This window comes from Lepidothrix coronata, unplaced genomic scaffold (assembly GCF_001604755.1).
Source record: "Lepidothrix coronata isolate B3197 unplaced genomic scaffold, Lepidothrix_coronata-1.0 Scaffold103, whole genome shotgun sequence".
NCBI lineage: Eukaryota > Metazoa > Chordata > Aves > Passeriformes > Pipridae > Lepidothrix > Lepidothrix coronata.
Genome location: NW_016690283.1, coordinates 2,395,054 through 2,500,500, shown reverse-complemented (window position 1 = coordinate 2,500,500; position 105,447 = coordinate 2,395,054). Strand labels below are relative to the sequence as shown.

At 43.9% G+C, this 105,447-nt stretch overlaps 1 protein-coding gene across 7 annotated transcripts; it reads right to left on the bottom strand.

Annotated features, from left to right (window-relative positions):
• Positions 1–1,814: 1,814 nt before the first annotated feature.
• Positions 1,815–67,242, bottom strand: SLC15A2 (solute carrier family 15 member 2). Of its 7 annotated transcripts, XM_017823546.1 has the most exons (24): positions 67,165–67,242; positions 61,020–61,545; positions 47,736–47,782; positions 44,339–44,426; positions 43,586–43,727; positions 41,622–41,714; positions 40,438–40,537; positions 35,536–35,626; positions 33,309–33,386; positions 30,618–30,700; positions 29,551–29,637; positions 29,154–29,243; positions 28,772–28,816; positions 26,588–26,620; positions 25,425–25,513; positions 23,600–23,681; positions 21,556–21,681; positions 21,025–21,189; positions 18,336–18,382; positions 16,184–16,294; positions 15,031–15,127; positions 12,447–12,593; positions 11,321–11,425; positions 1,815–10,473 (listed from the first exon to the last, which is right to left on the bottom strand). In XM_017823546.1, the coding sequence occupies exons 2-24, from the start codon at positions 61,084–61,086 to the stop codon at positions 10,297–10,299; spliced, it is 2,190 nt and encodes a 729-aa protein (XP_017679035.1). In that variant the 5' UTR covers positions 61,087–61,545; positions 67,165–67,242; the 3' UTR covers positions 1,815–10,296. The 7 variants fall into 7 exon arrangements, with proteins under 7 accessions (XP_017679035.1, XP_017679041.1, XP_017679036.1 ...); XM_017823552.1 differs by lacking the exon at positions 47,736–47,782; XM_017823547.1 differs by lacking the exons at positions 61,020–61,545; positions 67,165–67,242 and adding an exon at positions 52,409–52,512.
• Between the last annotated feature and the right edge of the window lie 38,205 nt (positions 67,243–105,447).

Sequence of the window (105,447 nt, the reverse complement as noted above, 5' to 3'; positions counted from 1 at the left end):
CTGAAGTGCATGGATGTATTTTACCTGTCTCAGGACCTGGACTGAATGGAGAGGAAGCTGCTGAAGTGCATGGATGTATTTTACCTGTCTCAGGACCTGGACTGAATGGAGAGGAAGCTGCTGAAGTGCATGGATGTATTTTACCTGTCTCAGGACCTGGACTGAATGTTTCCCTGTGATGTCTCCAGTACTTTACAGAGAACAAAATCCAGCATGTCCTTCTGGATTTCTCTTTTCCAAGGAGGCTCAAGGTGGTCTCTTTGCTCCCATGTTTGTGCTCAGAAGGGACCTAATAGCATTTAAAGTCTGAACAGACACAGCAAGCTCAGGGCTGGGAGAGAAAAACCACTCTTTTTGCCAGCCCTTCATGTTAAGCATCTATATTTAAAATGACTACATATGTCTGTATTTAAAATGACTACATAAACTAAGAAATTAATAACAGGCCTAAGCGCTTTACCGGGCAAATCTGATTTCTTCTTAGGAGAACTGAGGGAATAAAGCTAAAAAATTTGCTTTGAGGATGAGATTTAATTCAAAGTGCCAGTGTTAGTTCTTCTACTGCACTTGTAGGTTTAGAGAGTAAATCTGTTTGCTAGCAAACAATTGTCTTAAACAAGATCATCATTAATCCTGAATTCAGCTGTCAAAAGGACTGAGACTGCAAACTAAGAGGGAACAAGAAAAACCTGGTAATTTGTCTGTTAAATATTTGTAAACTGTCATATCAATAATGGATAATAAGAAAATTTTGAGCCTCCAGAGCTGATGCATAACACAAAGCTTTGCTGTATTGCACCTAAACTATTATCAATTGCACATTTATTATAATAATAGATGAAAAGCTTCTCAGCTGAAAAACAAGATCAATTTGAGCTCAAGCTGTTTGGACATATTCTAAATGTTGTAATTAAAATGCAGCATGAATGTTCCTTAAAAAAAAAAGAAAAGAAGAATAGCCCTGCTACAATTATGCCATCCAGCCTTGACTCAGTAACCTGACCCTGAGAGAAAAAAAACAGGCAAAACTGTATTTGTGTCCAGTCAGACATTTCTCATCTTCAGGGCTTGCTGCAGAGCCTAAGCTAATACAACTTTTCCTGTAGAGTCAGGATCCAGCCCAGGCTTGAAGATTTGATGCAGGGGATCAGCCTAGGTTGCACTGACCCCCCCATGCAGGTCAGGATTTGATTAGAGTCCAGCCAAGAAACCCAGCTGAGCTCTATCTTGCTGCAAAGGCAACTGTAGTTTATGGTGGAAAAAAACCCAAGCAACTGTAAAAAGAGATAAGCCACCTGTGCGAAAGGTTTCACTCCTGGAGCAAGTGCCTTGGGGACAGAAATGGTCAGAGTAACATTTTCCCCACCACCATCCCCACAGTGTTATCACACACATCAAAACATGACTCTGGCCTCCCGCAGCAATTAGAGACTCAGGGACACTTCCCAGGAGCTGCCTGTCACCCTGGAAAATTGGGCTCTTCTTTTGTTCTGATAAAGAAGTGACTAGTGAGCTACAGCAATCTCCCAGTAGCTCTCTAAATAATTGTGTTCTCTTATGTCTTTTAATCATATGCCTCATGAGGCTCATAATACCACATGTGCAATCCAAATTAGCCCATCAGCTCAGTTTATCAAAGGGATCTAATTTAATCCCACTCTTTGATGGAGACAGGAGTGGTCAAAGTCCACCCTAATGATTTTCTAAGTTTACTTAGCTTGCAGATCTGGGGCGTGAAAGGCACTTGGACTCCAAGCACAGCATTGATAACAGGAAGCCACAGGCAGGAAGACAAAACTGGCAAGAGCTTGACAGTCTGAATCAAAAGAAACCACAGTAAAAACGTGGAAAAACAGAGGAGACTGGAGACTAAATGGCAGAATAAACCCCATGATTGGTGTCACCACAAGTAATATCATGAGGGTGGTAAAATAAATTGTTGGAGGCAACAGCTCCCGTGGAGTGACTATGGCTACTGTGAGAGACCCACTAAGGAGGGGGCCAGAGCAGATGAACCCAAGGAAAGGAAGAGCCAAAGGAAAGCAGGCACAAAGTGCTGTGTGTGGCAGATCTGCTCTGACCTGGCAGCATCCCATCCCAGCCAGAGAAGGATGCATTAAGCATGAGAGCATACCTTTATGTGGAAAAGTCCCTGCTCTTCCCTAACAAGCTGAAAAGAGGCTCAAAACTTTCAGAGATGAACAGGTTCAGTCTAGGGTCACTGAGATGACTCCTCTGCTCATTTTCATCCCAGTAGGTCAGTGGGCCCCAGAAGGTGTAATACAGTGTCACCAGCTAAGAAATGTTGAGCAGACTGAAGCAAAAACCCAAAGGAAGGAGCCCAAATCCCTGGCTTCAAGGGATGCTGAACAATGGACAGCTTTAGGACCATAGGCTTCAAAGGTAAGGGTTTTAAGGAAAAGCTAAAAGCCCAACCATCTCCAGAAAAGTGAGAGTTGACAGAAGACTGAGCAGTGTTTCACTGCATAGCTGTGAGTGATGGATGTGAATATAGAAAAAAAAAAAAAGAACTTTACTAGACAAAACCCAGCTGGTTATGAAGCTCTCAATGGCTTTTAATAGTTTTCAGCTCAAACAGAAGAGGGAACTCAGAGCCTGCATTACAGAAGCTTGAGGAGTGCTGCGGGCTTTGGGAAATGGAGCATGAGCCCTTTAGTTACAACCAGCATGCAAAAAAGGACGGTGTAAAGAAGGAACAAAGAAATCCTCCAGTAGGGATGTAAAGGACTATGCTGGTACCATTAGTGCAGAAGGATTCTTCACGTCACTGTCAAAGTTTTGGCAGAAGATGGATGGACCACCTGCCTGCAAACAGGCAAGGCCATTTATTTATTTTATAGAGAGAGTGCAGGTGCTCAGGACAACCTTTGAGGGGGAAAAGGAAAGAAAAACAGTGATATTAGCTCCAAAAGTAAATCCACAACCAGCAGACACCAAAGGGTAAAATGCAAACATTACCCAGGCTGTCTAATCCCCACAAAGGTTAAAAATCTGTCAAATCCTTGGTTTCGTGAGGGATGTGCACTTTGGAGAGGTGGGGGACCTGAATTTTAGGAGATCTTCCAGGAAGGTGCTCATGGGTGGGCAGAGTAAGAGAGCCCTTGCTCCAAGGCAGTGATGAGATGATGGGACTGCACAGCTCCCTCGGCCAGCCCTGGAGTAACAGGGCAGCTAATGACACTGGCTAATGACACTGAATGAGAAAGGAGGGGGGGAAAGCAAATTAAATACACTCTAGGAAAAGAGTGAACTTTCTTCTCTTTCCTGGGTAGATTTTGTGCTGTAAAAAGTGTCAGGAAGCAAAGCTGGCACAGAGAGCCTGCAATTGGCACACAGATGGGCTGGCCAGTGCTCAGAGCTGGGAGCTGCAGCCCCCAGAGAGGCATCTGAGCATCTGCTGGCCTCTGCTGAGGGCACAGCAGGAGCTGGACTGCATGGCCTCACATGTGGGGTGCCACTACGATTGACAGCAGTTTGCCTTTTTCAAAGGCAGCAGCTCCTGGTGCCTGATGAATTCCTTCTGGCCTGCTTCACCTCTAACTTGAGCAGGAAAAATCCATATTGGCACAACACCTTTGAGAGGTTTCTTTCTTTGGTGAGGACAGCATGAAGGCATGAAGGCCTACTTGGAGAGTGTTTTGATGCACAGGTTAAACAGAGCAAGAGCCCGAACAAAGGCTCCCAGTAGCTCCAAGCAGATTGGGGTAGTCAGAGCTCTAATCAAGCAAATTCACTTCCATTTGAAGAAACTTCATTTGTGAGCAGGTATATAACACTGCAAGATCTGGGAGATGCCAGTTACCTGAGACTTGGGTCAATTGGGATGGGCAAGCAGACAAAGAAGGAGCAGAAGGTGCCCCGCCATGGGTGAGCAGCACCAGCACAGGTCCCTGTGTCAGGAGGAGCAGCCCTGTCCAGGCACACAGACTGCTGCTCCTTGACCAGAAGATTCAGAAGCTGAAGCCTGGCAGCACATGGTAATACACAGTAGCAACACAGATCTCTCAACAAAACACTGACATTGGCTTTTAAAGCACCCTGATCAAGACTGGGATGGCCACAGAGCACAAATGGACACCCCATGGCTGGTAACAGACATGTCTCAGTCCAGAAGTCTCTGTGGCTTGACTTGGCACAACACAAGGGCTGACTGTGGTCAGCTAACTGGGTACAGGATAGATGAGAGGGAGATTCTGGATAACCCCTGTGCTCTGAACTGACTTGCCTATATAAGATGTGTCAGGCCATACGAGGCTGTGACAAGAAGCCAGAGCCAAAGCAAGCCAGGGCAGATGCCCTGTTACCAACCACCCAGACATTTGGCTCTGCGTGGTTTCTGCCCAGACACAGCATTCCTGTGGGTGAGCAGCTTTTCTAGATGTGGAAAATTGGGCAGCATTACCCAGGACAACTCCCAAGAAAACACACTGTTGCTGGCAACAAGGAGGCTGCATGAGAGGAGGAATAAGCAAGGTGCTGAGGTGTGGCAAAGTCATCTGTGAGAAGTCTGAGTGACTCGTGGGGAGGAAAGACCAGCATATGGGACAGAGGGGGATGACTGCTAGTGAAAGGAGTCATTTGGAGCTAACTTGGGAGTCTGCAACAAGAGGAAAACCCAGCTGCAGCCTGGGAAGGGTACACAGCTTCAACAAGTCAGTTCAGTGTCTTTGCCTTACACACATGGGTTGATTGAACAGGACAGGCCAAGCAGACTGAACAACATATGCAATGAAATAAAATAATCTTAAAAGGGATGTTTGCTTGATTTTTGTGTCTTCATTTTGGTTGCCAGTTGCCATGCTGCTGGATTCCAACTGTAGCCCCTCATTGCTCTGACTGCATTGCTAAATTCTGGTTTAGGTTTTTCCTTTCTGTAAGCATATTAAAATTTTAATTAAGCACTAAGCCAGTGTTTTAGTCGGTTTTTGAGAATTCAGCTATTTATCTTGTTGATTACAGTTCTCTCAGGTCCTTAGTTGTGGCCTAAATTTAGAACAATTCTGACTGAGCCCTGCAGGATAACTGCTACAACTATTCATTAAAAATGAAGAGATCAGAGTTGATCAGCCAACTGTGGGAGGCTGCATCCTGACAGTCTTCTGATCTATAGGTGCTAGAGCCAGGTTAATGTTGATCTGCTAGTAAAACACAGCATGGAGAGACCTTGGAAAGATGCAGCAGCTTACTAAGACACAACTTGTTTCATACCTTGTTGTCCACCTGAGATGGTGAGGAAAGAGGGATTTCAAGCAAAGCAATTCTTCTCCTTCATGCAATTTCCATAATGCAACATAAGCCCTTCTCAAGGCAAAATGTTTAAATGTCCCCATTTTCGTCTCTCTGGAGAGCACTTTTCAAGAGATGAATGAAGGTCCCTGCTTTACAAAGCACATGGGCAGCTCCCACAAAGAAGCAGTTCATGCTTAGCCAGCTTCGTGTGAAATTTTGTGGGGTTTTTCCTAAACTGACAGAGAAATCCAAGGGCCCTGCAACATCTACTCGTATGCGACAGGTTCATCACACATGTTAATATGAAAGACTAGCTATCAACAGCTAGTGAATCCAGCTGTCAACATGCAAAACCCTGGCCAGATCTGTCAACATCTGGGACTAGGCATCTCTTAAATGCCGTTTTAAAATTGTATCACAATAAGAAATGTAGTGATAATGAAATGCAGAGTCTGGTACCATCCAAAATTCAGCAGCTATGGTATTTGCCATGGAGCTGAACTCCCAAGTTTAAGCAGCTGGTGCTAGAAAGTGTTTCTTGTAGCTCGGCAAATAAATTCAATAGAGAGAGAAAAGGAGATTATCCTTCTGTGTATAACCCTGACTAAAACTTGTTAACCATCCCTAATTGTAGTTCTCCCCCCTGTGCCAATCTCATCTGTAATACCCAATCAGCTAGTTTTTCTGTCCTAAGGGGAAGCCAAGGTGGTGGCTGCCATGGATGGCAGGGACATTGCCGGGAGTACAGCCACCTCCTCCTCCAGTCACTGCAGACCCACCGCTACCAGTCTTCATGCTGTTTTTTGCAATACTCTGGAATGATGAACCTGTTTTTTAAACCATGGGTGACCACCTCTCTCAATGGCCCTTCACCACCAGCTAGGAGAGCGCTTTTCTGAAAGGTCTGAAGTCATCCACTGTTTAATCATCTGAGCTTCCCACTTCTCCCATCTCATCTTCTCTTCAATTAATTCAGTGTAAGTAAATTCAGCTGTTCACTGATGAATTTGAAAGATCTTGACCAAACAGCCCTTTACTTCCTGCCCATCAGTCTGCAGCCTCCTTGCAGAGTGTTTCAGGCCAAAGCCAAGTACAGTGAAAACTTTTCCTTTCACTCGCTCACATTTCACTTTCACAATTACACTCAGACCACTGCTTAGGGAACCATATCCTACACTAGGAAAAGCTCTAGTTCAGTCTACTTTGCCAGGCCCATTTGGGTATCCAGAGAGGAACCAGCTCTTGATTCAGGCTCCTGCTTCCCAGTCAGTACTGACAGCACACACCAGTTGCATCCAAGCCAGTCCCATGCTGCCCTCCCAGGACTCCTCTTCTGGAATCCTCTAAAACTCATCTTCTGGAATTCTGGGGCTATGGTGAAAGGGAGATGGAAGAAATGAGAGATGCCAGCCCTTTTAGCTGTACAGAGAATCTTGCTACCTAAAGGCATTTGCCTGCCTCAGAAAGAAGAGGTAAATTTAAGGAACCCACAGCTGAGACGTTGTTCTGCTGAGTTTGAAATCTCACTTTTATGCTTATCTCATGCAAAACTGGAAATAACACTGGCCACACTTCCAACCTTCTATGGGGAAAAATGGTAACAACCAGTACAAACGAAAGGAAATGTGCTGCACAAAAAATCTTTATCAGAAAGTACCCTCCAGAAAAACAGAGAAACGCACATAGTTCCAGAGTGAAGCCTGGAATCTCCATGAAGGCTTGTGCAGCAACACACCTACAGACCTTCACCACCTCTTTACTGTCCCTTAGCTGGAGATGGTAATTTCTGTAGGTCAACTAGTGTGAGCTTTCCCTAATCTGCTCCAGGGCAAGCTCCACCAGCAGCTGAGACTCTTCAGTGACAGGTGAAGCTGGACTGGCAGAAGGCTGCTATCTGTAGGAGGTCATAGAGCTTTACATATGCATATACTTTGGATTCTCTCTCTGATCCTAAATCAAATAACTGAGAGGAATAAGGAATATTTTTCTAAATTTGAGGGTTAAGAGCTGAGCCTTAACTTATCTCTGACCTAGCTGTATGGAAGAAAAACCCAGAGGCCTCACTACTGCACAGAGTCAGATCCAAAATCTTTGATCCAGTCTTGAGTCCATTGACAAGCGAAGAAAGGGCTCTGAGGATGGAGCTGTGGCTGTAAAACTGGAGAAGTGCTATGCTGAATGGGCTATTTTGCGACCTTCTTCAGCTGCAGCAGAAGCAGCTGGTCATTACAGCCCCCACCCTGCTCCTGGCTGTTTGTGAGCATGACCGGTGGAAATCCCTCCTCACTGCTGGTGCACTCCAAATAAATGGGTCTAATTTAGCAAAGCTACAGCTGCAGCTTAAACAGTGGGGAAGGATCGTACCAGCAACCAAGCAGGCAGATCAGAGGAGGGCAAAGCTTCCAAGAGGTCATGACAAGCAGGTGAGAAGAAGTAATTGTGTCAGCTAGAAGGAAAATGTGAACAGAGCCCCACAATCCCTCAAGCAAGCAGTTTCTGGGAGGGGCTGCAGAAGCAGCCCCCAGCCTCATGTTAACACTTTATTTATAACATTGCCTTCCTGTTCATAACCTTCCCAAATGTGAATTGCAACTTTTCCTCCCCCCAGCATTATGGTGATAGTTTGGAACATGGAGATGTTTGGAAAGGGGCAATTTGGCATCAGGAGTCTAAAAAGCAGATACAGATGACATCCTAAATGTATCTTTTATGAGTTTGGAACATTTCCTTTAAATAAAGCTCAGAGTGTGTGACAGCTTCTGGTAGTGCTGCCAATAAGGAAATAAAACAAAAAAAATCAAGAAGTTCTTAGGCATATGTAGCCTCAGAGATTTGGATACCTTGCTTTCCCTCATGCCACTTTGAACTGCTTACCAAGTGCTTCCTAAGGAAAGTGCTCCAATAATTTTCAATTGTCTCCTCACCACATATGCCCTCGAACCCCAACATACTTCCAAATTCTAGGCTTATAAAAAATTAAATGCTCCAATAATTCTAAATTGTGTTTGTTCAGTGTAACTGGAACCTGGCCATTCCTTCAGTTTGGGGATTTTTGTTTGCAGTGGGTGAAAGAAGAAATGCTTTCTATTAGTGCTTCAAGTTGGAAGCTGGTCAAACAGCATCATAGCAGAATGATTCAGCAGCCTCTGAGCTGATTCACAGTGTATCATAAAATGGGATTAGGAAAACAACAATGCTTGGAGGAGAAAGAACGCACACAAAGAATCACAGCAGGAGAACAATACCAGAAAGGAATAGAGGGGAATAATCCTCACTTGGCTTCTGAGAAGCAGGTTGGATGACCTAATAGATGGCTTTCAATGCCCTTCATTCCCCACAGAGTCACAGGGTTCAGCTCCCTGGATCCAGCTACCACAACTTAATAAATGGCTCTGCATTGACTGAACCACATCAAGTGTTCCTGTGTGCACACTCACAGCCTGCTCCCATTTATCTGAGATCATGATCCCCCTCTGGCAGAGGACCTGGATGCTATTTGACAGTGGGCAGGAGCTTGTGCAGAACTAGTGGTGGAATTCCATTTAGAATAAGAAGGTGGGGAAACAATCGTAGGCTGTGAGTCTTCCAGTTAGAAACCAAAAAGCGGTGTTTTCTCAGTCTTGCACAAGGAGACATACACACACACGGCAGCACATTAAAGGAGCACTGAAACTAAGTGTATTTCCTAGCACTGTCCTGAACAGGAATGAAATTAAACATGTATTTCGTGATCTGCTGAATCAAAGTATTAGCAACCACCTATGCCCAATGCCAAGATGGAAGAGGAAAGCATAATTTAAAATCTATTCTCTGTGAACCTGAAGATCCTATTGACAACCTGGTTTTAAATTAGGCCATACCTGTTACAACTGCAGCCTTGGAGTGATAGAGGAAGGCAGGGTTTCTCTCAGGAGTTTTACTAGATCAGCAGTGGCTGAATTACTTCCATGCAGAACATAAAATCACAGCTTCATGCAATCGAGGAAAATCAAACAATTATATCACTATTCCAGTAAAATAGCTATATCTAAAATTTGGTAGAGACATAAAAACGAGGACGAAAAAGAAAAATCTCATATGCCATGGCCTCCTCTTGTAGACTGAAAAAATGATCAAGTGCATCCTTGTTTAACTCACCGCAGGATGCCTGGAATTTTATAGAAACTATTGCAACTTGTCTCCCAGTAGGGAATAACTGAAGTATGAGATAAGAAATCAACCACATCCTAACTTGCAGTGACAGATGCTGTAAAAGGAAATGCCCAGTAATGGCTTAATGTATAGGAAGATGGCAAATAACTGTCTAGAATTCTGAAATAAGAAAGCATAAACCAATTCTCTAATCACATCTAATCAAAGAACACCATCAATTGCTAAAAACTTCTAGGAAAAAATGGGTATTGGAGAGATGGTAGCAAGACTATCTTTGTCAGTAGTGTTTTGGGAATATTTTAGCCTGCAGAATTTAATTCCCTGTTATTACTTCCGAGCTGGAGGTGTAAATCATAAATCAGAACCATTCATAACAGGCAATAATGGGATGAAATGCTCATAGGGAGAGTTACATGATGAAATCCTGTGGGACTGTGTGTAACCTTTACAGTCCTTGACGACAGCATTAAAAATTCTTCTGTCACTAACATCTATTCTTCCCTAACTCCTATACTAGGTTTTTTTTCTTCTCTCCTGACATCTCTGAATTTTTCTGTCATACAGCACTCCTTTCACCCTTCCTCCCTGCTGCCCTAAATATATGTTTAAGAGAAAATCATAGGAAAGCATTCCATACTTAAAAAGATGGGCAGGTTTCAATTTACACTGTAATTACTAATAAGGGCTTTTAATACCAGAGGAGCTTTCCCAGGGAGTTTTGCTCTGATTTCAGGACCCCCATTGTTTTTATAGAGGGCTATTTGGTCCCATTTATAAGGTGGCTACATATTGTGTAATAAAGACTGCAGTGTTCTAAAATAAAATAACACTGTCCCCACCCTTCTTTTACCCTTTCATAACTGAGTTTAAAAAAAAATCCCAACCCATCATGTGTTAGAGCTTTGTTTTCTGAGTAACGAGACCAATCATGTTTCCTCTGCTTGAGGTCTCTCTCTTCTCTTCCTTTTCTTCTAGGTCCTCTGGATCCACACTGACATAGAAATATCCCATGATGGAGAAAATAATGCACACAGCAAAGAGGAGAACAGTGAACAAGACAAATTCAGCCCACTAGGAAAGAAAAAAGAACAGTAAGTCAGGAGACCCCAGAATCTCAGTCCAGAGGATATCTCTGCACTTTCAAGTGCTTTTTCAAGAGCTGGGTGAACATTACTTTTTAGTTTTCAAAATGGCTCACAAGACAGAAACTTTCTCATCCTGTTTTCTAGTAAATGCTTGTACACATAATGTAATTATGAATATGTGATATACCTTGAAACAAACCAGTTAGATTGAGCTGGTTTAATTAAATCTTTTCTTCCAAGTCTGTCCTGACTAGGACATATCTACCTGGGCTTTTTGCCCAGAAGATGCTTTTGGGAGAGGCAGCTTTCTGTTAGCCAGAAATAATCCCCAGCTCATGCCTTCATGGCATCATCCCAGAAGCCTGATAGCCTGAATTAAACTACCTCTGCAACACAACCTCCCCACATAACCCTGACATCTGAGGGGTGCCACAGGCAGCTGGCCTGGAAGGATTCCCAAGCAAGACCCTGGAGGAGGCTGACTGGTCTAGTTGTTCCTGGTAAGTAACTCAACGTGTGGCTGGCATTGTGTCCAGGCTCCAGGTTCAAATCCAGCCAGCTTGCCTAGAGCTGAGCTTCAGCAACCTTATCACAGTGCAGGTCACTGTTATTTGCTGCCACTAGCAGGCTCAGAGAGGGCCACTGCTCCCCAGGGCAACACTGCTGAGGGGCACACAGAGCACAGGCTGGGAGGCAGCTCGGGGGGGCTGCCATCCCTCAGCTGCAGGAGCTGGGGGCTGTGCAGGGAAGCTAAGCCTCCAGGACACAGATGTCCAGAAGCACCAGAAGCCTGTTTCAAAGCATTAACCTCAGTTTTACGAGCCAAACCATACCTGTGCCATTGGTGCAGCTTCAGCAACAATGAGCACAAAGGTATTCCCCACAGCCACCGTGAGCAGCCAGCCTGCCTGCAGCACCGACTTCATGCTGGCTGGAGACTGAAAAGAGAAGGGCCTGATCAGTGAGTGTCATGCTGTGCCCTTTGGCCCTGTTTCACCCTGGGATGACTGCAGGTGTCACTGGGCTCAGCCTGGGAGGAGGTGGTGGGATTTCCTCTGTGCAGAGCTTAATCTCTGTGGTTAATTTCAACAGCTGCATACAAGGAGTTTTCAAAACATGGACAGGAGGACACATGAAGAAGCAGGAGATGCTGTTGTTGCAGAGCTGAATCCTGGTCATCCCCAACCTGCATCATCTGAAATGGTATGATCAGGAAGTCCAAGGAGCCACACAAGCCCTGCAGCTCGGAGTCTGGTGCCATGTGGCTGTACGCTTTTGCAAAAGAGACTGGATCTTGATGTTAAACTTCCTGCTGATAACAAATTATTCACATCCCATTATAGATCATCCCACTGTATTAATCATCCTTATTAATAAACATCTGCACTTTACTCCGAGGATAAATTTGAGTAGTTTCAACTTTTTGATCTTGTAATGTCTCAGTCCTCTCTTCCCATAAACCTCCCCAGACAGCAATGAAATCATCCCTTGCACACTTTTTACCCTTTGCTCTCTTGTTACTGACTCATGTGGGTTTAGACCCCCTCAATCTCTCAGTTCAAAGCAGACTCCAGGCTCCCATGCCACCCTGTAGTCCTTGAGATACCTTTGACTTTTTATCACTGAAAAATACGTATCACAAAACATTTCACTGGGAGTGAACCCTGACACTACAGTATTCAGAGCTTTCACATTAAAAGAAACTTCTATCCTGTTCTGTTCCATGTTCTCAGGATTACCAGATAAGGAGTTTTCCAAGTATCATTAAGAACAGGTATCTTCAGAGTATGAATTAATTTAGCTTGAGGGCACCCAGCAAGATGTGTTATAATCCCACTTTCAGCTGAAGCACAGATAACATCGTTAGTAAGTGTCCTGTCAAAGGACACATGACAAGTCAGTGATGCAGGAATAAATCCTGAAGTCTAATTGTAAGCCCCTTATCATTAAGTGGAATACCTGAGAATAGGAGAAGGCCAGGCCTGTAATGGAGAACATCACCTCCCCAGCAGATATTAATAAGTATTGTGGTAACTGCCAAGCCATATGGACATTGTTGGCTTTGATGTCTTCTGACTTCCATGTCTTAACAGCACCTCCAGAAATCTAGCAGGAAAAATAAAGGCACATTGATTAGCTGCTGAAAGAGCAGATCTTTCTTAGCCTGGACAACAGTGAATTTACCAAAACAACGTTTTAAGCAAAGGTGGAAGCAAAGCTCTGCATTTGAAGCAAAACTATGGGTCTGACCCCTGCCATTTCCAAACCTGTTGGGAATGGGCTGACTCCTGCTGCACAAGGTAGAGGGAGCAGGATGGAAGCATTCCAGCTCATTCATGTGCCACAAGAATTCCCTGAGTTATTGTAAACCAACAAGTTGCCTTCTGTAGTTGGGCTGGGAAAAGCCTGTGTGGTACTTCTGCACAGCCTGTGACCCACTCTGTCCCCAAGGCCAGAAAAGGATGACAGGACAAGTACTCACTGCAAGCATGTGATCACTGCTCCCATTTTATCAGCTCTGTACAACTTCCCTATGATAACAGTGACACCCAAACAAATTCAGCTCAGGAATGCCAAGAATAGCAAAGCCTGCTCCATATCAGATGCGTTCAGATAGATATGGTAGTTGTACTCCTAATTATTTTTGTTTGCTTTCCCAGGTGTAATTAATACTGCCTCTGAAGCACAGAGGCTCAGAGGCAGAAAGAGATTTGACTAGTAGCCAGAAAAACACTAGGCTGAAATGACTTCAGGCAGAAAGCCCTGTGTTTAAGGAGAGTACGTGGGAAAATACAAGGGATGTTTATGAGATGTACTTAATCACTGATCATTGCCAGGGAGGCAAATCAAGAGACTGTATTTTAGCAGGCTAAAAGGGGTGAGAGGAGGGCTGTGCATTGCTCTTTAGCCCATAAAGAAATGTCACGCTGCCCCACACTATAACTGCACACTGTGGAAGGCTGGGTAGAAGGCAGCATCCTCATGATTTAAGTATCATAGTTCAGCTACATTAGCAGACTAATATATTGTATTCTTAGTTCTTCTATATGGCACTTCTGGCAGAGGAGCAAGGCTCAGTACAAATCACTGCAATAATTAAAAGTGATCTTGGCCTGGAGCAAACCAACTCTCTACAGAAGGCAGAAACCACAGAGAGAGAGGGTTAAAAAGATTAAATGACTAGCACAGGGTTCAGAATGGCTGAGGAGCTGAGGCACAGAGCCACCCTGAGCAGCCATGGCAGCAGCTTTTGCGGATGGGACCGCAAACAGGAATCCTTGGCCACAGTGATGTGGGACACATCTGCCTCAGCTGGCCCTGACTCAGTTGTGTTACCACAGGCTCTGGGGCAATTTTCTTAATATTTTTCATGCAACTTCTCTGCTTAGTTTGTCATCTGGTGAAAGAGGCTTGCAGTCATAGAAAAAGGGTCTGGCCAACATCACTTCAAGTGTGTGTGTGTTTTATGTACATAAATCTCTGTACTCACAGATGGCAGCATCTGGTTGTTCCCTCCAGGGCCCTACATCCCACTCCAGCTACTGGAATTAGAAAAAAGAACTGCCAGGTGCTTCATGGCTATATTTTTCCCCCTACGTATTTGGACTATGCAGACATGAACAGCTCCCATTAATTGCCCAACAGGGAGATGCTACTGCCAGGGAGTAGCTGACAACACTTTGCTCATCACAACACAGTACTCAAAGTCTCAGAGGGCAGCTTAGCAGTGTGTCCTGTCAGACCTGGTTTGTCTGTGTGCCTGTGCAGTGGAAAGGTTAAAATGGGAACTAAGCTGAGCACGTTCATCTCTGTGGCTCCAACCAGCTGGACCAGGTTGAAGCAGCGTGTCAAAGAGGCTGGCAGGCAGGGAAAGGAATCCACCCTCTCAGCAGTGCTCACACCCCATCAGGGCTAGGCTGTTCAGAAAACCATGGCTTGACTTTACACTAGGCTCCAAATGAGCTGTACTGACAGTGAGAGGAGGAAACACAGATGTAGAATCTCACCAACCTCCTCCCCCAATACTTTGTCCCTCTTCCCCCTACGCATAACCTACAAATCTTGGAAAATCAGCCTTTAGTTCAGTAAGTTAAATGGGAGGATAGGGCAGACTGTTTCTGTGGTTTTTCAGGTGTGAGGAACCACCAGGTACAGTACTTTAAAGAGAACAAGCAGTCAGCTCTTGGCAGATGGTAACAGCTCTTTGCAGTGTGCTGGGTCAACGTTAACTGCTCAAGGATGGCGTGAGACCAGCACAAACCAGAGATTATATGATTTGCCATCGAGGATTTCTATCAAGGAAGAGATTTTACTTCTTTTCAACCCTTGAGATCTGACGTGATCACAATGTAAGGTGGAATGAGTACACACCCATCTTGCTTACGTAGGTGCCAAAACCTTTTACTAGCCCTCGCATAATGGACTGCTTTCAGATGGCTACTGCCCAGGTCTCAGAGTGGAGAAAGTGAGAGCCACCAGGATAAGAGCAAAAGCCCTGCCAGAGACTAGAACAGGAGCATGTTACCATCACAGGAACACTTACGTTAGTTATCACAATGGTGTATGAGGCGCCAAAGTCGAGCAGCCCCAGCTCCAAGGGGAACTCTCCTGTTTCAGTTATGCATTTTCCATTATTATATCTAGATAAAAGGATAAAGAACAGTATTTCTCAGTTCCACAGACAAAGAACACAGAGCAGAGCTATCAAATGTGCCCCTAAAATGGGGCAGGAAGGATACAAGATATTGAGATGCAGCAACATTTATGTCAGATGATCATTAGAGTTCTTGCCAACTTTTCCTTACGGAAACACTTAGGCACTGATTGGAGTTCACCTAATGATCTGGGCTATTGCTAACATTTCTAAATGGTTTCTGCTTCTTCTTAGTACTGATTTATTTTATTTTTCTTCCCAACTTTGCTCCATTCCTTCAGGAACTGTGGGCCAGACAAGCGGTTTGCAGGAAATCAGAGATATGCACCCAGAAGCCACTTTGTTTCCTTTCAATGGAGCAAATCAACCTTCATATTTGTTCTTCTGATTTTGGATGTGTGAGATGGCACAGAGGCTCAGCAGCATTGCCACAATGGCTGCTACATCCTACTAAATTGCGGCAATAAATATTTTGGATGGAGTTGATGCAGAGAAAAGCCATGAAGCTTGTTTTGAAACACTGGAAATGCTAGAAATACCCTACAAGAGCCAACTCTGATGCTGCCAAACCAAGGCCATATGGAGCCCCTAACAAGCTCAGCCTGCAAAGCCATGTAATGCTGCTTGATGTTACCTGCCCACATACCAACACTCTGTAGTGTGGAATATGAATTGGCCTTTCTGTGAGAGTACACTAACACTAAGAACCTGTGCCTGAGAGAATATCAAAATAAAGCAGGACCCAAATGGCAGAGGGGACCTCACCATATTCCACCTTACTCTGCTGACAGATGCACGGGAATAACCAGTCTCTTCCCTCCAGGTCCCCACATAATGTGAATAAAAGCCTCTGCATGCACACAAGTGGCCTGGAGCACCTGCTCTGCATAGAGCTGGTAGTTCTACTTTTTACAAACATCTGCCCCCATAACCAAATGCCAAGACAATAGCAATGAAGGTTTTGCTATTAGCCTGAGAAAAGCCTCAAGGTATCCAAGGAAAGGTCTCAGCAAGGACCCTCAGCACAGCAAGGGAAACTTACCTGTCCCTCTCCAGCAGTGAGTACTCAGAAGGGCTGTAGTTTTTCTGAACAGCAATGAACTTTCTGCTATCAATGGTGAGGTTGACATCTTGGCTCAAACCATTAATGAATCTGCAAAGAAACTGTATTTCACTGAGCTGTCAGACAAGGCAGGAGAAACATTATAGCAGACACATCAGAAGTTTGCTCCCTCTCCCAAAGTGTACAAGTAATTCCATAAGGTTATGACATTCTCTTCTGCAAGTTACCAAAATATTATCCAAATTCATTGCCCAGTTTTTCAATATAAGTTTCCCTGTTGTGTAATTTTATTCTATCTCCTGTGGAAAGTGATCCTCACTTTTTGTGGGTTAGAACTTCCAGGCAATCCCTTCTCAGAGACCTTCAAAGATTGCAGCAAATCCAAAGGAAGCTATGAAGATGATCAGAGGCCTGGAGCACCTCTACAATGAAGACAGGCAGAGAGAGTTGGGGCTGTTCAGCCTGAAGAAGAGAGAGCTCCAGCTCTCTTACAGCACCTTCCAGTACCTCAAGGGGTTACAAGAGAGCTAGAGAGGGACTTTTTACAAGGGGATGGAGTGACAGAACAAGGGGCAACGGCTCTAAACTGAAAGAAGGTAGGCTTAATCTATATAAGATCTCTTCATTATGAGGGTGGTGAGGGCCTGGCACAGGCTGCCCAGAGAAGCTGTGGCTGCCCCATCCCTGGAAGTGTCCAAGGCCAGGTTGGATGGGGCTTTGAGCAACTGGTCTAGTGGAAAGTGTCCCTTCCCATGGCAGGGCAGTTTGAATGAGATGATCTTTAAGGTCCCTTCCAACCAAAACCATTCTATGATTGTATGACGATTGCTCTGTGGCTGTTTGAGAGGACAGAGCCTCAGCCCACCACAGGAAACTATGAAGCTGTGTATCCTGATAAGCATGTGCACCATGCTGACAATGAGTTTCTACCAGTGGGAAAGAGTTTTCTAACACAGTAAGATATTTTCATCAAAAGAAAAACCTACATGGGAATGTTTTGGGGTTTTGTTTTTTTTTTTAATACATAAAAGACAGTTTCCTTTTGACAACTCAAAAATTGTTGGCAAAAACCAAATGCTTTTTATTTGATCTATGTCTTAAAATATTTTGGTTTTCAGTTCCTAAAATGGGGGTGTAAACCCTGAAGACAGTCAAGTGCTTAATGAAAAAAAATTTTCAGTGGAAAAATAGTTTCTTCCTCCTTTTTACAAATTGCTAAGAGGAAAGTTTGGGGATTTTGTCAAAAACGTCCACAAGAAAATGTAAAACATTCCTGACTGCAGGTATTAATCAAGTAGTGTTTAGCCAGTAGAAGCCTTCACAAGCACAGGGCTATGAAGAGGTGCTGCTCTCCTGTTTTGTCAACATAGGCTTTCAGATAAGGGTGTTAGACATTGGTTTTGAGGTTTATTTTGTTTGGTTGTTTCATAGTTTTACTTTTGTGGTGGGGGGTTTTTGGGTCTTTTGCTTTGTTGTTTTTTTTGTTTTTGTTTTTTTTTTTTTTAATTTTAGCTTGCCCAAATCCTCCAGACAGTGCACAAGGATTTTTTTTTTTTTTTTCAAATTTGCTTCTTCTGCATGTCAGCAGCTGGCACAAGCTAGCACAGGAGTGTTCATGGACCACATGGACTAGCTCAAATTAGGAAAATAGACTAGCTGCTTGAGCGGAGCCCAATGCCCAGCTGAACTGTTTACAAGGATGTAAAACTGTTGCTGTATCCAATTTAGTAGGCATTTGGGCATAAGGTTGAGTGAGAACATCATGAGTTGGCCAGTTTGCAGAGGACATGGCAACAGCTCCTATCCAAACTGCTTCTTCTCTTTCTTTCCCAAAGAGGTGGCACAAAGTGAGATGAATTTGCCACTTTTCCAAGGGAGGAGATCTTTTATGTTGCCATCTCAGCCCAGAGTATCCTAGGCAGTAAGCAGCAATAATGCTCAGCTCTGCATGGCATGTGTGGGAGGTGACACACTGTCAAGCCTCCGCAGCTGACACACAAGTCTTGCATGAGAAGTGTGGACTAGATTCCAACCCAAGAACATCTGGGTTATGTTACAGACAGTTTGCATTAGACAAAAGCACTTTCCCTCTCCCGACCACCTCCAAATCCTCAAAAAAATCCATTCCTACCTAACAGCTGCCAAACCATTTTCTGGCTTTGCTTCCAAATCTGTAATCTAAAGAGGGGAAGAAAAAAAAAAACAAACATATTTATTAATGCTGCCTTTCAACAATGTGAGGCAGAAAACACTAGTGCTGTGGAGTCACACATGTGCTGCAAAGCCTGTGGAAATCGACTGTACTCTCACATAAGCTTTACGTCAGGCCACAGATGGGAAGTCCTGATAGAATGAAGCCAGTGGCAAAATTTCATCTCCACTAAGATGAGATCATAGCTTTTCCTGTCATCTCCTCTTTAACAAAGCCTACAGAGTTTCAGCTGGTCACCCTTCTATTGAGGCATGTAACACCCTCCAAAAAAGTATTTGTCTTGATCTGAAGATAGCAAGAGAGCATTATCCACATTACCATCTTTCATTGATAAGTTACAAGTAAACTTGAGTGCCTTACTCCTACAAAACCTGAAACTGTCCAACTCTCAGACCCTGATTTTTGTCACATTCATAGACTTCACAGAAGTCTAAAGCCAAGAGGAACTGCTAGGTTACTATTCTGATCATCATGTACCACTCATATTTTCCCTGACCCTGAATACTCAAGAGATTAAACTGCTGTATGGTGCCAGCAGAGAGAAGGAGAGACCATGATGCACCAACCTTGTTTGTGCTCACAGTTTCTGCAGACAAATCCCTGAAATGGCCACCTGGATGGGCACACTGGGGAGTGAGCATGTCTCTCCTAGAGATCACAGCTAGAGCAGCAGCTTAGTAGTTAACATGGTCAACATTTCTTCAAAGAAAGCCTATTTGGTGTACAATGCTGAAAAAACACACTGAAGACACAGCCCTGCCCTGAAGGTTCTATGTCACACAAAAAGAATACAAAGCAAGGCTCTTGGCTGGCAGAAATTCAAAACTGTGCCGTGTCCATTTAAGCTGGCAGGGCAATTTCAATTTGCGCTGCCCACAGATGGAACTCTGGCAAGCCAAAGGAGACTGATTCCACCTTCAGAAACTGGCTTTCTCTAAAAATTTTCTGGCCCTTTCTCCACACTTTTTTCCTGATGCTAAACCCTGAGCTTCTGAGACCGAGGATCCAGAATTTCAGTATACCTATAAAACGTCTAGTGTACCTAGTGTGATATGCTACCCACAAATAACATATGCCCTAAATAATAAATAGCCACAGTGAATAATAAATGCCAGAGTAATAAATAATAAACAGCAACATCATTTTTTTTCCATGGGAGACACATGGGGATGAACACTTTAATTCATTGCAGATAGGCCAGCCAAATTATAACTCGTTTTCATCGATGATCCCCAGAGCTCTCAAATTCATTTCCTGCCTACTCAACAGCCCACAAAGGAGAAGAAACCAATTTCAGATTGGATACTTCCAGGAAAGCAATCCCACCTGAGTGAGTGGGCCAAACCCAGCAGTGTGGGAGGTTACTCCAGGGCAAGCCCAGCAACACAGCAGTGATACCAGCATTGCCTTCCTTGTGTTGCAATGCTGAAAAAATGAGTATCATTTACCATGCTGTCTTCCACATCTCCCTTATCTACAGCTGTGAATGACAGGTCAATAGCATCCCCCAACAGCACGGCTGTTTCCCAGCACATGGGAGCCTGCCCACGCCACGGTGGGCACTATTAAGCACAGGCTGAATAGCTAGGGCAGCATAGATGTACTGAAGCTCAGAGACTGCTTTGCTTCAGCCTGTCACAGGCTTTTGCTTCTTAAGGACTGTATGAAAATCACTGTACAAGTATCCGTTTCTTAAGGCAACAGCACTCAGTCATCGAGGTCGCAAGGAAACTTAACAACATTGTGTGATAATGAGCTGTAGGCTCCAAACCATAAAGGCAGCAAAAAACCTTAATGTTATGACAAAATAAATTCTTAAAACTCATTTTTAAAAACAGTTATGTGATTTCTACTATACGATATTGAATGTTTCATGTGGCAACCCTGAAATGTAGGAGGCTGAGAAACTACAAAGAGAATGGGTATTTTAGCATGAGGAGAGATTCTGATGGCATTTACACACCTGCCACAGTGTGCAATGACACCATTCATTTCAAGGGAGCTTCTTAGGATACAGCTACACATAAAAGACATCAGAATCTGCCCTATACCTCCCAATATGCCCTTCTCTGATTGTTGTAGCAATATACAAAAGTCCAAATGCAGACGGCTCTGCTGCAGAGCCTGAAATGAGCTTAATCATTTATTCTGTTCAGCAAAACAAATGGGCCTTCTGTGCATTTTCACTAAACACTTGCAATAACTAAACCAGGAATCATTCCTCTGATGCTGTTATTCCAGGGCCAGCCCTAGAGCCTCTTTAACATCTTTGCTTTATAAAACCATCTTTGGGGGGAAGTCTCTGGCTCTCTGTTTCCCCAGCTTTCTCAAGCTCTGCTGCCTAGCAGGCATGACTCTGCTCTCCCACTGCAGCATTCAATGGATTAAAGTGTGCCCAGAAACTCTCAGATGCCACAACGCCTCTATTAATCAACCAGTAGAAGTGTGTACAGATCCAGTGCCGCTAGCTAAGAAGTCAGGTTTAGAGCATCTGAGAGCAATCAGACAGACATTGCAACTGAGCAAATGAATTAATGAGCCTATTACCCCATTGTAGCATCACAGCCATTGAATTAATACTGTATTTACACTTCACTCCCACACTCACTAAGCGGCTTGATAGGCTTCCTTCTGCCTCAAAAACAATTAAGCTGTATACTGATTTTTCCTTCACGGTGTAGTTAAAAGCAAGAGTCAATCCTTGATGTTGCAGGGTGAAGCGAAGGCTCTGTTGCTCTCCATTCAATATTAATTTTGAGTACTCAGCTGGGTTCTGTGGAAGAAAACAAACTTGGTTACACTTTCTTCAGATGAGAAAGGATCTGTCTTTTCCCACTAAGTGCAACACTATCCTCTCTTCAAAGGAGTCTGTAACCCTGTTATCCTTTGTTCTTAATTACAGGTAAATGTAAGGTGTTCCCTTTGCCACAGAAATATGTGTCGAAGTGTTCAATTTCTGTCTCATATAACAGAGATAATATGTTCCATTTGTAAAGCTATTCCCATACACTTCTAAGGCAATGGAGGAGAACAAGCTTTTGCATCCGTTGACTTTATTAGAAAATGCCTTAAAAAAAAAAGCCCATCCTTTCTTCAATGGGATGCAAGTCAGGCTTTCCAGCCCCAAATATATGTTTACCTGAAAAGTCTCCACGGGCTGCTGAAATAGGTCCTTTTCCTGGATTGTCACTTGAACAGGGTTCTTTGCCAAATTCAGGACCCGAATTAAACTTTCTTCTGGGACAAGTTGAGGCATATCGGTTTCCTAATTAAAGTAAAAGGCTTTAAGTGCCATCTGTATGCTTTATTAGCACTTTAATATCTCTTCATTTTTAGCCATAAAAGTCTTCCTCTCTGTAATGACACTTTTCCATCCCTTCCTCATCAGAAGTTGCACTCAGCGAAAACTGAACATAAATCTTATTTAGGGAGGTTTCCTCATAGTAGCTCAGTAGCCAACCCATCACTCCTCCCAAAAATTCTCTTCACACCCCTAAGCATACAGACTACACACCTACTGAGCAGGTAGAACAATGTCACAGCTTTCATTATACAGCTCCCTAGTGCCTGGATTTAACCAACTGCCATATCAGAACGGAAAAATTTTTGCTGAGCTTTCAAAAGCAGTGACCAGAATAATTATTTCCCGTTGCAGTCAGTGACTGGGAAAAGAATCAGACCAGAAGCTAAGCAATTTGAAAATCCCAGTCCAGCTCCATGCCTGTAATTGGTGCTTTTGCATTACTTGACACCATGCTATCTAAATGCTGACTGTATAGAACTTATTCCCTGTTTTCTGAGAAAGGGAAGATGATGCCTCCAGCACACAGGTATCTCCTTCTGTCAGGAATCATTTCCTAGAAAGAGTACATCAATCAGTGTCAGCCTTCTACTACCTGCAGAGCTAATTTTTTTTTTTAAAGCCCTGTTTTCTTCTCACTTTATTTTCAAGTAGCTGCCAGCAATACTGCAGAGCTATTCATTTTTTCTCTACCATATCTGATAATTTAGGTATTGCAGGCAGTGCATTTTGAACCTAACTCGGTGGGGACGCACACCACCACAGAAGATAGAGCGAGCTGATTTCCCTGTATCCACATGCTGCCAACAGGTCTGTTAATGTTACAGCAAATTCCATTACTGTGGCTTTTCACTTCTGCAACCCCACATCCAAGTGAAGGTGTGACAGCTTATCCTCTAGAGCTTATAGGGCAAAATTTTAGCCTTCAGGATAAAATTTTCATTCACAGGCAGGGGAGAACCTCTAACTCACCTTGCCTCTGCCCAGAGGAGTCACCCACAGCCAGAGCAAATTTCAGTGCTCTGCCAGAGCTGCTGCTGGTGGCAATGAGAGCATTTCTTTGTTCACATAAAAAGATCAGAAAAAAGACCTGAACCCACAAAGTCTCATTTCGGTGGGAGACTCATTAGTGGATTCACCTGAGGAACCAGCAGATGTTAATCTGGCTGTGTGCCAGCCACTCTAACAGAACATTTTAAGCATACATGAAAGCTTTAAAAATTAATCCTATAGTAACTTCCATGAGACAAAGGTCAGCCAGAGTCTGCACAGTGCTGGTCTTGGGCCAGAAACAAACAGCAAATCTGCAGGAGCTAACACAGAATTTACAAGAGATTTGCTGCCATCCTGTCTGAGGACGCCCAGCAGTCCCTAATGCCTCTGACTGCGTTCACCTGCCTCGCTGCAGAAACAATTTGGCTTGTGAAAAAACACATCCCCACCCTAAAGTAGCAAAGTAATTAAATTAAAAAACCAAAACCACCACATACATACACAAAGACCCCAAACAGAAAAATATAGGCAAGGTACAGCAAGAAATAGGAGAGAGAACGGACTACCTTTTGGGAATTAATCACTAGCATTAACTAGATGTCTGTCAAGCACTTTGACGATGGAAATCTAGAATACAGACCAATACAGATGACCAGCACAGCAAAACTGCAAGACTAGAAAGAAAGACATAGAGACAGAGAAAAAGAGAGGGAAAAGTAGACAAGGTAAGAATTATCATTAGCAACTGGATCGGTATGCTCAATTGTAAAGAAAACATTATAAATTATGACCAGGGAACACAATGGTTAAAAGGATTATCTAACAGATATCAGTAAAAACACCCCAGGGAAAGAAAGTGTTTCTGAGGAATCCTTTGTGCTTTACTTACATTTATTTTGATTTCTATAATAGCTGCAAGTCCAAACGCCAGCCCTGCAAGGATCATACCTGTTGCCATTTTTCTAATAGGTCTATGGAGCAAATGAAAGAGGTACATTAAGGAAAAAAAGTAATTTAAACTATAGAATACCATTCCTCAGAGCCAAATATGTGCCAAAACCATGTAATAAACTGTCCAACAGGTGGCACTGGGGATGACAGGCTGTTTAAATTGCCAATCATTTAACTTAAAACTATCTTATTATTCTGTATGAGGCCAGCACTGAGGCCAATTAAAACTGATACGCCATGAAAAAAAGCTCTTTCCTTGCAAGTTTCATATTATCTTTTTCCCAGCTCTTCTAGTGGGAATAGCTCATGGCATTATGTTAATCTGTAATACTGGAAGGAGCACTAGAAATGATGTATCTTCAAGTCCCTTTTGGGAAAGGCAAAAGAAGAGCAGCATGCTACTTAGCAGTGGGAACGAGGAGCAGAAAAATGTGTAGTTTGTGTCATCAATGTTTCTGACCATCTGGGGCATCATTCTGGGTTATTTCTGATGCCAATACATTTACATTTCTAGAAAATAAAGAGCTTGCTTTTAAACTCAAGGCAAAACTAGTGCAACTCTACCGGAGTTACATGAGACAATCTGATAAAAAGCAGAATAAAACAGGTCCAGAGCAGCATGTCCAAACTAAGTATTGAATTGCAGAGATTTGAAACAAATCTGGTTGTAAATTCAGTGGTCTCCGCTCTTTGTAATGGTCTTTAGTCCTGGTATTCAGTCCTGATCGGTGCTTGAGTTTGTGCTGCTGAGTGAACTGCTCTGTGAATTGGTCTCCAGGCAGAAAGTTCTCTGTCAAGTCAGGGCACAGTCCAGGCCATGGGCTCACAGTGAGGCAGCAAGGAGAAGCACAGCCTCTGGGCTGTGTCCTCCAAAAGGCACCACTGCTGGGCTAGACATTGTCTTGGATATGTCTTTAGGTGCAAGTAATTCAGCATGATGGGAAAGGATCAGCAGGGTGAAGGGGTAGACATCTGAGGCTCCTTCCATCCTCAGTTTATGTGGATTTGCCTGTCCAGCATTTTAGTTTGGATTAGGAACATGCTTTTTAAGCCCATCTCCCTGCTCATCATCCCTTCCCACACTGTGGTCCACATGGAGAAGTGGTGCTGCAGCATGGAAACTTGGTTCCTTTCAGCTGAAACTGCACTGGCAAAGGCACTCCATGAATGCTCATAAACATACTCCCAGTGCTACAGGGTGTCAGTCCACAGAGGCAGAATAGAGAGACACGGAAGTAATATCACCGAAAATGCACAAAGTGGGTCTCAGAAACAACCTGGAGATCTGCTTCTATTACACTGCACTTGTTGCTAACACAGACTAGGGATAAAGTGCTTGGGTCATACGAAATCCCCTTATGCACTCACTGATTCAGATCCTAGTATGGAATCTGCTTTCACAATACCACATGCAGCCCATATGGGATTAGGAATTTGGCCCACATGAACCTTTCAGGGAGGGAATTATTTAGGCATGATATAGGAAATAAGATGAAGAACATGTTGAACAAATTCAAAGTGAGACTATTCATATCTGCTTTTGGGGAAAATCTGTACAGAGCAGAACCCAACATTACAGAGCTTTCCCCTCTGGAATTTCCAGGATCTATGGAAGAGGGTGATGCTGCCTCTTGGGGCTGAAGTATAATCAAGTACTGGGAAGGGTGAATGGAAATTTGTGTTTCTCCTCCTTAAAAGCTATTCTGCACACTTTCTGCAAAAGAAAAAGCACTGAGGCACCTGCATCGTCTCCAAGTACTTACGTGAAATTAAATTTGCACATGTCTATCAGGGGGTAGAGCCCAAGGTCAAAAATTGGGATGAAGACAAGAATAAGAAGTGGATTTAAGAACTGCAAAACAAAAGAATGGGAGTTTAGTGACTAGAAAGCAACTTCCAGTAATTAAACCCATAAAGCAATGTCCTCCAGAAATAATTCCATTACAGAAAGGACATGGACAAACACTTAAAAATCTCCTCTTAAAATATAATCACAGTTTGCACTTAACAGCTTCTGCTATTTAGTTTTCACAGGCATGAATACATTTTGTTCATATCCTCCCCTCTAAGAGGTAAGCAAGCACCATTGGCCCAGTTTCCCTGGAGAGAGAACTGAAGCATGATGTTTTTAAAGAGTACAACCCCACTGACAATAGACACAGGTGACCTTTGATGCTGTGGTGGGACCTAACAACAAATCAGCAACAATGGAAACATCTTGGGACTCCAGCAAAATCCCAAAGGAACAGGCACTATTCTGTGAGATTGGCAATATCTCGCACTTCCACACATCCTGGTAATCCCCTAGGAACAAAATTTCTCCTGGGAGGGGCACAGCTTGTCTGCCTGCCAGCAGTGGCAGTGCAAGAAAATAGAGAGTGATGGAGAACAAGCAGAGGGAAATATTGTTTCAGTTCCGAAGGAAGATTTCAGGGAATAGAACAGCTTTGAATTTCTCCAGAGCTGTTCAGTGTAGGAATTGTAATCAACTGTGACAACACAGTACCATCTTGGAGCTTTCGCATTTTCATCTGCCTTGCAGAAGGGGAAGAAGCAACATATTTCAGGAACAACACTCATCCCAGCACAGAGGCCTGTTAGAAGGAGATGCAGCTTGTATCCTCCACAAGTCAGCACTAGTTCAAGAACTATTATGATGGCAGAGGTTTTCCTACACCTCTGCACTATTCTGCAGGATTCAACCTCTGTGTTAGGACATCCTTGGGGTCTTCTGAACCCCAAGGCTAAGCCTAAAAGCAGCTAAAGAACAATAAGGTAAAGTCCACACCACAGTAACCAGCAGGAGCACTGCTACTGCCTTCAAAAGGAGCAGAGAAAGGCCACTGGTCTCATGAGAAAAATAAAAATGAAGGAGAAAAATAAAATACATTCTAAGGGTTATTGCCTACCCTGTAATATCTTTTACCTGCATTTGGTCAGGCTGAAGGACATATATTCCCTGAAACAAAAAGATATTGCAAATGATTCATAAACACTATAATAAATCAGTGCATATGGCAAATAAGGAGCTGGTCCTGTAGAGGCCTTAGCAGCCAAGGTGCTTCCTCAAATGCTTTATGTTGTCTTTAGCAGCTGATATTGTGCTCTTGATACTTGTCATCTAAGGACACAGTGTTTATTAAGATCATTTTGCAGAAGGAAGCTACACTCAATCCTTGATATTTGGCATCTGTGGACACAACCCATGACAGGTACTGAGGCCCATCTTTCAGACTGACTGAGCCATGAACTAGGTGAGTGGAAAAGAATGGGCGTGTTAGTGTCCAAGCTGGGATGTGGGCTTAGAGCTTCCTTCCTCACGTTTCTATAATGGGAAAAGCCTAAATCCTACAAGTTAGTGCTCCCAAGCTTCAGGACCCTGTGAGCTCTGTGGGCATTTCTCCCAAGCCTTAAAAAGCATAACAAAATACCATTCTTGAGCCAATGGGCTGCACAAACACCTCTTTCCTCCTTCCATCTGTACCTAACAGGCTTTGGTCAACTGGGACTTCTTGGTTTGAGCTCTGGTTTGAGCACAGAAGGACAAAGGGATACCAGACCCCAAAAGGGACAGATGACGTGTCTCCAGGGAGGGACTGGTGTTTGTCTGAACTCCACAAAATGCTCTTCATTTGAAATTAAGATGAAGAGAAGGAGAGGCAGCGGGAGGGAAGGAAAGAAATTAGAAAGGAAATAATATCTTCCCAAGAAAGTGCTCTGGGGGTTTGTCTCCTGTCTACCAGGCTTGTCCTCAGCTTAGCCTAGAATGGCTGCCTGTCTCTGCCCGCAGCTGCCTCCTGGGAGAGTGGAAACTGCTGGTCACAGCAATGGAGTCAATTAAAAATATCAGGCAAATACCCCCTCCTGCTACTTTGTGCCTACTACAGGAATGTGCCATTAGGAAACAAGCCTGGAAGTATTTCATCTGACACTAAATCACTCCCTGTTTGACTCCAGACTTCCTAGCTGAGCCTTTGTCTGCAGAACAGAAAGTCACAGAGTATTACAAACATGAACTCCAACAAGCCTAATGGTGGGATCACCCCAATGTTGAAGTTAATTCTCATCTTCTTGAGCTGGGACAACTCATGAGGGAAGAGTGGATGAGACTGAAACAAAAGCCAAAAAAACTATCCAAGTTGGTATGCCAAAAAAAGCCCTGAATATGTCCTTTTCCACCCAGGAGAGTTTAATAGTGACATCTGGTGATTCTTATCTTTCCTGCTGATGGATCGCTAACTGCATGTGAGCAAAACAGTAGAAATAAAAGGTTTTAGAAATACATCACAAAGACTGCATGGACTTACATTGTTTTGTCTTTCTGAGGTCGATAAATATTATCCAAGGTGTAGTCTTTTTCATGCCTCATTTGAACTAATTAAGCCTAATGAGTATCACATGTTGAGAGCCCAATTTTTAACAAGAGTGACCTAGAAGGTCCCAGATTTGGGGCTTTAAGTCAATTTTAAACTGGAAAATGGTCATTTACAATCCCAGATTCTGATGTGGGCATCCACAGATAAGATCTAGATTGCCTGTTAAAACATATATGCCTGAAAACCAGCCCTGTATGGTGGCATCTTTGGGCACACAGCTGATCTACATTTATCTGCAACTGCAGCCTGTACCTTTTGCCATTCACACCTTTGAAGAACTATATGGCAACTAATTAATCCTCATCGCATCCCTAGCCTATACCCAAGAATCCTCCTGATTTTGAGAGGCTTCATTAATGTATCACCAAGTAAGCCAGAGCAGAAATACACAACTACATCAGCTCTAGTCACACCTTCAAAGGGCTGTGTGACTTCTCTGCCTTCAGTGGGGGCAGCAGGATGAAAATGCCACCTGCTCTACGCCACAGAGTGACTGGTTGCCTGAAGGTCAGCACCCCTGACCTGCTGATGGGTCCCCAGCCCTCGCTCCTTGCACAGATGAGCTGTGATGAACCGAACACGGCTGCACAGAGCCGCTCGCTTCCAATCACCAAAAGTGAAACTCACCCAGATTCACCAAGCAGACGCTCTTAGTACTGCAAGGCTCCGGTTAAAAAGCAAGAGAAGTGATGTTACTACTAGTCTTACCAGCCCTGGTGACATTAAGTACTTACAAAATCAGCATTCATTTTTGTGGCTTGCAAAGTCCACCTGGATCCCTAAGGAGAAAACAGACAGCTGTGAAGCTTTCAAAATGTCCCGGGGGACTAGAAAACATGGGGACAGAGAAGATGACAGCGCTGGGGGTCTTATTTCCCATCTATTCCTTCCCTCCCCTGTAACACCTGTCAGTAGGCAGGGCACATTCTCCCTTCTCACCCTCCTCTGCCAGACACCTGGCAGGACTATGAAGGGATGGCCAGCAGTGATGGTGGAAGCCCCGGACACCTGGTAGGAGCATGGCCCTCTGTGTCCCCAAGATGCTTTGCTGTTACCCCGGAAGGACAGAGGTGCAAACCCAGGCTGGCAGGCAGACCTGTACACACTGTACTGTACCTGCTGATCAAACAGGGCCCAGAACATTGGCAGCGGTATGAAGAGGAAGAGAACACGTGTGACCATTTTAACTTCCCCAATCAGCTGTTTCTAAAAAGGGAACAGGCACAAAGGTAAGGTGGGGGTGTAAAGTCAACAGGTGATTCAAGCCATGAAGCATAAGAACTCCTATTTCTTTCTGCATGGCAGTTCTTCATTGCACTTACTCATGATATGGGACATGTTTGCTCTTCTACAATTCAATGCAGCACCTAAACTGTCCATTGAGGGTCAGGAGAGTACAGATGTGGGAAGGGACAGGAAAATGTGTGCCCAGAGTCAGTCTTACTGTCTCCCCCGTCTGTCTGCCCATCTGCCCCCTTCCCCCTCCGAACTTGCCAATTAGACCATTGCTTACCGAGTATTTTTCTGATGCCCAGTCCAGCCAGTGATCCCTCTTTGGAATCTCACGGGAGCGGTTTTTCAGCCGGTTTTTAATGGCAAACTAGGGAGAAAAACAGGTGAGTAACTCACTTGTGCCATACCTGCCCCTGTCACATTCCCAATTCAAGGCTGCCTTCCCCATCCCCAAATGTAAGCAGTGCCAGAAAACTGCAGGGGGTTTTGCTGAATATTTCCAAAATCTCAGATTGGATGCTTTATGATGAATTCTCTGCAGGGAAGTTTCTGTGACATTGTTTGATTAAAGGTATGATGTGGAAATGAATCATAGAATATCCTCAGTTGGAAGGGACCCACAAGGATCACCAAAGTCCAACTCCTAGCCTGTTTATGCTGTGTGCTCCAGTCAGTGGACACACTGAACACAGCCACCCTGGCAAAAGGAGTGGTAGACCTCACTTAGAAATCCTGTCTTTAAGATCTCGCCTGTTTCCCCAAGGTAAATCTGGCACTAGGGTTGACCTAGATAAAAAGAAAACATCTGCTGTTAGCAACAGCTTCCTGAAATAGAAACATCATTATCCACCTAATAATAAGACAGTATTTTTTCACATACTGTATTCAGCTCACACACTATGAAAAACAATTGATAAGGCTCTAATGCAACTTCAGCAGGTGTCTCTTGCATTTACATTAACATGCTGAATGTGCATAATACGAATGTGTGCTATCACTGTCTGCTGAACTGATAAACCTCAGTAAAATTATTTAGCTGAAAAAAATGGGACTCATATATCTGATACTCTGAGTTTCTGAATTTTCCTTTTAGTTCAGTCTCCACCAGCATCTGCCACAAATGGTTCTACTGAGGTCAACTGAACAGTTCATGGAGCTAAGGAGAGACAATTCAAATGCTGAAAGAATAAACTAGAACCTAAATGTGTTTCTCATTCCTTTCAGCTCATCAGCAAGATATCCAGAAGCAGCATACAGAACTCCAAAAGTCACCTCCCCTTTGCCTTTGCACTTTCCTGTCCTGCAACCTCAGAGTTATGCATGAAAAAGAGAATGGCACACACTTACACCGATGCATTTGCACACTTCCAGTAAGACGTTCCCTTGTGGTGGTGTTTTTCTGTATAGTCCACTTCCAGCAATGAACACAACTGAAAAAATATTATAATCCAAATGGGAATTCACATGGCTGAAGCTCAATCCTGCACTGGCTTCTGGGAAGGATCCCCCACCCCCCTATTTAACAGAAATGCTCTGCCCTTGGGGCTTACAGGATTGCACTTTTAACTAAATGAATATACAGGAATCCTTTCATGCCTTCAGATGGAAGAAAATGCAACATCCTACAAGATGCACTGTGACCCCTAGGAAGTCACCATCATCTTCTCATGCTGCTCTGGAACAACAGGCACCTCCACATCTGATTCATGCTGGGAATAAAACTTCGAAAATTCACTCCATCTGTGCTTTGTGTAGACTAAACTTAAAATACAATCCACACTGAATTGCTGCACCTGATGTTGGAAATCAGACCTTACTCATTGCAAGAGTGTGAGGATTAATCCAGATACAACATGGGCTCTGTGTCCTTTAATCTCACACACATTTCAACAGCAACTGCCACAAAGGTCACTGCGTCACATACAGGTGTTAACAGAAATTACCTCTGCTTATCGTTTCCACAAAGGGTTATACAATTTAAGATACTGTTTTGTCTTGATTTCCTTCCTCAAAGCACAAAGAATATCAGATCGAGACTTCAAAATCCTGTCAGAGATGGAGCTACCTGATTATGTATCATTTATCCTGCTCTGTGAGAGCCTCTGAGCACATTACAATTCCAAAGACACTATCAGGGAGAAGCACAATAAAAGCTAAGCATGTAATCCATATAATAAATCAACTAACTTCTTAAACTAACCCAGTTGTCTGGTCAGTCCACAGCCAGTGGCAAATAGCAGGTACCTCTATTGCAACACAGGAGGCCTGGAACTCGGCAGGGAACTCACCTTTGTTCTTTTCTAACTATGAAGACTTTTAGCATCCAGGTTAGACTTGCAGACCTCTGAGAGACGTCTGAGGTCAGTTTAGATGAGTTGCACTTTGCACTTGTGCAAAGTCACCCAGAGGGGTAGCTGCACTACCTAATTTTTAGCATCTCCCTGTGAAGCTGTTGGTGCCTCTAAAAGGTGATTCATTAGGTTCACCTAATGAATACCTTCTGGCAATGCCACTGACTACTTTGGGAGCTGAGGTTCCTGAATTAGGTTTGGCATTTGGAATTAAATAGTATCAATCTACCCCATCAGTCAGAAACAGAAGCAGTGCAGAAAATCTTGCTCTGTAAGAATTTCATTATGCCTCTTAATCTATCCTTGGTCTCCATCATCAGGGGGAGAGAGCTAGTCAGGGATAAAATGGTTATTTCATCCAGTTCTGCATGCTGCTCACATAGTCAAATATATCATTTCCCAGAGCATTTTAGCATGTTACAAAAGAACACAGAGCTGCTTTGCTGGGCAGGCCATGGAATCTGGCAGCAGGACACTAGCTAAAAACACATTTCGATTGACGCCTTCATGGAAACTGAAATATTTACACGTTCGTTTTCTCCTGGGCAACTACTACTCTGCTAGAAACATTCATCACACAATGGTGCACAAAGGAGCCTGTGCTGCCTTAAAACTGATAGGAACGGGCCACAGGGGGAAAATTGAAGCTTCTCAGGCCTGTGACCATGCACTTTTTTGAAAATAATTGATGTAACGTTAGCTGTGGCCTGATGACATTTCTTCAGTTTACTGACTTCTCCCTGATGGAAATTTGAGTGGAGACAGCAACATTCACATTCTCTGAGGAATGAGCTTTTCAAATCACAGATGCTGTGGTGAAATCACACAATTGCTTGGTCTCTCAGTGAAGCTAACAATATGAATGAGAAGACAAAACCTCACAAATGCAGCGTAATAAGGGGACTGCTCTCCTCAGCATCTTGAAGATGTGAAACTAAAGCTAATAGGATGTCCTCTGTACTGGCTATCAAGGAGTAACAGTAAGAATGTCGAGACTGCTGAGTATTTTATAAGGGTTGAAGAAGAAATCTTGACAAGTACATTAATGGGGCTAAGATGCAAGCTTTAGGAAGCAGGGGGATTGTGGCTGCCTCCTGACAGTTGGACAATAAGGACTTTTTATCGCAACATAATAATAAGTTGTCACTGTAATTGTGGGAATTACTTCAGCCAAGCAAAGTGAGACAGCTCAGAACAAAGTAACATCTCGTTCAGCTCCTTCTGCAATTCTTGTGGCACACTGATTCAGCAGTAAAGTCTGAGACATTAAAGGTGGCCCAGAGCTGCAAAGAGCCCATGGAAAGGTTAGAAGCAGCATGTTAAGCTTCTCTTTTATAAGCTGGGGGAGTCTGAGGACTGCTCAGATTGCAGTTCAAAGGCCAAGCCTGCTCATAGGCAAAGCTGCAAGCCACGAGGAGAATCATTTTGATGCATCCCTTTGCATTAGAGTGAAGCATCCACCAGACCACCCCCTTAACAGTATCATGATAAAGTATTGTAGTAAAACCATGGTCTGTCCACTATCAGTGAACTACTGATTTTTCTTGCTGTTCTGAACTGTGAAATTGTTGGATGACCTTGAACCCTTGCATCTCCCCCTGCAGAATTAGTGAATTTGTGCATTTTCTCATCTATCCATGGACTCAAAATGGTAACTTCTATTACAAGCATTATTGTTTCCACTCACCAAGCGCCAACACCATCAGTGCTGCTGGGACGCCAAAAGCCAGTGCATAACAATCCTCTCCAAAACATTTCACATCCCCTGAAAAAGAAGTCAGAAATAAAAGCACCTTATTACAGTCAGACTTAGGATACTGGGGCTTTTGATTTGCTTCCCTAAATCAGTCACTTCCCTTGACTTTAAATCTTCTTTGCTGGTGCTTGACACTGTGAATTGAATCTCCTTGAAACAGTAGTCCTCCCTTGATGAAGACAATTTTTAAGCAGGGTTAGAGTCTGCCAGCAAAAGCAGTTGATAATTGGATATTGATGCAAATGGTAGAAGAGAGGGGGCAGACAAATAGGTATAAAGAAGTACTAGGAACTGTACTTGGGAGAAAAAAGCAACATTTAAAATAACCTGAAGCCATTCTGTATTTGCCTAAATCTAAATAACCAGTACTGTGTTTCCACATTACTTGTACCAGCTGCATGAGTTGTTGAGTGAAAAACCTGAATCTGATTTCATAGCGAGCTGCAGTGGAAAAAGTGGAAGCCACTGCCCATAACTGTGTAAGTGGGAGCACAGGATTAGTCTTAGAACTCCAGTTCGCTTTCCTGCCACCTTCCCAGTCTCACTAGGGGCAGCCTGCTCCAAATGTCAGGTCTTGCAGCAAGCCATCAGGAAGCCAGGTGTGTTACAGCACAGGTTTGAGCAATCTGAGCTATGGTTCACTGAAACCCTGCACCTTTTGGACCAGTTCTGTTCTCACACCATGTGAATTTAGAGCTCCAGTTTCAGTGAGCCAGCAGTGGGATCTGTGTTTCTATGCCAGTGGCTAAAAATTACTGCATTCCTACAAGAAGTAATAACAAAATGGCTAAAACAAGCCAACACAGTTAACAGGAGACCAATCCATGAAGCCTCTGTTGCTCCTGTTTGTTGTAGCTGGGCAGCCACAGTCAGCTGCATAGCTGTGTGTATGCAGAGCATTTATTTACCTATTTTCAGCCAATTAGCTGAAATCTGATAAAGCATGGAGAGACATTATGGGCACACTAAACTTCTGACATGCTAAATGAGCTCGACTTCTCCACCTAGAAGTATATATTTCACAGTTCTGCCAAACGTCTACAAACAGCATTTCTTGCTTTTCCATGAAAAGCTTTCAGACTCAGCAAAAATTTTACTCTTTCCCCATCCTCTCCTCCTCAATTCTATGTTGCAACTAGTTTATAGCTGGGCTATAATGGCACAGGTTTTGATGTTCAGAGGGGACTGAGTTTTCATCTGCCCATTGACTATACTGAGCAAAAGCCCTTCCCAACTGAATGCTGACGTGGGGACACCAGAGAGAGAATGAGTAAGATACAGCATTTGTCTTCGCTCCTACACATGGCATAAACATGAGACAAGCACAATTGTTCACAGTCAGTGTGATATGAACAGCCTGCTAAAATAACAACTGCAACAAAGAAAGCTTCCTGGAAGCCATGGGGCAGAATGAAAAAAAAATCACTATTAAAATGTGAAGTCTACCTTGTCCCTGGTCTGTCCCCATCACCTAAGGCCTGCAGCTCTGCCTCTGTGCCTGTACTTCGAGTGTGCCAACCCCCTTGGCTTCAAGGCGCTGTGACACAATGAAGAAAGTGCAGCAAGACTTGGGGAATAAAAAGGCTTGTGCAAGCTGGCTAGAATATAAAGTAGGTCTTAAATGGGGCATAGGCCTGTGCTTTGTCTTCAAGGCTAGTTGCTCAGGGCTGCAATCTTGCAAGCAGACCCAAGCAGGTACGCCCGGGTGCCAGGACAGAGCCCTCCAAAGTCAGCAGCACCCTGTGGGAGGGAGAAGGTAGGACTTCCAAACCAGCTCTGCTAAGTTTTTTAGCCCCAACGGGCTGCACGGGACAACAGAGACCATTTCCCATCCATAGTTTACCTGCAGTCAAGACAGGAAATAGTCCTTCACTGGCAATGGGGATTTGATGACCATATAGGTCCTTCCACCTTTCATGTTTTAATTCTGCAGTTCAGGCTGGCTTTGAAATACAACCAGGAATATAATTTCTGTGACTTGTCTGCCTGTATTATAAATCTGTTACACTGCTATGGCAGGATTAACAAGGCATAAATGCAATACACTGACCACTACACAGATAATATAATTTCTGCCATTCAGTTGTCATAAGAGCCTAACTACGCACAGCAGTTGGAGGGCAGCTAATTTATTGTTTTATTCTAAATCAACACTGACCTCTTAACACAGGAGTTACAAACGTAGAGATCAAACTTCCAGCATTAATGGATAAATAGAAGATGGAAAAAAACTTGCTTCTCTCCGAGGTCTAAAATAAGAGAAGACAATATCAATGTCATGGCTAACACACAGCATTGGGCTTGCAAATTGAACACTATCAATTCCCTTGTTAGGAAGGCTGAGTTAATATTGACACAAAGTGCATAAAATGTTAAGCAAACAAGCTTGTGTTCAGGTGATGGTAAATGCTCACACAAATCAGCTCACATTACTTGAGAAGCGCTTTGGGGCTTTTTGGCATTTCACAGGAAGAGCCACTGCTTTGAGAGTGTTGTGAGATTGCAAGGAAGAGAGAGCATTTACTTATTCAGAACAAGTAGCATGATTCAGTTCCTTTGTCACCTAATTCAATACAATTTGGCATGGTTTGACAAGCTCATAATTTCTTCCCATGTCTGAGCTCTTTATTTTTGTTCTCTTCTTCTCTCCTGTGTAGAAATAGAAAAAGAAACCTGTATATTTTAAGGAGCTGGTAATTACAGCATAGATGAAAGAGTGCCAGCAAATGAAAAGTATCCATCAGACATGAGATTACCAAACTGAGGACAGTCAACCTCAAACTAAAAGGGTAAATTAAATCTAGGGGAGCAAATTCAAGAGCCTGATGAAGGGGTGAACTCCAAGCAAAAGAGTTCAGACTTTAACTTATGTTGTAACATATTATAGTTCATACAGTCCAAGGATTCCTGTTAACGTGCTTTCTTCCTGCATTATTCCTAATTTGGAAGGAATCAAGAACTTGATGCAGAGTTGGGCCCTTCTTGCAGGAGTAATATGTGAGGGCATTCAACTGAGGCCAGTCTCTCCTTTCTTGTGGGAGAGACAGACATGCACAGTCTCATGCATATACAGTGCTAGATGCCAGCAGAGTGGAGAAACAAGGGCAGGGTACCTGACCTAACAAATGCTCCTCTCTATCACCAGCTCTGTGACATCTGAGTCGGTAAAGGTAGTGGGGAAAATTGCTTCAGACGTGGCATGGTGCCTGGCAGAGAGCTCCTTAGGGCACATTGAACCACATCTCTATGATCTGAGCATCATTTGAATGCGAAGCTTTAACTTTGCTGAGCATGAGGAACTCCTCAGGGACCTTTTTCTGTCTCCTTTCCCTCTAATATGTCCTGCTTCCTTTTGCTCCCTGAGACAACACTATTCACAAGGCTAGAAAACTGGAGAAAATGTGAAGAACTGTAGGCAGTTGAAAGAGGATAGCTCTTATGTAATGAATCCTAGGATCCGAACACATAACAAAACTTCTGTAACTGATGGTGCAGACAACAGGAAATATTGTCACTTTGTATGGCAAGTCATCCCTTATCACAAGGGTTCACTGCAGGAAAGGTGGGGAGGTGGAAGGACATGGAAAGGCTTTTCTTTATGTTCCCTTGTAAAGCAAGTAGTGGGAAGGTGAGGGTGAGGGCCCCATCACCTCCCACTGCCACGCGCCAAGGAGTCTGGAGGTCTGCTTACTTGGATTACTTGACCCAGCAGAGTTATGAAGACCCCATCAACCTGAGCTTTTGGCTTTTCCACAGTTTTATTTCCTAGAGTGTTCGAGGCTATCTAATCCATACATTACTCGCAAATTATTTATCCTGGACTAAAGGATTTGAAAGCCTTATAAAAATCGTCTCTGTGGTTAACAGAAAACTGCGCTGGGTCTTACTATCTGTTATACTCCATTTCTGTCCTTAACAGTGGTTTTGATTACCTGAAACTTTCTACTGCTAAACTATAAAAGCATATTTTCTTTTTCATTCTACCTTTGTGACTGGATATTTGTCATCATGAGGAAATCTAGAGAAATAAGCAGCCTCAGCAATCTTTCCCACTCCTGCAGTAGTCCTGCCATAGCTCGTCAAGGGTGGTGCAGTAGAGTCCTCACAGTCCTGCTCTCTTCTAATCAAATTCTCATGCCATGTGTCTAACTCTATATCTGAGGAACTCAGAATTTCTGAGAGCTGTAATAAACTCAAGCATGCAGCTCTTGACATGGTAAAGTCTAGAGCAACAATTACAAAAAAGAATGGGGTGGTAACAGAAGAGGATAGTGATGCATAAAGAATTTGGAGCATCTTATTTCACGCAATGTAAAAAAAAAAAATGGTCACAGAAAGGGTACAAAAATAATGACCCAGAAGCTTGCAAATTACACTGATTGAAAAAAAAAAAATTCCTTCCCTATTGTCTTAATCTTTGGGGCAGACGAACATTAACAACATGATTTGGATTAGCTAATTTGAGAAAATGTACCATACATGGTAATCCTGATCTGCTTGGCAACCAGAAAATAAAGAAACGAAGAGAAAGCTATTTAGTACCTTAAACACCATACTGCATTGTTTGAAAGCAGCTTTGGTCCCTAATTAATATGCAGAGCAGCTCCACATTCATATAACATATCATAAATATAATTTTGTTCAGGCATTTTTAACTTGGACTCCTAATCCCATAGACAAAAATGTCTGGAAATCTCCTGTAGATAAATCTACTTTCCCTATCTGACCTTCTGCCAAATCACTCTCCATCACTGTAGCAGTACTGTTCTCAAAGTGGCAGATCCAAGACTATTATGCTTATAAAGTACTTAAAAGAGGATCAGACTGATGTTGCACATTTACCTCAAAACATAAACTTGTCTCAGGGGCAATTTATTGTTTTATACACAAAACTACCTCATCCTTAGCTTTCACATTGAACAACTAAGTCTGTGCACTTCAGGACTCAGCTGAAGTTTATTCCTGAAAACTAAGGGAGAATCAAATGCTTCATTTAATAGCGAATTTTCAAAACTTATTTTATCCTACTTGGAATGTAAGAAGAAAAACATAAGTCCCCTCAAACACCACTCCAGAGGGAAGAAATATTGTGGTGGCCTCGAACCTTTTATTTCTTACAAATTCTCATTCCAATTCTGAAGACTTAAACTTCCTATCACATAGCATAAAACATTTGTTTCTTCTGAAAGGCCAAGTGATTTCAAAATGGTAAAATAGAAAACTTTCTATTCTGAAAAGAATGAATAGACCAGAACACATTGTCCTTATCAGAATGCTTTTTACAGTTTTCTTTCTCTAAATTAGTTTTTCTTGAAGGTGGCATACAGGTGAATGTTTGAGACTTAGTATTTGATAAATTTGTTGGAGAGATGTAGTCTGAATGCTGGAGAACGGGTACAGGCCCACGCAACCATGGGCAATTCAGGTTTTTTCTCTGTAACAGCTGTGGTTGCAAGTTTGGGATAATAATATGTAAATGCCTGACTGGGGTGCTGAGATTCATTAGCTGAAGTCTATAAAACACTCTGAAGATAAGTGGTACATATTATCATACTGTAATTAGGTGGTAATTGAAAGATGCTGGATAAACATTATTAATTATTAATATTCATAGAAGTAGCACTTCTGTAAATGCTGCTCTAACACCAGTTACAATCCTTTTGGATCCAACTGACAGCGCAGGATGGTCATGCCTGCAAAAGGTTACGCTTTGGACAAGTGACCGTGAAACATCCCATGGTCTGTTACTCCTTAGTAACCATAATCTTCACTACTTCAGCATCACATAGTTCATGTGCACAAAGCACAAGTCTTCACGAAGTTTTAAATCTAGGCTATATTATTAGTTCATTAAATGCTGACTGCATACTGCGGTATTGCAAAAGACAAAGAAAAAACTGCTCTATGGGGCTCCTTGTCCAAGGATAAGGGGGCAATGCTTGTCCAACTCTACCAGTGCCTTTCCTGACAGACTATTAATCTAACGTCCTTCAATGAAGGACTGGAATTGCATTGATGAGAATTTCCATCTTCCAAAGGTCCTAATATCTTCCAGTATTTCTCTAGAACTACTTCTGGAACAATTTTTTATACAATATATATTTTTATTATACTAAATAATCCTCCTTGAATATAATCCTACTCATCACAGACCCCAACACTTATTTTCTTTTTTGTAGTAGTGGCCTTCTACATATTTGAGGACTTATGCCACTCACAGAACTTGTTGATTTGAATACTGTCACTGAGAAAACGGAAATTTCTATTTGTGTTTTAGGTCAACATAAATCTGTTTAGTTTCAGGTTAATTTTAAAATTTAGCATTTTGCCTGAGGATTAACACTTCCTGACCTGCTTTGCTTCTTTAAGCGCTACCTTATCCCTAGTTGAGCCCCTGTGCTGCATAATGGGAGTTTGAGATTACTGCAGATGAGGGGCTAAGCACTTATGACAGAGAATGAGGACATGAAGCAACTGGACTACAATTCACAGGATACAAAGCACAAGCAAAGCTAAACAGAAACATTTCCATAATTCTTCAGAACTTTGCATTCTGGAATACCTAGAAAACATTCTGGTACCACTTTCAAAAGACTGGAATTTCCTACAGTTCTTTCTGAACAATGTCTAAGAAACAGCTTATGATTTGAGGAAAAATTCCCATAGAAGCACAGGCTGGTGATAAAATTTTTTTCTCCCCTTTGCTGTATTCCATTGCAGTGCATTATAATCATCCCTATTAAGCTGGTTCAGAAATGGCTACTGTTCCATGATATACAAGACAGGATTTTCTACCTACTCTGATGTCCAATTAACATTTAGATGATTTCATGCAATTATGACCTATCCTTTCCAATATCAGTCCTGTTCTGCTGTCATTTTCCTTTCCTGAAGCATCCAGACACTCTCAAGTCTTATGCAAATCATCCTTCCTCAAATCTTACTACATCTTTTCCAGCAAACTGGCCCTTATTCTTCTAGCACAACAGGATTGGATCACAAAAACATCCTCATAAAGTAAGCAGACACTGCAGATTTTAAGAAATAAAAGAAATCTTACATGTTCCTCTTCAAACTGGTCCCCCCCAAATGCAGAGACACAGGGCTTGATACCTCCTGTTCCAAGGGCGATCAAAAACAGACCAACCATAGACAGGACCCTTCATGCAAGAAAAAAAATATCACCATTGCAAAACCTTTCCAGTGAGAGCATTTTAAGTGTCAGCCCACCATGATTCCTCTGATAACATTGCTTTTTGCACATGGGTAGTGATGATAAGCCAGTTAAGTGTGAAAAACAAATTAACTATCCTAATTTCTGCATTCAGTAGCAGTCAATTAACCAAACTGTTTTTGTCAGTTTCTTGTTGTTCTGAGGCCCTATGGACATACAGGAGATCAAAGATCTGTGGAATTATTTTTCACTCATACGACAACAAAAGATTTCACAGATCAATTGAGAAAAGGAAAAAAAAAAAATGCCGGGGGAGGGAAAGTGCCTTTTCCTGTAGCCTTCCAGCCTGGGTAAGTGCAGACAAACTGTTTGAAACAGGCTCATTCCTGGCTGTTTTCTACTTCCCAGTGGTCTTCAAAATACCATTGTTGGCCTGGCAGATTATGTCTGCAGGGAACAAGAGTGTCAGGACTGGCCACATCTGGGACAAAAGAAAACTGTTCTGTAAACTACATGCACTCTTGCCTACATGTACTTTTTTTTTTAGAGCTGTGACCACACAGGCAAAAACAGCTTGGTGGTTTCAGAGACACTACTCTAACAAGCCTACCAGTTCAGAATCTAGAGGGCAAGACGGGTTGTACCCAGTGGAAGACACAGACCCTTCTGTCATCAGAAAATGCATTTTGGTTTTGTGTTCCCATGCACACCAGCGAACCTTGCTGAGCTGAACAGCTATGCTGATGAAATGAGAGAGGAATGAGCCCAGTGCAGGCAGTTGGATGGAGGAGACCAGACTTCAATAGCATGGTATAGCAGAGGGGGGGACGATCACAGGTGCCTGTGATAAAGGGTTTAGAATCTCTGTGGAGATTTCCAACTCCATCTAGTGTGTTCGCACACTAGATCCACCCTTCTGCTCTTACTCAGAACATCCCTAGCCCTTCCCTGATCAAAGTAATCCATGCACAGCCCCCAGACTGCTGGCCTGATGGAGGTTAAACATAGTCCTGAGTAAACCAACTACCATCGCAACCTGCTACAGCACTGTGGCTTCAACAGCTACTTACACATGAACCGCCTGGTTGCCCAGGGATGGAATGGCACCGACTGACTTTATCAGATGGCCAACAACATACACAATGGAGAGGTAGATGATCGTCCTGTGAGGAAAGCAAACAGCAATGACTGAAGGTGCCAGGTGATGTACAATCCAAAACAGAGTGTTCCCGTGCTTCCTGATACAGCAGCTCTACTTGGCAGACACACAAGGAACTGGTTTGTTCCACCACTGGTAAAGTAGGTAGCTATAATTCCTTTGTGCCAACTCTGAGTGCACTAGAAGAAACAGATAGGCAAATGGGTTCAGATTAAGGAGGGATAGCCCCTGCTTTGTTTGCAGACATTACTGAGCAGAATAAACTTAAAGTGTTTCAGTCTTGTCACGCATGGAAGGCTGCAAAGAGGAACATACTGTTCCGGTCCAACTCAGTTTCCAGATTACTAATAATTGGCATTTTGTAGCACGTGCCTAAATGAATCCCTTGACTGGAAGGCATCCCTAGGGACAGTCAACCCACCTAACCAACACATCTGAATTAGGAGAGTGGTTTCCCCATTTTAAGTTTGTTTTAGATCCCAAGTACCTCTGAAGGACTGCCTCCCATGTGTTGGTGAGGGAGAAGAAGAAATTGGAGTAGGACAGTCAAGCTCTTGAGTGTATTATATTTCTTCATCACCTTCAGGATTAAGAGATATCTATGTATTTATGTGCAGATGACATATAGAGGGAATGAAAGGACTTGTTAGGACAGAGACAATAGAAGAAGTCCAATGAGCTTTGAGCATGGAAATGGTCCCCGATGCATTCAAACCCTGATTGTAACAGCTAATTTAGAGCCACATCAGAACATTCCTAAAAGCCCCTCTAAACTGTTATCCTGTCCTTGGTATTGGCCGAGGTCCAGGTACTACAGCAAAAACCACCTCCTATTAAACTATAGGGATTACTCCAGGGAAAGTCTCTTGCCTAACACACCAAAGTCTGTGTAAGGATCTACCTTCTCACAACATCATGCTGCACAATAGATATCCCCAAATACCAATGAACATTGCTAGGTGACCTTAAATAATGAAGTTAATAAACCCTCACTATTATTTTTTTCACTGAAAGCAGTAAGAGAACTACTGAAATGGGGAACAAAGAAAGAACGTGGATACCTCCTTAAGAACTTTCTTCTGGAAAGGCATATGGCAGTTGTTTATTTCCTGCTGAGACTCTTCTGCCAGATGTGTGTAGTCCTAGAGAGAAGGGTTCGGCTGCATTTTATCACTCTGACAGCCAAGACTCCTCAGACAATGAACAAACAGTGCCAAGCAAAGAAAGTCCTATATCCAGCAGCTCACCACCACTCTGGGGCAGATGTTGGCTCCACAAATTATCATCAGAAGGGAAGACTGCTTAAGGACTCTTACTCAGGAAGAGTTTACCTGGTTATGTTCTCATGGAGATGATTTGAGTGAACCCAGGTTTTTCAGGCATAAAAATGGCTGTACTCATACATTCCCTATGCTGTGAAAAGCCTAAGTAAGTACACAATAGTTAGTGTCATTTCAATAGCTAGTGTCATTTCAATAGCTAGTGTCATTTCATCTGAAACTGCAAGATCTAGATGATGACACCAGTTCCTCAATATCTTTGAATCCTTCCCAGAAGCAGACCTTGGCAAACTGAGGGTTAATCACCTTACACATCACCTTCCTGAACAGTGTAGGGAAGGGCAGTGGAGGAAAAGCCTATTTGTTGCAACTAGTTTGTTTCAGCTTTGTTGCCTATTGGCCCTTGGGTGTAAGAGGAGCAGGGAACAGCATGAGCAGACAGATCAACTGTCAACAGAGGGGAGCTGACCTTCCCAAGTGTGTCTTTGCTGCACTCTGAGCCAGCTCAAAACTGGGAGCACACACAGCACTGCCCTTGCACAGGCTACACGGTGTCGATGCACGCTGACTGAATTAGAAAGGTGTCTTCACTTACTTGTATTTGCCCAGCCATGAGTCTGCCATGATGGCGCCGATGACAGGTGTGAAATAACATAGCGCGGAGAAGGCATGGTACACAGCGGTGGAGAGATTCTCATCCCAGTGGAAGAAGCTCAAGAAATACAGTGTCAGGACAGCTAAAAGGAAACAAGCAAATCACATCAGATAATTAATGTGTATCTCTGCAGGTAAGAAGAATCACGATGGCAAGGCAACCGCTGACTTGCCTAGCAAGTATGAGCACTGCTGTGGAAAGATTTGTGCTTTCAGACCTGTTCCTCATAATCTCTGACACAGGAAAAGCTACAATGAGATGTATGAGTATCACACATTCTTTGCTCATAAACATTTATGTTTACCTAAAAAAATATATATTCTCTAGCTTATCTTGCTGTAACCTTAGTTTGTTTATGCACATTTTCTATTTGCAGATTAGGTGCCTGTAAGATTCAATTCCCAAACACACAGATTGCACACAGCTATGAAAGACATAACACACTAGAAAACCAGTTCTGATATAGAGAGTTATATAAAAATTTAGACTGGAAGGTACATTTGAAGCCCTCTAGTCCCAACTTCTGCTCAGAGCAGATACAGCAACAATGTCAGGGTACACTGTTCATACCTGCATTCCAAAATACCAATTTACTTTGAAACACAGCTGAGACCATATAGCACAGCCCCAGAATACCAGTGTGTACAGAAACCCTAGGATGGGAAAGTCACTTCCCAGACACAGGCCACATACCTCGCATGCCATAGTAGGAGAAGCGCTCGCAGAACTCATTCACCACAATGAAGGCAATGCTCAGAGGGTAGTTGGAGCCACAGAGTTTCTGTGGGAGACAAACAAGAACATATCAGCTCTGTGAAAGTCTATACCCCAGCAACATATTCCCACAGCACCTGGATGGTAGAGAAGAGTCCAGTCCAAAAACCAGGTGCCAATTGCTGCTTGACTGGACTGTGAGTTGGGCTCAAGAGAAAGAGTGGACCTCACACCACTCTTGCTTTGATTAAGGCTCCCCAGCGAATCAGCCTGGCTGACACGGGCCCAGTAAGGACTGCCATGGGGATTTGTGGGCTGTCAGCAGCCACCATGCTTTTAGCTCCAGGAACTCCACTGGAAGGGTGCTACCACCTCCCTACTGCAATGCAAAAAGTCACTGAGATGAAAAAACACCTTTGAATGCCTTTTCTTCTACTCTTCATATAAACCCTGCCCCAAAACTGCTCCCTCTTCTAGCACTAGATCTTGCCTCAGAAGCTGGGAGACCCCAGGGATCTCCTGTCTGCTTCTGTGTGTGAAGCTGCTCCCTCCCACGTGACAACTGCCCTCAATCTCTGTACCTCACTTGCACCAAACTGTGCCATCACATTCACTGAAGCAGAACATCAGCCCTGTGTCCAGCATTCCCTCAGGCATAGAGTCCATTTCATATTCCAAGATTGCTGGCATAGTTATGGATAATTCAATTTATTAATCAAAACTAAAAAAAAAAACAGCGATGGGACTGTCAAACCTGTCTGAGCAGGGACACTCTCTTGCTGAACCTGACTTTACTCCAGCTAAAATCAGCAGTTCCCAAGTGAAATACAAGGCATTAAACAGACGAGTCTTCGCATGACCTTGTGTGGGCCCCTGTCCCTCTTGCTACCCCACAGCGGTCTGAGCTAAGCAGCTTTCAGCTTCCAGCTGCTTAGTAGCTCCACTGCCTCACAACAGGAAAGCAGGTTTTCACAGCACTGCCCAGCCTCTGCCAATCAGTGGGAGAGAGGGGCTGGCCATGCTTTTGGTGAGGGACTGGGGGCAGTGTGATGTTAACAGCTGCACTTATATTTATGGTTTTAAACAGCCATGGTATGGGCCAGTGAAGTGAGATGAACTCTTCACATGCATTTCTGCGCCTCGTGTCGGAAATAATGAATTCCTGTACTTCTTCCCAGAGTACCAAATGCAAATACAGGTACCAAAATAGATGTGTTTATTCAGGTTTATTTCACCATCAAGAGACCTAAGCATATTTGGATTCCCAAAGCAACAGCACCAACTTTAGAAGAGTCTATCTTAATTATGCTGTCTTGCTCAACATTATAAAAGAGCAGCAAAAGAGAATGATTGTCAAAAAAAATTCCCAAAACCAAACTATAACTTCCCCCACCCCACTTTCCATTACTTAACCAAGCATCTTTAAAGGTAAATATTTCTGTGCCTCTTTTATATATATACACATATATTCTCTCACTATTTATGGGCTGCCTCTTTAATAAAAAACCCTTGGCCTGTTTGCTTTACTAGAGTAAATACATAATTATCCATTTCATTTATTATTTACTCTGAAACCATCATGCTCAGCATATGGCTTGTAAGAAAGAGTGGGCTCTCTTGAAAACAGCACTGGGGCCTCCTGCTTTTAGACTAGCCTACAACCGGTGGCATACATAAGCTGTAAATGCACAAACACACAAACATAAGCACACACAGAATACCCTTCTACAACAGTTTTTTCATAATAAAAGAAGAAAAGCCATAAGAGGCAAATTATGTTTCCTGTGGGTGCTGCGAGGCATTTTCTGAAATTTGAAGTAAAATTGTACAACAGGGATTTTTTTTTTTCTTCCTCTCTCTCACACATTTCATAACATTTGATGGAGATGCAGAACATGACTGTTCAAACCCAGCTGTCAGGAGTGCTGCTGCCTGAACTCGCCCTCCACACCCAGGGCACAAGCCTCGGTGGATTTAGCTGCAGCGGTTTAAGGTGCAGTGACTCATTTCAGCCACTCCTGCTCTGGGACGGGCACCTCCTACAGGTGAGTAGAGGCAAGAAGGGAATGGAGAGCAGAGGGCGGTGACTTCCCAGCTAAACCTCCCCGAGCGCCTGAGCCGGGACCCTGAGTAAGTGCTTACAAACACAGAACAACGACTTACAAGCAGGGGTACTTCCATCTGGCTTGTATGACATGAGATGGTATCAGCACTTGCAGAAACCCTCATGTGTTCTCTCCGCTGTATCACTGACCTGCCTGTGGCCTGCCTGGACATCCAAAAGTGGGAAGCTTTCATCCATGCGGAGAGCCAGGTGTGGTTTGCTCGCTTTCGCGGAGGAGAACCTTGCTCAGCAGAGAGCCCCAGCAAAAGCAAAGAGGTTAAGCCTGGATTCATGAACGCACAGATAGTCTGCAGTGCTTAGCTACCACAGCAAGCCTGGGATCTGCAGGATTATGGACCTCTTAAAGATACTGTGGAAGTTGATAGTTGTGTCTTTGGAAAAAAGATAGTTCGTTTAAAGAGCCTGCTACAGGAGATGTTTGTTTTCACCTCTCCTTCTTGCTGTCTAGCTGCAAAATGGGATAAAGATTAATATTTCCAAGGAGCTCTGGATATCCAATAGTTAATGTCTGCACAGTACTTATAACTGTGAGTTAAACAGTTGGCTTGCTAATGACATGACTGTGAGTTTTAAGACCAAGTATTACATATTATCCCGCAAGTTAAAGCAGCTACAATACAAGCCAAGTTCCCCCTGAATACAATGCAATGAACAGTTTTTAGGGGTCAAGCACTCAACGAGAATTAGACTGAAAACCTGCACGAACATCAAACCTGCAAGGCAGCAATATATATTCACCTGAGTCAGGCTTTAAATGAGAGCCAAAGATCTAAACTCAAGGCTCTGGCATTACAGTAGGGCTCTAACACTCAGCAGTGGCCTGTCCTCAGTTCCTGTCCTTCCTTCTGCTTTGCAACATCTGGGGACCCTTCCCCGGTGGGTTTCATCAAACCGAGCCAATGCAGGGGCCAGCTCTCTCTGTCCCACGCACAACATCCCCCTCCACTTCAGAGAAGTAAGTCCTTTCCCACAAGAAAAGCAGTGTTCAGGAACAAGGCAGCAATCAAAACCTTACCCTTTTTCCCAAACATTCAGATAGTTTGTGTTTCCCCTTTAAGCTGCACTTTCTTAACTTAATCAGGTTAGTGGAAGGATTTTTCCCTTGAGTTGTTAATGCTTATTTCAATGCTCTGCAAGAAAGGGTGTTTGTCTCTAGCCAGAGCACAACAGAGGAGAGAACAGAGAGATCTTGCAATGTTTAGAGCAATCTGAGCAGAAAGCAAAGCAAAGGAAACCAGCAGTAACACTCACCGGGGATTTTTTCCGAAGAGGGAAATCTCCTTTGGGGGGATCATCTCCTGCAGACATAAAATTGAACAAAGTTTCCTTGGATTCATTTCTCTGAAAAGCGTTCATCTCCCCTCTCGCCTTGTCTCCCACCATGCTATGTGGCTGTGGTGAGTTGACTGGGAAGATTTCCAACCTCAGGCATGAAGTTTGATTCAGTTTGAGTTAACCCTAATTGAGCACATTTGTGCAGCCAGGGCAGAAAGGGGAGGGAGACGCTACCCGGAAAGACAACTGCAGAGTTCAAGAAGAGTCAGGGAACACAGCCTAAATCATTCACAGGTTGGGGCTGTCAGCACTTTATGGCACAGACCTCCCTGTGGTTTGGCATGCCCCCAGCCATGGTACGTGCACCATGCCAGCACGGCACTGTAGGCTGCACAGATGTGAGCTGAATAAAAATGCCAGGTCCCAGACACACCTACAGCCTGTGGATTTAGGAGCAGAGTGTGCATCTCCCTCCCGATGTGGTAATGACAGGTTTACTCTGCAGGGATCTCGTTCCACTGAAAAGCCACACATTTCAAGTTATAAACTACTAAAATGCTCATCACATCAAACCCCTGGACACTGGATGTCATGGATGCCTGCACTGTGTTAAATCATTTCTTTGCTATCTCGGGAGTGAAGTGACCCAGGGTTCATTCCCACACCAATTCCCTGGAATGACCTTGTCTTTTCCCATGGGACAGTTTAATCAAGGGGGCACAGCCAGCACTCAGAAGCAGCCCCAAACCCTGTCTCTACTTCCTATTATTCAAAAGAACACCTCAGGACTCATTAAGTGGCAAATGCAGCCTATTTGTGCTGGGAGTCCCAGAATTCCCCCTGCAGGTACCCTGATGTCCTTCCTTCCATGCCCTTCCCACAGGAATAGCGGAGCCCTTTATCAGTATTCTTCCAGTGCCAGTTGCAATTACAGAGCAAAATTCACAACCTTCTCATAAACTATCCTCTGTGGTTGTGTCTCTGCAGTATCCTCGGCGCAGTGCAGAGTTTTTTTTCTCCCTCTTACGCTTGGCTTCTTTAAAAGGTGAATGTTCAAAGAATTTTTCCAAATATTTCCCCCTTATCTTATTAGCAAAGCACAGACCACACCCAGAATCCATAACTGGTACAAGGAGGCTCCATAAACTCATCCTCAGCTCCAGCATCGACTTGCTGATAGTGTTTGGGTATCACAAGAACCTGGTTTGCAGTTGACAAATGAGGAAACAGGCCTTTACTCACACCAGAGATCCTTAATCTGGCTTCAGTTATTGCCAACAAGACATAGAGAACACTTAGACAAGGGAATCAGATGTGACAGAGTGCACAGAGGAAGCATAATTACTCTCCACATTCCCTTATATGCTCTGGTATTGCTTTCTCTGAAAATCCCCAGGGATCCTGTTCATTGGGCAACTAAACAGGGCAGCTAAACATGAAACCCAAACTACAGATGGGGCCAGGAAGGTCTACCCATTTCTTGCTCCTTTATTCTTCTACAGCAGCAGCAAAGCAACAGTTTGATACCTCTCCTGTACTGCCACAGACCAGCTCATCTTCAGCCTTCCTGGTAATGTAAACACCCACACAGCCTTTTCACTGGGTCCAGCCTCCAGTGAGCTCGAGTTTGTCAAGCCCATTTCACAGGCAAGAGTGACTCAAAAGCAGACCCAGCGTTGGGGGCAGTGCAATGAGCAGGACTTGTGCACATTGGTCCTGTCTCCTGCACACCAGGGTAGCACATACTCTTGTGTCCTGCAAGTCTGACCCTGTGCTAGAGACAGCAGGAGTATTTCTGATGGTGGCATCTCTTACTGCCCTAAGTATCTCTGTACAACTCCGAGTAGAAACCTGTTGTATTCTGCCATACACAGGCAAGCAGAGCAAACACAGCAGCAGAGTTATTAAAGAAGTAATACAAAAGGAAGACAGAAAAGGTTTCACTGTCTCTTGCACAGGGCTCCCACACTGCTGCAATGTGATGCCTTAATATTTTCAGCCTTCTGCAGCTATATTTCCTCTGTGTGTATACAGCCCTGTGTGTCACATAAGCTAAATGATTATTTTTTTTAATACTAGCATGAAAAACCCTATCAGTCGGTAGGATTAACATACTACTTGTCTAATACACTGCAGAGCTTTTTAGGTCATTAGCTGCCAGAAGGTCTTCACAGATAGAAAAGGGAGAAAAGGAATTCAAATGTCTGGCAATAAATGGTAACTTGTAGCAAACAGCAAAAAATGAGTTAAGGAGAATAACTTTGCAAGCACATTAGATACAGATACAGAATAATACTTGATAGAAGGAGACCTGTGAGGCTGGGCTGAAAATCAGGAAGGAATTGTACCACAAATGGAAATAAGGTGGCATTTCTGAAGACAAGTATAAACAAACGGATCAAACACGGAGTGGTGGAGGCTGCAAAGCCAAGGCACAAAATGAATTACAGCTAGCAGGGGGACACAAAAGGCAATAAGAAAAGGTGTTAGAAATGCTGTCAATACAGGAGAAAGAGGAAGGAAAATGAAAGGCTGTTATTTAAACCAGAAAACAAGCAAACAAAAGCTCATCCACAGAAGCCAGAAAAGTTGTATCCTTTTGGGTTTTTTCCACTAAAAAAAGTAAATTGCAACAAGATGCCCAACACCATTAAAATGAACCAATAGGAATATGGATGAAACAAGACAGAACCTGCTTAAATAATATTTGGATACCTCAAATGTACCCAGATCATTAGAGCCTGATGAAATTCACCTTCAAGTGCTGAATATGATACACTCAGGCACTTCCCATGTGGGGGGCAGAAGCACGACAAGCATCACCACTGCCTTTAAAAAGGCAGGTTAGGACAACCCAGGTGTGTTCCTCCATAGCCAGAGGGATACTTGATCAGATAATCCCTTGTAAGCACCAAAAGGAGAATAAGGATTACAAAACAGCCATTTCAGGTTGGAAAAAAATGCTCTCAAACCAGACTGTTTCTTTCTTTGGTGACAGGGTAAGTGGCATAACAGCTAGAGCAGCTCTGTATGTGATATATCCTAACTCTAGTATCTCCAGTGTCTCACAAGGAAATAAAGCCCAGGTGAAATGCCCATATAGCGGACAACTGGGAAATCTCTCTCAGAGTAGCTATCAATGATTTTCCATCAGACTAGGAAAGCACAAAACATGCAGGTCCTCAGCTTTTCCATGAGCAAAGAGAACACCAGCACAGCCAGTGTGCTGCTCTCCTTTGTGTCCGAAACCAGGATGGAGAAGCATAGGTGAGAACAGGGTATGAATTCAAACTGGTGTTGCAAAATGGGAGAAACCATTTTGCAGCTCTGGAATGAAAAATATGACATTTGGGGAAGAAGACTACCAAACACTACTCCTATCCACTAACAGGAAAAACAGCCACAGAGACCAACTGTTCTCCATTTTCATCAAGGATGAGGGAAATAACTGACTTTATTCTCAGTAAAGACGATTTGGGCTCCTTTTTCCAATTTCCGTATCAGCGAGGACAGATAAGCACTGGAACAGAGATGGTGTGGCTGGAGCTGCAGGATTCAGGCAACCCATGATTTCCGTTATATAAGAATGTATTAGGGACTGGATAAATATCAGGTCCTGTCCCAGAGCAGGCAGATGGATGAGGTGTCCTCCTGAATTTCTGTGAAAATCTTGTGCCAAACAACTTCACTTGGTAAGCACGAAAGCCAAGACTGCTTTCTGTATAATTTCCTCTTTTCTAAGTTATCCTTTATGCAAGTGGGGAGTCTGCAGGATGATTCATGCTTAAATGTAATATTCAGCTACCAGATGCCTCGTATAGCCAGAAATTCCCATGAATAGATTTTGCTATGACTTTGAGTTCATAATTTGATTTTTTCTGGTTCCCAAATCCTCAGGAAGAAAATCTGCATTTTCCCATTGCATTTACAAACCCCATGTTCTCACTGCTCCCTGCTGCAGTACTGTGCAACTTAAGCTGTTTATACTCAACTAATCTCTTCATTTTTACCTGCATTCATCTTGTGGTACAATCCCTTCCTAATTTTCAGCTCAGCCACATTCATCTCTTAATAATGAGTCTTATTTTTAATTCATAGACACTGGCCATACTTTTATAGCCCTTCTACCATATATGCATTTCTCTCCTCTGTCTTTATTTTCGAGATAAGGTTTTAAGAAGCCAGAAGAATGTGCACCAGCAACACTTAGGGCTTAATGACCAGACCCTGGAAGGACATGATAACCTCTCCAGGTCTCATCTGGCTTATTTTCTCCAATTCTTTGATCACAAGAAAGAGCAGGGCTTAACTGATTTAGACAGATCAAGACTGGTTTCCATTGCCTGCAGACTTCTCCCAAGCTTCAAAGTAATTTAAGAAAACGATTTATAAAATCATTTGAACAACCAGGAAAATATGCCAGGGGCCTTCAAACCCACATCTCTCCTCTATTCGACAGACTCAAAATTGTAAAGGTATTTAGATTAATACCACTAACAATATAAAGTACCTAATCTGTATTTAAGTGATTGTCATCTGGTCTCTAGTCAACCTGTAACAATCCAAGGAACTTCTCATCCCTTCTCACACGTTTTTACTTTCAGTTTCTCCTATGATTAGCAAGAAGAAATCTCTTTAAATTCTCTCACCAGCTTGGGGTTCCTTGGCAGCCCGCAGCGTGCCGTCCCCCTCTGCCATGTCGGACGATTCCTGCGCGTTGGACGACCCCAGCTCTGTTGTGCCTGAAGATGAACCTTTGTTGAGCAATCCCAGCTCGCTCTCACGCTGTTGTTAATGTTTCACTTCACAACAGCAGTCCTTTGGCCGCCAACAAAATAGTTAAATTTTCATTTAGTTTTTGATCTGAAGTCATCTTCGCTCAGCTCCCAAATGTCATAGGGAATCTGCCTTTCTCGAACACAGACTCTGAGGCTGCATGGCACCTTTCATGGATGTTCATGATCAATCACTTTGCACTGCAGCTACACTACCTTTCAACAAAATTACTACTTCTGGATGTGGACAGGGACTGGCTCTGTGACTAGGCAGGATCTATAGCTGACCATAAATCCAAATTTTTGACTCTGTGCACCAGCTACAGAGCTGACCTTATCTATACATGTCTTTCAGTATCACAGAATAATACAACGGTTTGGGCTGGAAGGGACCTTTAAAGGCCATCCAGTCCAACCTTCTGCAATGAGCAGGAACAACTTCAACTAGATCAGGTTGCTCAGAGCCCTGCCCAACCTGATTGTGAATGTTTCCAGGGATGGAGCACCTAGTAGTTAAGGTTGTGAGAAGACACAAGTTTTCATCACCTTTTGACAGACTATCTTCAGCTCCTGGTTCTTCACATATCACATAGGAATGCAGACATAACACTGACATGCTGCTCCCCCAGATCCTTTTCCACCTTTAAGTCATGAGCTGCCTAAAAGAGGATCAACAGTTTCTGTACTCCACTTCTGCTGTTTACTACTTTCTGCTTTCCCCTATAACCTCCTCTAAACTGCTCTTTCAGAGAGGCTTTAAGGCAACTCCTCTGCAGGGGAAAACATCAGATGTTTTCTACAGTACAGAAATGGTTTAAAGTGAAATTCTGTGGGTTCAGCAGTGGAGCAAAATCGTGTCTCCATGACCACACATCAAGTCCCTGAAGCCACCTGCATCCTTCCCCTTTTCATTGCACTGAAGTCCCATCTGCTTCATGACCACATATCTCTCATCATCACCTCAACACACAAGACACAATCAAGGCTACAAACAGGTTACAATTCCTCCCGAATTCTGCTATTAGCTGGACAAAGGTTGACACAGGGGAATTGGGCAGGAGGACTATAAAGATGCTTCAGGGAAACACTGAGAGACATCTGAACTTAAGAGTGAAGAGAAACATGCAGCAATAGCTACTTATATGTGCAATAGTGAGCAGCCTAAGCTGATCACAGATCAAATTCCAAAATGAAATGAGGAATAAATTCCTACAGGTGATGAGTCATATGACAGAGCAACAAGGGATGCACAGCCTGAAGTGAAAGGAAGAAGAACAGCCTGAACAACTCATGAAAAGATGATGGCACATTGTAAGGGGCTTGTGCAAGGAGGATTGAAGCAAAACTTTAATAATGGCTACAAAAGAGCAGGCTATTCACAGAAGAGATATTAAAGAAAAGATAGATGGTAAGAAGGATTCCAGAACGTAGGAAGTATGGTCAGGATCCAGGGAGCGCTAATCATATTATAAGAAGATATGGCATAGATAAGTACAAAGCACAGCATGGCAAAGCCAGCAGCATGAGACTCTGGGCAAGCACTGTGAAAAACAAGCAGAAAAGACATATGAGCACTACAGGCCAGAAAATGCAATAGAGAAGAAAAGCTAGAGGGAGAATAATTGTTGCAAAAAATAAAAAGCTTCACTTGGTAATGCTTGTGACTCTATTAGAAGATTGGAGGGGGAACCACAACAGGAAAGGCTTTTATTTCTGAACAATTTTTTAAGAGGCTGTCATAGCAAAGAAAAATTAAGATTTTTCTCTTCATTGGAGGGAATGTTCAAGCAAAACACAGGGCACAAGAGAGCTGAGGCAGGAAATGAAGAAAACTCAGCACAAACAAAATACAACCATGAATTTAAATTACTTTCTAGGCTCTCAAGATGAGAGTGTCACAAAACCTCTGAAAAAAAACAATGGAAATTGGCTCCAGAATAAGACTTGTGATCTTTCAGAACAGACCACTGATTAACAGCAAGTGAATACCAAAGAAGGCTATATACTGCATAGAAAATCAGGAATAATTTAACTAATCAGGCTGTCAGTAAAGAGATGGGCTAAGGGAACTCTTGAATTCTTTTCCAGCTATTTTCCCCTCCACTTCTAAGTTGTACTTTTTGCTGTGGTATAAGGTGCCATGCACACCATGACTCAGAGCTGACTGGTAGCACTGGTTTCAGTAAGTTCAAGACATAGAGAAAATGTACACCCAGGTGCCCCAGGCAATCGGAACATGTCCAGTCCCTGGGATGTTTCTATGTTCTGCCCTTCTTGATAGTCCTTTGTTTCCCCTTTATAGCGATTTAAAGCATTTTAGGAATGCTACCCCCCTTCTTAGAGACAGTCCCTAGTTGAAACAATAGCTAGTTTTGCTGTTCACATAGGTACGTAAAGTCAGCAACAGAGAGAATGCTCAGAAAAAAAAAAAACAAATCCAGAAAAGGATAGCCAAAATTGGTGTGTGAGGGCATGTGACCTAACACAGTAGTTAGTTCTGTTTGACTTGCAAGGGTGCAAGTGATCAATTCTGATTGTCACAAGGTGTGCTAGTCCCTCAGACATGCAATGACACACCTGTCTGGCTCAGGCATAGCTCTCTGTTCAAAACCTCTGAATAATAGAGAGAGCCTGGAAACAGAAAAATCTGAAGATTTACCCAGTCCACTTGCCTGGAGCTGAGGCTGGGTTGTCCCCTTCATGGAGTTAGAAGGTGGGAGGTCCCTGCAGCTGGAAGAAAGATGTATGTGGCGAGGCAGAACTTTGGAAAAATACTTGAGGACCATTTGGTGTCCCAAGAACATTTTCTCCCTGGTGGTTTCAGAAGCAGGACCTTAACATAGTGCTTTTCAGCAGCAGGTCTCAGGGCATCTCAATGAGCAGATATCAGTATCTCCATTTCAGAGAGGAACAAAAGAAGGAAAAACAATCCTGATGAAGGTAGATTCCGCTGAAACCTCTTGCACGCCAGCCCAGCAGTCTATCCTGTAAGCTGCCCTGCCTGTACTGTTATCACAGCAAATGAAAAACAGCTACTGATTTATTGAGCCACAGGCTCTGAGGGACAGCTCAGCTCCTGAAGATATCACAGCTTGCAGCAGCCTTGGGTCTAGTGGAACGCCAAAAGACAGTCGAATCCAGTGTCCCAGTCACCCCTTGGGTACAGTGCCCTACTCTCCATGCTTACTTCCAGACTCTGGGACAGACACTGCCCTGGGAATTTCTGCACTGATCCCTCAGTTGACCAGTACCTGCTTTCCAGTGGTGTCCCCCACATGCTCTCCCACCCAGCTCCCGAGTAAAATGCTGCTTTTACTTGCTTCAGCAGGAGGCAGTCGGTAATGAGAACGCAGAAATCCTGTAACTACTCTATTCCTCACAACCGGCTCACAGGTTTGCCTTGAACCGGGTGGGTCCATCGGGCAGTGAAGGAAGGGGCACAGCTACAGGTTGTGACAGCAGGACCTTGAGGTTCAGTTCCGACTATGCTACTTGTCAGGCCCCTTGAGCACTTGTTTCAGGTTTCCTAACCTTAACTCCACTGGCCATACAACAACAGTCAAGCAGCACTAATCTTCTGTACATCTGGGGCAAGTGGTTTCATTCATTAATCCGGCTACAGGATTATGAGAATCTCAGAGAAGGCATTAATTTCAGTTTTCCAAATTCTTTTCCATACACCCACAGTAAACAGCCTGTTCAATATTCTTTGCAAGTTTCCCTGTGTTAGGAGACAAAATGCACTGCACAATTTCAAATCTTTGCCATCACAGAGAGCGTATTCTCACCATAACCCAACATGCAGCTGATTTTTTGACTACAGTTTAAGTCAGATTGCAATTGTGTAATCGGTATTTCATCAGGGCAAGCTGCCAGGGACAGAGAACATGTAAATCCCAAAAATACCTCTGTTCTGATAAAAAACTCTCCAGATCTAATCCACAGAGATATCAGCTGACAGTGGCCCCTCCCAGATGCAAGCACTGACAGATATGACACAACCTTCTGCATTCTAGGGACAGTCATTTCCACTGAGATGTTAATCACATCCTCCCCAACCAGCCTCCTCCACCAAGGGCCAGGCAGATTAGGGGCTCATCCAAGATTCATTAACTCTGGTTCCCTGCATTTTCATAACGAGCTTGCAGTGCCATCCATTCTTTTCAGCCTCCCCCCGCAGTGATCATGGGGATCAATTTGCTAACACAGTGAGTGGGAGTAGCTCTCACCAGCTCCAGGGGGAAGCACAGTTATGTGGGTTTTTCCTGCATCAGGTCCCAAAGGGACTGGCAAAAATTAGAGATTTTTTTTTCCTCTTTTTAATGTTAATCTAAACATACAGCATTTGGGTCTCCAGGGACACTAACACTTTGTAGCACAATTCATTTTGTCCTGGCCATCCTGTGCCCACAGCGGTCTGTTCTCCACTGGCACTCATGACAAATCCCCCCAGAGCTTGGCAGGGAAAAAGGTTATTCTCTCATAGAAACAAGAACTCATCTGCGATTCTTCATCTTTATGCTAACTCCCCAAAAGAGATCCAGTTTTTCTAGGAGCTGAGTGGCATCTGATCCACCTGACATCAGTGGGATCAGGAGTGCTCAGCCTTCTCCTGATGCGACCCCAGAGAACATGTTGTCTTCCTTCTGCTCAACATGCCTTTCTCACAGGACCCCAGGCTCAGTAGCCTAACTGGAGCACATCTTTTGGCTATGACTGAACGCTGAATTAGGCATTTCCTTTCACCCTCCTCTTCTATCCCCAGCCTGTCTCCTTCCTCCTGGGATCTTGCATAGGATTGTGCCCATCACACAACAACTGAGTCCTGCATCACACACCTGCAAACACCCCATTGCTTCTCTTGTGCAAACAGCAACCTTGAACACAGAAATGGTTTTCCCATAGGCACAAAAAACCACCTCTGGTGGCTTCCAGCTTGTGGCCACCCAGAAGCTATAAAGCAGTGCTGAATGTGCTGGGCAGCAGCACAGCATGTGCCCAAGCAGCAGGCAATGGCATATGTTAATGCATCCACTGCAATCTCATCTGTGGTGTGTGACAAGGGAAGATGATGTTTCTCCCCCAGCTGATGAGCAGCAGTGCTGGGTATATGCTAGTATAGGCTTTCCCCCACTCCTTCCATCTCCTGTCTTTGCTGTCTGGCATTCAGTCTTTAGATGTCTCCAAGTGCTCCTTAGTGAATAGAGGAGAATGCACTGGTACTCACTATCAGAGAAATCCATTAGTGCCAGCATTTATTAGCTTTCATAAATCCATGCCAAAAAAAAATGCAATCACCTTTTTCATGACCTCCAGCTATGCCTGTGCATAACATGAGAAGATCTAGCCACCCCAGTTCCTTTAAGGTCCTTTATGGCTACAAGAGAGGTATATATTCAATTGACTTCGAAGAACATTTGAGTGCTCAGCAACTTGCATGAGATCAGTTTACAGAAATAATACTTTTCAGAAGCAAAGTGTACATGGCACTTTTTCCTCCACCTCCCATTCAGTTTTACCTCTAACAATAAATCACTAGAGAGTCAACATGGAATACCTTAGCATTGTATTCATCTAGAAATATTTCTTTCCTGAATAAACTCAGATTAATATTAATTCTCTGCAAGATAAAGGCAGCTAGAAATAATTTGATGGAATAAAACCAGTGTTCAGAATTCCTGACACTTCCCATTGTTAACAAACAAATGATCTTATAATGGTAAAGTCAGAGGAATAATTCCTCTCTTATACAAGGTCTGATTGACTAGACATGACAGATGGTGTTTTTATTACTTCCCATTCTAAAAGAGGCCTCATCTAATACAGCCAAGGCTGTGTTTTGAGTCTTAACCTCTCAGATAAGCAAACCCTGTTTCATCAGGTTAATGGATCCTTACTTGATTGAGGAAGGCAATTTTCCTTAAAGTTATTCTAATCGAGTACTCAGAGCCCAAATCGTCCTGGCTGATTGACTGCCAGCAATGGGTAAATTTCTCTACTAAGGACCATATTTATTTTCAAAGAGGGAAAACAAGTTATTATTACAGAACCAATTCTATCCTGTATTCAGTGGCTTCTCAGATACTGGCTTTTACTGCAGTCACAGAATTAAAGATAAAAGTAAAGTTAATGCAGCCTTCCTCTCAGTAGTTTTGTTAAATAACAGGAGGGAAGGAAAATTAGAGAGAGATGGCCTGCTGCCTATGGATAGCCCCTCAATTAACTGCCCCTATGATAATAACAGCCGACCCTAATTGGCACAGACCCTTTCAAACAGGCTCACTCCAACCTGTCATGCTGCATCAGCCCCCAAATTGAGGGCTGTCAGCGCAAGTAACTTTGCCACCAGGCTGAGAAGTGACAGAGGACTATCTACCTTCTGAAAGAAAAGCTCTGAAGGAAAACCTGTGCCTGAAGGAAGATCCCTTTAAGTCCCATCTCCTGTATGGCATCTGGCTCCACAAGCAGTTTGGTGCTGCAGCTGCATGGGAGCACAGTGACAGCCCATATGGAGATAGGGATCATAGTGCCCTGCTGCCTTGGCTCTTTGCTGCCTGCAGTCTCTGCAGGCAGAAACTGTGCCAGCCACAGGGCTGTCCAGGCTGCTTAAAGGAGCAGATGAGAGGCCTGACCTCTCCTACTCTCTTCCACCTAACTAAAAGACTGATCCAGCAACTGAGCCCCTGTGAGGACAAGGAGAAAGAGCAACCATCCCAAGGTCATGAAAAAAAAAAAGCCACAGAAACAAGAACTGGGCCCACAACTCCTGAAGGATCATTCAGTTAGTGATTTTACTTCTCAATGCACATATTAGCTTTTCATACAGCCTCACAAGCAGAATTGGTAGCCTTGATGCCCCATCAGACATTCAATACTGGATTTCCACCTCCAGAAAATCTGACTCCCAGGAGCCTTAGCTGGAGTTTGCAGAGCAGGCAAAGTGAGCTACTTAACACTAAGTTTCCTTTGCCATTTTCAGAGCAGCTGAGCTGTTTTCCTAACAGCTCTGGTGAAGTTATTGATGCCTCTAATGAAACAATCATTATCAATAATTTTTATTTACCAGCCACCAGATTTTAGGGCTTTGTCAGGCAGATATTACACTGTAATATCAAGGCAGGAATCTTTAAAACAGTGGTTATTCTGGAGGCATGATAAAGATACAGACACCAGGTGAAAATGGTGTGTTTGAAACAGAGGCTCCCAAGCCAAAGTCAGGAACTATGGCTGAGCTCAGGCTCAAGGATCAGAAGATCCTAAGCTTTCTCACATGTCTCTGTTTCGGGTCCTGTCATGTAGCCTGTCACATTTTAAACACACAGCACACTTTGGGAGAGGCAGCCTTTTAAAATAGTGCTCTCCTTGAATATCATTGTGGGGTTGATTGCAGACACCTTTGGGCTCAGAGCAAGTACCACTGGTAATTGTTCAGACATGGATCAATAGAGAGGCATAACTTAAAAAACATGTTACTTGTGGAGACAGCCTCAGGGGACGGCCCTGAAACAGCCCCCACAGTAAAACAATCCCAAAAGTAGGCATCTATCCTTGTTAATTACAGATGGAAAATAAAACATCAGAGCAGCAGGAGGAAAGGATGAGCTTGACTCTTACTAGGTCTCATCTGTTACACCAGTTTTGTAAATGAGCAGCAGAGAACTTCTCCCTGGGCCTGATGCAAACCTTCATAAATCAGGAACATAAGCAAATTTCACTCCCATCCAGTTTCCAGTGTCTGACTCCAGCTGCTTTGGAACTGAGAAGTGGCTCCACAGCTATTGGGTAAGCTGCCCCAGTAGGTTCCTCATTGCCTTTATTGAGTGTTGGGTCAGACGCCATGCACACAAGTGTCTGTGATCAATGAACCCATGATTTGCTAGTTCTGCCCAAGGACTTATTCACAGTTAATGCAAACCAACTTCATTCATGAAACTGGCTGGAAATCTCATCAAAACAGGCTTTGCAGAGAGATTTCTGACACTTTTGCTTCCTGCACTGGCTGAAAATAGAGCAACAAAAGACATCAGCCTCCTCTGAGTTATTCTGTCAGATCTGAAGATGGGTAATTAATTCACCAAAAAAAACAAAGTAGCTTGCTCATTTTCTGCCTTTTGCTTCCCCCCCCCGAACAGCCAGGCTTTTTCCTTAGGTTTGTATGTTTTTCAGAACAATTTGTCAAGAAGTTTCTGCAAACAATTTCAGGTAATTAACAGCACTAGTGATCTGCAATATATGCAAGCACAAGAGGACACATAGGGTTACATGATATACTTCCCAGTTTTTCACCTGGATGAGCATACATATTAGTAACAGGTTTGCAATACAGGTCTGCACAACTCTCACTCTGAAGCTCTTTCATGGATATTTTGGATACTTGCCTCAAAACAGCCCACTCCCACAAACATTCCACACGCAATGTCTGTCTGTTCAAGCACTCCCAGCCAGGGAATGCGGAAAGAACAGGAACACAAAGCACATTACTTACGGAAATCTCTGCAGCGGGTCTTAAACAAAGGTGTCAGTGGAGTGTCCCCAGATGGAGGAATTTCCATTAAGAAAGCAGTGGAATGGTCCAGTACAAAAGAAGAGCACTATGAACTGTTTAAACTTCAGGATGTGTCCGAGATAAACGTAGGGTACGAATATAAGGTTATTTCTTCTTGTACCCACAAGCAGCACTTGTACTCCATGGTAACATACAGAGAACAAATGGCAAAACAACACTTGGCCTCACAGTAACATTGTTCTGTTTGCTGTCCCTGAAGACTTTCAGTTAATCTTTATCTGTGGGTTTGGCCAGAGAAATGTACTGGTGAAACTCCCCTTTCTGATTTCTCTGTGCAAACTTAAAGCTTCTTGGAGGATTCATTAACTCTTTACTTCATGCGTTTCAGGGTTGTCTTCTGTATTTTCTGTACCACTCAGTGGCTTTGTAAGTGTAGAGCTATCGGTGAGGTCTTTTCCCAACTTGCACACATTCCAGAGCAGGGCTCCTGAAGAAACAGCTGGTCCTACAGGGAAGATAGATAGCTAAAACAAGTACATTGTTGGAGCTAGCTTGACCAGAGACCTGGTCTCTCTCAGACCTAGATCTTCCTCCTTTTCTCACATTCCCTGTTGGGGAATGGAAAACAACTCAAAGGATTTGGCTATATCAAGCCAACTTACCAAAAGCAATCAGCATCAGAATTGATGCCATATGTTTTCAAGAATTCATATTCAGCTTAATGCCTAAAATTAGATTTAGGCTTTGGTGAATGGCAAGCAGTGGGGAAAACTCACTATTCAGCTTCTCCAATAAGCCAGTCTGCTTGTGAGTGCTGAACATTTCCCAGGCACCCCCACTTTCTACACATACAAGAATCACTTTGCCACTCAAGTGCAGCTTGTAGCGAAGCAGGAGAAAGCCAGGCAGGTAGAAATGTGTTACTAAGACAAAATAACCTTGAGTCCTTTAATTGTCTGAGAAATAAAAGAAGCTTTCCCTTTCTTCAGCCTTGACTTCATAATCTACTGTACAATTGAAATTTGCTACTCCTGAGAGTTGGCATGCTGCAGAAGGACAGAGCTTGGCACAGGTGGCTGGCTGGCCATCCACCCAAGCACTCCATGCCCCCATCCCCACAGCACCTAAACACCTCAAAGGCACCAGCAGCTTCCCCCTGCTTTAGGCAGGGCTCTAGAGAGTGCAATTATTTCAGTCCAAATGCTCAGGTTGCTAAACCACCTGCAGCATGTTAGTTGTGAAATAAGAATGATTGATGAGCAGCATACTAATCATTTTAGAGAAGATAAACCAGACCTTCAAGATGCTTGTGACAGAATAATTCAGAGGACATGATAAAATGCCACTGCATCCCTTGAGATTAAGAAACCTGATGCTCCTGTCACCTAGTCTCTGCATTTCCCATGGAGCCAAACCTGCAGTAAAATGGTTTGATAGGAATAATCTCCTCCTTTGGCATTTGCAGGACTGCACTGGAGTGAGGACACTCACTGTGTGAGGGTCCCAGACCTCAGTAGCACCTGGCTGCCCAGGGAACCCAGCTCATTCCCACAGTGAGGACCCCGTAAACCCTTAGGGTCTGGTGGCTTCCAGGCTCCCTGGCATAGAGGCAGGAGCCTGAAAGTCCCAAACCAAGCTTGTCATTTCCATTGCTGCTTCTGGCAGGGAATCACAGACTTCTGGGATCTTCTACTCGGACAGGCCCAAGTCTGCTCCTTCCCTTCAGACTGCAGTAACTAGCATTAAAGCCACATATGCTGAGTTATGGATATGGAACCCTCCACATAAAGAGCAGACAGAGAAAATCAAGGATGCAAAGGCAGGAATTCAGGCACTGATGACTGCGAGGTCACCAAGGAGAGGAAGGAAGAGAAGAGATACAACATGAAGGGAGCTCAATTTACCACAAAAACCGTAGACAGTGATATAAAAAGCTTCATAAAATATTCCTTTTGCCTCAGAGTTCACGCATAGGAAGAAATCTGTCAAGGCAAACAGGCCCCAAGGAAACACCGCCTGGGAAATGTTCAGGCAGTTCTGCCCAGTCCCCTCAGAACATTATCAACCAAAGTATTGTCCAGCCCTGTTTTCACTGACCTGATGTATTAAAGAGGTCAAGGCTCTTTTCAACCAGCAGCACTTGGTATGTGGAGCAGCTCCAGCTCATCACATCTGTCTGCCTCTACTGCTCCATCCCTATGGGATTTCAGAATAGCTGCTTTGACCAGAGTCAGTAAAAGCAAATAAATCTTTGTTTTTAAAAAGAGCTGTGTAGGAAACTTGCCGTGTGTAACTCCAGAATAAACAGGAGACCATAGAAAAATTGTGTCTGGTGGTTGCCACACTGAAATAAACCCTGGGAATGAATCACATGGGGCAACCAAGGAAGGAAAAAATTATCATAACTGAGACTGAAGAGAGGAGACCTTGCTGAGACACTGCAGTAGGAATGAGGGTGAGAGGGATCCAGCTACAAGCTTGAGTAGTGAATGTCACACCCAGGACACTGCCTCTGGACTTGTTTGGAGGTAGAATCACTACCAGGTGCTCTCATATCTTTCTGTTGTACCCCAGTACTACCCACAGCCAGGGAGACAAGCAGGAACCAGGTCACCCAGCCTGTCCCCATGACAGCAAAGAAACAGGGATTGACACTTAGGCACAAACACCTTCCTCAAGCCCCTCACATCATCAGGGTGGAAGATGGATCATTACTAATAAAAACAGAATGTTTTGCTTTCAAAATGATCTCGGAGAGTCAACGTCTGCTGGAGCAAAAAGCCTATTTCACGAGAATTTAGCAGGGGAATAATTTAATGGAGCTCAGATAAAAGGCAGTCACCTGGAACTCAGATTTAGAAGAAATTGCTTTTTTTTCTGAATTACTGGTTTGGAGGATAAATAAGGAATATTTATCCGCTTTCACTTTTCTCACACATTTTCCCTGATGTGTGCACTAATGAACTCCAAACTGTATGAGGAAATGCTTTCAGTCCATCCCCCCACCTCCCAAGTTGCAAATTCTTTATTAAAAACTAATGATTCTCTTTCTGAAAATTAGCATCTGCAAATCTGGGGGCAACTTCGACCCTGGAATAAAAAAGAACAATTAATTCCCTTTGCACTGATTGGGAGTTCCTCCTTCTCACAGAAATCCCAAGGGCCTCTTACATTGACTGTCTTGATTAAAAATGGATTTAGCTTTAATTGAGTAATTGCTGTGGTTTGTTATCATTGGTTATGGCAGAGGTTTCCTCTGCTGTATCTTGGTCAGGCAGGGTTGTTGTCTTTGCACCTCAGTTCAACCTTCCTCAGTCCGAACTGTTCGAACAATTAAAGGCATCATTTATCATCAAAATACATATGAATATGTACACATCCAGACAGTTTAATATGCCAGCATGGGAGGAGGCAGGTCACACACACCAGGATGACATTGTGGCACAGCATACATAAGGAGGAGCCTGTAGACCAGATCCACAGATATGAGTGGAACTCCACTGATTTCAATGAGTTGTCACCACTGAGATAGTTTTGTGTGCTAAGGACACAGAGCTGGAGCAAAGTCTAGTTAAAAAAACAATACATGCTCCATGGAGTGGAGAGATTTACTCTGGTACTAAGCTATTAGGTGACTTCTACCTTGTGCCTCATGTTATCACTCAAGTAGCTAGAAGACCTAGTATGAGGGGAGACTTAGCTGAGGGTAAAGCTCAGAAACATATGTTTTCTTAAAGCCATTTAGAGGGATTTGGAATCAGCTGCCAGTGAATGAGAAGTTAATGTCTCTGCTTGCAGTTAGGACTGTAAAACATGGGTATGTGTATCTCTACTGTCTCATGATTGAATCATTTCTAGGCGCTTTGTGATGCCTCTTACTGTGATCTCCTGACTCAAACGAAAGACAGAATTACCAGCATCATTTAAAACTGAGCTAGAAGCTAGGAAAAACTAGTTCTGGGGTTAATTTTATATCAAGTGGTGACCTCTTTGCCATCATTTATCACATAAGAGATAAATTCCCTGACTTTGCAGCTGCTCAAAAGCTCCTTCTAATTGAATCAAACAGATTTACATTATCCCAGCAGACTTTTTTAAAGCAGGAAGTAGGGATTCACTTAAACCAGTGAAAAGCGTGGGCTTGCAGTAGAAAGGAATTGAGAAGATTGTTTTCTCTCTGATTGCTTATACAAAGTTTCACCATTATTCAAATATGTCATTTCAAGGATTTTAGTTCTTGAAGATAAAAAAAAAAATCTGCAAACCACATCATAAAGGCTTACAACTGAAATAAAACACGTCAAAAACATTTTGACTGACTCAAGCCATGTTTTCACTCCTTTCAAAATACAGGTAGCTTTTTCTGAGAAGATTTTCTAAATCTCAAACATTATGGTGAGGGGGGAAATGTCCATCTCTGAGTTATTAAGACCACCACATTCCCAGATCTTCTAGAGACAGGGACAACTGCATTGTCAGTGCACTCTTCTTCTACTTCTCCACCTTGCTAATGGTGCACTGGCCTGGACAAAGCACATGCAGTGAGGCAGGTAATTGCCAGTGAGTGGCAATACAGGTTTGCACTGCCTTGGCTGCTTCCTCAGCGAACGTGGTCCATTTACCAGTCAGCCAAGGACAATCTCTGGGGTTGTGCTGCTGTTAAGGAAGAGCAGTGTGAAAAGCATGGCCACTTGCCACCTGCATAGGCCAGATCTGCCCTACCTGTCCACCCCACCCAGCCCTCCCTGGCTGAGGCAGACTTTCAGATACCTCAGCTATGTGCTTCCTGCCAAAGCCACTGAATCTGAAACCATGTGCACCCAAAAAACCATCTATGTGACAGAAATGTCTGCTAGACACTGTGGATTCAGGTAGTTTTAAATGGGGAAGAAGCCTGACTCATTCTAGCTCAAAGGCAACCATGTCAGGGCAGAGCCATTGCTTACAGTGACTCACTTCAGCTCTACAATCATGTTACTGGAGTACTCAGTTTCTTGCTCTTTACAAAAGATCCCAGTGGTGCAGAGATTTGCCAGATGCTGGTCAGGCCCATTCACACAGAACAGATAACTCTTGCCACGCCAATGAAAGCTGTGGCAGATGCCCTGGGTGGTTGCCTGAGGGAGTTGGCGTGGATGTGCAAGCCAATGAAGAGCAGCAGGTCTGCCCAAATGGCAGGATGGCCAAACATAGCTTAGACAGCACAGCAAGCAGCTCCTCTTCTCCACCACAGGCTGGATGGATGGCCTGGAGAGAGGCAAGTCTGCATCACTCAACATCTTCCTGTAGGACAAGTCACAAAGGGCTTTCTTAGGCAAGAGTCACTGAAGGCAACAGGCTCCCTCTCTGCTTAAAGGCTAAGGAAAGAGCTTTGGGACCACTGGCTTGGACTAGCCAGTGAAAGCAGACTATGTATGTGGTACCTTTTGCTCTACTGTATTTTTGGCCCCTGCCCCATCCTGGCAGGCAGCGACGATGGAAATAATTTGACGTGTAGATGAACCAAAGTGAGCCAGAAATGGGAAGGCAAAGAAAGCCAACACCGAGACAAAGGATGGGCTTACACAGAGCACCAGAGCCAAGCACCTGCCCCAAAGGATATAACAGGAAAGGTCACAACCCAGCACTGGGTTGTTCCTGAAATAAATATTATTTGGCTTCAGGACACACAACAGAACCCCCTGTCAATGAACCTTTTGCTTCCAGCATGCAGCTGGAGAGTGCTTGTCCTCTGTAAGACCTCAAATCCCAGAACTATGAGTTCACCTTAAATGAGTTTTACCTTAAATATATACAACACTCAAACAATATCCACCCTTGGATTATTAGAAGAGCCTTTGGTTCTTCTAACATCTTAAGAGAAAGCACAGAGGAGAAAAGTTGCACACACTTTCTCAGAGGGTACTTTTACTTATAAACTTCAGGAAACAAGAGATATTGGCAAAAGTTTAAAGGGTAACATACAACCAAAACAAAGCATTCCACAAAGCACTGACTTAGCACATGCTAACAGATACAACATAGCAAAATCCAACCCATTTGGTCTCAAGTTACCCAAAACGTTAAGAAAGGAGATTAAGAGAAAGAGGAGCAAAGACAGAGAAAGATAAAATTACACAGCTACCATCCAAGAGTCCTGTGGAATCCCAGATTCCCATGTGGTGGGGCTGAGCCAAAGATGGCAGCCACGTGTGGCTGCTTTTATACCTCTGGGCCAGGTGAGGGGGCGGAGCTTCTGCTGTTCCAGCCAATCAGAGGCTGGACTGGGCTCCAGGGGCCCTTGACTGACAGCTGGTCCAAGGCTGCCTCAGGAGCCTCGCAGGGGCTGCTGTGAGGGACAGGGCATCACCTCCCTGGGATTCAAACTGTCCCTCCCCACCCCACACACACACCTGAGCTGGTCCAACCCAATAACAAATACAATAATCCAGTGTCTCACATCCTCCGAGTCACTCCAGATCCATGGTGAGGGCTATCACTGTCAGCCGACAGATGGATTTGCCTCTCCGTTCAATATTGATCCATGGACTCTCGATCCTTGGTCTTTTTCCCTTTCCATCAGCTGTGGGAGTCTCAGTGCTCATTCTGGCCCTGATGGGTAAGGTAATCAGCCCTGCGTTTCCCCACTGGTAACAAAATACATTTCCACTGCCTCTCAGCAACAATCCAGCAGCCCACCTACAATGAGTTACTGATTCCATTTCGGTTCCCAAGGAAAAAGCAAGCAGATATCAAAGCCATGCCCATCTGTCGTTGACTGCAGAAAATACGAGATAGCAGTCCCTGGAGTCACAGCTTTCCAAGACAAAGCAAACCAGGCTGCTACAGCCATCCTACCATTGCTGGGAGAACCATTTGACTGAGCAACTCATGAAGGTGCAGCCCCTGCCCAGGGAAATGGGTGATTCTGCACATTTGATGAGGCCTCAGAAACCAGATCATGGCTGAGTTCATCCCTGTTGGTTGCAAAGGAGGCTGTTTCTACCAAAGGAGGCTGTTTCTACTGTAGGATCTGAACTTGCACTAAGAACTGATTTATGAGGAATCTTCTGGACTGCAAACATACAATGCTTAACATTTAAAATGTCTGGGACATCATCACATAGCCATCTCTTGAAACACTCTCACAGCCCTTCAGGCAAGGAGCAGTCAACCTGAACTGACTTATTGTCATCTTGCTAGTCATAAAAAAAAGAGAGGACCAGAGATAAAAAGGCCAACAATAATGTAATGCATGTCACCACCTTCAGTCATATTGCACTGAATCTGGCACCACCGTTTCTCTTCTTTTGCTTGAAAATTCAAACAGTAGCACTTTGCAACCAAACTTCATGAGAATTTACAAAACAGCAGGCAGATGGAAGGGCGGTTTGAAAGGCTTCAGAAGGGAAAACACGGGGCAGTGACTCCTATTTGAGATGAGTCATCCTCAGGACCTCAGCATTTTCCACTGTGCAGCCACACACACGGAACAGCTGTCCCTAGTCAGGTGGGAGTAACACACTGTGTGTAGCATTCAAACTGATTTTAGAGTGGTATTGTTTTAGAAGAGGACAGCAAGGGACTATCCAGACATTAAAGAAGCAGAAAGGATCATAATTAACGTCTCTCTAGTTATTCAGTTGAAAAGATTCTCTTGGAGCCAAGAGGAATTGCACTCCTGATATAAGGAAAGTGGTGATCCTCAGATCAACCACAACCATAAATCCATCTAGAGTTTCCAGAGAGAAGCATAATGGGCATCCTGTGACTGACCCAGCTCCTTTGGCTGGACCTAGAAAAGAGGAAAAACAAAAGCTCCACCTTGGAATCAATGCAAGTGTGAGCAGCCACCATGTTGCTTGTCTGAGCTTGGAAATAGAGTCATGTGGAGCAACAAGCACTTCCATGCCATGAGGACTCATGAAATTTTAGCCCAGAAATATCTCAGTGATTTATTTCAACTTTTCAAAGCAACATTGTCAAGAAAATGGAAAAATAAAACTAGCTGCCCTACATTTTTGGTACTGCTGGAGAGCATCAAACCCAGAGCTTTCTAGAGTTGCTCTTCTCTCTGCACACTGTTTGTCACAAAGGTACAAAGCCATTTTCCTGGTGTCCCTCACTTCTGCTATACCTGGTCATGACAGAAGGCAGAGCAGAACTGAAGGACAAGGCACAGCTGAGGGAGCCTGGGTCTGACACAGGAGCAAGTCCTCAACCTCACGCAAGATGAGTCCTTTTCAGACACCATTCAACTACCGGATGTGCCTCATACAGCAGAAATTTTTCCCCACCATTCTCCCTCCCAAATTCCCTAACACATCCATACAGAAAACACCCTGCCACACTTTGAACATCCCCCAGTCAAGTTTTTCTTTTTCAGCTGCCTGTCAGCCCCAACAGAGCAGAGTTGCCCATTTACAGAACTCAGCACTCTCATTCACTGACACATTGTACAGTATTATCTATTTCTTATCATCATAACCTATTTTAAGTAATCTTCCTGATGTTCAGTTCATTCATCTGCTTGCCTAAGGAAATATAAAAATTTACACCTATTGTAAAAGCATGAATAAAAGCTGATTGGGGAAAGTAAAGACAATAATGTGCCCATAATACTAATAAGCTCACTTGCACTGCATTTCTCTTTAAAGGAAGATTTGTTTGATTATCAACAGGGTGTTGATTTAGATTGCTCCTGAAATTACCACTGTAAAAGTAAACCCACTTTTATTGCATTAGTACAGAGAACATTTAATGTACTGTTTAAACTTTTATGTCTGTTGCTGAAGATGATCAACCTCTTAATTATCAAAAAGATTCTGTGGCAAGAGATAACATATTTATTGCACTTGGGATATTGTTTGAAGATGTTAAAATTTACAAAATAAAAATCAACAAAACCTTTTTAAAATAGAAATCAGCAAAATTGGAAGCAAAATCAGGTAGAGAATTTGTGCCATTCTTAGATCAGGCTTTTTGAGAAAGCAAAGCGAGGGCAATGCTCTAGGACTTAGAAGATTCACATTAACTTTCCAGTTTTGAACAGACTTGTGTGACTGCAGCTATCTTTTGGGTTTGGGGAATGTTTTTTTTCGTAGTGATGTTGTGCATTTTTTCCCAAATATAACAGTGAGAGGAAGAACTACATCCCCTACTAAGAACCTGTCACCACCTTCAGTGGTAGGCATGTGCATTTCGGCTACTCTTTACACAGTTCTCTGGTGACCTGATACTTGAGATGTAGAGCACAAGTTTTCTTTGGCAGCAATGTCACCCTCCTCACACTCATACATATCTAATCTCAATTCTGTAATGGGTAATCACTAACAGCAAAGAAGTAGCTCACATGTGGATGTACAGGAGGAAGAAGTTTGTGTGCATTCTGCATGGGGTTTGCTGTGTACACAGTATCCCAAGAAATAAAACTGGAAGAAAACATTTTATATGAGCAAGCAGATAGTTGTTTGGATCTCCCAGTGTCCAGGTGCCATCAGTTTCTGCTAAATGGAGAACATTAAAACTGGAAATTAATCTCGAAATATTCTTCCTTTGGCTTCAGCACACCCAGCACTGGTTCAAACTGCTCCACAAGGAGAGCAAGATTCATTCACTCTGGCCACTTCGAACACTGACTGTGGAACTCTTTCTCTCTTATTCAGCTAAGATGAGAGTGGCTGGACTCTGGGCTTTTCAGCCCCACAGAGCTCACAGTCAGCTCAGCTGCAGCTCCTCTCCAGGGCTATACCCTGTGGTCAGCAAGGGATGGATGTTGGCAGCAGGGCTACAGGGCAACATGAAAATATCAGTTGCACTCACTTTTGCGAATCATTAACAGAAAACACATTCACAGATGAAAAGCGCATTTAGCCGAAGAGCATTTAATCAGTCAGAAAGTCACTTGAATGCACTGATGGGGAGGGCTTTCAAGAACACTCAGGATCCAGTTCTTTTCAGTACAGCTTTGTTATGAGATTTGCATAGATTTGCTTTCCATCTGGGTGATGTTGCCGTGTGGGAGCATTGGTTTGACTGACTGATGACCCTGCTGGTGCAGGCTGGGTGGGAAGGCTGCATGTTTGGAATGGGCAGTCCTTCAGACTGCCATTACAGACTGATTAGATTGTCTGAGAGAAACTCATTGGCTAAAACATTTCCAAAAAAGTGAGATCATACAGATTTAGTGACTGACCAGAAAGATTTCTAAGATAGCTCCCTCACCAAAGTAACAGAACCACCAGCAGACAAACTATATGGAAGAGAGAAAATCCTGTAATTCAGCCTCCTTCAGTGCATGAGAGATGGAACACAAGAGGAAAATCAGGTTGTTAAGGTAACAAAGCAGCACCTTGGTTTCAGTTCTCAGCTGTGTCTTATCTTCCTGTCATGATCTCGGGCAAATGACTTGACCTCCCATAACTTCAGTGCCTCAGTTTTGGAATGGGGAAGGTTCTGCTGCCTTGATTACTTGGCTTTTAAACAACTTGAGTGAGCATCTCTTTGTGAGGGTTTGTACAGTACCTAACACATGCTCTCTGTGGCTGTTTTGAGGGGGGAAGCTCCATCCTTTATGTACCATTGTAAACAGCTCTAACTAATAAGCATTGGAAGTTTTTCACTGCATCTGTATAGTTCAAGAGGGGTTTTCTCATTCCCAGGCCACAGAAATGAGCAGAACAGACTGAATTCCTCATGCCTTCATCAAAGGGCTTCAGATGGGACATTGGCTGTCTGGGGGTTAAAGGTTTTCAGCAATCCTTCGAAGGCACTGGCATTGCCTGTGGAGACTTCAGCCCAAACAAAAGAGCAAAGACCCTCCAGGTCTTTTGGGACTTAGAGCAAAAGAAATCTTCCTTTGAATTGAGGAAATCTTTAAAGAAGGGACTTCAGACCTATAGTGATAAAGGAAATAAAAACCATCTACACTGACAGCTAGGAGCAAACAGGTACAAAGGACTTTGAAAAACAACCAGCCTTTCATCTTCAATAGCAGCTCAACATTTCTGCACCAGCTGCTCTGTAAACAGTATAGCAAGGGAAAGAAAATCATTGGCACCAAATGCATTAAACATGGCAGTGTCTTCAGATGACATATTTTGTAAACTTCCTCCTTACAAGTTATGCCATTTCTTAAATCTAAAGGATTACCTGCTATATAGCAGCAGAGTCGTTTTTCCAGGCAGCTGGGCAGCTTCATTACCCTTGTTTCTTGCTGAGTTTCCCATAATGCAGGTAGGCAGTTTGGCTAGGATGAGATGTCAGGTGACTGGGGTTCACCTCCTGTCTCTGCTTTACATTTTCTGAGGGACCTTCAGCAAAACACTTCACCTGTGTGACAAGTTTTCACCTGGAAAAGGAAAGGAGTTCTTTTGTCTTAAAGTAGTCAGCCCTTTATAACAATCATTAGCAACCTTTTATTGACTGTGGATCCATAAGGACTTTTTCAGGAGGCAGGTAGACTTGAATTTGACAACAGACTTTTCTCAGCTCTGGACCACATAGGAATAGTCCAGGGGCATATAACAGGCTGACTTTATTCCAAGGCGTAAGATCCTAAACATCAAATAAGCTATATTTGGTGTGATTTAATTTAATTCAGTCATCTCATGTGAAATATAAACCACTATAAGCAAGGGGTTAAAAGAAAGCACTTAGAATCACCATACCGTATTTTGGGTGCTGAAACAGCTAAACACACTTAGCATCAATGTGGATGTATTGGAGGATTGCATCCTCTAAGTGACTTGATTCTTGTGATGTATTAATACTGCAGTGACATTTTCTCTAACTTCCAATTTCGTTTATATTAGAAAAACTATATTAGAAATATAGAAGAAGCACATCCAATCATCACTTCTAATGCCTCTGGTAAGGCATGACAACACCCCCCCCTTTCCCCTTTCCCTTCATGCAGAAATCTATTGGAATTCTGGTCACTTAAACTTCCTAAACCTCATTTTGCTAACAGAAGAATAAGAATGCCAGACATTTACAGAGCGCACCAAGGCTTAACAGTAACATGATAACACATACGTGCTGCTCAAAAACCACTACAGGCTCTTTAAGTAGCTGCCTGGATTTGCAGGCAAGCTGCTGAAGACTGTTCCTGCAGGTTCTCGAGGTTCACTCTGCTGATAGTAACCCAGAGTCATAATCAACAGTGAACAAATCCCACTGAACACCTGACACCCACAGCCACTGAGCCCTAAAAAGCCCCATTGCGTAGGTCACAGCCCCCTCTCACCTGGCACGTGACAGTCCCATGAAAGGCACCTAACACTGCTCAGTGGGGAGTGTCTGGGGCTCACATTTGTCCCTTGGTCTTTGCCAAGGTGTCATCCAAAGATTTCCTCAACAGGAAGCCTTAGCCAGCTCCTCCACTTCTAGCTGACTGTTGCTAGGCCAGATGCTTTCCCCTCCATCAAGCATGGATAGGTGGCTTCTCAGGACTGGCTTGAGAAGAGCACAGCTGTCTTAGTGTGCTAAAATAGGCACTTTAATTTGTTCTCCCCACTTTGACCAGTGAAATAACATATGGGCTTCTGCTCTCTTCTTTAATTTGCTGCAAAGCAGCCCCAGGGTTTCAGGAGATAGCATTTGGTGATTACACTTGTAAGGATCCTGAACACTCATCCATCTGGTGTCTGCACACTCACTAACCACTCCAGTGTGAGGAACAGCAGCACTACATCCCACATGTTCCCAGGTCTGCACCTCATGTCTTAGAGAAGGTAACACTGATGGCTAAATCCTACATACTGCACTGCAGAGCAATTTTGCTGGCAAAATCTTTTAGCAGCTTAGTTGCTATTTAATACCTGGGAGGCAGGGGCAGGGTTTGCTGCCACTCAGTTTAGCATTAAAAATCTTATCTTATTCCCTCAAAGGTGACTCACAAAGCAAGTATAGCCCTTGGAAAGCCAGTGTTTTACCAACCTTGCTGTGGTGGGTCCTTACAACTCGACTTGAAGAGGCATGACATCTTAAAATGGGGACCACAGACTGGCTGGTACAGAGTTAAGTTTAAAAAGCCCTTGGTGCTGTTTGGTATCTGGTGGGATCTGCCTTCCTGTTTTAAGGTAACGGTATTAAGAGGTGTCATCATGTGGCCAGAGACAGCCACTAGTTTAATGACAAAGACAAATATCCTTCTGCCTTGGTCTCAAAACCAAGCTGCTTTCACTCTCTGAGAGCAGCAGCCCCTCAGGCAGCGACAGCCAAAATGACACAAACATCCTTCCTCACCTCCTCCCTCCCCTTGGTATTATTATCCCAATATAAAAAAGGGGAAACTGAGGCACAGAGCAAGGTGACAACTTGTCCAAGGCTGTTCAGGGCATTGCAGACAGTCAGGAGGCTACATGAACTGCTGCTCTGGACATCATCTGTTCACTGCAGCAGCCTCAGGAAGCCGAGCTCTGTGGCTGGGAGGATGCTTTTTTGGGTACCTACATGAGGTCTGAAGATGTGAACAGACCCTGATCTGCAGCAGTATTAAGGATCCCTGTCAGAGCCTGGCTTTCCCAGGGGCAGTCAGCAGGAGCAGGTTTGCTCATCATTGCCTTGCAGTCCCCTTCCCCCAGCCAGGCAGAAGAGGGGGAGGTCTCTTCCCTGCTCCCCCAGCACAGCCTCCTTCTGACCACGGCACAACTGACCCCAATTCAAGCTGCTGACACTTATGTTCAGGGTGTTTCAGAGCTTCATTATTTGTGAATGCCTTTTTGTGCAGCACCATTGGCACTAGCACAGCCTGTTCCCAGCCTGTTCCAGCAGCTCCCCAATGACTGAGGTGACAGGCTCAAAACAAGACATGGGTTCTGAACAGGTCCTCAGTGGGGTCAGTCAGAGACAGCAAACATCCTGGTGGATCTTCCTCCATTTCCAGCTTCCCCTCCTTGTACACCTTCATGCACACAACCTTCAGCTGCTGCTCTCCAAGTGCTCAGTGAAGAGCTGCTTGGTTAAAAATACACATAAACATTTTTAAATCCTCAGCAGCAGGACGGGTATCGACAAACTGCATGGCACTGGGAGAAAGGCAGCAGAAATGTCTGGGAGGCTTCTGGGATTGATTTGTGAGGATCAGATTAAAACATACTAAACATCTATATCCCCACTAAATAGTGAGCCTGCCAGGCTCAGGGCAGGAAACTGGCTGCATTATCAGGGAGATAAATGCTGTGAGGGACAATCCAGAATATCTGCAGTTACTGTGAGAATCCTATATTTAAGAAAGGGAGGCTTCTTCTGAGGGGTTGCTGCATAAACTTGCAGCCAGGAAATAGTACCTGAAATGCTCATTGCTTTCTCCACATCCAGCCCGTAGATGCTGCCAGGCTCAAGTTAGGGAAGAGGCCAAGGTATGTCCTCAATCACCTTCTCATCACAGAGATCAGGTGGTAAAATGGTGGGATAGAAAATAAAAACAAAATAACTGAAAAAAGAACAGCATTGCCAGAATAGATGTGTGTCCACACCTCCAACTGCAGCCAGAGATGCTCAGGAAAAAATGCAGCAACAAAGCAAGTGGCACAATCCCAAATACTCCTCCAGCTCTTCCATCATCTGAGTTTGTAGTTCAGGTGTTTCTGTTCCAGAGGAAATTAATGACAAAGAGAACCTCAGGTGGGAGATCAGAGCAGAGCAAAGTCTCCTGAGAGCTGAAAACCAGCAAAAGCATGCCAGATGAGTGGCAAAGCCTTGGAAGAACACATCTCTGTAGAAGAAATGTTATCTGTTCAAAGAAAAACAGCTGTGACCTGTACGACAAGCCTTAGTGGGCATGGACAAGTTACGATATTTTTCTTAAAGGTATTTCACATTTGAAATGATACCAAAGCTGTTAGGCATGCTTTTCCTATCCCACATCATTTGGAGAATTCCCTCTTAGTAAGCATGGCTGGGAGTTATGATACATGAGCCATTTTGCACAGTATCTGCTTTCTGCAGGGTCTCATCCAGGGCAGTGGCTCCAACAAGCAGAGTCTGCATTTTGACAGGGCTATTCTGCTCCTGCACACTGACACGTCCGTAATCCAGCTCTGCTGCCTTTCTGTCAAACCCTCCTTGTATCTGCAGGCACAGCACTGCTCCCAGACCTCTATTTACAAGTCATACCTTCTTCACTGCCAGAAGGGGAATTACTTTTTACCAACAACAATAAACACCATTTATTGAATACTGAATACAGTTATCAGTGTTGGCTAGCCTTGGCTGCTCAGGAATAAAGACAAGGAGCTTTCATCTACCCAAGTAGGAGGTTCAGTCCTGACTAGGCTGTTGAGAGGGGACAAAGCTAGAAAGCATCCTCAGAAATATCCACAATCAGCTGAGCTTGTTCTTGCTGTCAAAGGCTAAATTTCTCTATTTATGATGTTCAACATGAATGTCTTATTTTTCTATGGAGTGGAACATTTGAATTTCTCTATTACAATTTTACAAGTAACCTTCTGTGTCAGTCAATGGAAAACTATTAAAAAATAACTGAGTCAAAATCAGGCAAAAATAATAACAGGCCAAAGCCCCAAAAAACCAGCCTATATCATTGCTACAATAAAAATCAGACTTGTATTACAAAATACCCCAGGTTTTTAATTTCCTCCTGACAGTGTTAACAAATCTGTGCAGTTGTCCTACTGGTAAGGATCCGGAGGGAATTGCAGCTAAGCAGGCACGTACCAATTCTGCTGTCATGGGACGTGGGTGATGAGACGTAGAAGTGCCTGAAAGCAGCCCACAGCTTAACATTCTAAAGCACCATAAATCCAAAGAAGAAACTGCTGCCTTCATTATCCTCAAATAATTGAGGGAGAAGAGCATTTAAACAGTACCGGAGAGGCTGCAAAGTTTAGCCTTGAATATCAGCAACAAAGCCTGTCTCACCCCCTCCTGATGCTAACAGCCCCTCTAACAGATGCTCTCACTAGTAAGCACTGAAATGACAGACTGGTGTAAAGAGACATGTAGGATCAGACACAAACCTGGGGACAACTGCAGTCCCAGGACTGTCCCTCTCTTTTGCCACCACAAGTTCCAGCACAGAGAAACCACATCACCCATACAACGAGTAGTGAAAAGCAATCTGATGAGTGCTACCCCAAAAAAAACACAGGAGTGAGGGATGTTTCTTCCTGATCCCAAATGGGTCCCGAGTGACCTTCAAAACCAAACCAGAGCAGGGTGAAGGAACTGAGTCCCATGACCATTGCAGGATGGACAAACGGATTCTTGTTGCCAGTGCTGATGCCACATCTCATGCAGTTCATGCAATGTCATGAGGAAACCCCTTGTTCTTCTTTCATCATTTTCCCTTGCTTCCCTTTCCTCTTCTATGCCTATGGCTATTACATAGGATCTAACTGTTTTTCAGTTTAGTTGCTTTCAACCCATTTCTTCTTTCACTCTAATATCCTCAGCTGTACAATCAGAAGTGAGAAAAGGAAGACCACAAGGACCTGGATTAGTCATGGCCACATTATTGCTGTGCTGTCACTCTCCATGGGATGACTTTTCAGTGCATTAGAGACATTTTGGAATTAAAGCTAGATTTTAAGACCAAAGACTTCTACATACTCCATTTTATTGGCGAAAAAACCACAGCCCACAATGCCAAGGGAATGAAATATGGTCTTTTTTCTCCAGGCTGGCATTTCCTTCTTACTTCAGTTGCTTTTTTTGTTTGTTTTTCACTTTCTTTACCACTGAACTTGTCCACCCTGCATGTGCACTGGACTGAGCAGACCCATCCTGCAGTCAATCACAGTGAGTCACTCAATTCAAAAGGTAAAGGGTTAGGCCTACAATACAGTTCAGGAATGAGTAAATACTGCTCTGAAGGGGTTTGTATTTGGGCACAGGTAAGTGTTTGTCTTATCGGAAAGCTGCCTTAAGTCATTGTTTTCAGCTAAATAAACTAAAGGGCACAGCAAGGTATGGACATTCTGAAGAGCAGGAAATCTCCAGCACATAAACAGTGGCCAGCACACAAAATCACGATAACTCATTAAAGTGCTTAGACCTTGACATCTGAAAATAACTATATCATTATACTTTATTGTTTAGAGGTCTTGAGTGCTCTGTCTGCAAAGACAACCTGTTTAATCTGATCATTTCTCATGGGTAAGGCGCTCAATGCCCAGGTTCTGGACCGAGACATCCTTCATGAAAAGGGAGGGAAGTGTTTTATACCCTCCTCCATAAAACACCACACAGGGCACAGACACAAATACCTTTCTCTGACACACAAGTTACACGCTGGTGTTGATCAGCCCCATGAAACAAGATGAACAAGTTACCCTCAGGCAAATCAGATCTCCTCAATCCAGAAGGCAGATGGCAGAGCCCAGTCAAGAGGGAACTAGAGACACCAGGGATTACCTTGCATTGGAAGCTCCTTTCTGCCTTTCTCTCAGTTTCTAGGAGGGGCTAAGCACCAGTGTGGTGTCAGTATCCTGTACCAGTCACCTCTGCCAAGGAATGGTGAGAAATCAGCTGTATCACACCCACTCTGCAGGGTGTGCAGGGCATACTGAACACGGGCAGCTCTCCGAGGGGCAGTGGGCACTGTCTCATGTCTGACAACAGAGCACTGATCAGCAGGAGATGTAAACCCCCACTAAGGCCAGCAGTATTTATAGTCCTTAATGCATGTGATGGGCTGGACTGAGAAGCAGGGAACAGCCAGCCATGGGTGTTTGTCTCTTTTCCTAGAAATGCCAGACACCAGCTGCTACACCTCAAAGTTCTGGGTCTTTGTCCTGTCCCTGGTGGAGCAATGGGATTGGGTAAGCACTGAGAACCAGGCATCGGAGGACTCTGCTGAGCCTCAGCTCTTGTTTCTACACATGGACCCATCACAAGCTTCTGCACTTCAAATCTCCCTTGTCAGTCACACCAAACCTCCAGGGAGGTGAAGCACCCAGGCTGTGAATTACTGTCCAGCTTTCCCTCTTCCCATGGGAGCCTGCACACCTGCAGGAACGAGGGATGGACGCACTTAACCTCCCCAAAACTAGGCAGCAAAATTCTGATCTTTCCAATGTGTATGAGTCACTTCCAACTGGGTTATTAAGTTATTACATTGTATTATTATATTAACGTCATTGCCATTTTCAGGAGAAGATAAACCTAATTTTAATCTGCTCTTAATTGAAAGCTTATCAAGAGACTGGCTCCATCCCTACACAGTCAGACGCTTTTTTTTTCTTCTCCTTCCCTTCCCCCTCTCCATACACTGCACTGTACACTGATGAAAAGAAACATTTCTATTCATTAGAGAAAAATCAGCTTGGAGTCGATCAGGTCGGTTAACCTACAGCCTGGGCTGTTATCGCAGAGCAGACCTTTCCTAAACCAAAAAGCTTTGGGGGCTGTGGTTTGGCAGCCTGTTGCAGGGGTTTTGCTAGCTGCTCTTTTTTATGCTGGGGTACTTGACAGTTTCCATTAGAGGACGTGAGAATATTAAAAATATTTAAGCAGCTGTGGAAGAAAGTTAACTATATAACGCAAGTTGACTGTGCAGATTTTAATTACAGATTCCTCAAAAAATCCATAGAAACTCTGATTAAACTCCTAATTACTTTTAAAGAAGTGAATAAGCGGTCAATAAGATGAACAGCAGTCTCTCTCCTTCTTTCTTCTTTCTTTTTCTTGCAAGCAAGCTCTACACTGATAGCATGCTGCAGACGTATTATCACAGGCAAGTTAACAGAAGACCAAGGGGGAAGCATTTCTCTAAAGATCCCTTTGTAAGAACTTTTTGTGACATCTTCAATAGCAAGGCTGGCCCTGAAATCAATCAGGTCATAGTGATTTACACCACCAAAGGATGTGCCCGTTGCCTCCAGCTGTGACTTCAATTTGCAGGATTACACTGGGTTTTCCAGCAGAGCTCTGCCTCCACACACAAGCAGTGCTGGCCTTCAGGGAGCTGTCTAGCAAGGGGAGGTGATTCTCATGGAAATGTAGGTCTTGTCCCAAGGGGCTGGAGCCAGGCCTCCTGGTTGTGTTTTACTAACAGCCTTTCCAAACATGTCATATAACCATGCTGAGCAACTTCACTTATGCCCTCTCTGTCAGGTCCTGGAGCTGGCAACACACCTTACCTGAGAGCTGTGGTCCAAGGTCAAGACTCATCCACAACTAATATCTCCACGACTGAAGATGTGGGTGCCTCTGTGCTAAGCAGAGCATCAGCCCCTGGCATAGAGAAATTCTCTTTATTCCAAGGGGAGCCTTTACTGGATGGGGAGAAACTTCTCAATCCCAGACCTGTGGGCCATGTTTCAGCCCCTCCACCCAGGCTCAGCCCTGCAATGTGGATGCATCTGATATCCACACTCATCCTGAAAAAGAAAAATGGTTTCCCAGTGAGACAGTTTAGTGCCTCCTCAGAACTTGCTTAAACATGCTGAATTTGCAAACAAACTTCTTTCTTCTGAGCTTAGCTGAGACCCACAGTAAACTACAACCCACGTTCCTCACTCCCATGAGCATCACCCCTCTCTTCCATGGCAGTCTCTGGCTCTCACTTAGCCAGAGTTTTGCTACAGCTGTGCCAGAGCAGGACAAGCCCTGCTGGCTCTCTCTGAGCACAACAGTGCTAGAAACAGTAAAAAAGAAATACCTCCCCTAAAGTAATTCAAAGTCTGAAGGTGGAACTCACTCTGAGCTGGTGTACAGCAGCAAGACATGCTGTGCAAGCAGTGACTGTTCCCAAGGCACAACCATGCTTCATCTTCCTGTCTTCTCTCCAAGACATTATTGTTTATTTTGCTGTCTCTAATGCCCGTAACTTTAACCCTGAAAATAGCTTTCATTTCCCTGTCTCAGTAAGGAGAATTGGAGTGCTTCGGGGCGGGGGGGGGGGATCTGTGCCTGTATTTGAAGGCTCTCATTCTCCATCTGTAAGTATCACCATGCTCTGCTTCTCTCACATGATTTTTTTTATATTTTCCCCCCAGAGAAAACTCACAGTTACCAAACCTCCTTCCCATACCACTGCCAGCCATGTTCTAGCTAACACACAGGTCTGTGAAGCAGCCCCCCAGCTGCTGAGGGGCACTAATCACCCATTTCCCCATCCCTGCCAGTAGTGACAATGCATTTTATATTCCATGATGTGGCCAGAACTGTCCTCACTGTATCTGACTGCCCAGGTCCCAAAACATTATCTTTCACAAACCTTTCAGACTAGTCTCCAGATATGGAGAGACCACAGCCAGAGGATGCAGATTCCCTCTGGTAGAATTGTTGGCTCAGGGTGACTAAAGCCATGCTGTGCACTAGGTACAGCACCTGAGAGAGCAGGGCTCAGTGCTGGCTGGGAGCTCTCAAGGCTTTTGCCACAGAAATAATTTTGGCAGAGGAAACACAGCTAAAATAGTAAGGCCATAGGGCATGGACATTCGAAGCCTGTTTGTTTTGTGTTTTTTAAAGCTGCAGTGGAGTCTTCAAAGGGAGAAAAGAAATTGCAATAGGACACATGTACGAGAAAGAGAAAGAGATTTTGGGGTGCATTGGAGAGTTCAGTTAATTCCTGAGCCTTGAGCCAAGTGGATGGGAGGAGAAAGAAAGAAGCTTGGAAAAGGAAGGAGGGAAGGACTTTGCTCTGCAACCAAATCTGGGTAAAAAGGCGTATGTGGCTTCCAGTGACAGTGTGAGAATTTACAGTATAATAAAGATATATATGGCCATTTGGAACAAGCTATTTCTAACATAAAATGACTCTGTATATTGATTGCCCAAGGAATTTGTACAGAACACTATTTCCAGACATATAGCTGAGCATATTATTTACTCACCATAAAAGCCAGATAAATGGCCAGGCTCCAGGAGTGTGAGGCAGCGGTAGTTGTTCATTGACAGATGAATGGAAGGAGGTTTGACTGTGACAGAGAACATCAGGATCCCAGGAACTATACCAACAACTTTCACAAGTCACTGCAATGATCAGGTATATCTGCTTGTTCTTCAAAAAAGGGAGTCTGCTTCAAGGCCCTCTTGAGAAGGCAGGAGCCCAACACAGAGGAGAAACGTGATTTCTCCTCTGGAGCAGCACTGAGAAATGAGGAGTCTGAGGCCAGCAAGTCCAGAAAGCATCAGGGTCTGAAGCAGAGCAGGCTCCTATATAGCGGCATAAAAGCAATCACTTGAGGCCCCCAGCCATGGATCTCCAGCTAAATCCCACATCAGTCACTTAAGGTGAGGGAGAGATGACAGCCATAGTTCAGCTTCTGTCTTGCTTCCCACAAGCCCAAGGCCAGCCTGGCCTGAGGCAGGTCCCCCTCAGTACTGAGAGTTCCTGGCTCATTTCCAACTGGATGGAAGTGCCTGAATGGCATTCTATGCAGTTCAGAGAGGCAGATCCCTGTTCCTCATCCCAGAAGACCCCTAGATATACTGGTGTTCAAAGCAAAATGGTGTTGCAGGCTTCTTTGTCTCACAAGCAGATTATAAACTTCAAAGCATTTCCCAGGGAATGTGATGGGAATTTCCTTCCAAAGCAGTGAAGAGAGTCTGAAAATGAGGGGAGGAATAGAGAAATATCTTTTGGCCTCCCAGAAGCTAAGCAAGAAGTAGGGCCATCCCAGAGATGGGGAATTCTGCAAAGTTTAGCAGATCTAGTGCGATTGTATTTAGCCTATTGATAGTTTTACCTCAGCTCCTAAAACAGGTGAAGAAGCAACACAGTCTTGAGCATTGTCCTCCCCATCTCCTTGTCTTTCACACTCCATCACAATGTTATGTGTAGGCAATACTGAGTCCAAACAGATCTCCTAGGCAGGGTCTGCATCATTTCTGTATTATTAAGGGTCCAGACTGTCGTAGCAGTTACATACAGACACCTAAAGGACTGTCCAGACAGATGATGGGGTCTTGACTCAGGACTTCAGCTCATCAGCAAGTTGCTCTAATAATGAAAATAAACTCTCATGTGTGTTGGGCTATGAAAGGGTTGTAAAACTGTTTACATTCTTCAGCACAAAGCCATGCTGCACAGCAGCCCAGAGGACCGTGAAGGCTGAATATTCTTGTACTCCTGCTGCCACCTAAAGGAAATATCTCAAAAATGTTCTGAAATATCCTGGAATAAACATGTTCTGAAATATTCTGACATAATCCAGGCTAGAGTAGGCTTTTAGCTGAAGAAGGATTCGTTTGGAAAAAGGACTATTACAAACAGGATATTTCTGTTTCCAGGAATCAGATCCAGCGTCCTGGCAGATTTTCAGTACAACCATGATGGTAATTGAATGGGATCAGGGGACTTCTGCTGTCAGACTGTGAGGACTCTAGCTGTGACCACCCTGCCGGCCATGGTCTAAGGCTACAGTTGAAAGAAGGCTTGTATATGGAAGCAATCTCTCTCATTACATGAGCCAACCTAAATAGAAAACCAAAACAGCTTTAGGATCATAAAAATATCATCCTCAAGTCATTTAGGGCTAAAACAAAAATACCACCAGTTCTTGTTCAATGGATCCCTCTGAAATAGTTTTCTTAAAGGCATCTGTTCCCTCTGTTTGAATTCTTCACGTTATTCAAGGGAGACACCAGGTCCTTTGGTGCTTTTGAAGAGATGGTAACCAGGTCAGGCTGGCTTTAGAAATCTGGCACCATGTCCTCTTTTGGCCAGGTGTTCTGATGTTGGCTACCTATGCAACTCACTTGGTTTACTCCACGCCTTCTGGATTTGTTTGCTAGAATTGGATGTGCTCCAATGATGCTGGTGGTAGCTGGGCAAAGGGGAGATTTCTAAAAGGAAATGTTCCCATATTGTGCATAAAATAGCAATAACTTTGTTCAAGCTTCTATGCTGAATAAATGCCCAACACCAGAAGTTCTGTACAGTCAGCACTAGTGAGCCCAGGGAAATATTAAATTGCCTCGTAAACTGGAAGCCAAGTGGAAGTATTACTTAAATGCTCAAAAAGTATAATTTGCTGCTGCAGATCAACAAATCGCCATATTAAATAGAGGGAACATTACCACGAGTTATGAAACTGGCTTTACAACTTTAACCGTGTTCACATTTTAATAACCTTCTTTTTAAGGGGTATGAGAATGTAGCCTCTTTAGTTTTCCCCATGTATGCACATGAGGGCATGCATGGAAAAATGTGCATATGGCATTCAGAGTGATTGAGTAAAGAAATGTCATTGACATTTATCAGGGGGCAGGAGCACTCCTCATGAATGGGACAGTACCTCCCACTTCAGGACACTGGCAAAACCTTTCCAATCCAGGATGACTAAGTATATGCTTCCAGATATCTCCATATGAAATGGTACGTTTGTCAAGATCAGGTAGCAGTGCATAAGCTTTAGTGCACAGCACACTCTGATGTATCATTCCACGACATGAATATCTAGCAAACTTACTACCTTCCCTACATATTTACTTTTTGGGATGAGTGAACACTGTATTGTCCTTATTTCACAGTGAGTTAAGGTGAAATGCATATGCATTAAGCAATTTGCCCCAAACTATCATATTGCAATGTGTCATTTGATGATAGCTGCTGTTTCCTGGTGTTATTCAGGAAGCCATTTGACTTGGAGCCTGTAACTAATGTCTTACCTGAGTAGTCTTGTCAGGAGATGTGATTTCTACATATGCTTTCCTTCTCCCCGTGTTCCAGAGAAACTGTCTACCCAATTTGGTCTAATACTTTCCCCATTTATCCTCACTAGGGAATTTTAGTTTCTCTTGAAAGTGGAAGAAGAGGCTATCTAGGTCACCAGGCATAGATGGATATGACCTTTTAATTAAATGTTCTGAAACTGCTGAGGAATTTGGAATGGAAGACAATATGGATTATTTTTAAAATGAGAATAAAAAAAATAATCCTTTCAAAAGGATCATCTCCTTGTGATGTCTGTCTTGCTTACTCTCCCAGACTGCATCTCAGGTTCAGGATTCCTATGAATCCTCAAAACAGGCAGCACAGGAATGCTGGTGTGCTCTGCTTCAGCATTGACTCCACAGCCAGCAGTTCTTATGACTGATGTCAGAACATGCTTGATAGCAGAAGATGGAAACCAACAGAGAAATCTGAATGATGGGATTTTACCTTACCATTTAATTCCTCAAATAGGAAAGCACTTTTTTTTCCTTCAGTACTCAGGAGCATGTACTTTCAGCTACTTACAACGGATGACATTGACATCTATCCTCAGCTACCCTCAAGGTGTTTTCTACAGAATATAAGAATTCCCAGAGTCTTTAAGCACAGAGGCAGTCAGGTAACAGGCTAAATATCTCTGCAAGTGTGACCATAGGTTTGAGACACCTCTCACTTACCTTCAGCTAAACAAGTGACACCTGTAGTCTAACCTACTCATTGAGAAGGTTCCTCTAGTCACAGGAGGGAGACCAGCTTTTCTGGCAGGCAATTTATCTGCTCATCTCCAACCCTTTCCTTGGGAGGAGAGGAAGTCTTAGCCTACCTTTAGATGACCTGCAGGGAGGGGAGAGGACCTCTGCCCCAGAAGATTCAGGAGGCTGTGTGCCAAAGTCCTGCTGAAATACAGGCTTGGAAAACTACTTAGAACATTCCTCATTTCTGGTTTTGTCTCTTCCAGCATGACAAAGTAAATATGCACATTACTAATCAAGAATAGAAAATCACACACATAGCCCCCTCTCTGAGACAGGAGAACACATTTCATATTCTAACCATCTCTGAAGCCTTGGGGTTTACTTCCCACACAACTGAAATTAATTTTACTTGCAACTTCTCATGAAACAGTGTCTCTAATACTTTATTTGACACACTATGTTCTTACCTATATCTATTAATTTCTGTAATGGTATCCAGGGAAAAAGACAAGCAGATTTGCATGGCACACATTGGTTCTGAAAACAAGAGAAGCCAGTTTTCAGCACCATTCTCCTCCCCAAAGCCAAAGTCCTCACTGCCTCTTGTTGGTATGTCAGAATCATAAATACTTCACTACAATGGCTTTACATATTACTTGGTCTTGGTCTCCTCCACTTTAATGCAGTATTTTTTGTTTCAAAGTTCCAGCAACAAGGCAGAGCAATACTAGGCACAAGACATGCTATGCACATGCCAAGGCTTGTAAAACCTTAAGAGCTCATCTGTAGCTTTTGCACACCAGGAAGATGAAGTCATACTGGCACAGCTTTTTTTGCCATTAAAAAAAAAAATTGTAATTGTTCCTCAAGATCTTTGCTTCTCTGAATAACCTCACAATATTGCAGCTACCTGGCCTTTCTTGTGTCTTCAATGGAAAGTCATCCTGCTGGATCATTTATCGTCATCATTGTTGCAGACAATAGGCAAGATGGGAACTTGGGTGACAGGTCAGGGGCATGGAGAGCACTTCATTTTATCTTGGTGATTTGAAGGAAAAAGGATTTTTATTTTCACTTTGTTAGCATGTTGCCTGTACAGATGTTCCCTTTCTGTTAGCAGTCCTGAGTCCCTCTGAAGAATTGCGCATATAATCAATGACATCAAATACAAAACATATCCATGAAGCAGAACAAACTATCATGAGGATTCACAACTGCTTTGAGAGACCCTGTTCTACAGAACACCCTAGTAAGCATTTCTATCAGTCTTGAATTTCCTGAGTTCTTCCCAGCTTTAGTGCAATACTGGAATACCTTCAGATTTTTTTTCTAACTTTTACACATTTAAGGTTTGAAAAGTGTCCATGTAGAGAGATCAATGTTAGTTTTCACATGCTTCAGAGCACGAAGTTAAATCCACCTCTCTGCTTCCACTGAGCTGGCATTGGACTTTCTGCAGATACAAGCCCAAAAATGAGAGATAACAGCCCCCCAGTGCTACCAGGGGAGCATCTTTCTTGTCTGCAAGCAGGAGACACCTGCATGCCAAGCTCCACTCTGGTAAATACCAAACAAGCCTAATAAGAGTCAAAGTCAGTACTTGAAATAATAGTAGAGCACAGAAAAGGAAAGAAACAGCAGGATCTAAGAGGGGCCTTTGGAGCATGAAGGGCAGAGAGTTGGAGAGCAGGGAAACCCAGGCTCTGCCCCTGGATACTCTCTCCCACACACAGGTCCATGAGCAGGTCTGTAAAATTACTGTTTCACCTTCTGTGAGCTCAGTGCTAATTACAGGAGTCTACACTAGGAGCAAAACCCAAGGCATTAGAGGCCAGTGTTTTTAGGCCAGAAGGTAAAGAGGAGTACAAGCAATAAAGAGAATTGCACTAAAGATATGAACTACCTGCAAGGGGACTAGAAGACCTATAAAAACAAGGTGAAGTGAGTGAGGAGGATTATTAAGGAACCAGAAAGAGATATTGAGTATCAGACTTACAGAGAAGTTCCCGGGAAGCATGATGCACTGTGGACAAACCTGTACCAGGTAGAGGGTAAACAAGACAATTACTCCAGTAAAAATGCTAGAGGTGAACTAGTCAGAAGGTGATGAAATGGGGGAATTTATTAAGTGATTTTTTTCTTTCTGCCTCTTTTCAGGGAGGGGAGGATCCAATGCCATGACAGGGACAGTCCCTGGGAGGGAGAGGAATAAATAATGTGCAGATAGCAACAGAAGTGGTTTTGGAAAATACAGGGCATTCACCATTGCCAGATACATGAAACATGTGGTTAAAAGAGAAGATGCACCTAACAGCTGTGTGGGAAATGGAGATAATAGCAGGAGAGCATCAGATCTAAGGAAGCTAGCACGCTAGCAAAGGAACACAATGGAAGGTGTATTTTCATTAGTACTGGAATATTGCTACTGTATCAGCAGAGCGCTGAGATACCCAAGCAGGATCAGAGGAACCAGGACAAGGAGAAGCCCCGACATTTCCAGAACTGTGAGTCTGCTGCAGTTGCCCTATAAAGCCCCATTTCATCAGGCCCTGCTGAGCTTCTAGATATAGTTGATCCATGTACACACAAAAGAATGGCAGATCCAGAGCACAGAGGAATTTGGCAATCTGCTTGTAATTTTACTTTGATGTAGCCCCAAACAAATAGGTAAAGTCTTCTCATATTTCATTATAATACCCAAGCAGGAGTAATATTCAAGTATGAGTGGCAGCCTTATAGCAGGACAGCCAGAAGGCTCATGCCATAGCCTTTAGTTGGGACTCAGAACCTGTCATTAGCTCTGCCCATGAACCAGAGCAGACACTGTGGATTCACTGTACTTGGGGCTTTCCAACCACAGCAGGGAACTAGACTGTGAAGGTGAGAGAGGAGAAACTGAGGCATAAAGTATTACAGAGGCTTGGCTTCTTCCTTCACATAAGAAGTCCATGGCACAAATGGCAATTCCTTCTTGTAGATGAGTAACAACTCCAGTCAAGCCAGTACTAGAATTAAAAGGGAATCCAATCCATTTAACTAGATCTATTGACTTCCACATTAGCCCTCAAAAATTCATATTTCAGATGGAAAGGAGATTTGCAAGGAAACAGACAAAGTACACAAAATAGCTATATTTCACCTCTTCCTTAAACTCACTACGTGGGTGGTAAGCACAAGCGTGGGGGAATGATGATAATAAAACACCAGACTATTTTCAAAGAGAAAGAACAGTCCCTTGCCACACCTGCTCTTACAAATGCTTCTGCATGGGGTGAGTTCTGTGGAACAACACTGCTCTCATTAAAGTGTCCAGAAAGGAAGAAGTGCAAAAATATTCTAAGGCCTGATCCTCACACACACTTTGTACCTTATCTCACATAATGGTTGTATTCCCACAGACACACAGACAAGATTTTTCTTTAGAAACAAGGCAGAATTGTTTTCCAGATAAATTCTAAAGGGTGAGTAGTCCTATGCTTACTAAACCAAGGAGTATACTTTCAGGTTTAAGCGATCAGTTAGGGAATAAATGCCCAGTGCTGTCATGCCTATTTGGTAGCTGGTTCACTTCTCATGACCCACAGTCAGCCCTTAATTAGTCCTTAACTAGTCACCAGAGGCAGTGATTAATAAGGTGAATTGCCACTCAGGAGACCTAATTTTCCTCCTGCTTCTTCTGTTGTGTCTATATGGACAGCAAATTCTTTACAGGAAGGATGGTGTGGAGTGTGTCCATCTATTTTCAGGTTTTGTATCTATTTCCATGGCAGTGCTGTTCAGGCTCAGTTCTCCAGAACAAATAAATGTTTTAAATTACATTTCCCATAAGCATCAGCTCAAGGGACTGTATATGGCAAATTTACAACTCTTTCCATTTTTCTACAGGAAGATGAGGAACATGGCCACTTGTAAATAACAGGTTTGAGAATATAAATCATCCCTCTGCTTCCATCCCTCTGTCCCAGAGATTCTGAAGCTAAAAACAGACAGTTCATTACCATTTGGTTGTTATTTGGCCAAGTTTCAAATAGCATTAATGTGCATATTCATATGACAGATGAGGCTCATCAGTTCAGCCCTGTGTTGTGTGTGGCAGAAGAGGTCATGCTGGCTGGTGGAGAGCCTTCACAGGTCCTGCATGTGCTCAGGACAACTCAAGAGATTGGCACAAGAGGGGAAGAGACAGTCAGCCTAAACTAAACTCAGTAGGGGATTTAGAATGGAGTTATTGTCCTGACTTTTCTTCTGAGCCCTGCAGAGCCAGGACCTTGCCCAAGTGGTAAGATGAAGTCCTTGGATAGAGATCAGTGGCATCACAAGTCTGAGGGATCAAAACCAACCAAAACCACATTCAGCTGTACTACAGGTTTCCATCCAATCACAGATGTGACCTTCTCCTCCATTCCTCCTTTTGTGATGACAGCTGTGCAACTTTTCCCTCCTTCCCAAATGCATTGAGGCTTAACGTATTGATTTGTGTTGGGAAGAGGGCAGAGCAGACGCCACTAGAAGTGCAAGGCAGTGTCTGGCAGGTGTAGGTAACCAGCTAAGTGATATGCACTACAGGAACACTTGCAAGTAAATAATAAATCGTCTGGGCTCTAATGCATGTTGCACAGCAACTAATGCCTTCCCCTCTGCAGAGATGCTGCTGAAGTACAGTGCCTGGCTACGTGCTCAGCAACACCTGCCCCGGCACACAGGATAGCTATGCAGGGCCCTGCCACACTGTCCTGACTTTGAGGAATATTATAGTAGCTTTAAAGCTCTCAGACATTAAGAGATCATTACTCACTGTCTCCTCGAGCTGATGGAGTCCTTGCCCTACGTGTTATCCATTTAACAAATGTCACTGTTTTACAACACACTCTGGCGAAGAACAGAGGAATCCTTCAATTCAAACAGAGCCGCGATAGATTTAAACAGCCAGGAGCGCTTTGCGCTTGCTTGGGAGCAAAGAGGTTCCACAGGCTGAGGTCAGGGGAACAAGCCCTGAGAGAAACTACCCTGAGCAGAAGGCAGTTCTGCTGGCAAACCCTGTCCATCCCTTGCAGCCAGTTACAAGTGGTTGCACAGCAGACCCAGCAGTGAGGCTGAGGTGTGTCCGACATCATGCAGGAAGTCTGTAGCAGATTTAGGGCTTACATGCTCCAGCTCCTGCTCAGCTGAGCAGCACCATATGGGATGAGCTTTGGATAGATACTGCAGTCAGGCCTCTGAGGTGGGAGAAGAGGCCAGCATGGAGCTGAGAAGAATCTTCCCATGCAGGCAGCATTGCCTCAACCATGATGTTGTTTCAACTTCCATGCAGTGGGTGACTGAGTTGACATCAAATCTTCACCATTTCTAGCAAATATGAATGTTTCCCCTATACTAACCCAGGAGATAATTTGAAAGTCTACAAATTTAGTCAATGGTAAAACCTATATCCAAATAACATTGCAAAGGACAACTAGTACTCCTCATAATACAGAAAAAATGTTTTATCATAGCTATGTTGTTTTTAAATCTGAACTCAACAATGATAAAATGGCACAGCAAATCTACAGTATCATAAAAACTTCCGTCCCAGTGCACAGTGGATTTAATAACATTAACTAAAGATAGTATGTGTCCCTATTCTTCTGAAATCATCCATTTCTCATCTATGGTTAATTACTTTATATGAGATATGCTTGAAAATTATTTCCCCCATGTGGAAAACTTGGATGAAAATGAGAACATTCTGATTTAGAATCAAAATCCTCAGCAGAAAACTTAGGGTTTTTTTTTTCTTTTTCCTAAGCTGCTCAAAGTACTGTATTAAATGTTTTGGGCTTTGGTTTTCTATGGAAAATATCAGCTCTCCCGGGTTTTTTTCAAAGAAAGCAAATGCCCTCCATGATTTGCTGTTTGCTATGTCAGAACTAGAATTTTCTAGACATTAGGTCTAACCACGCACTGCTTTGGTCTTGGTGCTATCACAGCTGCCTAATATCCAAAAGAACTCAGAATCACTGACAAACACTTTTGTTTAAATGCTCTGACACAATAGCCTTGGTTGCGCTCACTGGAACAAGCTCTGTGGAGGGAAGGTGAATTTGCAGAGTCTGACCCAGGGACAAGGGTACACAGTATTTTCGAACACACCTCCTTGTTCCTTCAGGATTGTGCCAGAGGCAGTTTGGCAGTTCTCAGCACTGGTTTCTGGAGGCAAAGTGACTCTGCAACCACAGCTGGAACAGACTTTTTCGCCTTTTACCCTAGGACCAAACAACCTTCCCCTGGGCCTTGTCAGAGCCATCCATTTGTGAAATGGTTGCGCAAAAGGGGCCCAAAAGGCAGGAGGAACTTGGATGCTGTTCCAACTCTAATGTAATAACAGAGGTGCTGCTCAGGAGTGATGTACTCTGTGTCCCTCAGTCCCTCCAAGATCCCAATTAATACGATTCCATTAACTTCAAAAGGTGTGCTAAGTAGTAATGCTCTGGGCCATTAATTCCAACAACGTCAGCATGCTCTTGCTGTGACATTTTCCTTAATTAGTATTATAACCCACTACCCGACTGCAAGCTTTGCAGGTAATAATTCATACCCAAGTCCCCCATAAACAGAACTTTGGGTGCTCTCTGCTAGAAACTGCACAAACTGGTACATGGTAAAAAAGGCACAAGGGCAGAGGATTTAAAATGTAAGAGAAAATAAAAGGGTTTTAAAATGTGTTGCCAGAGTTACTGTAACTCTTTGAGCCTCAGTTATCTCCTAGGGGTCTGTTAGGCTCCAAAACTGACAGTTTATGATGTTCTTTAGACATCCACCGAAAGCAATAGACTCAAGAAAGTGTCCCTGGATGTCTGTAGCAAACTCTAGGCATCTTGTAAAATCTTTACATGGGTTAGACTGAGCTCACAGGGATTTGGTCCCTTGGAAATGAGAAGCAAGGTCTTCATTCACCCTGAAAACAGTTCCTGAACTACTCAGACTGCTGCCAGAAATCCATATGACATGTGTGACATTTGTGACATGTGCCTCAGTGGTAACAAGGTAGTCTCTGGGGAGACAACCCCTAGGGGGTATTTGCAATTTAGAACCCGGCAAGATACACATGCCATGGGAGGACATACACTTGAAAGCAGAAAAAGAGAAACAATGCCAACTTTCCCATAACTTCTTCGTTTCTGCTGTAACTTAAAACAAATTCTTACAGAAGGGAAGTGGGGATAAATGGGACCCACGAACACCACTGTAATAAGAGATCAGACAGAACCACTGGTACACAGGGAAACAAGCAGCCAAGACCTGTCCAGCCACCCACATACATGGCCTTTGCACTCATCTCCTGCAGCAGCAACACCCAGAATTCCCATTTTACTACCAAAACAAGAACAATTTCCACAGGTCAAAGGATCAGAATACCTAACTTCATGTTAGGATCCCTTTCAGATATGACCTTAGTTCACTTTCCCCCACAACATCTAAAACTTGAGAAGTACTAAGTACTGAAAACAGTCAGCAAAGCAAACATAACTCTAGGCATCATTTTCTAAATGAGCCACCTGCAAGTAACTCAGAAAAGAAAGAGCTGTAACATCCAAGCTCTAAAAACAGGTATAGTTTGGCCAGAAGTTGTCAAAGGTCAAGTCTCCCAGAACATGCAGTGCTGCTAAATGGCCAGATCTTCAATAAGGCAGACCTTCAGCACAAGAGGGCAATGATGCCGTGGATAGGGCCAAACAGTCACACAGAAAGATGTAGGCTGATGGAAGGACACTGGATATTGAGTAAACACAGGAAATGTAAACAAAGATGTCATCTCCTTCAAAGATGGTCTCTTTGGGATTGGCTCTAGAAAGTGACAGAGTTTGGGATGCATAGTGTGTCTTCTGTTATCTCATTCTCCACCTAGACACCACAGATGTTCCTGGTAACAATTCCTCTTGTAGCTAAATGAGATAACACGGATGGCTGAGAGATGCCAAAAATGGTGTTCCCAGATCACTAATTCCTTGTTTTTCCAGCTGAGACTACCAAGAAGAGAGGCACTGACTGCCAGTTAGAGTTTCTGAAGGCAACATTACTTCAGAAAGAATTTGGATGAGACCAAACCACTCATGTCCTTCAGGACTTCATTTTCATCACCGTGGAGGAAAACATAATCCAGCTCTGGAGGCCTTTGACACTGAAGTCTGAGGATCTCAGTCTGATCTCTATAATGCTTATGTAAATCAAGGCCTGCTTATGCCACAGAGTCAGTGACACTTCACTGGTGCAGTATTAATAAGGCCCCAGATATCACCTTCCCTGACATGTATTCTGAAAGGAGATGGAAGATGCCTTGATTATAATTCACTGCCTTTTCCCTTACATGTGTGACTTGGCTAATTGCTAAAAGAAAGGAAGAAAAAGTCTTGATGTCAAAGGGGAGGTCTATGCTGGTGCAGTAGCTGGAGCATGTCTTCCCCATACTAGACCCATGAAAATTTACTGGATGAGAGGTTAACAGAGATGAGAAAGGACATCAGTCCCCATCTCCCACCTCCTTGCCACAGTACCTGGATTTCACGTCACCAGTGCCGTGTCCGTCCTTCCCTCCAGCTTCATAACATATGAAGGACAGGAAGGGAACATAGCAATGCCTGGAATACGGGTAGCAGCAATCCTGCACTTACCCTCCCACAGCACACAACCCCAAATGCACAAGCTCATCACTCACAGAGTGTTTGGACTGGGGCAGCATCCACTGCACCAAACCAACACCCTTCCCACTCCAGCACCCTTCCTCTTTCCCACCAAGACTGAGAGCCTCAGTGATTTTGGTCAGTCTCCGTCTTTCTGCCAGAAGCAGACTGAGGAACAGACCACAAAAAAAATACTTTCTTGAACCACACTGTGTCATGTTTTGATGAAGCATAATGGGTTTTGCAACCACCAAGGGATCAGTCATAAACATCCATTCCCACTAATGCAGTCACAAGCAGTTCCTCTCAGTAGATCTGAAAAGTGATACAAGACAGCAGCCATCAGCAGGTTAAATGAAAAATAAGCAAAAGACATGGGCATAATCCAAATTATTGCTCCAGTCTCAGTGTGTTCATTGCTAGAAATAGCTCAAACTGAGGTTCCAGTCACGGCATTTCCAAACAGCTCCCTGACCCCTCACACTTTAGAAAGGCTAAGACTGGCTTCTGAGGCTTGACATTTAGTGCCAAAAAATTTTTTTCTCAGGGGCTGGTCCAAGTCTGTGGACTGTGCAGCCTTCATGATCCAAAAATTCACTACAAACCACTTTACCCGTCCTTCCAAGTGTGAGGCCCATTTCCCAGTGAGGCAGACTATTTAATGCCATCTATGCTTAAAGTGAAAAAGTTGTGCAGTTTTTTTAAAGTTCTCCTTCTACTGTCTTCTGCTGGGGAGAGTAGAATTTGTAAACATGTGAGGAGCTGTTGGCTTTCCTCATTTAATGTGGGACTGAAAGGCAGACAAGCACCTCAGCACCACCAATGGGTCAGATGTCTCATGGCTGATTAGAAGAACCTGCAGCAAAAATCTATCCAAGCTCAATAACAGCTCCTGTTCAAAACCACCCATAATCATCAAGAGCCTCAGCCTGGATTCTGATGAGGATGGCAATGGCCCAACTGTACAATTTTCCACATCACTCTGGAAACACCCTATCTGATGAGAAGAGAGTCACTAAACAGAAGTGCCACTTGTTTCAGACACATGTAGCCAGCTCCGGAAGATGTCAGCTCTCATATAAATTAGTAACTATAAAGTGGAGAACCCAACACTAGGAAAAAAAAAGGAGGAACTAATATGAGAGGTTTTTCTTGGTTCATGACTGGAACAGCTACTGTCATTTAAATTTTATTATGAAAGATTAAAGGAAGCCTTAGAGTGAAGCTGCTGTGATGAAGTGGTCCCAGGGTCTCTATAACTGTGATTGGCACCATCCTGATGTGTCAGCCTGACAAAGTTATGATTGTTATTACACTGGCCCTAAACCAGACCCTTCTGCCTGAGGCAAAATAATAAAAAATGGAGAAAAAAACCTTTGAAATACACCTCAATCCACCTGAGCACAGAGATAGATATTTAACTCAGCTTTATGGGTTTTTTGGAGGTGACATGAAGTAGACAGTCAGTACTGCCAAATCTGTACATGGATGACTCTTCTCATGGATATTTTTGTATTCTGGTCTGTAAGCAAGGCTTGGTGTATGGCCAGTTCATGACTGCTCTCCCCTATGGAAGCGAGGCCTCTAGGACACAGAGAGGAGCAGGATGAGGAGCCTCTCATCAGCTCATGACAGTGCCTGCCTTGCTCATACTGGCTGTTTCTGTCCCCACAAAACAGCACAGCAACAGGCTCTGTGAAGCAGGCCTAGCACTCTCTAAGCAGGGCCTCTGGTTTTACACCCACCTTCGCCCTCAGCCACAGGTAAGGAGCAACAGCAAAGGGTCCTTGGACTGGTGCCACCACTCTGAACCTCTGTGGAGAGAGCAGTCACCTAGGAGTCACAAATGCCTGTCTCCCCGTTGCCAGCCCTCACAGTGGACCTGTAAATATCTCAATTTCTGCAGGCTGCTGCCTTTGAAATCTCTGCCTGCCCTCGAGATGCCTTTTGACGCACGCAGCCGACTCGCTGACCGCGTTACACCACACACTGAGCATTATCTCCGGCCCCAGGAGACACTGCCTGCACAAGCACAGCCAACAAACAGAAGCATAATGAGACCTTCTCACCATCCTGAAGCTGAAGGTGAGATCCCTTTTTAATAATAGGGTATTTGGAAGGATTTATAGGCTCTGGTTGTCTCAATACACAAATGACAGCATCAGTCAGATACAGACAGCAGAGGAGGAAAGCAATATACCTGTTAGGTGAGGCGAATGCTGATGTAAGACACAGGCAGACGGGCTGTGACTGTCAGGAGCTGAGGTTTGTGCCTGCACCTTCCTGCCTGGCAAGAGGCATGGAGCTAGCAGTGAAATAAAAACTGCATTCTGCACCCCAAGCAGGTTTGACCTGTATTTTAAAACAGACTAAGCCCCTTTGGTTCCATCCCTTCCTGTCTCGGGGACTCTCTACCTGCTGTTTACATAAAGCCACAGGACCCCACAGGCCAAAGAAGATGCTTCTTCCAGGTCTGTTTGCATCCCACAGCCCCTCACTGCCATGCAGGTGGAAAATGTAGTGTGCAGACTTCCAACTGAAACCTGTATGATTCCTCCATTAATTTAAAGGCCAAACACAACAGGCAAAATCAGTTTCTTGTTCAGGGGTTGGAAAAACAGAGGAAGTCAACTTGCAATAACTGCATTCCTTAAAAATACCTTAAGGAAAGAACAGTACTTTGAGGCAACCAAGGATATGGGTGAGCAGATGATAATCCCATGTTGCAGTAAGAACATCCTGAACAACACTGTATATGAACTCAGACACTTTGGGGCAATGGGTGATCTGCCAGTGGAGTCAGCTGGCAAACCACAGTTCACCTGCACTGGTCCACCACCCTTTCTGTCCCTACACAGTCAGGGGGGTAGCTGTAGTACCAGCGTGGGAGATATCATACAAGAACAAGGCAGATGATGCTCTGAAATGGGGCACAAGGTTGGAGAGATTGTTTTCACAGTGTTTGAGCTGCAAAACCAAAGCAGAAAGGCAGCCTGCCCATCCAGTGAGATTATTTTAATTCAGATTCACTCAGAGAGACCTTTTTATTTGAGCAGGTCAGGGGTTCAGTTTGCTCTGTGCTTGCCTAGTTATTTCACAGATAATAGCTAATACAGTTTGAAAGGAAACTTATGCTCATGTATTTTCAAAGATTTCCAGCAAGTCTTCTGGGCAATGTTCCCAATTTAGAATTTATCTGTAAACTAGAGAAACTTATTGAGTTACAGTTTAATTGTCCTGTTCCATTAGGTACTGCATGGATGTGAACACACTACACAGTGAATCCTGCATTTCACTCCTGTTGCTGCTCTACTGAAACAACTACTTAGTAGGAAACGGGTTACCAACCCAACAGAGATTTTTGCAACTTTGAAAAATCCCATTTTAAAATAAAACCAAGGCCTCTCAAATCCTTTCTGAAAGAAACACATGTGTACCCCAGTGGCAATGGGCTATCAGCTGGGACAGGGTGAGATTCTTCAAGTCCAGGCTGACTTCTCAGCAGGTCTCCTGCAAGCGTGCCCCCATCTCTGCTGCTGGAGCTTCTTCTCACTCCATAAACATCACTGCTTCAACCAAACAGTGACTTGAACCCACCTTTCTCAGGGCTAGTGAATATTTCCCTTCTATAAAGTTGAACAGTCTCAATAGGAGGAACTGATAAAAACCTGCCCCAAAATACCCAGCATGGTACATGAAGTTGGGATACATTCATCCAAGATCACATTCAGCATTGTCTCACAGCTCCTGCTGCCCTGATGAGTGCTGTTAACTCCCATGTTATGGACTGTAATAGAGCATGCAATCATTTCTCCGTGTGTCCTTGATCCAAGCAGAGCATAATCAAAACCACCTCCCTTTTGAGAAGTATATTCTGAACAAAGCTATTTCATCAAAATATTTTCAGCCATTTCAAGTGCAACAGCTCAAACCCATTTGTTGCATTGTGCATACCATGCAATTTAGCAGATCAATAGGCAATCTTTGCCTTTGTCACTAGCTACAGTGAGAACCTTTGCCATGCAGACACTCCCTTCTTTTCATGTGCTTTTAACAACACTTCTGCCTCCAGCTTCTCTTTGCTCCCATACACTTTGCAGATACACTCATGAGCCAAGTCAGTATCATGCACAGGACAGACAAGGCAGAGTAAAAAGAGAGCTGAAAATACATCTCTCTTGCAGAAGGGAAAGCTGAAATCTCTGTCATTCTGCAGGGCAAACCGAACAAGCAATAAAGAACCTCGCCTTCCTCTGGTAACAGCCCCTGTGAAATCCAGCCCCAGAAAATCAGCTGGGAGTGCAGAAGCATATTGTGAGCAACTGGGCTAATAGAGCAAACTCCCAAATGGCAGAGGATGGAGAATACTCCCTGTGCTCTGCAAACTGAAGCTTATATTCCTTTCATATCCCTCCTCCATTCTCCCAGCACAAGAGAGCCTGCCCAGCACCTTCCTTGTAGCCAGCACACACCTTGCTAGAGCTGACATCTGGGATTTAGCTTTGCTTTCAGTGCCACTGCATGGTCAACCCAGGGACTGGCATGTGCTCCAAAAACCTCCCATCTGCCCACTAAAGCAGTGGTGTTACAGTTGTGCTGAACAACTTGTAGAGCTCATCCTGAGTCACTGCTGCATCAGGGACACACAGGGCTGCAATCCAGCATGTAGGAGAGAGTCCTTCATCGACATCCACATTTGATGGCTAAGCCAGGCTTTGAAAATGATGTTATACATGTTTTCCAGGTATTTTATCATTCCTGACCCCTACTAGTCAAGTCCTTGCAGAAATACACCTCAATTTCCCCATCAGCACATTCATAAGAAACATAAACAACTATAGTCACCATGCCCTGTCCCTCAGTTTCAAGGGGAAAAAAAAGCAGCTTTTCCAAACGTAAAGACCTCACAGTCACCAATGGATCTTGGAGAATAGCTGCAGCAGTTTCTCCCTCTTCCTCCAGGGCTTTAGGGCTCATTACCAAACTAACAGAGAGGCAGGGTTTGCCTGTTAGGAGCTTTTCCCCATAAGACAATTTATCTGCAATTCGAACAGTTTAGAACACAGCAGGAACACAATACAATTTATCTTAACTGAAAACAGCTTCAGTCTGGCACTATTTGTCTTGGAAATCAGGGCTCCCTCCCAACATCACCAAGCTACACAAAGTTCGATGTCAGAGGTATGAAGAGGATGATGATGAGCACTTCCTACTCGAGGGGGAAAGGGAGGGAGGCAGCTCTTCTAGGGGATCGCTCCATATCTAAAAAGCCCATCTGTAGGATACAGTCACTAGTTTCAAGTAGTTCTTTGGAAATGGCCACCCCTCCATTGTGTTCTTCACTGAGGTGTGAGCCAAATTCTTCCTGCAAGTGAGAGCAGCAGCAAACTGTAACTCTGAGATAAGAAAAGCATCAGGGAATCTTCTCATCAGCCCGGGTATAGCATGATAAGGACCTGCAGCTTTGAATGATGGCTGAGAAAAGAAATTATCATAACCCATAAATTAGGCTGACCTCACACAGTTTGAGGCTTTTTTCAGGCTTTTTCAGTCAACTCTGAGCCCTTCCCTCCTCCAGATAACAGCAAATGTCTCATTTTCCTGAATAGAAATTGTAGTGATTTAAATAAACATCACTTTCAACAAAATGTGTCACATTTTATTCTGAGGCTGTCAGAATAAAACCTTCCTTGGAAAAGTTCTCCCTCTTCATTTTTGGCCAAAATACTTCACTGAACTCAACCCAGATTCACAAACAATTTTATTCCACAGAACTATATTTTTCAGTGAATTAAGTATTCCTCAAAGCATTTCCCCCTGTGATGATGACCTCTACCATTTTCTTCTTTGATGTGGTAAGTAATAAAAGACAACTAAGCAAGAACAAAGCACTCTTTTACTTTACCACTACACAAGAGATTTCACACCCAACCACTTTTTCATGTCAGAAACAGGCTTTCAGAGACATGAAGTTCCTACAGAGGGAGGATATTACTTGCCTACAGTCACACCAGAGCCAATGGCAAGGCAAAAATGATCCCTTGCATTGCAACTCTCTGCTTGAACCACAAAACACCCTTGGAAGAGGGCGAGATTTATTTCTACAGTTTCCTGATTTGCAACAGAAGCACCACCATGGGGGTTACTGTGAGGAATAATCATTAGCAGAAATGGTCTCTGGTGTCTAAAGGCACCAGATACAACAATTGCATTCTGCAAGATGTCATCCCCACATCTAGTGGGAGACAGACCTTGGAGCAGAGGGCTTGCAGTCTGTGAAGACAGCTGAAGGATGCACTGGGAAGTGCTAGTCCCTTTGAAATGCAGAGAGAGGAATAGAATGCAGTCTTCCTTTTTTTAGTAGCAGGGCAGGTTACTCTTTATCAGCTGTTAGACCTTGCAGATGTTTTCCCTTGTAGCCATGTATAAAATGGCTGATATGCCACAAATCTCCATATGACAAATAACCTTCGAATGCCAGAATCCTATTTTAGATTCCACTTCACCTCCTAATCTGATACACATCTTCCTGTGATGTGACAATTCAGGGTTACAGAAAAGACTGACTAATTAAAAAAATATTTTATTCAGGAAAAGGTACAGCATTTTAATAAGGAATGCATTAAAAGTAAGATTGATAGGGTAAGAACTTTGCATTTTAATGCACAAAAAGGGGAAAAGCTGTGTAAGGAACTGTAAAGGAAGACTTGTTTGGATCTTCATGGTGGGACTAGTACCTTCAGTATTTGAAAACACAAAATAGCAAGTTGAACTGATATCATGTGGCAGTGCTACCTGTGCTCCATATTAAGAATGGGCTACTTACATTCTTGAAGTTGGGTGTGTGTCACGTTCCTTGTTATCTCAGCTTTGTGACTGTTGCTAAATTCTAAAGCTAGCAGATATTTGATGACACAGGAAAATGATGTGATGTGTGCTTTTTGTTCTAAACTGTATGGAAGAGCTGCCTTTAAGAATCTGATTCTCTTAAGAGGTCTTTCTGTAACAGCAGCAAGCAAAATTAGTTTATATAAATATTGCTGGATTTATAAGTCCAGTATCTTGCCTTTACAACAATAAATTTTCTTTTCTGATTCCTATAAATTTATTTTTCCTCTACGTTCTGTGTCCTCATTAGCAGCATAGGTTTCATAGAAGAGTTTCTGGCTTCCTTACATTTGTAAGGTTGAGCAGATGTGAATCAGAAGAATGAAAGAAGGATTAGACTATTGGGCCCAATAGGATCCAAAGTCAGATTCATTTCCGTATTCCATTGCCACACTGACTTTTGGGGCTAAAAAAAAAAAAGAAGCAGGGCTCCATCTTAGGCCCAGTGCTCTTCAACATCTTCATAAATGACTGGATGCAGGACTGGAAGGGATACTAAGCAAGTTTGCAGATGACACAAAACTCAGAGGAGCTGTTGACTCCCTCAAAGGCAAGGAGGCCCTGCAGAGAGACCTTGACAAACTAGAGGACTGGGCAATCACCAACCATATGAAGTTCAACAAGGAAAGTGCTGGATCCTGCACCTGGGTTGGGGCAACCTTGGATGTAAGGACGGACTGGGGAATGAGATGCTGGAAAGGGTGCCACAGAAAGGGACCTGGGGGTCCTGGTTGATGGCAAGTTGAATATGAGTCAGCAGTGCCCTGGCGGCCAGGAGGGCCAACCCTGTTCTGGGGGCATCGCTAGCTGGTCGAGGGGAGGGGAGTGTTCCACTCTACTCTGCACTGGGGCGACCTCATCTGCAATATTGGGGAAGTTTTGGTCCCTGCAATATAAGAAAGATATTAAGCTACTGAAGAGCATCCAAAGAAGGGCAACGAAGATGGTGAAGGGCCTTGAGGGGAAGCCGAATGAGGAGCAGCTGAGGGCATTTGGTCTGTTCAGCCTGGAGGAGACTGAGGGGAGACCTCATTGCAGTTACAGCTTCCTCGGAAGGGGAAGAGGAGGAACAGGCATTGATCTCTTCTCTGTGGTGACCAGTGACAGGATCTGAGAGAATGGCCTAGAGTTGTGTCAGGGGAGGTTTGGGTTGGATCTTAGGAAAAGGTTCTTCACCCAGATGGTGGTTGGGCACTGGAACAGGCTCCCCAGGGAAGTGGTCACAGCATCAAGCCTGACAGAGTTCAAGAGGCGTTTGGATGATACTCTCAGGCATGCATTGTGACTCTTGGGGATGATACTGTGCAGGGCTAAGAGTTGGACTTGATGATCCTTGTGAGTCCCTTCCAACTCGGCATAGTCTGTGATTCTGTGATTCTGTGACTCTGTGGAATTCATTCTGCATTCCCACACCAGCAGACCCACAGCTTAACTAGGCCAGATTTTCTTTGTTACTGCATATTAGCCAAGAAATTCAATTAATTGGTGCAAATCTCCCATTTCTCACTGGTTACTTTGTTGCCTCACTCAATACCTCACTCAACAAGGACTGTCTCCTTCCATGCAGGGTAGCAGCAATCAGGGCAAGGATGTATGGATGTGATTCCATTCTGATCCATCAGATAAAAACCACGAAAAACTGTTGAGGCTGACCCTGCATGAACTGAGGGAACAAGACTCTTTCTAACTCGTACAGTTCTGTGAAATCTCAGCATGATTGCTAAATCCTGTTCCCCAGAATTCCACCTTTAGTCAATGCTTAGCAATGACTGAGGGTTATGCTTGGGAAGCACTGAATTTGGGAGGCTCTTAAGTGCAGATAAGAAGATCTCTATTGAACACCTCCCCAGACTCTGGGCATGCGTGCACAGACAGGCTCAGGTCCACCAGACCCAAGCTCTGACCTGCCTGAATGCAAGTCAAATCCTGCCTGGAAACAGGTAGCAGCGTTAGAGCAGAACTGCTTGCTCTCCCTCATGCTCGGAGCAGTGTCCAGGTACCTGCCCAGCCCTCAGAACCTGTGTCTGACAGGGCACCAGCACAGGACATGTCCCACCACCTTCGCCCAGGAAAAGCACCCTTCCTATGGCTTTCTGACACAAATGAGATTGATACATGTTCTTCCCTGTTTTCTCATGAGTAGCACTCTGCTGGACAAGTCCAAAGAGTCCCAAGGCCACAGGCACCATGTAGCACACGCTGCCCCGTGCAAGGCCTCGCCTCGCAGCGCCGGCATCAGCCTGCAGTGTTGGCAAAGCAGCTGGGACCATGCTGGTTCTCTGCCCCCAGCTGAGGTGTTTGAGAAACACCCATCTGGAAGGGATAAAAGCCCGCATTACCAACCGCAGAAAGCCGAGGCAGCGCAGATCCAAAGCACGGCACACTGAGGGCTTTCCTGAGCGCCCGCCTCTCCTGTGCCAGCAGCTGCCTGATGGCAGTCCAGAGGGGTTCCCACACTGAGGGAATCTGGCTGTACCCTCGGCTGCTCCTGGGCCCCGTTTTCACCGGGGCTCTGCCCGCGGCACCGACTCTACTCGATCGCTCCCTGCCAGCCCCGCAGCGGGTGTTCCCCCGCCCGGCTCTGCCCCCTCAGCCGTGCCCAGGAGGTGGCGCCGGCCCCTCGGCCATGGCCGCCCTGCCGCCGGCGCTGAGGGCGCCGCACTTGAGGGGCATCAAGACACAGTGGAGCAAACCGCCCTGTCCCCGGGGCTCCGGGGAGCGGGAACGTCCAGCCCAGGGCTCCCCTGCCACAGGGACGCAGAGTTCGGGGGACAGGCGTGAATGAGGTCACCCCGGGAGGGAAACGCCAGGTTTTGTCATTGTAGCCTGCAGCGGGCAGGGTTAAGCAGAGATCTACGGGGACATGGACATTTGCTGCCCCAGAACAAGTTTTCCAGCACCAGCCGGAGCGGCCCAGGGCCCCAGCAAGTGCCTGGACCTGCGGCCAGGAGGATGTTTGTCTTTGCTCTGAGCAGTATTGCGCTCTCCCGCCGCTCTCCTCAGCCGTCACTACACTCAAATCCTTAAATGGCCGCTGGGCGATTGCCAAACAGCTCCGGTGCCAACCCGGTGCTCTCAGGCTGAGGCAGGAATTCTGTCCGGGAAGGTGTAACATGATAGTGGGACTGGGTGCTTGTGGCAGACCTGAGGAATCGCAGGAGAAATTTGCCACTGACAAGCAACAAAAATGCAGCATAAAATCACAGAATCAGAATCTAAGTTGAATTCTCAAGATCATTAAGTCCAGCTGTTAACCCAACACCGCTGTGTTCACCACTAAATCATGTCCCAAAGTGCCGCATCCACATGCCTTTTGAACACTTCCAGGGATGGTGATTCCGCCACTTTCCTGGGCAACCTTTTCTAATGCCTGACTACTCTTCCAGTGAAGAAATTTTTCCCAATATCCAGTTTAAACCTCCCTTAGCACAGCTTAAGGCCATTTCCTCTTGTCCTGTCACTTCTTGCCTCAGAGAACAGACCAACCCTCACCTCACTACAACCTCCCTTCAAGGAGTTTGTAAAGAGTGATAAGGTCCCTCCCAAGCCTCCTATTCTCCAGACTAAAGTTGGGGTTTTTTACATGATTGTTGTTTTGAAAATGTTTTTCTTTCAGGGCTGCTGTTGGGAAGGTGATTTTTAGACACATGGCAGTCTTTGGTGGAACTGAGGAAGGAAGTAGTTCCCTTCAGGAGTTACTCTCATCTCACCCATATGTAGATGTACACATATAAATCAACAGTGAAACCAGCAGTGGCAAACAACATCACAAGATGATTGAAGCATCAAGAGTGCTTTTAAAAAGGCAGTCAGAGATCCCAGACACCATATTCTTCAAATACAACACAAGTTTGGGCTATTCCTGAGTCTGGCACCTGCCCCTGGGTGCCAAGGTACATTATCCCCACTGGAGGAGCAAGGCAGAGGAAGGTCCTTGAGCAGCAACTGAGGAGAAGCAGGGTAACAAAGCTTATGGTCATGGCTGTGTGGGACCTGGCAGGGAACTGAGCCCACAGGATGCAGGCCACATGCAGCTCCCGTCTGAGTGTTTGTACAACAGTTGTCAGAGTTCTCTTGGGGAAAACATATTTCAAAAAGCTCCACTCTTATTTGTCTTTCTTTTTTCTGTCCCTGCTAGCAATCCTCTTCTAGGTGCCCAATTCTCAGTGTCTTGGTTAGAGGATCTGGTGGAACCCAGGAAATCGTTGGGAAATCCATTAGTAAAGGGTCCTGCTCTGGACTCTTCCATGGAATAACTGTGGGAAGGCCTCTGAAGTCTGTGAGTTAATCGATACCAACACCAACTCTTATGGTGCTTGTTCCCATCTAAAGCCTCAGAGACTCTCTTCACTCTCAGTCTGAGGTTGTGAAAAAATGGTCTGCCTTCCTTGGCAAACTGTGGTTGCACAAGAAGAAAAACATCAGGCATGTAAAAATAACAGATTTAAGAACATTGTGGGAAGAGGCCCGAAACCAAATTGCTTCAGATTTCTTTGCAAACCAGGAGTCCAGGGAATGAAACCATTCCCAATCACAGCACCATCTTCTGTCTTGCATAC

Coding starts and splice junctions, on each gene's coding strand:
- SLC15A2 (XM_017823545.1), bottom strand. CDS start 47,867: ATGGTGGGAGACAAGGCGAGAGGGGAGATGAACGCTTTTCAGAGAAAT. Junction 29,638..30,617: donor AAGTGTGCAAATGCATCGGT/GTAAGTGTGTGC, acceptor TTTTCTCCCTAG/TTTGCCATTAAAAACCGGCT. Junction 23,682..25,424: donor ATGTGCAAATTTAATTTCAC/GTAAGTACTTGG, acceptor TTTGCTCCATAG/ACCTATTAGAAAAATGGCAA.